The 144,179-nt window shown below is 42.4% G+C and overlaps 5 protein-coding genes and 1 pseudogene across 34 annotated transcripts; 4 read left to right on the forward strand and 2 right to left on the reverse strand.

The window, feature by feature from the left end:
• Window positions 1-9,387: 9,387 nt before the first annotated feature.
• Window positions 9,388-76,469, reverse strand: LOC101002450 (zinc finger protein 177). Of its 30 annotated transcripts, none has more exons than XM_031659968.1 (14): window positions 71,171-71,563; window positions 59,709-59,829; window positions 58,253-58,524; window positions 57,852-57,950; window positions 52,607-52,828; window positions 51,949-52,037; window positions 51,214-51,340; window positions 49,358-49,440; window positions 32,827-32,902; window positions 18,747-18,888; window positions 13,843-13,928; window positions 12,580-12,660; window positions 12,040-12,122; window positions 9,388-11,517 (listed from the first exon to the last, which is right to left on the reverse strand). In XM_031659968.1, the coding sequence occupies exons 5-14, from the start codon at window positions 52,632-52,634 to the stop codon at window positions 10,408-10,410; spliced, it is 1,905 nt and encodes a 634-aa protein (XP_031515828.1). In that variant the 5' UTR covers window positions 52,635-52,828; window positions 57,852-57,950; window positions 58,253-58,524; window positions 59,709-59,829; window positions 71,171-71,563; the 3' UTR covers window positions 9,388-10,407. The 30 variants fall into 30 exon arrangements, 23 of the variants coding, with proteins under 23 accessions (XP_031515828.1, XP_031515826.1, XP_031515831.1 ...); XM_031659966.1 differs by having other exon boundaries at window positions 57,852-57,970; XM_031659971.1 differs by lacking the exons at window positions 57,852-57,950; window positions 71,171-71,563 and adding an exon at window positions 76,071-76,469.
• On the forward strand, window positions 40,899-41,972 carry LOC103879917 (annotated as a pseudogene).
• Window positions 76,470-76,524: 55 nt separating the features above from the next.
• On the forward strand, window positions 76,525-90,756 carry ZNF699 (zinc finger protein 699). Its single transcript, XM_031659964.1, has 6 exons — window positions 76,525-76,688; window positions 80,545-80,597; window positions 83,167-83,293; window positions 86,770-86,880; window positions 87,277-87,460; window positions 87,823-90,756. Exons 2-6 carry the CDS (start codon window positions 80,550-80,552, stop codon window positions 89,279-89,281), a joined length of 1,929 nt encoding a protein of 642 aa, XP_031515824.1. The 5' UTR covers window positions 76,525-76,688; window positions 80,545-80,549; the 3' UTR covers window positions 89,282-90,756.
• Window positions 90,757-102,611: 11,855 nt separating this feature from the next.
• Window positions 102,612-104,234, forward strand: LOC116271601 (olfactory receptor 7D4-like). The gene has a single exon (XM_031659032.1). The coding sequence runs from the start codon at window positions 103,137-103,139 to the stop codon at window positions 104,073-104,075; it is 939 nt and encodes a 312-aa protein (XP_031514892.1). The 5' UTR covers window positions 102,612-103,136; the 3' UTR covers window positions 104,076-104,234.
• Window positions 104,235-114,652: 10,418 nt separating this feature from the next.
• On the reverse strand, window positions 114,653-117,288 carry LOC101005937 (olfactory receptor 7E24). The gene has a single exon (XM_021930643.2). It carries the CDS (start codon window positions 116,231-116,233, stop codon window positions 115,367-115,369), a length of 867 nt encoding a protein of 288 aa, XP_021786335.2. The 5' UTR covers window positions 116,234-117,288; the 3' UTR covers window positions 114,653-115,366.
• A 24,574-nt stretch (window positions 117,289-141,862) lies between these two features.
• On the forward strand, window positions 141,863-143,267 carry LOC101001739 (olfactory receptor 7D4-like). Its single transcript, XM_009193395.3, is given in 2 exon segments — window positions 141,863-142,755; window positions 142,757-143,267. Coding segments are annotated over 2 exon segments (939 nt in total). The 5' UTR covers window positions 141,863-142,179; the 3' UTR covers window positions 143,120-143,267.
• Window positions 143,268-144,179: the final 912 nt, after the last annotated feature.

Genomic DNA, 144,179 nt, shown 5'->3' on the forward strand with positions numbered 1-144,179 from the left:
ACTTCTTCTTTTTCCTGTCTTCATACCTTTTATTTCTTTGTCTTGCCTGATTTAGTTTCTAGCCAGAACTTCCAAATACTATGTTGATTAGAGTGGTGTGAGAGAGGGCATCCCCTGTCTTGTGCCAATTTTCAAAGGAATGATATTGGCTGTGGCTTTTGTCATAAATAGCTCTTATTGTTTTGAGAATGTTCCATCAATACCGAATTTATTGAGAGTTTTTAGCATGAAGGGCTGTTAAATTTTGTCAAAGGCCTTTTCTGCATCTATTGGGATAATCATGTGGTTTTTGTCTTTGGTTCTGTTTATATGCTGGATTACGTTTATTGATTTGCATATGTTGAACCAGCCTTGCATCCCAGGGATGAAGCCCACTTGATCATGGTGGATAAGGTTTTTGATGTGCTGCTGGATTCGGTTTGCCAGTATTTTATTGAGGATTTTTGCATCGATGTTCATCAGGGATATTGGTCTAAAATTCTCATTTTTTGTCATGTCTCTGCCAGGCTTTGGTATCAGGATGATGTTGGCCTCATAAAATGAGTTAGGGAGGATTCCCTCTTTTTCTATTGATTGGAATAGTTTCAGAAGGAATGGTACCAGCTCCTCCTTGTACCTCTGGTAGAATTCAGCTGTGAATCTGTCTGGTCTTGGACTTTTTTTGGTTGGTACGCTATTAATTATTGCCTCAATTTCAGAGCCTGCTATTGGTCTATTCAGGGATTCAGCTTCTTCCTGGTTTAGTCTTAGGAGAGTGTAAGTGTCCAGGAATTTATCCATTTCTTCTAGGTTTTCTAGTTTATTTGCGTAGAGGTGTCTATAGTATTCTCTGATGGTAGTTTGTATTTCTGTGGGGTTGGTGGTGATATTCCCTTTATCGTTTTTTATTGCGTCTATTTGATTCTTCTCTCTTTTCTTCTTTATTAGTCTTGCTAGCAGTCTATCAATTTTGTTGATCTTCTAAAAAACCAGCTCCTGGATTCATTGATTTTTTGGAGGGTTTTTTGTGTCTCTATCTCCTTCAGTTCTGCTCTGATCTTAGTTGTTTCTTGCCTTCTGCTAGCTTTTGAATGTGTTTGTTCTTGCTTCTCTAGTTCTTTTGTGATGTTAGGGTGTCAATTTTAGCTCTTTCCTGTATTTCCTGGATGTGAATGTTGGCCTGCCTTGCTACGTTGGGGAAGTTCTCCTGGATGATATCCTGCAGAGTGTTTTCCAACTTGGTTCCATTTTCCTTGTCACTTTTAGGCACACCAATCAGACGTAGATTTGCTCTTTTCACATAATCCCATATTTCTTGGAGGCTTTGTTCATTTTTTACTCTTTTTTCTCTAAACTTCTCTTCTCACTTCATTTCATTCATTTGATCTTCAATCACTGATACTCTTTTTTCCAGTTGATCGAGTCAGTTACTGAAGCTTGTGTATTTGTCACGTAGTTCTTGTGTCATGGTTTTCATCTCTATCAGTTCGTTTATGGACTTCTCTGCATTGATTATTCTAGTTATCCATTCTTCCATTCTTTTTTCAAGGTTTTTAGTTTCTTTGCGCTGGGTATGTAGTTCCTCCTTTAGCTCTGAGAAGTTTGATCAACTGAAGCCTTCTTCTCTCAACTCATCAAAGCCATTCTCTGTCCAGCTTTTGTTCCGTTGCTGGTGATGAGTTGTGTTCCTTTGGAGGGGGAGATGTGCTCTGATTTTTTGAATTTCCAGCTTTTGTGCACTGCTTTTTCCCCATCTTTGTGGTTTTATCTGCCTTTGGTCTTTGATGATGGTGACGTGCTGATGGGGTTTTGGCGTGGGTGTCCTGTTAGTTTTCCTTCTAACAGTCAGGACCCTCAGCTGCAGGTCTGTTGGAGTTTGCTTGAGGTCCACTCCAGACCCTGTTTGCCTGGGTATCAGCAGCGGAGGCTGCAGAAGATAGAATATTGCTGAACAGCGAGTGGTGCTGTCTGATTCTTGCTCTGGAAGCTTCGTATCGGGGTGTACCCGCCGTGTGAGGTGTCAATCTGCACCTAGTGTGGGATGTCTCCCAGTTAGGCTACTCAGGGGTCAGGGACCCACTTGAGCAGGCAGTCTGTCCGTTCTCAGATCTCATCCTCCTTGCTGGGAGATCCACTGCTCTCTTCAAAGCTGTCAGACAGGGTCATTTACATCTCTAGAGGTTTCTTCTGCTTTTTGTTTAGCTATGCTCTGTCCCCAGAGGTGGAGTCTAGAGAGACAGGCAGGCCTCCTTGAGCTGCAGTGGGCTCCACCCAGTTCGAGCTTCCCAGAGTCTTTACCTACTTAAGCCTCAGCAATGGCGGGTGCCCCTTCCCAAGCCTCCCTGATGCCTTGCAGTTAGATCTCAGAATGCTGTGCTAGCAATGAGGGAGGCTCCGTGGGCATGGGACCCTCCAGGCCAGGTGTGGATATAATCTCTTGGTGTGCCATTTGCTAAGACCCTTGGTAAAGTGCAGGATTAAGGTGGGAGTTACCTGATTTTCCAGATGTTACGTGTTTCCCTTGGCTAGGAAAAGGGATTCCTTTCCCCCTTGCACTTCCCAGGTGAGGCAATGCCTTGCCCTGCTTCAGCTCTCGCTGGTCGGGCTGCACCAGCTGACCAGCACTCCCCAGTGAGATGAACCTGGTACCTCAGTTGAAAATGCAGAAATACACCCGTCTTCTGTGTCGCTCATGCTGGGAGCTGTTCCTATTCGGCCAACTTGCATCAGGACCCTTTTTTTTTTTTTTTTAAACAGATTGATGGTTAACTGTCTGATTGTGGTTTTCTTTGCGTTTATCTCACTTGGGTTTGCTGAGCTTGAATCTGCTGGTTTGATGTTTTTAATCAGTTTTAGAAAACACTCATTGTTTTCCCGTGTCCATAAGTTTGGCACATTTGTTAACCTACCTTGAGTTCACTGATTGCCCTCTTCCCCCACCTTTATTTGCTGTGTTTAGTTTGCTTTTAGGCCCACTTACAGAATTTTTAAAAAAAATTTCAGAGATTGTAATTTTTACCTCTAGATTGTCTGTTTCTACTTTATAGATTCCACTTAGATAATGCAATTCTATGTATTTTCTTTTGTTTGAGAGAGTCTTGCTCTGTCACCCAACCCTGGAGTGCAATGGCACAATCTTGGCTCACTGCAACCTCTGCTTCCCAAGTTCAAGTGATTCTCCTACCTCAGCCTCCCGAGTACCTGGGATTATAAGCATGTACCACCACACCTAGCTGATTTTTCTATTTTTAGTAGAGATGGGGTTTCACCATGTTGTCCAGGCTGGTCTCGAACTCCTCACTTTGTGATCCACCCGCCTTGGCCTCCCAAAGTGCTGGGATTACAGATGTAAGCCTACAATTCTATGTGTTTTCATCCATTCGAATTTTTTAATTTAAACTTTATAAAATTAATCAGGAAAGGAGGGGGATAGATGGAAAACCAAGCTTACAGCACATTCAACATTAATCAAGTTTAATCTCTGACCTCCTTCATAGTTCACTGGTGCCTACTGTCCTAGAATCATGTAGACCCTGTGTATTAGTCTGTTCTCATGTTGCTAAAAAGGACATCCCTGAGACTAGGTAATTTATAAAGGAAGGAGGTTTAATGGACTCACAGACCCTCATGGCTGGGGAGGCCTCACAATCATGGACGAAGAGCAAAGGGATAACTTACATGGTGACAACCAAGAGAGCGTGTGCAGGGGAACCGCCCTTTTATAAAATCATATGTTCTCATGAGACTTATTCATGAGAACAGCGTGGGAAAAACCCACCCCCATGATTCAATTACCTCCCATTGGGTCCTTCCCATGACAGGTGGGATTACAATTCAAGGTGAGATCTGGGTGGGGACACAGAGGCAAACCATATCACCCTGTTACAAGATCATACTTCCCCGTAACTCCTCTATTGATAACTTGACCATTATAAAACATTGTTTTTCCTTTGAGATATTCTTTCACACTTTTTACATGCTGATAAACCTACCATGTCAGCTAGTCTGAAGGACCCCATTGACTCAGCTGGTCTGAGGGGCCCCACAAGCTGACTTACCAAAGAATCCAGTTTCCACATCCTGATGACTTCATCCTGCTTGCTCTGACCATCAACAACCCTAATTCTCCAGTCCTTCACCCTCCCCTGATCCCCTTTAAAACTCCAGCCTGGAACTTCTTGGGGGTATAGATTTGTCTCCTCTTATCTCCTTACTTGGCGCCCTGTGGTAATTAAACTCTCTGTTTAATCCCTGTCTGTGTAATTGGTCTGCTACTACACAGCAGATATACGAACCTGTTGGTTCTGTAACAATTCTAAAGTCCTTGTCTGCTAATTCTAACTTCTCATATCATCTATGGGACTATTTCTGTTGGACCGTTTGCTCTTGATGATTGGTAACATTGTCCTCCTGCTCTGCACATCATGTGATGTTTTAAATTGTATGTGGATATTATGTTTAGAAGAACAACAGAAATCGAAAAATATTTTCACATAGAAGTCACTCCATTTCCTCTGTCAAGCAGTTCAGATGAGAATCTCCTCAACTTTGATCCAATCAGAGGTTGAGATGTGAAAAAAATTAGTTTTGGTTCACTTCTGGTTTCAAACATCTTGAGTAAGATCTTTCCTGTGACTATTTCAGATCACTTCCTCTAGCAGGACTGTGGAATCTAAGCATTGCAAGACAACAGGGATATCCATTTTTTTCCTAGTTAGTGCCCAACACCAGCTGTTGCTATGCACTCAGCAAATCATCATAGGGATATGCAGCACTGGTAAAGACAGTCCGTTTTATGTTATAGTGTCACACTAGCCTTGTGACCATTATAATGCCCCCCTGGTCTCTCCGTATTCCAATAAAGTTCCTCTGCCTGTGGCAGGCCTGGCTCTCCACCAATCTGCTCCTAGACCAGGAAAATGCCTTCAGGGAAGAAACCAGCCACTGATTTCTGCTCTTCTAGGAGGAGCTCATCCTCTGGCATTTAATTCTCTCACTCCTTTTTTTGTCCACAGATTTCCAGGGTCTTTGAAGATGTTAATTCACTATTAATGTGGGTTCCTGTAAATGTCTACAGCCAATCTGGAAGTGGAGCTGTGTAACTTTGGAACTTTTGGAATCTAAATCAGTTTGGGAGAATTCAGTCTTTTCAGAATTTGGCCTATGAATGTCTCAAATTTGTTTAGGTCATTTTAATGTTTTCAGTACTGTCTTCAAAACAATTTGGTAAGTTTTAAATTTATTCTTCCGTATGTTATACTATTGTTGCTCTCATAAATGGTATCACCCTCTAAATTTTTCTATTCCTGAGTATAAGTTGCAAGTTTACCTTTAAGATACTAAACATTTTCATTAATTCTAATAATTTATATATAGATCCTTTGAAAGTTTCCATTAAGGTAATATTATAAATGACAGATTTACTTCTACTTTTCTGGTCCTTAGGTTTTAAAATATCTTTTATTAGCCTGCCTCACTTAAGATTCCAGTAAAATACTAAGTAGTGTTTTTAATAGTGGATACCATTATCTTCCTGATTTTAAACTCATTTTCCACTATTGTTTACTTTTGCATTTTTATATAGTGTTTATATTTTGAAAGATTTTTCTCAGTAATACCTCTTTATAGCTTTTTCTATATTTACTGAGATAATCCTATTTTTTCAATAATATGTTAAATGCTTTGAACACTGCCTCATTCATTTTAGGTGCCTAGTAATTATTAGTATGAGTGAATGATAATAAGCCTACTTTATTTGTTTGTTTTGTTTTTGAGACGGAGTCTGGCTCTGTCACCCAGGCTGGAGTGCAGTGGCCGGATCTCAGCTCACTGCAAGCTCCGCCTCCCGGGTTTACGCCATTCTCCTGCCTCAGCCTCCCGAGTAGCTGGGACTACAGGCGCCCGCCACCTCGCCCGGCTAGTTTTTTGTATTCTTTAGTAGAGACGGGGTTTCACCATGTTAGCCAGGATGGTCTCGATCTCCTGACCTTGTGATCCGCCCGTCTCGGCCTCCCAAAGTGCTGGGATTACAGGCTTGAGCCACCGCGCCCGGCCAATAAGCCTACTTTAAAAGTGAATTGTATTTATTGATTTTTCTAATGTATAACCAACTTTGCATTTCTGGATAAATTTAAATTTGATTTTTTTTTTTTCTTTTTAAATACCCCGTTTCAGCCACGCATGGTGGCTCACACTTTTAATCTCAGCACTTTGGGAGGCTGAGGCGGGCAGATCATGAGGTCAAGAGATCAAGACCATCCTGGCCAACATGGTGAAACCCCATCTCTAACTAGCTGGGTGTGGTGGCGCATGCCTGTAGTCCCAGCTACTTGGAGGCTAAGGCAGGAGAATTACTTGAACCCAGGAGGCGGAGGTTGCAGTGAGCTGAGATCACGCCACTGTACTCTAGCCTGGCAACAGAGCAACACTCCATCTCAAAACAGAAAGTTTCCTTCTATCTTGTAAACTATTTTTGAAAGTTTTCAGGCTTTATTCTGTCCTTGTCTGAGTTTGTTATCCTGCCCTCATATATTGCCAGAATGTGTTGTTTTTCTCTTTTGAAATGGAGTTTCACTCTTGTTGCCCAGGCTGGAGTGCAGTGGCGCAATCTCAGCTCACTACAACCTCCACCTCCCGGGTTCAAGTGATTCTGCTGCCTCAGCCTCCCAAGTAGCTGGGACTAGAGGCATGCGCCACCATCCCCAGCTAATTTTTTATTTTTGGTAAAGACAGGTTTTCTCCATGTTGGTCAGGCTAGTCTCGAACTCCCGACCTCAGGTGATCCATCCACCTCGGCCTCCCAAAGTGCTGGGATTACAGGCGTGAGCCACCATGCCTGGCCCATAATGTGTTGTTTCTCCAAATTCTCAAAGTGTTGTCATATTGCTTCTTTTCTGTAGGGTAGAGACTTCACTAATAGAGTCATCTGCAGATGGGTCGAATGTGTCAATATAGTGCCTCCAGAAACCAAAAAAGCTTACTAAGCATTGTGCTATTTGTTGTTAGTAGCACAAATTGCAGCAATTTTCCTTTCACTTTAGAGGGAATATCTTGGCAAGCTCCAGACAACTAAACCCCGAGAAACTTCAGATGGTTAGCCTGAATGTTTGGGTCTCTTCCCCAGCAAACATCTTACTCACCTATGTCTTATGAAAGAACTCATAAAGGCATCAATAAGAGAGGACAAGTTGTGGGATGTAAAGACGACCATAGCTGGTGGATGCTGCTGTAAGCAACAGTGTAACTGATGTAACGCTGAGAAAAAGTTGCTCCTGGTTGTCCTTACAGTTTGAGAAAATGGCATTTCTAAGTCAGCTCACATTTATATCAAGTAAATTAATGAAAATCATTACGGGAAATCTGTGGATACTAGATAAGAATAATAGGACAATTTGCCAGAAACATAAAATGAGTAAACCTATTTGTACCCAATTGTAATGCCCCCAAGAAATGAGAAACAGATTTTTATTTTTTCCTGACATAGTCTCGCTGTGGCCCAGGCAGAAATGCAGTGGCATGATCTCGACTCACTGCTACCTCTGCCTCCTGGGCTCAGGTGATCCTCTCAACCTCAGCCTGCTGAGTAGCACACTACTATACCTGGCTAATTTGTGTGTGTATTTTTTGTAGAGATGGAGTTTCAACTCATTGGCTGGGCTTGAACTGGTAAGCTCAAGTGATCTGCCTGCCTTGTGCTCCCAAAGTGCTGGGATTCCAGACATGCACCACTGCACTGGCCTAGAAAGATAAATTAAAAAAAAAACAATTTGGCTGGGTGCAGTGGCTCACACTTGTAATACCAGCACTCTGGGAGGCCAAGGCAGGTGATCACTTGAGATCAGGAGTTCAAAACCAACCTGGCCAACATGGTGAAACCTTGCCTCTACTAAAAATACAAAAAGGTAGCCAGGTGTGGTAGCATGTGCCTGTAATCCCAGCTATTTGGGAGGATGAGACACGAGAAATCACTTGAACTCGGAAGGCAGAGGTTGCAGTTAGCTGAGATCACACCACTGTACTCCAGCCTGGGCAACACAGCAAGACTACGTCTCAAAAACAACAAAAAAAATTAGAAAAACCATGGTTATAGTGTGATGTCTTAACATACCGAGAGGTGACAATGTACCAGCAGCCCTCACTCTCAGTGCCTACTTGGCCTCGGCGTCCACTCTGAAAAAATTAGAAGTGCCTACTCGGCCTCGGCGTCCACTCTGGCGGCACTTGAGGAGCCCTTAAGCCCGCCACTGCACTGTGGGAGACCCTCTCTGGGCTGGCTGAGGCCGGAGCCAGCTCCCTCTGCTTGTGGGGAGGTGTGGAGGGAGAGGTGCAGGTGGGAACCAGGGCTGTGCGCAGTACTCATAGGCCAGTGCAAGTTCCCGCAGGCACGGGCTCTGCTGGCCCAGGGCAGTGAGGGGCTTAGCACCGAGGCCAGCAGCTGTGGTGGGTGCACCCAGTCCCCCAGCAGTGCCAGGCCGCTGGGCCTAAGCTGTCTCCCCGTGGGGCAGGGCTCGGGACTTACAGCCCGCCATGCCCCAACCACTCCATGGTGGGCTCCCGTGCAGCCCGAGCCTCCCTGACCAATGCCGACCGCTGCTCCACGGTGCTCGGTCCCATCAACCACCCAGGGGCTGAGGAGTATGGGTGCACGGCGCAGGACTGGCACCTGCCAGCTCCACCTGCAGCCCCAGCATGGGATCCACTAAGTGAAGCCAGCTAGGCTCCTGAGTCTAGTGGGGCCTTGGAGAACTTTTATGTCTAGCTAAAGGATTGTAAATGCACCAATCAACACTGTGTGTCTAGCTCAGGGATTGTAAACATACCAATGAGTACCCTGTCAAAACAGTCCAATCAGCTCTCTGTAAAGTGGACCAATCAGCAGGATGTGGGTGGGGTCAGATAAGGGAATAAAAGCAGGCTGCCTGAGCCAGCCAGCGGCAACCTGCTCAGGTCCCCTTCCACACTGGAAGCTTTGTTCTTACACTCTTTGCAATAAATCTTGCTGCCACTCACTCTTTGGGTCCACGCTGCCTTTATGAGCTGTAACACTCACCTTGAAGGTATGCAGCTTCACTCCTGAAGCCAGTGAGACCAGGAACCCACCAGGAAGAACGAACAACTCCAGACGTGCCACCTTTAAGAGCTGCCACACTCACCGCGAAGGTCTTCAGCTTCACTCCTGAAGCCAGCAAGGCCACGAACCCACCAGAAGGAAGAAACTGCGGACACACCATCTTTAAGAACTGTAACACTCACCATGAGGGTCTGTAGCTTCATTCTTGAAGTCAGTGAGACCAAGAACCCACCAATTCCGGACACAATACCACTCTCGATTATAGAGATCAGAAGACAAAGTTTGTAAATAGATGACTTTTTTTTTTTTTTTTTTTAAAGAGTTGGGGTCTCACACTCTTTTCCAGGCTGGAGTACAATGGTGCAAACATGGTTTATTGCATCCTCAACTTTTGGGCTCAAATGATCTTCCTGCCTCTGGCCTCCAGAATAGCTGAGGCTACAGGTGTGCAGCCGGTACCCAGCTAATTATTCATTTTTTTGGTAGAGATGGGGTCTGTGTTGCCTAGGCTGATTTTAAGCTCCTAGGTTTAAGCGATCCTTCTGCCTTAGAAAACACAGATATAACAGTTGGGACTGAAATCAGCTGAAAGAGGAACTTCCCACAAGAGTGGTTTAAACCACATGGCAGTTAATTTTTCTCTTGTAATATGAAACCCAGAGATAAGCAATACAGGATTAGTGCAACTAGATAATATTGCATCTCTCCTGTTGTTTCATTTAGTATCTTTTCTCTGGCCTCCTCTTGGTGTATATATTTTCTAGGAAATAAGGGATAAGACAGAGGGCAAATAGTTAAGAAAAAAAACGCCAGATGAGATATTCCCATTTCCATGAGCTTCCTCAGAAGCTGTATCCAGTGACTTCTGCCTACTTTGCATGGGCTAGGGATGTGGACACATTTGTAAGGAAAGCTGTAAGGAAAGCTGGGTGAAAACTGTCCACATTGCCAGCTTGAACTAAATAGTAAATTTTATTACTTAAAGAAGGGAGGAATGGATATTGAGACAGCAACTAGTTCTGTCTGCCTCAGTACATCAGTGTCCAGCAATTATGTTCAAATCTATATCACAAAGAATCTACATATTGAAGACCATGTATTCTGTTCACAATGGAATTAAACTGGAAAGATAACTATAAGATCTACATAATATAAGTTGTGAAACATATAAGAATGAAATACTCACTGACAAAAACAATCAGCACTGTAACATTTATAAGGTTTGTCCCAGTGTAACAGCCAGCCAGAGTTGGGCCAGAAGGCTGTTTCCATGTGGCCATAACAGGGCTTCTCTGCAATGTATGTTCTAAAGTGAGAAAGGAGGCATCAGGGGCAACAAACACTTTCCTGTCATCATTTCATTCATGGAGTTCCTGGCCAGTGTGAATTCGCTTGTGCATTATAAGGTTAGTGCTTGTGCTAAAGGCTTTTTCACACTGAATACATTTATAAGGCTTCTCTCCAGTGTGAGTTCTCACGTGTACCCTCAGGCAAGAGGAATTCCTAAAGGCCTTCCCACATTCTTTACACTCATAGGTTTTCTCACCAGTGTGAGTTCTCTTGTGCACAATAAGGTAAGAGCCTGTGCTGAAGGATTTTCCACACTGGTTACACTCATAAGGCTTCTCTCCAGTGTGAGAGCGTGTGTGTTTCTTAAGGGATGACTGATCAATGAAGGCTTTTCCACAGTCACTGCATTCATACGGTTTCTCTCCAGTGTGGGTTCTCACATGTTTCTGAAGGGATGAAGGAACAGTGAAAGCCTTCCCACATTCTTTACAGTCATAGGGTTTCTCTCCAGTGTGAGTTCTTTTGTGCACATTCAGATGAGAGCTCTGGCTAAAAGATTTTCCACAGTGATCACACTCATAAGGCTTCTCTCCAGTATGAGATCTCATGTGTTTCTTAAGAGAAGACTGAAAAATGAAGGCTTTCCCACAGTCACTGCATTCATAGGGCATCTCTCCAGTGTGAGTTCTGACACAGTTCTGAAGGGACAAAGGGTCAGTGAAAGTTTTCTCATGTTCATTGCATTCCAGACCCTCCTCCACACTACCAGTTTTTCTGTGGACACTAAGGGGAGATCTTTTGCCATAGTCACTGCATTCATTGCCTTTCTCTCCAGTAGGTATTTGCTCATGCACTGAGCAGGAAGAGTGTAGGCTGAAGGACATATCACATTGATCATACTCATGACACTTCTCTCCTGTGGGAGTTCTTAAGTGTTTCCCAAGGGATGACTCTTGATTGAAAGCTTTTCCACAATCAGTAAATTCAAGAGTGTTCTCTCCAATGTGAATGCTCACATGACTCCTAAGAGTTGAGGGATGGTTGAAGACTTTGCCATACTCTGTATATTTATAGCATTTCTCTCCCTTGCAATATCTTGTACAAATAAAGAGAGTGTTCTTTCTGAATTTCCCACAATGGTTACACTCCAGGGAGTTCTTACCAGGTTGATTTTCTGCCTATTGAAAAGGGAATAAGTGGTGACTAAAGGCTTTTTCACTTTCACCTTATTCACAGGAATTCTCTTCCATGAGGGTTCTGCCATATATAGGAAGCACATGATCATAACTGACATGTTTACCATTTTCAGTATGTGCACATGACTTTTGCCCTATTAGCTTTTTCGAGTTGAATAAGCCTAGTCCTCTGTCCAAGGCTCTATTCTTTCCCAGCAAAGGGCTTCTTTAATATAGTTTTTCTAATACTGAGTGAAGAATGAATGAATTATGTACTAAATACTTAACACTAAAATCATATTTAAGTAAATGTTTACTTGTGGTTATTCTCTGTGAGCCAGCAAGTGTTAACCTAGGTTTACACATTTCTCCAATTTCATGAAAATGAACTCTCTCCTGAGATAGCTTTCTGGTGAAAGCTTGGTGCCTGAACTCTTCTTACCCCTGCTTTGGGTGCTGATGTTTTAACTCATTGAAATTCCCAGACTTCTACAAAGACCAGGAATAATTCCTAGTAAGTCTTACCATGTTTATGCCATTGGATGTTTTTCCCCCAGGAATGTTCTGCACAGCAATTGCATCTTTTGATTTAAGTCGAGTTTCCCAGTCTGAAATAGCATAGGAAAATTTTTATAATTATTGGGAGAAAAGGTTGGGATGAAAGAAAAAGGAAGCGAGACCCTATAGATTTTGTTTTCTGCAAGTAGAGGAATGTGAGAGAGAAGACACAACCAGTGATTCACCAGTGATAGGAACAAGCAGTAGAAATGGGAGGTATTTTAGTTGGAAAGGATTGTGGAGGTTGGGAAATAAGACAGTATTATCTGGAAAATAGGGAGAACTAAACAAAAGGCATTCATGGAAATGTTACATTTAAGGAGGAGTTAAAACTTTTCTCAGAGACCAAATTAACACATGAATGATTGGACAGATGGTGAAACAGGAAGGAAGCTCATGTAATGGCCTCAGATTTCTTTTCCTGCACTGAGTGACATTCCCAAATGTACCAACCCTCAATGGCCAAGGCCGTACTCTGTTCTGCCCAGGGATCACCTGCACAGTCACCTTGTAGAATTCCTCTTTCATCTGTCTTCAGCTCTTCTTGATCCACCTTGGAGATCAGACTGTGTCTGCAGAGCTGATACCCTGCTCGTGCAGAAAGAGAGGATGTGGGAGAAATGTGTGAGAATTAAATATTCCACAAAACTGACTGCCATACTTTGACTTTAATTAAAGGACTGCTAAAATAGTCAAGTGCAGCTTTAGGAACAGCAAAACAATCAGAGCTGAGTTCTTTCTTTCACAAAGACCAAAAAGCATAGTCCATGCCCTATACGGAAGTGACCCTTGAAACCTATACACAAGATCAGACACAGATCACAAATTACCTAAAGCTATTAGTGATAGAGAAAATGAAATCAGTGCATTTTCATGGGAAGCCACTGGACTGCCCCCTCAAGGGCAGGGACCATTCATTTTGCGGTTAACCACCATATTGCCATTCTTTTCACAGATTCTGGAATACAATATGCGCTTAGGAACTATCTGCTACGTAAACAAATGAAGGAATGAGGCCAGCCTTACCCACTGAGGCCAGGTTCCTAAAGTTCTCCAGCATCACATCTTTGTATAGATTTTTTTGAGCAGGGTCCAGCAATGCCCACTCCTCCTGGGAAAAGTCCACTGCCACTTCCTGGAAGGTCACGGAGTTCTAAAACATCACATACATATTCTGGCTCAGCCGATGACCATTTTTGACAATATACCAGGAGAATGGTGGGTGAGGCTGACAGGACTGGAGAGAAGACCCAGGGCACTGGAAACTCAGACATACATCAGAGGCCTTCTATTAATTTGCCTTAAAGCTGACTTCTCAGAACTCTCTTTAAATCCTACTCCCTGGGCCATTTCATTCAGGGTCATGGTCAAAACAGCTTTTCTAAAATATGGTTGGCTTGATCTTTGCACAGTGAGGCTGTGAGGACTCTCTTGGTCTTATTCAGATCCAGAATAGATAGGGCATACTGTAGGAATGCAAGAAATACTTGAGAAATGATAAACAGTTTTCCTAGTAAAAGTCTTTGTTTACAGCACTCACTCAAGTATGGAATTCATACTCAAAAATATGGAAGAATATCTGGAGAACGTTAACAAATGTGGGAACACAAGCCTTTCCCAGGGATTCCCTCTTCCACATGAAGCAGCCTGGGAACTGCGGAAGATGAAGCCAGCTCAGATTGGGCTGTGAAGCTTCAGGTCAGGGGCAAGAGATGTGTTATTTTCAGGAATGGCAGTGTGCTTTTGGAAATCGAGAAATTTCTTGTGTACCTGTGACCAGGTTGTCAGCCACCCTGCAGCCATTCTTCCTCCTGTAGGTTTCCTTCCTGGCTGGGCAGAGTCCTAAGCAGGCAGAGCTAGAGGAGAAAACAGAAGCCATTAGAGTCTAGGCCTGCTAGATATTCAACACTAGCAGGCTCGGAAGCTTCTTCATACTGAAGAGTATACACACACATAGAGTTTGGTTACAATTTGTCTCCTTATCCAAGAACACAGTATATCCTCAAATTAGAAATATAGTATGCATTTTTCATTTTTTCTTATTGGACTTTTTTCTAGCCTGAACCACTAAAAAGGCTTATGACTGCTAACAGCTCAGGAGGAATGAGCCTCTAAAGTGCAAAACTCTCTCTGAATACCATTTACCTGTGACAGAAACCAGGACTCACTGGGGAAATAGCTGAGTCTGGTATAGAATAAGAAATCTTCAAGATGAGTTTGGAATATCTTATATCGCACCTCACTTTCCTCATTGTTAGAATAGCAGAGACTTCATAGGGTTGGGCTGAGTTAATATCCCTAAATTACTTACAATAATAAGGAGTAACTCCTAAGGACCATAAAGGTGAGCATATTTGCATTTCATAATAAAAGGGTGACATTCCAGAACAACATTTAGTACACTTAGCTGTGTATGTGAAGTCATCAAAACCTGCTGCAAATCTTCCAGGACTCTGTCTTCTTAACTCAGTAGCCTACCTTCAAGGCCCAGTTTGCCTGCCCGATTTTACTCTTTAAACTTTTTTGTTGTAAACGAAGACAAATATGCACCAATCTAGGCCTACATAGGGTTAGGATCATGAATATCACTGTCTTACACCTTCTATCGTGTCCCATTTAAAGTATTCAGGGGCAATAAACATGCATGGAGCTGACATCTATGGTGACAATGCCTTCTGGAATCTCTTCTGAAGCATCTGCTTGAGGTTGTTTTTGAGTTAACTCATCTTTTTTAGTAAGTAGAAGGAATACACTCTAAAATAATATAAATAGTATAAAAATAATATAAACCAGTAATGTGGTCACTTATTACTATTATCCGTTATTATGTACTGTATATAATCTGTACTGTACATAATCATATGTACTATGGTTACATGACTGATAGTGCAGGTTTAAACCACGACATGTGAGTAATGTGCTTTACAATGTTACATTGGCTATGTCACTAGGTGATTGGAATATTTTAAGCACCATTATGAGACCACTGTCACATATGTGGTCCATCGCTGACCAAAATGTCTTTATGCAGTGCATGACTGTACTACCAACCAAGAATGTTTTACCTGCCAAAAATGGCCTTCAGAAATGAAGGGACAAAAACTTCCTTGGACAAACAAAAGATGAGGGGCTTCATGAGTAATGGAGCTGATTTATAGGAAATAGTAAATTCTTCAGCTTAAAAGAAAGGACACTTGGTAACATGAAAACATATAAAATTATAAAACCCACTGGGATAAAGGTAATTATACACTCAATCCAGATTACCCTAATACTGTAACAGTAGTATCTAAATAACTTATAACTCTAGTATAAAAGATTAAAATATTAAAAAGTTATAATTTGTTAATACACAATATAGAAAGATGTAAATTGTGACATCAAAAACATAAAATGTGGGAAATGGAAGTAAGAGTATAAATTGTATGCAATCAAAGCTAAGCTGTTAACAGCTTAAAACAGACTATTGAAACTACAGGATGTTTTAAGCTTCATAGTAGCCACAAAGCAAGAACCTATACTATGGAGAAAAGAGAAAGGAATCAAAGCATATCACTACAGAAAGTCATCAAATCACAAAGGAAGACAGGAAGGGAGGAAGAAAGGAACATAACATCTGTACAACAGCCACAAAAGAATGAATAAAACGGCAACAGTAAGTACTTACTTATCAATAATTACTTTAAATATAAATGTACTCAGGAGGCTGAGGCGGGAGGATCACTTGAGAGCAGGCAGGAGTTTGAGACCAGCCTAGGCAACATAGCAAGACCACATCTCTATAGAAAATAATTTAAAAAAATTATCTGGGTGCAGTGGCATCTGCCTGTAGTTCCAGCTATTTGGTAGGCTAGGGTGGGAGGATTGCTTGAACTTGGGAGTGGTCGGAGTATGATCATGCCACTGCACTCCTCCTGGGTGACAGAAATCCTATCTCCTTAAAGCAAACAAAAAAGTAAATGGATTAAATTCTCTAGTCAAAATATATAGTAGCTGACTGGATTAAAAAAGAAAGACCTAAGGTATATGCTGCCTACAAGAAACTCACTATAGCTTTAAGAATGCATGTATCCTGAAAGTAAAAAGATGGGAAAAGACATTCCACGTAAATGGGAACCAAAGAGAGCAAGGGTGAGTAGGAAAGATCTTATACAGCTTAATGTTACACCTCAAGTTACTAGAAAAAGCAGCAGCTAAGCCCAAAGTCAGCAGAAGGAAACAAGAAGAAACTAAGCCCAAAGCCAGTAGAAGGAAGGAAATTAATAATAAAGATCATAGCAGAAATAAATGAGAAAGAGATAAGACAACAGAAAAGATCGATGAAACTGAAAGTTGGTTGTATGAAAAGATAAACCAACAAAAACCTTTAGCCAGACTACCTAAGATTAAAATAGACAAGACTGAAGTAAAATTAGAAATGAAAGAGAAGGCATTACAACTGGTAACTACAGTGCCAGGCGCGGTGGCTCACGCCTGTAATCCCAGCACTTTGGGAGGCCGAGGCGGGCGGATCACGAGGTCAGGAGATCCAGACCATCCTGGCTAACCCGGTGAAACCCCGTCTCTACTAAAAAATACAAAAAACTAGCCGGGCGAGGTGGCGGGCACCTGTACTCCCAGCTACTCAGGAGGCTGAGGCGGGAGAATGGCGTGAACCCGGGAGGCGGAGCTTGCAGTGAGCTGAGATCTGGCCACTGCACTCCAGGCTGGGCGACAGAGCAAGACTTCTGTCTCAAGAAAAAAAAAAAAAAATCAACTGGTAACTACAGAAATACAAAGGATTGTGAGACTATAATGAAACATTATATGCCAAAAAATTGGATAATCTAGAATAAATGGATAAATTCCTAAAAACACATAACCTGCTAAGACTGAATCATAAATAGAAAACCTGACAAGATCAATAAGAGTACAGAGATTAAATCAGTGAGGAAAAATCTTCCATCAGAGAAAAGCCCAGGACTTGGTGGCTTCACTGTTGAATTCTACCAAACATTTAAAGAATAATCCTTCTCAAACTTTTCCAAAAAAATGGAAGAAGAGCCCAACCAAGCTCTTCATTAAACTCATTTTATGAGGTCAGCATTACACTGATACCAAAGCCAGAAAAAAACACTGTCTAACAGCAAAAAACTACAAGCCAATATCCCTACTGAAAATAGATGCAAAACTCCTCAATAAAATACTAGCAAACCATATTCAACAGTACATTAAAAGGATCATACACCATGATCAAGTGGGATTTATCCCAGAAATACAAGGATAGTTCAAGATACGCAAAATCAATGTGATACGCCATACTAACAGAATGAAGGATAAAAACTATATGATCATTAGAATAGATGCAGAAAAAGCACTTGGTAAAACTCAGCATTCTTCTGTGATAAAAACCCTCAACAAATTAGTTATAGAAGGAATGCACTTCAATACCAGTAAAGGCCATAGGTGACAAAGCCACAGCTTACAGTCAATTATAAAAAATTGGAGGCTTTTCCTCTAAGATTGGGAACAAGATGCCCATCCTCGCCACTTCCAGTCAACATACGACTGGAAGTTCTAGGCAGAACAATTATGCAAGAAAACAAAAGGCATCTACATTGGAAAAGAAGTAAAATTATCTGTTTGTAGATGACATGATAGTTTGATGTAGTTTCAGTTCATTATTTTTGCCTTTCTTGCCTGTCCTTTCGGTGTCAACTCCTTTAAAAAAACCAGTCAAGACCAGCCTGACCAACATGGTGAAACCCCGCCTCTACTAAAATGCAAAAATTAGCCAGGTGTGGTGGCGGGTGCCTGTAATCCCAGCTACTCGGGAGGGTGAGGCAGGAGAATCACTTGAACCTTGAACCTGGGAGACAGAGCGAGACTCTCTCAAAAAAAAAAAAAAAAACTGAATTATGAAAGGAAGCAAGGGAGAAAACGGATGTAGTAAGAATGGCAAAATGGTGACAATCATGGAAGCTGGGTGGTAGGTACATAGTAGCTTCATCATAGCACTCTATTCCTGGGTATGACTGAAAATCCACGGTGAAAAGTTTTTTAAAAAGAAAGTAAAATTTCCATATGAAAACATGAAGCAAGGAACTGTACCTGTCAGGCATAATAGAAAGAAAATCTCTCTTGAGGATTTGTATATACAAGTGCTCTCTTTTAGGTTTCAGTCCAAATTCATTTGTGTAGTTCAAACAACCTCAAGAGAATAATTTCACTTTAAGAGGGTCCTAAGTGGCATTGTCCCCAAGCAACTAGTGCAAGCAAATGGACCTATCTCTGGAAAATCAACTTTAAGTCAGGTCTTGAGAAAAAAATCTTATATGCAAAGTTCTAAGTAAACTGAGGCAGGCACAGTTTAAGAAACAAACACAAATACGCAATGTACCATGTGTAAGACACAACTAAAACACAGCTATCAGGTGGAAAAGCCTAACACTTCAGATATTATCCTTTTAGACATACTTTAAAAAATATAAAAGCTTAAAGAAATTAACAAAAATTTGGATGTGGAATAAGATACTATAAAATGGTTAATTAGTTTAAAAAGCAATTTTTAGAAATGAAAAATAAACCCACTGAAATGAGAAATTCAATGCCAGTATTAACTACTAGATTAGAATTTTGATAGCACTATTAGATGAAAACCTAGCAATTTTCTTGAAGTAGTGAAACACACTAACCTTTGGGTACTGGAAGTATTATAAGCCCCAAGCTGAATACATAAAAAGAAATCCACATCTAATTTCATTATAGATTTTTCTTCCTTGGTATTTGATTTTTTTCCATAATTTCCAAAGCAGCCAGGGGAAAAACACACGTCACCTATAAAAGGAAAAACAGACTGATAGTTGATGTCTCAACAGCAACAATGGACATCAGAAGAAAGCAGGACTATGTCTTCAGTGTGCTGAGAAAAAAATGACTTATCAACCTAGAATGCTAGACAGTTAAACTATCTAGCTGCTCTTTATAGGAAATACAAAGATAACCAGTTTAAGCAATGAAAACAAACCAGTCAGCCAAATCCAAATATTATGTGGGACATTTTAAGAACAAATAACTTTATTTTTTCAATAATTATCAGTGGATTAAAAAAATGAAAAGGGAGGAGGAAGAGAACAGACACAACAGAAACTTAAGGGGTATAAAATAAAAAAAATGGAGACCCTGTTAAGCTTCTCATTTGAACAAACCAAACGTAAAAAGATATTTTGTAGCCAATCAGGGAACATCAGACTTTGTTAGTTGGGATAATGGAGTAGTGGTGATGAACCAAGTAGAGATGCACAGTTAGTAATTTACTGAAGAAATGACAGGATGTCTGGAATTTGCTTTAAAAACAAATCTGGGGGAAAAAAACAGCATTATCCAATACTATTTATTTGCAGTAACTGCTAATACAGCAACCACTAATCATGTATGGACAGCTACTGAACACTTGAAATGAGGTTAGTGTTAAACTTTAAGCATTTAAACTTCAATAGCCACACGAGGCTAGTGGCTACTGTATTGGACAGCTAAGGGCTAGATGATGCAAGATGAGCAAAATATTGGTAACTGTCAAAGCTGGGTGTTAAGGACGTGAGAATTCATTATACAGTCAGCCCGCTACACGACCACAGATCAAAAATATGTGGAAAAAAGATGAATGCTTGTGTCTGTACCAAACATGCAGACTTTCCCCCTTGCTATTATTCCTTAAACAACACAGCATAACTATTTATGGTCCAGCACAGTGGCTCACACCAGTAATCCCAGCACTTTGGGAAGCTGAGGCAGGAGGATGCCTTGAAGTCAGGAGTTCAAGACTAGCCTGGGCAATAAAGCAGAACCCTGTCTCTACAAAATATATATATTTATATATATATATATTTTTTTCTTAAAGTTATCCAGGTGTGGTGGTGCATGCCTGTGGTCCCAGCCACTTGGGAGGCTAAGGTGGGAGGATTACCTGAGTCCAGGAGTTTCATGCTGCAGTGAGCTATGATCACAACACTGCACTCCAGCCTGAGCAACAGAATGAGACTCCATCTCTTAAAAAAAACCAAAAGACCAACCAACCACTTACATAACACTTATTGTACTAGGTACTATAAGTAATCTGGGGATGACTTAAAGTAAATGGGAGGGAAAACATAGCATTTATGGGAGGATGTGTATAGGTTATATGCAAATAAAATGCGATTTTATATAAGGAATTTGTGACTGTGGAGTTTGGAAGCCCTGTGGGGGTCCAGGAACCAGTCCCCCATGGATACGAGAGACACCTGTACTATTCTACTTCTGTGGAGAATTAAAAATTTTCATGATTAAAAGCTTAAAAAATATACAAGGAGAGTTATATAAAGGCATTTTAAAATAAAGACTTGAGACAACGTACCCATCAAAAAAGACCATCACAGAAGTAAATTAAAAGTACTTCAGGAGATAGGAATTGGAAGACCCAAAATGTTAAGTAGAATGAACACAGGTAAAATGGATAAAATTAAGGAAACCTTTATTATATAAAATGATAATAATATCCAATTTGTGAGATGGAAAAATAAGCTCAATCCTAATACTAAATAATACATAAATTGGGAAGGAGGCTGTATGTTCCTTGTATTCTTCCACTGGGGACTCACAATATTGATTAGCTTTAGACTGTAAGTATGCATGATAAAATAGGGTAAAAATTCAAAGGATGGACATAGTGAGTTTAACTCACAGTCTAGAAGAGAAAATGGAATTAGGTTTTAAAAAAAAAAAAAACCCTCAATTCCAAAGGTAAGAAAAATAAGGGAAATGAAACAAAAAAATAGGTCAAATGAAAAGCACAATGTAGTAAGATGGTAGAAAATGTCTGACTTTATCAGTAAGTGTACAAATGGGCTAAATTCTGCAGTTTAAAAAGACTGTCCTGGTAGATTAAGATAAACTCCAGCTCTATGTTATTTCATTAGATGCACTAAAACCCACAACACCACATAAAAACTGAGTCTCGCTGAGGTGGAGTGGATCACATGAAGTCAGGAGTTTGAGACCAGCCTGACCAACATGGAGAAATCCCGTCACTGCCAAAAAAAAAAAAAATACAAAATTTGCCAGGCTTGGTGGTGTATGCCTGTAATACCAGCTACTCGGGAGGCTGAGGCAGGAGAATCACTTGAACCCGGGAGGTGGAGGTTGCGGGAGCTGAGATTGCACCACTGCACTCCAGCCTGGGCAACAAGAGCGAAACTCCATCTCAAAAAAGAAAAAAACAAAACAAAACAAAACAAAACTGAGTCTCAAAAATAAGAAAGATATATCAGGTGAATATTAACCAAAATAAAGTTTGCTAAATTAATTTTATACATTTTAAGATAGCACTATTAGAGGTAATGATATGAGGATGTAAAGTACCAATTAGGAAGATATAAAATTCTAGTCTCATAAAACTCATAAAGCAGAAGCTAGTACAATTAAAGAAGAAATAACACAAATCATCAACACTTTAAGACTTTCAAACACTGCTTAGCGATAGATCATATGAAAAAAGGATATGAAGATTTGAACAATACAGTAAGTATGTTTAATCTAGCACACTGAGGGATACGACTGAATGTATTGAGTATACCAGACATTCTTTTGAAGCGCAAATGAAGTGTTTATAAAAACTGACCATACTGTATGGTAAATATACTGTAAAGCTTGTCTTCAACCTTTCAAAATTTGGTATATAAAACATCAAGTGCCCCTTAAATATATACACCTACTATGTGCCCACAAAAATTTTTTTTTTTTTTTTTTGAGACGGAGTCTCGCTCTGCCGCCCAGGCTGGAGTGCAGTGGCCGGATCTCAGCTCACTGCAAGCTCCGCCTCCCGGGTTCACGCCATTCTCCTGCCTCAGCCTCCCAAGTAGCTGGGACTACAGGCGTCCGCCACCTCGCCCGGCTATTTTTTTGTATTTTTTAGTAGAGACGGGGTTTCACCGTGTTAGCCAGGATGGTCTCGATCTCCTGACCTCGTGATCCGCCCGTCTCGGCCTCCCAAAGTGCTGGGATTACAGGCTTGAGCCACCGCGCCCGGCCTATGCCCACAAAAATTAAAAATTAAAAAAATTAGAAAAAGATTTGGTATACAGACACGTTCTCTGACATGTCTTAATTACAATGTAATTAAGTTGTAAGTTAATTACAAGAGATTACGTTGCACTATATGAAATGGCTGTTTTGGTAGTTTAAAACTGTGGTTGAATGTTAGTGGTTTCATATTTTTCAGGCAAATAGAAAAAAGTAACACATTTGGAATTAAGAACACATCACACTTCCAAAGAACTTATGGTTTTATAAAAGAATTGAATTAGAAAATACATAATACTATGGTTATTGATTAGTTCTAAGTACCACAACTTGTAGAATGTACCTAAACTGGTCCATAGGAAAAAAATAAGCTTTACATGTTTATATTAGAAAAGAAGTGAAGTTAAAAATTAACTTAAGTGGTTGGAGCAGGAATAGCAAAAAATACTATGATGAACTAGAAAACAACAGTATCACTCAGGCGACAAACTGGTTCTTTGAAAGCTACTAGGAAAAAAATCAGGCAAAACTCTTCAAAGAAAAAGAGAGAAAAACACAACTATAGATGTTGCAGAGATTAAACAAGACATGAATAACCTTAATCAAATTCAAAACTTTCAGGAAATAAATTGATTCCTACAGAAATATAACTTACCAAAACTGACTATGTAGAAATTACAATAAAAAGAACTAGCTGGTGATGGTTGAGTAACACTGTGAATGCAATTAATGCCACTAACTTGTACATTTAAAAATGATTAAAATGCCAAATTTGGCTTTAGATATTTTACCACAATTTAAAAAACGTAAAAGAAAGAAGATTCTAGACTGATGCTGTCAGCAAGGCGCTAGGTCTTCCCAGCTTAACTCACTGCCCAGACATTCTTCTTTTAAAATAGAAAACAAAACTGGATTATTTAGGTATTCACCAAAAAACACCATGCTCAAAGGCTTTATCAGTCAGTTATGCCACTCAAAGAAGAAAGAATTCTAGGCCGGGCGCGGTGGCTCAAGCCTGTAATCCCAGCACTTTGGGAGGCCGAGGCGGGCGGATCACGAGGTCAGGAGATCGAGACCATCCTGGCTAACACAGTGAAACCCCGTCTCTACTAAAAATACAAAAAATTAGCCGGGCGTGGTGGCGGCGCCTGTAGTCCCAGCTACTCGGGAGGCTGAGGCAGGAGAATGGCGTAAACCCGGGAGGTGGAGCTTGCAGTGAGCCGAGATCGCGCCACTGCACTCCAGCCTGGGCGACAGAGTGAGACTCCGCCTCAAAAAAAAAAAAAAAAAAGAAAGAATTCTAGTCTGGATGAAAATCTTCCAGAGATTAGGCATATTTATGAGACTCTGGTTACTTAAACTACACTTCAATGTAATTCGTCACTAACGTTTGCATTATGTTAGGTATAGATAACTTATCCACTCTATAGGCGAGAGTTGGGTATTTGGAAGGTTTAATATAGCCTTTATGCAAACCCCAGAACTCTGTATGGTTCAAAATGTCATGTTTGCATTTGATTATTCTATTAACAGCAGTTTACAATATTACAAGGGGAAAAAATGGTCACTTTTAAACTAATTTCACAAAACAGTTTAACTTATCAAAGGGATTACAGTGATTAACAGTATAAAAGGAAGAATGTTCTCGGAGATTGGCATACTGATATCAAACATGACAAGGCCACTTTAAGTAAACAAAATCATAGGCAAATTTCAACATAGATTCAGATATTCTAAGGAAAATAAGTCCAAATAAAAAATGTCAATAAATAGGAAAGATAGTACAACAGAATTAAGTTAGGTTTACCAGAGGAATACAAGAGATGCTTACTATTAGAAAATCAATCAATATAATTTGCTTCATTAATAGAGCAAAAGAAAACCAGGATGATCAACTCAAAGTGATAAAAACCAGTATCACATAATGATTTCAAAAATAAATGTTTTCAGCCTGAAAACTTTCAGGCTGAATTTAATTCAGCCAGCTTCTTTATTTATTTATTTTTGAGACGGAGTCTTGATCTGTTTCCCAGGCTGGAGTTCAGTGGCATGATCTCTGCTCACTGCAACCTCTGCCTCCCGGATTCAGGCGATTCTCCTGCCTCAGCCTCCCAAGTAGCTGGGACTACAGATGCGTGCCAGCATGCCTGGCTACATTTTTGTATTTCTAGTAGAGACGGAGTTTCACCGTGTTAGCCAGGATGGTCTCAGTCTCCTGACCTCATGATCCGCCCGCCTCGGCCTCCGGAAGTGCTGGGATTACAGGCGTGAGCCACTACACCCAGCCTCAGCTGAATTTTTAAAACACAATTCAAAGATGGGCAAAATGATCTGAATGAACATTTTTCTAAAGATAAAAAGGTCAACTGCACATGAAAAGATGCTAAACATCATTAGTCACCAGGGACATGCAAATCAAAACCACATTAAGATACCACTTCACACACTAAGGTGAGTGTAATTAAAAAGACAAGTGTTGAGGATGTGGAGAAATTCTTGTTTTTTGTGGAGGCGAGTGAAGTGGTGCTGCCACATTGGAAAACAGCCTGGCATTTCACCAGAAGATTAAACATAAAAGTTCGTCTCATGAACAAGCCATTCCACTCCTAGGTATATACCCAAAAGAAATATTCACAGCAGCAGTATTCATAATAGCCAAAAAGGAGAAACAACCCAAATGTCTATCAATTGATGAATGGATAAATGAAAATGCGGTGTATCCATACAATGGACTACCATTTGACAACAGAAAGGAATGAAGGCCAGGCATGGTGGTTCATGCCTGTAATCCTCAGCACTAAGGGAGGCTGTGGTGGGTGGACCACATGAACCCAGGAGTTCAGACCAGCCTGGTAACACAGTAAGACTCAATCTCTACCAAAAATTTAAAAAATTAGCTGGGCTTGGTGGCCCACACATGTGGTCCTACCTACTCAGGAGGCTGAGGTGGGAGGCCAAACTAGGAAGGTCGAAGGCACCACTGCACTCCAGCCTGGGTGACAGAGCAAGATCTCCTCTCATTAAAAAAAAAAAAAGGAATGAGGCTGGGCACGGGGGCTCACACCTGTAGTCTCAGCACTTTGGGAGGCCAAGATGGGCAGATCACGAGGTCAGGAAATCAAGACCACCCTGGCCAACATGGTGAAACTGCGTCTCTACTAAGAATACAAAAATTAGCCGGGCATGGCGGAGCACGCCTGTAATTCCAGCTACTTGGGAGGCTGAGGCAGGAGAATCGCTTGAACCCGGGAGGCAGAGGTTGCAGTGAGCTGAGATCGCGCCACTGCACTCCAGCTTGGCGACAGGGCTAGACTCCGTTTAAAAAAAAAAAAAAAAAAAGGAATGAAGCAGTGATACATGCTACAAAATAACCTTGAATTCATTACGCTAACTCAAAGCAGCTAGTCGCAAAGGACTACATAGTTCATGATTTCCATTTCATGATTCCATTTATATGAAATGTCTAGAATAGGCAGATCCACAGAAACACAGTCTCTTAGTGGTTACCAGTGAAATGGAGTGGAATGGGGGAATAACTGCTGATGAGTATGGGGTTCTCTTTGGGGCAATGAAAATGTTCTAGAGTTAGATTGTAGTCATGGTTGTACAACTCTTAATATACTAAAAACCACTGATTTATACACTTTAAATGAGATGAAATATATGATCTTATGTCAATAAAGCTGTTACAGAAGGGAATGTCCTTAATCTATCAAAAACATATAGCAAACATATAAGTAGTGACAAGCTGAAAGCTTTCGTTCTGACACCTGGAAGGCAGCAAGGATTGCTCCTTCTAATGTTTCGGACGTCTTAGGCAGGGCAGTAAATTTGCGGGGCAGGAGTGGGGTCATAATAGGATTATAAAGGGAGAATAAACTTCTTACTCATAAACAATATGTCAATATGTAAACATCCGAAACAAACTACAGGTAAACTGAAAACTAAGGTCTCCTGCTTGCTGTATACAAAACATACACCCTGAGGGCTCAAAAAAGCACAAGTCCCATAGACGGGCATCTGGTCATACCTAGGAATTACACATTCATTTATCCTTTGACCCAACAACTTGACTTCCAAAAACAAACTTTGAAGACCTAAGTCCACAAATACGAATAAACACGCACAAGCCCACTCAGATGGAACAACTCAAATGCCCATCAAGCACTAGGGTGCATCCACATAACAGAGGAGAAAAAAAGGAACGATCTCCGCAAATTGATAATGCACATCCCAAGATATGCCTTCTAATAGCCGAAAGTGAGGCACACGAGGGCATTTTCTTGAGAAAAAGAGTCTCATACTGGGGAAGACGTTTAAAGAGGACGGTACAGAAAGTGGAGAAGAGGCCCAGCCAACGCGCTCTGACCACATGAACCCACTCGCCGCCTCCCAGGGACCAACTTCCGGAATGGCCGCCCCAAGCCCAGCGGTGCTGGAAGGAGCCGCAAGCGGGGGCTCCGGGAAGAAACACGGCGATAGCCGGAGGCTTGGGCGGGAAGCAGCAGGCAAAGTCTGGAGCAGCCGGGGCTGCGCAGGGCGCCCTTGACCCCTTCCCTCCCCACTCCGCCGGCCTGACTAGCGGGGCGCACCTGGGCCTGGCCCGCTAGAACAAACGATACGAACACCTTTCTCAGCTGCAGGCGGCAGCGCTGGGAGACGGCGAGGCGATGAATGCGCACTTCCGCTTCCGGCCAGCGGCTGTGAGGGGCGGGCTCCCCAGCTAGCGCATTTGGCGGATTCGCCCTGAGGACTTGGGAATGGGGAGTGGCAGACGCGCCTGCTCCCTTAGGGCGAAGGCTGTGACTCTCTTCATTGCATTACAGAAAATAAGAGGCACAAGCCAAGTAACTTGCTTGGGTCTCAAAGTTAAGTAAAAGGGTCCGCAGGAACTAGAATCCCTACGGTCTTCCCAAGGGAAAAAGCAAATGTCCCCAGAGGAAAATGGGACTCTGCAGCCACAGGAGGAAAAGGGGTCCAATTGCCCCCTTCCCTCTTCCTGACCAAAGGAAGACCCCCGAGGTCAGGGATATTTTGGTCTGGACTCCAGTTTAAACAATTAAGTCCAGGTATTTAAAAAAACTGAGGGTCTCTGTCAGCACTTAAAATTATCCGCCAACAAAGGAGATCCTGTTAGGACCAACAGGGTTTGATTCACATTTGCAAGATTGGAACCTTAGAATTAAAACTGAAAATCTCAGTCTGGTGGTAGAAAAAAAGATGGATTTTAAATGACTTTGGAGTTATTACTGTATTCAGACATCCCAAATCCAGGCTTTTAAAAAAATCTCAATAGCCTTTGTCCCTTTTCCAGACACTCCCATGAATAAAACTCCTACCTAGACAGAAGGATTTAAGAATGTTTAAGAGAATCATTATTTTTAAAATTATTATTTTTTTGAGACTGAGCTTTGCTCGTCATCCAGGCTGGAGTGCAGTGGCGCCCTCTGGGCTCACTGCAACCTCCGCCTCCCAGGTTCAAGCAGTTCTGCCTCAGCCTTCCAAGTAGCTGGGATTACAGATGCCCGCCACCACGCCCAGCTAGTCAATTTTTGTATTTTTAGTAGAGACGGGGTTTCACCATGACCAGGCCAGGCTGGTCTTGAACTCCTGACCTCAAGCGATCCACCCGTCTCGGCCTCCCAAAGTGCTGGAATTAGGGGCATGAGTGCCCGGCCAGAGATTCATTGTTAATGTTATTCACTAGAGCCACTCAGAACTAAGAATCCTGGCTAAAGGAAATCTCAATCCCTCCTGGCAGTTTGTGCCTCTCACATAGACCAGCTCCATAAAATAACTGCCTATAAACAGAAAATCCTTAAAGCACTAGGGATTAATTACTAACATTAGATTTAGGCATTAGGGCTATTGTGTTTAAAACAAAAATTTCAATCTACATCCAAAAAAGGAAAGATTTTAAGAAGTTAGGTTCTTTTCTTTACCACATTATTAGAGCCTAAAAAGGAACTACTAGGTGAAGTGTGAGGATATTTACACATGTTCATTGACCAAGGACTCTCGACTTTGTTCTGGGGACAAAGTGTGATGGTCTGAGGCAGAAGTAAAATGTCCATTAGCCCTCCTGAGCTCCATGGCAAACACACAGCCTCTGTTAATGCCGGTCTTGGCCTCCATCTGTATTCATGCAAGAGGTAGAACCTCTTTTTAAAAAAAAATTTTTTTTTTTTTTTGAAACAGAGTCTCGCTCTGCCGCCCAGGCTGGAGGTGCAGTGCCTTGGCACACTGCAAGCTCCACCTCCCGGGTTCACGCCATTCTCCTGCCTCAGCCTCCCGAGTAGCTGGGACTAGAGGCGCCTGCCACCATGCACAGCTAATTTTTTGTGTTTTTTTTTTTTAGTAGAGACAGGGTTTCACCTTGTTAGCCAGGATGGTTTCGATCTCCTGACCTCGTGATCTGCCCGCCTCGGCCTCCCTAAGTGCTGGGATTACAGGTGTGAGCCACTGTGCCTGGCCTCTTTTTTTTTTCTAGAGAAAATGCCAAGGCTGCATGCATGCAGATGCAAGAGCAGACTGCTTGTTCACTGGAATACAGCTACCTCACTGATTACACCGATTCCATTTTTAAATTATTATTTTTTTCTGGAGAGGGAGGGTGGATAGAGAAGAAGTTCCAGGGAGTCAAAGGCCCAGAAACTCAGTGGAATGTCTCTTCTCACCACAATCTGTTCTGCTCCCTGCTGCTGACAATTTCCACTGAGCCCTTCAAGGGTCTCCCACACACAGGACAAGGGCTGCTGCTCCTACCTCCTCTCCCATGGACGCAAACATTGGTGGGAGCAATCCTTTTATTGTTATGGCAAAGAGAAGCCCTGAGGGTACCCACATGGATGCCTTCAAGGTGACAGGCAGAGCCTGAGGCTCTGAAAAAGGTTGGCCTAAAACTACTGCACTAGATGTGCACTTCCTGCTTAGACGAATCTCATTTGAGAATTAATGATATAGCCTTTGCCTGCCGCGGGGCCCTGTTCTGACTGCAGTCAGGTTTGGGGTAGGCAGTGTAGAAACCCCCATTTTCACAGGCATCTGTAAAAATCATGTTAGGGATTTATTTATACTAAGCCACAGTAGGTTCATGCAAATCTAAAAACACTTTATGACATGTTTGTCTAAAATCCTTGATCTCTTAAAGCAATTAAAAAAAAAAAAAAAAAAAAGCACGCCCCAAATTGAAAACAGGCTTTCCAATTTCAATGGGTAGTATTTCTTCCGTATGAAAAGTTTACATTTGTGAGTCCTGTATTATTATTGGCCAGATTTTCAGAATTATTTTATTTTATTTTATTTATTTTTATTTTTTGAGACGGAGTCTGGCTCTGCCACCCAGGCTGAAGTGCAGTGGCCGGATCTCAGCTCACTGAAAGCTCCGCCTCCCGGGTTTACGCCGTTCTCCTGCCTCAGCCTCCCGAGTAGCTGGGACTACAGGCGCCCGCCACGTCGCCGGCTTGTTTTTAGTAGAGACGGGGTTTCACCGTGTTAGCCAGGATGGTCTCGATCTCCTGACCTCGTGATCCACCTGTCTCCGCCTCCCAAAGTGCTGGGATTACAGGCTTGAGCCACCGTGCCCGGCCTTTCAGAATTATTTTAAAAGACTACTTTAGGATTTTCATTAAAAGAAAATAAAGGATACTGTCACCATTTATATATCAAAAACTGGCAAAATTGTGCCACCTCTGGATCCAGAGCAGAGACATATTTGAAAACAAATTCCCAATGAAACCAAACCTGGGGGTTTTCAGGGCTCAAATTCAAAACCTATAGCCTTGTTAAATGCTCATATATACTTTTTTTTTTTTCCCCTGAGATGGAGTCACCCTCTGTTGCCCAGGCTGGAGTGCAATGACATGATCTCGGCTCACTGCAACCTCCGCCTCCTGGGTTCAAGCTGTTCTCATGTCTTAGCCTCCCCAGTAGCTGGGATTACAGGCGCCTGCCACTATGCCTGGCTACTTTTTGTATTTTTAGTAGAGACGGGGTTTTGCCATGTTGGTTAGGTTGGCTTCGAACTCCTGACCTCAGGTGATCCCCCCGCCTTGGCCTCCCAAAGTGTTGGGATTAAAGGTGTGAGCCACTGTGACCCGGCCTCACATATACTTTCAACTTTTCATTCCTTTGTCAACTGCAAGAATCGTAGTGTTTGACAAGTTGGGTGTTTCTTGTCAAATACTACAATTCTTGCAGTTGACAAAGGAATGAAAGTTTTTTTTTTTTCAGTAGCTTGGCAAAACAATCCTCTTATTTCTGATGACAGCAATACTCTCACTTCCTTCTAATTCCTGAAAATCAGCAAATAACATACTTTCATTTTATTGCGCTTTGCAGATAATGTGTGGGGTTTTATTTTTATTACAAATTGAAGGTTTGTGGCAATCCTCCACTGATGAAGTCTACTAGCACCATTTTTCCAATAACACATACTCATTTTGTTTCTCTGTCAGCATTTTGAAGCAAAGTATTTTACAATTCAGGTGCATCCTTTGTTTTTTAGACATAATGCTACTGCACACTTACTAAACCTTTTTTTTTTTTTTAAAGATGGAATCTTGCTCTGTTGCCTAGGCTGGAGTGCACTGGCATAATCTTGACTCACTGCAGTCTCCACCTCCTGGGTTCAAGTGATTCTCCTGCCTCAGCCTCCCGAGTAGCTGGGATTGTAGGTGTGCTCCACCACACCTGGCTAATTTTTGTATTTTTAGTAAAGATGGGGTTTCACCATGTTGGAGAGGCTGGTCTTGAACTCCTGGCCTCAGGTGATCCACCACCCGCCTCAGCCTGCTAAAGTGCTGGGATTATAGGCATGAACCACCACGCTCAGCACTTTTTTTTTTTCTTTTTTTTGAGACAGGGTATTGCTCTGTCACCCAGACTGGAATGCAGTGGCACAATCATAGCTTACTGTAGCCTTGAACTCCTGGACTCAAGCAATCCACCTGCCTCAGCCTCCTGAGTAGCTAGAACTACAGCTACTCCACCACACCTGACTGATTAAAAAAAATCTTTTTTGTAGAGATGGGGTCTCGCTATGTTTGCCCAGGCTGGTCTCAAATTCCTATACTCGAGTGATTCTCCTACCTCAACTTCTCAAAGCACTGGGATTACAGGTGAGAGCCACCTCATCCAGCCAACGTAACTTTTATATGAACTAGGAAACCAAAAAATTTGTATGACTCGCTTTACTATGATGGTCTGTGGAAGCAAACCCACAAATCTCCAAGGTAGGACTGTATATAACAGTGAAAACCTGAAATTAAATAAACTGTATTGTCTACAGGTGCCAAAACAAAGGCAAAAAATAAGCAGCCCTTACTTATATTTTACCTTGAGTGTGGTTCTGAATTTGAAGAATGGTTACTCAGAGGCAAAGTGATTGGGGAAAAAAAGATCAGTCTAACTCTTGATATTATTTCACCTAGACTTAATAGGTCTCCAGGGTCAGCAATAAGGGAGATTTTGGGTTCATCACAGGATCTCTAAAGTAAGTGGCTTAATGACAATATTGTGAGTTTTATTACTATCATGCTTATACTCTGAAATACTTCATTCTAACAGGACATGACATACATATCCAATTGGACAGATGCAGCTTGCTGAGTAACTTCCAAAACAAGAGAGAGGAAAGAAATAGGAGAGTAAAAAAAAAAATTTGGGCATGGTGATTTGTGCCTGTAGTCCCAGCTCCTGGGAGACTGACGTGGGAGGATCACTTGAACCCAGGATGTGGAGGCTGCAGTAAGCTATGATCATACTACTGCACTCCAGCCTGGGTGACAGAGCAAGACCCTGTATCAAAGAAAAAAAAAAAGGTATTTTGAACTGTGAGTTCTCTGCCCAGAGGCACACAATAATTCTAAATATCGGGCCAACAATATAGAACCCAGAAGAATGCGGCCGGGCGCGGTGGCTCAAGCCTGTAATCCCAGCACTTTGGGAGGCCGAGACGGGTGGATCACGAGGTCAGGAGATCGAGACCATCCTGGCGAACACGGTGAAACCCCGTCTCTACTATAAAATACAAAAAACTAGCCGGGCGTGGTGGTGGGTGCCTGTAGTCCCAGCTACTTGGGAGGCTGAGGCAGGAGAATGGCGTGAACCCGGGAGGCGGAGCTTGCAGTGAGCTGAGATCCGGCCATTGCACTCCAGCCTGGGCGGCAGAGCGAGACTCCCTCAAAAAAAAAAAATAAAAAAAAAAAAAAAAAGAACCCAGAAGAATGCAAATTGGCTGCTGTTAATTTTGGGTGAGGCCAGAAAGTCTGGAATCAGTAACTAGGGTTCCCCTGTTAACTCTAAAGACTGGACAGACTCAAGTGAAACAAGGTACTGGAATCCATCAGAGATGGTGGTGGGTATTTCATCGTACACAGATCACTTAAGACAGTAACAATGGTGATCCCTCAAGGAGTTGTAATGAAGTGAGTCGAACCACAGGCATTTTATGGCATCCATTAAGGGCAAAACAACTGTGAGGTCATCAGACCTTGTGACAGTTACGACTATTAAAGTTTCCACTGGCATTTAGCAACAAAATCATTTGCCTTATTTATGATGTCATTTAACAAACGGAGAATGAGATTCAGGAAAGGCTAAGGGAAGGGCCCCAGACACACAGCTCAACAGTAACAGCTGCAAGGCCCACATTCCAGCAGCTGGGCTCCAGAGTCTAAGCCCTCAACACCTAGGCTCTATGTAAGCAAACAGTACCTCTACAGGCTTTGCAACTCTGAAGCTGTTGGGACCCTGGAATCTTCCCAGTCAGCCGTCTAGTCCACTGAAGAAACTAATAATTGAAAAAAAGAAGAAAAAAGGGTATGAGTTTGGTTCTGATTATTGTTGTAGTACAAAAAAAACCACCTCAAGCTTAGTGATACAGAATAGCGGTTCTCAGGGTTGGTAAACTGCTGAGGGACCCAAAACACTTTCAGGGGGTCTGTGAGATTAAAACTACTGTTATAATAGCACAAATACATTCTTGACCTCTTCACCATATCCACATTTATACTGATGACACAATGTAACAGTGGACAAAAGTGCTAGTGCCTCAGCAGAAATTAAGGCAGTGGGCTGGGTGCCATGGCTCATGCCTGTAATCCCAGCACTTTGGAAGGCCAAGGTGGGTGGATTACCTGAGGTAAGGAGTTACAGACCAGCCGGGTCAACATGGCGAAACCCCGTCTCTACTAAAAATACAAAATTATCCGGGCGTTGTGGAGTGCGCCTGTAATCTCAGCTACTTGGGAGGCTAAGGCAGAAGAATCGCTTAAACCCGGGAGGCGGAGGTTGCAGTGAGCCGAGATTGTGCCATTGCACTCCAGCCTGTGGCTAAAAAGAGCAAAATTCTGTCTCAAAAAAAAAAAAAAAAAAAAAAAAAAAAAAAGGCAGTGGCACTGAACTGCACGGTCACTGAATGCCTCACTGTCCCACACTTGGGATAAATAAAAATGTCCTTGAGGGAACAGAAAAAGTTAGAAAGCTTAGATCTGTCACCTTGGAAGTGTCTCAACACATGTAAACTTTTCTGATAGGATCAATGGTCATGTTCATGAAGGTTTATTTTAGACACTGTACTATAAAATAGGTCAACATTTGGAAGATCTGGGTAATGAAGTAAATGACTATTTCCTTTCATTTTAGAAATGAGGGTCTCACTATGTTGTCCAGGCTGCTTTCAAACTCTTGAGTTCAAGTGATTCTCCCACTTTGGCCTCCCGAAGTGCTGAGATTACAGGCATAAGCCACTGTGCTGGCCCTATTTTCTAAGTCATGTAGTAAGGTATGAAATCATGCATTAATAAAGTAGCCAAAGGGCAAGATATAGGCTGGGCATGGCTCATGCTCAAAATCCCAGCACTTTGGAGCTGCGGGCAACTGACTGAGGTCAGGAGTTCGAGAGCAGCCTGGCCAACATGGTGAAACCCTGTCTCTACTAAAAATACAAAAATTTGCCAGGCATGGTAGTGGGTGCCTGTAATCCCAGCTACCTGGAAGGCTGAGGCTGGAGAATCGCTTGAACCCAGGAGGCGGAGGTTGCAGTGAGTGGAGATTGCACCATTGCACCTCAGCCTGCGCAGCAAGAGCAAAACTCCATCTAAAAAAAAAAAAAAAAAAAAAAAAAAAAAAAAGAAAAAAAAAAGAAAAGAAAGAAAAAAATAGTGCAAGACAAACAAACGGATTTTAATGTAACAGAAAAGAAACAATTCCTTGACAGGATTTCATATTCCATATTGCAACTAATCCTTCACAAACTACCATTTCTTGAGCTTTGGTGTAATATCAAAGAAAACTCAAAATTACCTGAAAATGCTTCTCTCTTTTCCAACTATATATCTCAGCAAAGCCAAATTTTCTATATATACTTTAATCAAAGCAACTAATGGCAAAAAATGTAGAAACAGGTATGAAATTCAGCTGTCATCTATTAAGCTCTTAAGACATTAAAGAGATTTGCAAAAGCATGCAATATGCCACTCTTTCCACATTATTTTGTTGCTACTGTGGAAAAGTTATTTTTAAAAAGCATGTTATGTATATTACTAAAATATTTTTAAAATTTGCAATTCTTTTTTTTTTTTTTGCGATGGAGTCCTACTCTGTCACCCAGGCTGGAGGCTGGAGCACAGTGGCATGATCGCAGCTCACTTCAACCTCTCCCCCCGGGTTCAACTGATTCTCTTGCCTCAGACTCCCGAGTAGCTGGGATTACAGGCACACACCACCATGCCAGCTAGATTTTTTGTGTTTTTAGTAGAGATGGAGTTTTGCCATGTTGGCCAGGCTGGTCTCGAACTCCTGACTTCAGCTGAGCTGCTGGCCTCAGCCTCCCAAAGTGCTGGGATTACAGGCAAAAGCCACCATGCCCGGCCTTAATTTCTAAAATATTAAATATTCACAGATAGAATGCCCATTGGCAAAAGATTTTTGGGGTGCTCAATTTTCGGAGTATAAGAGTTTCAAGATAAAAAGTTGAGAACTGCTGGTACAGAACCATTACCACTCTATTATGTTAACAGATTATGGGGCAGGAATTTGGACAGGATACAGTAGGAATGAATGGCTTGTCTCTGCCTCACAACGTCCAGGGCCTCAGCTGGGAAGTCTGACACAGCTGATGCTGAATCCAAAGGCTGGGGGCTGGAATCACCTTGATTCTATCATCACTCTTGTATCTGATGTTTTCCTTGAAATGGCTAAAAGACAGATAGCAGCTGGTGGCTGTTGATGGCAGCCATCTACATGTAACGCCTCCCTGTTACAGCATAGCTGCTAGTTCCCAAGAGGAAGCACTAAGAGGGCAAGCATCTCAAGAGGGAATGTTCCAGGATAACCACGAGGGAACCGCATGGCCCTTTGTGGCCTCGCTGTGGAAATCTCATGGAATCATTTATGTTGTACTCCTTTGGGAAATGCAGTCAAAGGTCAGTGCAGATACAAGGGGGAGGTAAAACTATCAAAGAATTTTAGGGCCATGTTTTAAAACCATCGGAGTCTGTACGTGGCTACAAATTATTAATATTTATACTTCCCACATACAAGAAACACTTACCTTCCTAAGGCCACACCAAAGTCTCACGCCCGTAGTAGCAGACTCTGGTTTTATGTCCAGGATCTGGTCAACTAAATAAGGTGCAATCCAGAAAAGAGGGCCAAGAGCAGTGGCTCACGTCTATAACCCCAGCACTCTGGGAGGCTGAGGTGGGAGGATCCCTTGACTCCAAGAGTTCAAGACCAGCCTGGGCAACATAGAGAGACCCCGTCTCTACAAAAAATACAAAAATTAGGCGTGGTGGCATATGCCTCTGGTCCTAGCTACTCAAGAGGCTGAGGCAGGAGGATCACCTGGGCCCAGGAGGTCAAGGCTGCAGTGAGCTATGATTGTGCCACTGCACTCCAACCTTGGTAAGAACAGCAAAATAAGACTCCCCTCTACTCCCCACAAACACATGCTGGGTGTGGTGGCATGTGCCTGTAGTCTCAGCTACTCAGGAGGCTGAGGCAGGAGGATCACTTGAGCCCAGGAATTCAAGGCTGCAGTGAGCTATGATTGCATCACTGAACTTCAGCCTGGGTGACAGAATGGGACCCCGTCTCAAAAATTTTTTTGAAAAGTGGCTGGGTACAGTGGCTCATCCCTGTAATCCCAGCACTTTGGGAGGCCAAGGCAGGAGGACAGCTTGAGCCCAGGAGTTTGAGACCAGCCTGGGCAAAATGGTAAAACCCTGTCTCCACCAAAAACAAACAAATAAATAGCTGGGCATGGTGGCATGTGCCTATAGTCCTGCTACTCAGAAGACTGCGGTAGAGGATCGCTTGGGCCTGGGAGGCAGAGACTGCAGTGAACCAAGATCATTGTGCCACTGCACTCTAGCCTGGGTGACACAGTGAGACTCTGTCTCAAAAAATAAATAAAAATAAAAATTTAAAAATAACAATAAAAACAAATAAAAATCGTAAAAGAGTCCTTGGGTTTGGTTTCTTGAATATACTCCTGCTCCTCTAGATTTGAACATTTATAAGCTAAAGAGACGTTATCTGTTCCCCACACAACCAATACAGAGTTTGGGACAGGAATGGGATAGTTTAAAATAGACATTCCCATTAAAAAGGCCTGGGTGGGAAGAAATGGGATTCCACAGCAGCCCCTGACCCACAGCAATTCTTAAATTCAGGCAGAAACGTGTTATCTGTTTCTTATGCACCAGTGCAACTCCACAGGAGTGATTCTTCTGAAGTTCTGTACTCTCAATCATACTTGCTTTCCCATAAAAAGTAAGCATTTTCAACTGAGTAGTTTCACAGGCCTATTTCATCTGTTTTCTAACTGCAGTTTGGGGGTTCGAAGGTCTCTTTTCATTTTGTACTACTTCTTTCCATTTTATTTGGACAAAGTTGGCCTTGCTTTTGCCAGTGCAATAAAAACCCTTTTCCCATTTATCTCCATTAATTTTACTGGGTTTGTGTCATTAGAAAAAAGCCATGGCTTAAATATATTAGGCCCTTCTCTATCTTGGACCCCTGTCTGTGAGACTGCAGGGGAACAATGCCGAGAAGGGATGCTGAGATGCTCTTTTGGTTAATGGAGAGGCGCCTTATTTAAACTTCTACATATTATATCTACTCATAAGACACTATCAAACACCAAACTAAAGGTCTCTGAGATCTTAAGAAATGGTTCTATGATAAAAGGTCTTCATAATAAAATCTCTCAGTGAACTACTATAGTCCCAGCTACTTGGGAGGCTGAGGTGGGAAGATCACTTGACCCCAAAGTTAGAAGCTGTAGTGAGTTATGATTGCATCACTGGACTCACGCCTGGGCAACAGAGTGAGACCCTGTTTCAAAAAAAAAAAAAAAAGAAAAAAAATTAAAATCCATAAATGCTAAAAAAAAATAATAATAAAATAAAATCTCTCAGTGAACAAGCAGTGGAAGGGAACGTCGTCAACCTAATAAAGCTGTCTTCAAAGGAATCCACAGCTAACATCATACTTAATGGTAGAAGACTGAACACTTTCTACCTAAGGTTGGGAATAAGACAAGGATGTGTGTTCTTACCACTCTCACTCAACACTACTGGAGGCCCTAGCCAGTACATTAAGAAAACATAAAGAAATAAAAGGCACAGATATCAGAAAGCAAAACTGCCTTAATACAGAGGACAGATTTGTTTATGTAGGATATTCCAAAAAGTTACAGGAATAGATAACTATACAAAGTTTGCAGGATTCAAGGTCAAATATAAATTATACACAATTGTAAATAATTTTATACACTAGCACTGAAAAATTGAAAATTTAAAACTAGTATTTATAATAGCATCAATAAAATGGTGCAATACAGAAAATTACAGAACACTGTTGAGAGAAATAAGACCTAAATTAATGGGGAGATTGTCTTAGTCCGTTTGGGATGCTGAACAAAATACCATAGACTAGATGGCTTATAAACAACAGAAATGTATTGCTCACAGTTCTAGAGAATGGGAAGTCCAAGACTGAGGTGTTGGCAATTTGGTGTCTGATGAGGTCCCACTTCTTGGTTTACAGATGGTGACTTCTTGCTGTGTCCTCACAAGGCAGAAGAGATAAGCAAGCTCTCTGGAATATCTTTTATAAAGGCACCAATCTAATTCATTAGTGCTCTGCCCTCGTGAGCCTAATCGTCTCCCAAAGGCCTGACCTGCCAGTATCATTGGACTGGGGATTAGGATTTCAACATAAAAATTTTGGCGGTATGCAAACATTCAGATCATGGCAGAGATATTGTGTCTATGGTTCAGAACAGCCAATATTAGTAAGATGCCAATTCTCTAATTCATCTTTAGATTAAACTGAATCTCAGTTTAAAAAAAAAAAAATCTCAGCAGGCTTTTTATGGAAACCAGTAAGTTTACTCTAAAATTTATGTGAAAAGGCCAGGTGCAGTGGCTCACGCCTGTAATCCCAGCACTTTGGGAGGTCAAGGTGGGCGGATCATGAGGTCAGGAGATCGACACCATCCTGGCTAACATGGTGAAACCCCATCTCCACTAAAAACACACACACACACACACAATTAGCCAAGCGTAGTGGCACGCGCCTGTAGTCCCACCTACTCAGGAGGCTGAGCTTGCAGTAAGCTGAGATTGCGCCATTGCACTCCAGCCTGGGAGACAGAGCGAGACAGTCTCAAAAAAAAAAAGAAAAAAGAAACTTATGTGAAAAAACAAAGAACATGAACCATCCCAAATGATTCTGAAAATTAAGGTCAGTGATGGAACTCTCACACCACTTGCTTTCAAGATTTACTAGCAAGCTACCATCATCAAAAAAGTGTAGTATTAGCAGGCCAGATGTGGTGGCTCATGCCTGTAATCCCAGCACTTGGGGAGGCTGAGGTGGGTGGATCACTTGAGGCCAAGAGTTTGAAACCAATCTGACCAACATGGTGAAACCCTGTCTCTGCTACAAACACAAAACTTAGCCAGGTGTGGTGGTGCGCGCCTATAGTCTCAGCTACTTGGGAGGTTCAGGCACGATAGTCCTAGCTACTCGGGAGGCTGAGGCACAAGAATTGCTTGAACCTGGGAGGTGGAAGCTGCAGTGAGGTGAGATGGTACCACTGCACTCCAGTCTGGGTGACAGAGTGTGACTCTGTCTCAAAAAAAAAAAAAGTGTAGTATTAGCAAAAGGACAGACATAGATTAGTTGAACTGAATAGATCCCAGAAATAGATTTAAACATATGTGGTCAATTTGATTTTCAAAAAAGGTACAAATAATCCAATAGACAAAAGACTGTTTTCAACCAATTGTCCTGGGGGAAAAAAAAAAAAAATTCACATCCCTTCTACCCCTTCCAAAAGAAACCGTGACCCATGCATTGCAAAAAGGATCATAGAAGGGCTCATGCTTCCCAATTTCAAAAATTACTCTAAAGCTATAGTAATCAGGGCAGTGTGGTTACAAACAGGTTAGACATGTACAATGGAGGTGAACTGAGAGTCTAGAAATAAATCTTAAATGCTGGGCACAGTGGCTCACATCTGTAATCCCAACACTTTGGGAGGTCGAAGCCGGAGGATTGCTTGAGCCCAGGAGTTCAAGACCAGTCTGGGCAACAAGATGAAACCCTGTCTCTACAAGAAATACAAAAATTAGCCAGGCGTGATGGTGTGCACCTGTAGTCCCAGCTACTTGGGAAGCTCAAGGGGGAGGATCACTTGAGCCTGGGAGGTCAAGGCTGCAGTAAGCCCAGATCACACCACTGCACTCCAGCCTGGGTAACAGAGCAGGACCCAGTCTCAAAATAAATAAATAAATAAGCCTTTACATTTACGGTCAACTGACTTTTGACAAGAGTGCCAAGACAATTCAATGGGAGAAACAGTCTTTTCAACAAATATGCTAGGGTAACTGGGTGTTACATGTCAAACAATGAAGCTGGATACACTGTTCACAGCATGCATAAATATTAGTTCAAAATGGATCACAGAACTAACAGTAAGAGCTGCAACTATAAAAATCCTAGAAGAAAATATAAAAGACTTCATGACCTTGAGTTGGCAATGGTTTCTTAGATTTGAGACCAAAAGCATAAGAAAAAAATAAATTTAAAACTTTTACACTCAAAAGGATGCCATCAAGAAAGTGAAAGGACAACACAAAGAATTAAAGAAAATACCTGTAAACCATTTATTTGATACGGTATTTGTAGCTAGAATTTATAGAGCTCTTGAAACTCAATAATAAAAATAACTCAATTTAAAAATGGCAAAGGATCTAAACAGACATTCTCCCAAAGAAGACAGACATATAGTCAAAAATTGATGAAAAGATGATCAACATCTTTAGTTGTCAGGTGAGCTAAGCCCAGAGAAAAAAATAATAATAAAAATCTTTAGCCACCAGGGAAATAAAAATAAAAAACAATGAACACTATTTCCCACCTAATAGGTGTTATCAAAAAAAAGATAATAAAAAAGATAGTTACTAAATGGTAAAAGATTCAATGATTTACTCCCAAGACCAGAAACAAGACCTTAAGACTGGTCTCTCAACTTCTATTTAACAATACACTCCAGGTTCTAGTTAATGCAATAAGGAAAATACAAAATGCATACAGATTGGAAAGCAAGAAGTAAAAAATTTTATGTGCAGACAACAGAATTGTCCTACTAGAAAATCTGACAGAATCAACTAAAAAGCTGCCAGAGGCTGGGTGCTGTGGCTCATGTCTATAATCCCACCACTTTGGGAGGCCGAGATGGGTGGATCGCTTGAGCCCAGGAGTTCTAGACCAGCCTGGGCAACATGGCGAAAGCCCGACTCTACTAAAAATACAAAAAAATTTAGCTTGGCGTGGTGGGGCACGCGTGTAGTCCCAGTTACTCTAGAGGCTGAGGCACAAGAATTGCTTGACCCCCAGAGGCAGAGGTTGCAGTGAGCCAAGATCATGCCACTGCACTCTAGCCTGAGATACAGAGCGAAACTCGTCTCGAAGCAACAACAAAAAAAAGCCCATGCGCGCTCCTCAAGTCTGCAGGCAGCAGGTGTGGGCGAACACTTGGCGCCTGGTGGAGACAAAAGCAGACGGGATTATCAACAGCGCAGCCGGGGTACTGGAGGTGGTCTGGGGTGAGGTGCTCCGGGTCTGAAGGACTCTAGCCAAATGGTGCTGGTGGCCCCTGAGCTGAGTGAGGCTGAGGCTTGGTGGCTGTGCTCGGAGTAAGGCAAAAGAAAATGAAAGAAGTAGATAATCTTGAAAGTATAAAAGACTGGGTTTATGAAACAGGACCTGACAATCAACCTCTTGGTGATAATCAATAAACAAATTGTGAATAGTTTGTTGATAGCCTTTTTCAGGAAGCTCAGAAGGTTGGTTCCAAATGCTTGTCTCCCACTTAACAGAAGAAACAGGTAGATGTAAACATAAAATTACAGAAAAATGGATTCGCTGTCAATGATTTCGGAAGTTATTCAAATGGTGCAAGTCAGCAGTTTTTGAACTCCATCAAAAAGGGGAAATTACCTTCAGAATCACAGGGAATTTTTGATAAAGAAGAGGTGGGTGTTAACGTTGAAGACAAGAAAAATGAAATATGTATGTCTACAAAGCCTGTCTTCCAGCCCTTTTCAGGACAGAGTCACCGATTAGGAAGGGTAAGCCATATCAAAGACTTCACTGAAAAATACCGAGGATCTCAAAAGAAGTCCTCCCTTTTCCCTGGCAACAACTCTTCCTGTCCTCAGGTTGTTAGACGAAACAATCACACTGGAGGAAGCAGATTTACAGAATTTGGAGTCATTCAGAGACTCCAAAAAACTGCTGCACCTTTTCGAGAACTTTCAGAGCACCAATTTTTGATAGACTAAGTGGAAAATTTGCAGAAATGATGGTTGTAAGCAGACATGCAAACCAAACTGGGGACTGGACTGGAGAAGTCAGATTCACTGGACTTTCGGTTCGGGTACCATTGAACTCTCTCCTGATGAGATGTTTAGATAAGTGCAAGTTAGAAAAGTAGCATATGCCCCGTCTCTACTAAAAAATACAAAAAAAAAAAAAACTAGCCGGGCGAGGTGGCAGGTGCCTGTACTCCCAGCTACATGGGAGGCTGAGGCAGGAGAATGGTGTAAACCCGGGAGGCGGAGCTTGCAGTGAGCCGAGATCCGGCCACTGCACTCCAGCCTGGGCGACAGAGCGAGACTCCGACTCAAAAAAAAAAAAAAAAAAAAAAGTAGCATATGACTGGAAACTATATTCTGTGCACTTTTTCCAAAAGGCTACTCAGAAAAATACACTTATTTCAAATACTAATTATCAAGATATATTAAATAGCTGTATTATTTAGAATCTTAATATGGTATAAATTGGCAAATATGTTCACAATATTATTCAAACATCATTCCCAAACAGGGATTTATTTAAATGTTAGCTGTCTCAGAGTTATTAAATGGTTAATACATTGAAAAATTATACATGGCAGGTTTAAAAGCATCGATGTAATTATTTTACAATTTAGATGCAAAGTTGGAGAGCCGTTTTTACCACAGCTATGCCTAAACCTCAAAGTGTCCTTGGTTATCACTCCATAATGGCAACGTATGTATATTTGAATATTAATTTGGCAGCCAGGTGTGATGGCTCATGCCTGTAATCCCAGCACGTTGGGAGGCTGAGGTGGGTGGATCACCTGAGGTCAGGAATTCAAGACCAGCCTGGCCAACATGGTGAAACCCCGTCTCTGCTAAAAATACAAAAATTAGCTGGGCGTGGAGGCGGGTGCCTGTAATCCCAGCTACTCAGAAGGCTGAGGCAGGAGAATCACTTGAACCCGGGAGGTGGAAGTTGCAGTGAGCCAAGATTGCACCACTGCACTCCGGCCTGGGCAACACAGCAAGAAGACTCCATCTCAAGAAAACAAACAAAAGGCCGGGCGCGGTGGCTCAAGCCTGTAATCCCAGCACTTTGGGAGGCCGAGACAGGCGGATCACGAGGTCAGGAGATCGAGACCACCCTGGCTAACACGGTGAAACCCCGTCTCTACTAAAGATTACAAAAAACTAGCCGGGTGAGGTGGCGGGTGCCTGTAGTCCCAGCTACTCGGGAGGCTGAGGCAGGAGAATGGCGTGAACCCGGGAGGCGGAGCTTGCAGTGAGCCGAGATCTGGCCACTGCACTCCAGCCTGGGTGACAGAGCAAGACTCCGTCTCAAAAAAAAAAGAAAACAAACAAAAAACAAATATGAATCTGGCAACGATATCAAAGATCTATTTTCATTTAAGAATAAAATTGTGGCCAGGTGCAGTGGCTCACGCCTGTAATCCCAACACTTTGGGAGACCAAGATGGGAAGATCTCTTGAGGTCAGGAGTTCAAGACTGGTCAACATAGCAAGACCCCCCATCTCTATTTTTTTTAATTTAAAAAAATAAAAAAAGAATAAAATTATGTAGGTTAGTATAATATAAAAAATATTCCAGAACAGGTTTAACAAGGTTGCAGCATACGAGATGAATATATGTACAAAAACTGTATTCCAGGTAGTAGTGAACTAGCAGAGAAATTGAAATCTTTAAAATACCATCGGCAATAGTGTCAGAGAAAAAATGCCCAGGAAGACCCGAACACCAAAAAACACAAACATTGCTGAGAAAAAAATTGTAAATCCTAAATAAGTGGAGAGATATATTATGTTCATGGGTTGAAATGCTCAATATTGTGAAGACATCAATTAATCTACAGATTCAACACAATGATAATCAAAATCTTAGTGAGTTACTTTGGGGGTGTGGGGTGGTGGTGGTAGAAATTGACAACCTGATTCTAAATTTTATATGGAAATACAGAAGTCCTAGAAAGGAAGTAAGTCAACAAAGTACAGCCACATCAAGACCGAATGTGGCTCACTGCCTGTAACTGTACAGGTTGAATGGAATGTGAGAACTATTTTTATATTTAAAAGGTCTGTAACAGAAAAAAGAACATGCAACAGAAACTATATACAGCATGTAAAGCTTAAAATCTCTACAATCTGGTCTTTTACAAAAAACTTTGCCAACCTCTGACCTAAAATAGGACAACTCTGAAAAAGAAAAAGCTGGAGGACTAACTCTATCGGACTGCAAAAGTTATCAACTTGTTAAGAGTGGGTAGTCTTGGAATAAAAGATAAGTAGCTCTATGGAACAGAACAGTTGAGAGGCAGACATATGTATCAAGACAACTGATTTTCAAGAAAGAAGCAAAGGCAATTAAGTGAAGAAAGGATAGTCCTTTCAACAAATGATGCTGGAACAATGAGATACAAAGAAAAAAAAAAAAACCTACAACTTTGATCCAATCTTTGTGCCATGTAAAGATTTTAACTCAAAATGCATCATGTACTGGTACTACAAGTACAACATATATTAAATATATTGTAATACACATACTCCTCAACTTACGACAGGGCTATGTCCTGATAAACCCATTTTAAGTTGAAACTATCGTAAGTTAACAATTTGTAACCTCATTGTAAATTGAGAAATATATTGAATGCACAATGTGTTTCCACCATTGTAAATTAAAAACAATACTAAGTCAAACTCTTATAAATTGGAAACTGTATTTATGTTACCTGTTAAAATGAAATGTTTTATTATATAAACATACATTAAATGTAAAGTATTAATATATCAAATAACCTAATAGGTTTAATATTAAATAATTACAAATTTTAAACTCCCAAAATTCAATAAAAATTGCAAAACCATATGATCGTGCCACTACACTTCAGCCTGGGTGACAGAGCAAAACCCTGTCTCTATTTAAAAAAAAAAAAAAAAAAAAAATTCAAAGCCAATATAAACAGGCAAAAGATTTGAACAGACTTCCCCAAAGGCTTCAAGAGGGCCAGTAAGCATGTGAAACCATGTAAAACATCATTAGTCACTGGGGAAATACAAATTAAAACCATGATACTACTGCACACCTATTAAAACGGTCAAAATAAAAGACTGACCATACCAATGACTGGCAAGGATGCAGAGGAATCGCAGCTCTTATATACTGCTCATGGAAATGTCAAATAGCACAACCACTTGAGAAAGGTTTAGCAGTCTCTTAAAAAATTAAACGTACACTAACATATGATCTGATCATTCCACTCTTAATTATTTAAAGAAATAGAAGCATATGTTAAAAGAATAATCTGCATATGGGTGTTCAAGGCAGTTTTAATTGAAATAGCCAAAAGGTAGAAATAACACATGGATAAACAGCTTGTGGCATGCCTTACAATGGAATACTATTCAGCAGTGAAATGGACTCTACAACATAAATGGATCTAGAAATTATCCTGAAAGATGCCAGACTATATGATTCCATTTATATGAAAACTGTACATAATATAAAGTCATCTAAGAGAAAGCAAATCAGTGGATCAGGAGAATGACAGACAGGGAAGGGTGAGGAGAAAAAATTATAAAAGGGCATGAGGAAACCATCTGGTCTGATAGGTATGCTCATTATCTTGGTGTGTATGTACACATACGTGTATGTGTCCAAACTTAAAGTGTATGCTAAAAACATGTGCAGTTTATTACATGGCAATTATACCTCAATAAACGTATTGAAAGAACCTGCCTCAATAATTCAAACCAAAGACTCTTGGCAACAGTGAAAAAAGATCATTAAATGTACACTTCACCAAAGACTCATAAGCCTATGAAAGCTCTGTTCAACATCATTAGTCTTTAAAGACACACAGAAAGGCAAACTTAAATACTTTATTTGGTTTTCTTTGCTGGCGCCAATTTTCTTTTCTTTTTTTTTAGACACGGTCTCATCGTGTAGACCAGGCTAGGGTGTAGTGGCACAATCTGGGCTCACTGCAACTTCTGCCTCCCTGACCAGGCTCAACCAATCCTCTCCTCCCAGACTCCTAAATAGCTGGGACTACAGGTACAAACCACTACACCCAGTTAATCTTATTTATTCTTTGTCAAGATGAGGTTTCACTATATTGCCCAGGCTGGTCCTGAACTCCTGGGCTCAAGTGATCCTTCTGCCTTGGCCTCCCAAATTGCTGGAATTAAGGTGTGAGCCACCATGCCTGGCCAGGACCAATTTTCTCGTATGCAGTAAGTAAAAACTTATACCCCCTAAATGTTCCTCAATTCCTTATTCTTATAACTAAGTTTTTCATTAAAAAACCCTTTGAGGATACTTTAATTGTTTTTTCCTTTCTTTTTTTGAGACAGAGTCTCACCACATCGCCCAGGCTGGAGTGCAGTGGCGTGATCTCAGCTCACCGCAACTTCTGCCTCCCAGGTTCAAGCAATTCTCCTGCCTCAACCTCTCGAGTAGGTGGGATTACAGGCACGTACCACCATGCCTGTCTAATTTTTGTATTTTTAGTAGAGATGGGGATTCACCATCTTGGCCAGGCTGGTCTCAAACTCCTGACCTCAAATGATCCACTCGCTTTGGCCTTTCAAAATGCTGGGATTTTAGGCATGAGCCACTGTGCCCAGCCTAAAATTGTTTTAAAGACTAGTGAAGTGTAGTACTGACAAATGGAAGAAAGAGTGGAACTCCTAAACAATTAAAAGTTCCATCTGTAACCGTGAACAACCGAGATAACTCAGGATCTTCAGACTAGCTAGATATTTTTATTAATAATATATACCTCTTTAAAACATGTATATTTACCAAAAGCATTCTGATATGGTATTCCTCTAGTATGACTTTTTGCATCTAAATTAATACAGCTTTTTTGACCTTCCATACAGTTTAGTTCCTCTTCAGTGTGGATGTTTCCTAATGACCAAGTTCAAGGGCTTTCCAACATCTCTTTCATTCATGGGACTTCCCAATGTGTGATCTGACATGTTCCCAAAGTGGAAGCTAAAAACAAAGAAGAATCTCCACACATCTTACATTCAAGATTTTTCACACTTGTGAGATCACAGTTGAGTATTAAGGTATAAGGCAGAGCAAAAGGTTTCAACACATTCCTTACATCCAGAGGATGTGCATTTATATCCAGTGTGCTCACAAGCTCAATAAGGCCTGAGGAAAATAATGAAAGCTTTTCCACCTTCCTCACATTCACAGCATTTCTCTCCAGCATGAGTTCAAACAGACTCAGTAAGATGTAAGCATCGACTGATGGTTTTCTACATTCAGTTTGTTTCCTAGGATGCAGAGACACATGAATAAGTACGGCCTATGGAAGGAGCCAAGACTTTCCCACATTCCTTACATTCATATGTCTTCTCTTCTATTGGAATTGTTGAGATCTGAGACACCAAGGAAGGCTTCCCACATTCCTTATGACTGTGTACATTGCCACTATGAGTACATGTTCAGTAAGTGTGAGGAAGTAGTGGCTTTACCACATTCTTTCCAAATATCAGCCCCAATTCACACACATTCAGTAAGGCATGAGGAATTACTAAAGGTCTGCCCACATTCCTTATATGGTTTCTTCACACTGTGACTTCTTAGATGTCGAATGAGATACGTGGACCGAGTAAAGGCTTTCCCACATTCCTGACATTCAAAGGGCCGTTCGCCAGTGTGAGTTCTCATGTGTACTGTAAGGCCTGATGAGATAGCGAAGGCTCGCCCACACTTTTGACATTTATATGGCTTCTCCCCTGTGTGTGTTCTTTTATGTTGACTAAGGTGCGAGGAGTATCTAAAGGCTTTCCCACATTCCTCACATTCAAAAGGCCTTTCCGCACTGTGACTTCTTAAATGTCGAATAAGAAATGAGGATCGAATAAAGGCTTTCCCACAATGTTGACAGTTATAGGGTTTTACACCAGGATGAGTCTGCATGTGACTTTTAAAGCAAGAGGAATTAATAAAGGCTTTTCCACATTCCTTACATTGATAAGGCTTCTCACCAGTGTGAGTTCTCATATGTACAGTAAGATGTGAAGAGTTAGCGAAAGCTTTCCCACATTCCTTACATTCATAAGGCTTTTCTCCAGTGTGAGTTCGCCTGTGTTTTATAAGACCTGAAGAATCAGTGAAGGCCTTCCCACATTTGTTGCACTCATATGGTTTTTCTCCAGTGTGAACCCTTATGTGAATGTTGAGTTTTGAGAAACAAGTAAACTCTTTGCCACATTCATTACAAACATAGTGTTTCCCTCTAGTTCTAAGTCTCATATGTTTAGCAAGTTCTGGGGAATAAGCAAAGGCTTTGCCAAATTTCTTATGTTCTATAGGTAACACTCTACTATGAGTTCTTAAATGTTGAGTAAGATATGAAGACTGAGTGAAGGCTTTCCCACATGCTTTACATTCATAGAATTTTTCTCCATCTTGAGTTTGCATGTGTACAAAAAGGCCTGTAGAATCAGAAAAGGTTTTGACATACTCCTCATGAGTATATGGTCTCTCTCCACCATAAATTCTTACACATTCTCTGAGGTGTGAGGAGGAAGGTAAGCCTTTTTCACAGTCACTGCATTTGTACGGTTTCTCTTGAGTGTGAGTTTTCTTGCAAACAAGATGTAGATGTTGGCTGAAGGCTGTTTCACATTGATTACAGTTAGGAAGTTCCTCTCCAATATCAGTTTTCTTGTGTAAAGTAGAGGGTTTTGTGAAGGCTTTTTCACACTGATTACGCTCACAGGTTTTCTTTCTAAAGTAGGTTCTCCTGTGAGTCTTAAGGCATGAGTGTTCACACAAGGCTTTTTCACATTGGTTAAAGTCAAACAGTTCCTCTCCAAAATGGTTTCTCTCCTGTTGGTGAAAATTAATGATGATTCATACAAGTTTTCCAAATCTATTTCATTCAGATTCTCCCTTTTACTCTGAATTCTGTTATGCATGGAAAATAAGTTAGTATAATTGAAATTGTTTGTTCCTGCCATTTTCATTGCAATGCATGGTTCAGATCTGAGTGCTTTCAAGTGAAACAAAGTGACTGCAAGAAGTTCTGTTATATTCTTTTCTTTCACAGGGCTTCTAAATAGAGCTTAGCTGATAGTGGCCCAAGAGTGATTTATTTATCAAAAACATCTGAGATACCTATATGGGAATGTTTAGTTGAAGGAAATATGTAAGCAAATATATTATGAGGGATGTTAAGAGTGTTTGTCAAACTCATGATCCACAGTGTCTCCAAGAGACAGATTATTTTTGGGTGAAAAACACTAGTCTCAAATGTCTCAAGGTTACTGTGCGGCTTTTCCATTTTACGGAATTTCCAATCTTCCTCTAACGTGGAAGGCAATAAATTATACCTTCTGAATCTTACCATTTCCACCACACTGGATGTTTCCCCCTGCAAACAATTCTGCTGAGGTGCTGACCATTTGGTATTAATATGACTCTCCCAATCTGAAATAAGATGAAAAAGAAAATTTTAAGTTCTTAGAGAAATAATGATTTTAAAAAGGGTATTAAAAATGCACTTTAAAAAGTGCATTTAGTATTAAAAAAATACTAGCGTGTATTGTAGTTTCAAACACTGGCTTGAAATACAGTTTTTTTTTTTCTTTTTTTTTAAAGAAAGGGAAACAGAAATTGAGAAACTTGGATGTAATAAGAGTCTAGCAACAGTAAGGTAGTGAGGTCAAGCTGGTAGGTGATTCACTAAGAAATGGTTCTCTAGGCTGGGCGTGGTGGCTCACGCCTATAATCCCAGCACTTTGGGAGGCCAAGAAAGGCGGATCACGAGGTCAGGAGATTGAGACCATCCTGGCCAACATGGTGAAACCACGTCTCTACTAAAATACAAAAAAAAAAAAAAAAAAATTAGCCAGGCAAGGTGGCACGCACCTGTAGTCCCAGCTACTCAGGAGGCTGAGGCAGGGGAATCGCTTGAACCTCGGAGGCAGAGGTTGCAGTGAACTGACAGAGTGAGACTCTGTCTCTAAAAAACAACAACAAAAAGAAATAGTTCTCTAAACATTGAGACTTTATAGTGAACAAAAAAGAGGTACAGCCAGGGAAACAAAGTTGAAAGGAAATGGATACACAGCTAAATGCAAATCATAAATTTAAAGAAGAAATGAGACACATCTTAATGTCAGGGCCAAAGAAAGTTTCCAAGACGGATGGAAAGTGAAAGAGAAAGAGAAGTTAAGGTACCCAAGGAACCACAGAAACCAATTGGCCTTGATATTCTCCTCAAAAAAGTACACTTTCAAAACCTTCCTACTTAACATTTATAAACAGACTGCACCTCTGATCAGGGCTGTTTCTCACAAATAATCACATCTGTCTTTTCTCTCATCTTGGAGAATTTTCTGCACTGTCTTTAACTCTTCTTGTTTCACCTGAAAAGTCAAACCATGTCTGCATAGCTAGTACCCTGCTCTCGGAGAAAGATGAATGATGGTAGAATGTGCAAGGGATGGCCGGGCGCAGTGGCTCAGGCCTGTAATCCCAGCACTTTGGAAGGCCGAGGCGGGCGGATCATGAGGTCAGGAGATCAAGACCATCCTGGGTAACACGGTGAAACCCCGTCTCTACTAAAAATACCAAAAAAACCCACAAAAAAATTAGCTGAGAGTGGTGGTGGGCGCCTGTAGTCCCAGCTATTCCGGAGGCAGGAGAATGGTGTGAACCCGGGAGGCGGAGCTTGCGGTGAGCTGAGATGCCACTGCACTCCAGCCTGGGCGACAGAGCGAGACTCTGTCTCAAAAAAAAAAAAAAAAAAAAAAGAAAAGAAAGAATGTGCAAGGGATAACAAATGCTTCCATGAATTAAGGGCTAAGATTTTGCTGTTTGGACATTCTGAACCCTCTCAGGTATAACTTAAACAGCACAATGTTCATGACAAAAACTTTCAAGTGAACCTAAACTGCAAATACTCTTTTCTCATTCACTGTGCACCAAAAGGACTAGCAATTCTTCCCATGCAACCCAGGCTCAAGCTCGTATACATATTCAAGAAGCTCTAAGTCTTTTATCCATGGAGAAAACAAAGCCAGAACAATGAATAGATGTTCAATTTCATCAGAAAAATCACTAGGCAGTAAGGTCTATGAGATGGAAACAATGTTTTACCAATGCAGCCCATTAACAAGCAGAGAGCCTAGAATATAGTTACTTAAGACATATTTGTTCCAGAAAAAAACTAAATGAAAAGAATGGTACCAGCCTTACCTACTGCAACTAGATTCTTGTAGTTCTCCAGCATCACATCTCTGTATAAGTTTCTCTGAGTTTGATCCAGCAAAGTCCACTCCTCCTGGGTGAAGTCCACAGCCACATCCTCAAAGGTCACTGAGTCCTAAACCATCACACACATGCTGGCATCAAGCAAGTACCTGCTCCACTATGTTGACTGGACAATGAGGGACCTTGTCTTGGCATGCCTTGATAAGACTCTTTGGTCCCTATCACTTGACGGTCCTCACTTTCTTCTCCTCTGTCTGTACATATTCACTTGTGATCTCATCTAGTCACATGGCTTGAAGAGCACCTCTTTCACCTAACTGAATATATCTCAGCACAACTAGATTGTGACTTCTTATCGTTTGCTATCGACAGGTTTTAGTACAATCCTGAGTACATTACAGACACTCAAATAAATGCTCTAGTGACAGCACAAATTCTGAGAAGCACAAGTGCATTCTCTCCCTATCACAGCAAAATGAAAGCATATAATCAGCATGGATGAGAGTCAGACTGAATTAGTAAACACTGGGATAGTAGGATCATTTCCCTGTGAAATCTGTTAACCACGTGAGAGGCCTGTGGTCCGAAGAAGTTTGATGAGAGGTGTGGTCCCTAAGCAGACCCTCTTTGCTTGTAGGAGCTCTGTTCCACTAGGAGAAAACACATCTACATGGTAATAAGCAGCATATGCTTCTACAGAAAAAGCAATTTCCTACTTACCTGAGAGTAACTTGTCAACCACCCAGCCACCATCCTTTCCTCTTCAAATTTTGCCTCATGAAGACAGAAGACGTCTTGAGAAAGATGATCTTGAGAAGAAGAAATAAAACTTGAGAATCCAGGCTGCTGATAGCTTCCATACTCACAAGCCAAGAAGCCACCTCATACTAATACTAAGCGGACACACATACATTATTACAATAAAATGCCTGAGCAGCGTGACTCACCTGAAGCCAGAAAATATGCTTCAGGCTTTGATGACCAGGAGAGAAAGTTTAACAATTCCATTTTATAAGGAATAAAAAGTCTGGAGAAGTTAACATTTTCCTTCTTATTTGCCAAAAATGAAACTCATCATGTGATTAAGCTGAACCTCTTCCACAAAAGCCTGCATGCTTACCCCTCCTCCCCAAACCCCAGGATTTAAACCACAGAATATTCATATCTACTTTAGCACCTTCTAGATATCTGAAAAGCCTGTGTACTTACCCCTCCTTCCCAAATCCCAGGATTTAGACCACAGAATATTCATATCTACTTTAGCCCCTTCTAGATATCTCAAAAGCAGGGCCACTTAGACCCTAAACCCTAATCACAAGACAAGCTGTTCACAGCCTGGTTAAAGCAGGGTCTCGAAGGACCATTAACATGGACTTACCACAAAGGGAAAGATCAATGGCCAGCATCCTGTGAGTCTAACAGTGAAATGTACCTGAATATCTTGTTCCCAAAGTCTCTTCGAGACATTGTCTGAACTTATGGGTAGGTCAATCTCAATTCCTCTTGATTAAGTAGTAATGGGAGTCTTGTCTCATACCGTCCATCTTTAAGCAACAGGCATTACTCATCTGTCATCAAGCGCCATTCATTAGCCATCTCTCTGCAGAAGATGAAGTTGTTCATGTGAATGCCACTACAGTATTATGCCACGTGGACATAAATAATAACAAATGCCATTTACCTGGTACCCATGTGCCAGAAACAGTAGTAGGATAAGTTCATGTAATTATCAAAGCAGTTTTTGTTACTATCGTATTAGCTGAGGAAACCTAATAAGCTCAGACACTAATTGACCCAACATCACCAATCAGGAAGTGTGAGCCAGGATAAGAATGCAGGTTACACTGACTAACAAACTTAAACTCCTGAGGTTCTTCTTATTCTCCAACGTGACCACGAGATCGTCATGAAATGATGTGCGGAAAGGTTAACTCAACAGGCCTGGGATGCCCAAACCCTGCACTCTCCTGAGAAAGATCTGTCTTCAGGACTGACACTTGGCTCAGTTTGTGAGAGATGACCTGTTAGCCTGTGGAATATCTTGCCTGATAAGCGTATATTTTTGTATGGTTGAGCTACTGAGCCAAACTATATTAGCGTGATCAGATTGTGTATGCTAACCATATGATTTATGCTGAAGGCTTGTTTTTGTATGCCTGAGGCTTCTGGCAATAACGCAGGAGTTTGAACTGTTGACGGGCTGGGCATAAGTGTATGAAGTAAGTCATTCAGGTGCTGTATGCCTACGGGACTAAGCCTTGGTAAAAATCCTGGACACCAAAGCTCAGGTGAGCTTCTCTAGTCAGCAACTTAAGCACTGTCCATGTGACTACACGGGAGAGAAGACTGGTTTTTTCCAGACTTCATTCCATTCATCTTTTCCCTTTGCAGATTCTAATCTGTACCCTTTTATTGTAATAAACCGTAACTGTAGGTTTAATAGCTTCTGAGTCCTGTGAGTACTTCTATCACTGAACATGAGGGTGGTGGTCTTGAGGACTCCCAACACAAACGGTTTATTGAATTTAGACATCTTTAGCTCCTCCAGCTGGCAAAGTCATGTAGGCCAGGTGGCTTCCCTTCAAGTCCTTATCTCTGGCTTATGCTTTCATTCACTCTGCAAATATTTATGAAGGACCTTATCTTCGTGAGGTAATATACTAGACACTTAGGATAGTCAACTATACAAAAAATGTCCTAGACCTTAGGTATCTCACATTCTAAAGTGCTAAGCAGATAATAAACACATAAACAAGTTTTTTTGTTTTTTTTTGAGATGGAGTTTCGCTCTTGTTGCCCAGGCTGGAGTTCAGTGGGGCAATCTTAGCTCACTGCAACCTCCGCCCTGCCAGGTTCAAGCAATTCTCCTGCCTCAGCCTCCCGAGCAGCTGGGATTAAAGGCATGTGCCACCACGCCCAGCTAATTTTCTATTTTTAGTAGAGACAGGGTTTCCCCATGTTAGTCAGGCTGGTCTCGAACTCCTGACCTCAGGTGATCCGCCCGCCTTGGCCTCCCAAAGTGCTCGGATTATAAGCGTGAGCCACCGTGCCCAGCCATAAATATGTATTATGTCAATTGGTGACAAGTGCTATGGAAAAAAGTAGACGAATGGATAAGTAATATCATCCTCCACCTCTCCTACCACACACACATATAAATGTGTATTTACAGACTCAGAACTGGTTCTGGGCAAGAAAATAGAAGAAAATAACCATAAGACACTTGAAAACTGACATCTGGCTTGCCTAAAAAAGTGACACTCAACTTTTTATCCAAAGCAATAGAGTAATACTAATGGTTCACAAAAGAAACTCAGAATACTGCTAAGGCTAATGCCTAGCTGTAGCCAATTAAGTAATTTCTTTACTTTGCTTCCATATTCAGTCTATAAAACCCAGTTGGGCATGGGCATGCTGCTACAGCAGAGCCTCTGAACCTCTTCTGGTTTTGAGTGCTGCCTGATTCACAAATCCTTTAATGCTTAACTATTACATTTATCTAAAGTTTTTCTTTTAATATTCATAGGTCCTAGCAGAGGGTAGAAAATGTATGGGGTGTGGCTCATGCCTGTAATCCCAGCACTCTGGGAGGCCAAAGCAGGCAGATCACTTGAGCTCACAAGTTTGAGACCAGCCTGGGCAACACGGTAAAACCCCGTCTCTACAAAAAACACAAAAATTAGCCAGGTGTGGTGGTGCATGTCTGTAGTACCAGCTACTTGGGAGGTGGGAAGGTGGCTTGAGCCTGGGATGCAAAGGTTGCAGTGAGCCGAGATCATGCCACTGCACACCAGTCTGGGCGATAGAGCCAGACCTTGTCTCAACAAAGAAGAAGAAAAAGAAAAAAGAAAATGTATGGGGTGGATGAAATGCTGAATCACACATTATGCAAAAGTTTGTCTATTTTATACTTTTCTGGGGGTATGGGAGAGATGGAGCTTCACTCTGTCCCCAAGGCTGGAGTGTAATAGTAGGATCAAGCTCACAGCAGCCTTGAACTCCTGGGCTCAAGCAATCTTCCTGCCTCAGCTTTCTGAGTAGCTAGGACTTCAGGCACAAGCCCCCACTACACCTGGCCAATTAAAAAAAATTTTTTTGGTAGAGAGTGGTGGTAGGGTTGGAATGGAGAAGAGGGTTCCTCACAATGTTGGGAAGACTGATCTTGAACTCCTGGGCTCAAGCGATCCTCCCGCCTTTGACCTCCCAACGTGCTGGATTACAGGTGCTAGCCACATGACCAACCAATTTTTTGTTTGTTTGTTTTTGAGACAGAGTCATGTTCTGTCGCCCAGGTTGGAGCGCAGTGGTGCCACCTCGGCTCACTGCAAGCTCTGCCTCCCGGGTTCACACCATTTTCCTGCCTCAGCCTCCTGAGTAGCTGGAACTACAGGCGCCCGCCACCACACCTGGCTAACTTGTTTTGTATTTTTAGTAGAGATGGGGTTTCACTGTGTTAGCCAGGATGGTCTCAATCTCCTGACCTCGTGATCCACCTGCCTTGGCCTCCCAAAGTGCTGGGATTACAGGCGTGAGCCACCACGACTGGCCACGACCAGCCAATTTTATACTTCTAAAAAACCTATCACTTGAGTTTACTGATCAGTTTTACTTTTTTTCGCATTAAATGTTGCTTTTAGCGTTATGATGTTTTCTTTATATTCATTTTGCTAATCTCTTTCAAACACTTGGAAATGACGTGAATTTTTTAAACACTTAATTGAAATATATATTCACAAAAGTGTAGAATTACAAAGATATAATGCATCATTAATTTCTTTTTTTTTTTTTTTTTTTGAGACGGAGTCTGGCTCTGTCACCCAGGATGGAGTGCAGTGACCGGATCTCAGCTCACTGCAAGCTCCGCCTCCCGGGTTTACGCCATTCTCCTGCCTCAGCCTCCCGTGTAGCGGGGACTACAGGCGCCGCCACCTCACCCGGCTAGTTTTTTGTATTCTTTAGTAGAGACGGTGTTTCACCATGTTAGCCAGGATGGCCTCGATCTTCTGACCTCGTGATCTGCCCGTCTCAGCCTCCCAAAGTGCTGGGATTACAGGCTTGAGCCACCGCGCCCGGCCTGCATCATTAATTTCTACACCTTGATGCACATGACACATCTAAATCATTGCCCCTCTTCTCAAATGGTAGCACTATTCTCACTTCTAACAGTATAGATTAATTTTGTCTGTTTTTAAACTTTATAATGAAATCATTTATTTGTTTATGTCTAGCTTTTTTGATTCAACATTATGTTTATGAGAGTCATCCATACTGTTGCACATAGCTGTAGTTCTTTTCCTTTTACCTAAAAGCACTCCATAAAACAAGTTGAGTATCTCTAATCTGAAAATCTGAAATCCAAAATGCTCCAAAAAAACCTTTTTGAGCATAGACATGACACTCAAAGGAAATGCTCACTGGAACATTTTACATTTCTGAAGTATAATGCAAATATTGCAAAATCTGAAGAAATCTGAAATCCAAATCACTTCTGAAATCCAAATCACTTCTGGTCCCAAATATTTCTGATACTTAACCATTATAGCTTGGTTTATTCATGTATTCTTATAGACAGACATTAGAGCTATTTAATTCTGAGCTACTTCAAATGATGATGTTATATGGTTGTATTTAAGGGTATATCCCTAAGTTCAAATTTGGAATGCAATGCCAAATTGTTTTTCAAAACATATTTCTACTTTACACACTAAAAGTATATGCAAACTCTAGTTTCTTTAAATTCTCTTCAACATTTGGTATTGTAACTCTTTTTGGATTTAGCCATTCTGATGCATGTGTAGTAGTAGATTTAATTTCCATTTGCCTGATAATTAATGAGGATAAAAACTTCAATTTTTCATGTTTATTATCCATAGCACAGTCAGTTTTGTGAAGAGCCTGCTCAAGCCTCTTTACTGATTTTTCTATTGGATTGTTTGAATTTTTGGAATTAATGTGTAAGAGAGTTCTTAATATATTTTGGATATAAGCCTTTTTTTGGTCAGTTACCTAAATAGGAATTATCTCCTCTTATTCTCAGGCTTGTTTTTGGGTTGGGGTAAGGGACAGGGCCCTGTTCTGTTGCCCAGACTGAAGTGCAGTAGCACAATCTTGGCTCACTGCAGCCCTGACCTGCAGGACTCAAGCAATCCTGCCTCAGCCTCCCAAGTAGCTAGGACAAGCAGCAGGTGCCACCATGTCCAGCGAATTCTTTAGTTTTCTGCAGAGATGGGGTCTTGCTATCTTGCTCACGTTGGACACAAGTGATTCTCCTGCCTTGGCCTCCCCAACAGCTGGGATTACATGTGTGAGCCACTATGCCTAGCTTCCTTTGGAATTATTTTTAACTTCATTAAAAAAAAAAAAAAACTAGGGAATTTGGCAGCATATAGTTAAATTATATACGCATTTACCCTTTGACTTAGAAATCCCATTTCTAAAAATCCTCCTGGATGTATAACTCTACAAATATCTATTTTTAAAATTTTCTGGCTGGGCATGGTGGCTCATCCTAGCACTCCGGGATGCTGAGGAAGGTCGATCGCTTGAGCCCAGCCTAGGCAACACATGGTGAAATCCTGTCTCTACAAAAAATACAAATATTTGCCAGGTGTGGTAGCACTCACCTATAGTCCAAGCTACTCAGGGGACTGAGGTGGGAGGAAGACCTGAGCCTCAGGAGGTCAACGCTGCAGTGAACCGTGATCTTGCCACTGTACTCCTGCCTGGGCAACAGAGACCTCGTCTCAAAAACACAACAAAACAAAAACCAAAATAAATGTTCTCATACATTCATATTAGAATGTAAAACTTCCAAGGGTTGATCCTTCTCTCTTAAAACGCAAGCCACATAGCTATAAAATCATACCTTTTAAAAATACATCAGAGAGCCAAGAATGCAGATACACCTAAATAATAAGCTTTGCTAAGAAAGAATATACTCATGATTTTTCTCAATCTTGAATGAGTGCTGAGAGAAGGAATCTGCCACACACAAAGGTATAAAGAAATCATCATTAAATCTTACCAAAATTTGACAGCAGAGTGTGGCTGCTAGACCACATTAGAATTCTGAGACATCTCAGTTACAGAAATCACAGTGATGAATCCATCCACAGACTCTCACAAGTCTTCACCTAATACCAGACCATAGTATATTAAAGGCTGGGATAAGGCAGGATCACTGAGGTGCATGTAGCCTCCCTGATGACCAAGGCAGCCATCCCCAAAGGCAAGTGGCAGGGCAAAGGGGTGAAGGTAAATCCATTTAAGGCACTCTGGGTCCTCAGCTATCACAGGCTGGTTGGAGAGCAGAGTTAATACAAACCCTTAATAAAATTTTAGCAAAATGAATACAGTGATATATATATATATATATACACACATACATATGTATACCTCTATATATGAAGAGATAATACATCAAGTTAGAACATATCCCAGAAATGTGAGATATTCAAATGTAAATCAATTTAATGCAACATATTGGCAGGCCAGAAAATTAGATGATCTCATGAGATGCAGAAAAGGTATCTGACAAAATTCATTAACCATGATTGTTTTTAATGAAGTTCAATAAGGCCAAGAAAAATTTTCAGCCTAATAAAGGGCATCTACAAAAACGCCAAAGCTAACATTACACTTTAAGGTGACAAAAATGGTTGCTTTTAACTGTATTACAAATGAATAACAAAACCATATTGAAAGATAAAAATAATTCATCTATGTGAATTTGGAAAACAGTATTTTGAACATATAATCTAAGCCTAAATATAAAAGAATCACACAAAAACAACTCAGTTGGCCGGGCGCGGTGGCTCAAGCCTGTAATCCCAGCACTTTGGGAGGCCGAGACGGGCGGATCACGAGGTCAGGAGATCGAGACCATCCTATAGCTAACCACAGTGGAAACCCGTCTCTACTAAAAATAAAAAAGCCTTGCTTGAGAGTGAGGTGGCGAGCTTATGAAGTCCCAGCCTGGGAGGCTAGAGGCAGGAGGCCTTTGAAGCAGGGCTGGGCTGCCGCAGTGAGCTGAGATCAAGCCACTGCACTCCCAGCCAGGCTGCCACAGAGCAAAGACTCCCGTCTCAAAAAACAAAACAACTCCAGTTAATAAATCCCTATTTCCTGAGGGGTCACAGGTAGCAATTCCAGGCTGCTATTGTATTTTAAGATTCAATAAGTAATATATCACAGAGAATGTCAGTAAAATGGCAGAGTAGGAAGCCCTACCTCTCTGTTTACTCATGGAAACATGTAACAACAATACTGGAACCAAAATACCTTGAAGATAAATCCATAATCAAACTAATAATTGCAAGCAACCCCAGAGGAGCACAAACTGAGAGCAGCTGCATTTATATGGGTAAGAACAATTTTCAACTTATCCTCATCAGCCCTTCCCCCAAACCAGCTCAGCTCAGTTGCCCTGACTGATTATTTCTTCATGGGAAGAAGTGAGACTGGCTACTTGACCTCCTGACCTCTCAGAGAGTTTTCCAAGGAGCTAGTAGCCATCTTGTCTCATACTGAGGTGCTGATCATCTGAGAAAGCAATGAGGCAGACATCCTCTTACATCTGCTCTGTATGACTGAGACGCTTTTCTGTGGAGAGAGAGAGAGAAGAGAAGATGTACTTGTCACCAACCTTATGGTACACTCCTGTAGGGGTCAGTCCTGATCTTGTCTCATATGGAGCACAGCTAATGGATGAAGGTCTTTCCCAGTCAAGACTAACTCATAAAGACTGAGAGAAATACCTACTACTTCAATTCATAGACAGCAAAGGAAACCTACAAATAGCATGAAGAATCAAGAAGAAACCATGACACAAAGGAAGAAAACAAATATTCAGTAGCCAACCCAAAAGAAATGGAGACCTGTGAATCACCTGAGAAGGAAGTCATAATAATCATCTTACAGATCAGTGAGTTAAATTACAGCAGAGATACATAACTATATGAGATCAGTAAAATAATAGATGAATGAAGTGAGAAATTCAACCCAGAGATTGAAATGATAAAGAACAAAAGAGAAATACTGGAGCTGAAGAGTACAATAACTGAACTGAAATATTAACTAGAGGGGTCCAAGAGCAGACATCATCAAGCAGAAGAATCAACAAAATAAAAAGTAGATTATAGTCAGAGGAACAAAAAGAAAAAACAATGAAAAAGAGTGAAGAAAGCCTAAAGAACCTGTGGAACCCTGCCAAGTGAATATAAGCATTAAAGAAGTTACAGAGGGAGCAGAGACAGAAACGAGTAGAAAGCCTATTTAAAGAATAGCTATAAATCTTCCAAATCTGGGGAGACAGAGGCACCCATATTCATGAATCCCAAAGCCCCCAAAAAGGTTCAACTGAAAGAGACCTAAACTGAGAGACATTACAGTCAACTTGTCAAAAGTCAAAGACAAAGAGAATTTTGAAAGTAGCAAGAGAAAAATGACTCACTACATACAAAGGAATCTCCATAATATTACCCATTGATTTCTCAGCAGAAATCTTGCAAACCAGGGGACAATAAAATGGTATATTCAAAAAGTCATCAGTCGCAAAGACTGCAAGAGAAGACAGGAATAAAAGAACTACAAAACAGCCAGAAAACAATGAACTAAATGGTAGTAACAAGTCATCGTCTATCAACAATTACTTTAAATGGATTAAATTCCCCAATGAAAAGACACAGAATGGCAGAATATGGTTAAAACAAACAGGTGGGGCGTGGCAGCTCATGCCTATAATCCCAGCACTTTGGGAAGCCGAGGCGGGCAGATGATGAGGTCAGGAGTTCGAGACCAGCCTGGCCAATATGGTGAAACCCTGTTTCTACTAAAACATAAAAATTAGCCAGGAATGGTGGCACACACCTGCAGTCCCAGCTACTCAGGAGGCTGAGGCAGAAGAATTGCTTGAACCCAGGACGCGGAGGATGCAGTAGGCTGAGATTACGCCACTGCACTCCAGCCTCGGCGACAGAGCAAGACTCTGTCTCAAAACAAACTAAACAAGATCCAACTATCTCCTGGCTACAAGATATTCATTTTAATTTTAATGGGCACAGACTAAATGTCAAGGGTTAGAAAAAGATATTCCATGCAAATGATAACCAAAGGACAGCAGGAGCCCCTATTCTTACATCACACAAAATAGACTTTAAGACAAAAACTGTCACAAGAGACAAAGGTCCTTATATAATAATAAAGGGACCGATTTATCAAAAGGATATAAAAGTTTTAATTATATATACACCAATATATTTAGGGAGCTCATAATACATAAAGCAAATATTAACGGATCTGAAAGAAGAAAAAGCGGCCGGGCGCGGTGGCTCAAGCCTATAATCCCAGCACTTTGGGAGGCCGAGATGGGCGGATCACGAGGTCAGGAGATCGAGACCATCCTGGCTAACACGGTGAAACCCCGTCTCTACTAAGAAATACAAAAAATAGCCGGGCGAGGTGGCGGGCGCTTGTAGTCCCAGCTACTCGGGAGGCTAAGGCCGGAGAATGGCGTGAACCCGGGAGGCGGAGCTTGCAGTGAGCTGAGATCCGGCCACTGCACTCCAGCCTGGGCTACAGAGCGAGACTCCGTAAAAAAAAAAAAAAAAAAAAAAGAAGAAGAAAAAGCAATATGATAATAGTAGTAGACTTCAATACTCCACTTTCGACAATGACTAGATCATCCAGACAAAATATTAGTAAGAAAATAGTGATCTTGAAAAACAATATAGATGAAATGGATGTAGAAACAGAACATTTCATCCAACAGCAGTACAAAATACATTCTTCTCCAGCACACAGGAGAATATTATCCTGGAATATTCTCCAGGATGATAAAATGTTGGGCGACAAAGCAAGTTAACAAATTTAATAAGACTGAAATCATAAAAACCATCTTTTCTGAAAATAATGGTATGAAGCCAGAAATCAGTAACAGGCTAAAAACTGGAAAATTCAGAAATAGGTGGAAATTAACCAATATACTCTTGAACAACCAAGGGTCAAGGAAAACACTAAAACAGAAAACTAATAATTATCTTGAGACAAACAAAAATAGAAACTTGACATACCAAAACTTACGGGATGCAGTTAAAAGAAGTTCTAAGACAAACCTTTATAGCAATACATACTCATGTTAGAAAAAAAAAAGGTATCAAATAAACAACCTAATTTATGCCTCAAGGAATTAGAAAAAGAACTAAGCCCAAAGTTAGAAGGAAGGAAATAATAGAGATTAGAGCAAAAATAAATCAATGAAATAGATACTAGAAACAAAAGATCAACAAAACTGAGAGCTCGTTTTTTTTTTAAAACAAATTAAATAAATGGAGAAATCTTTACCTATAGTAATTAAGAAAAAGAGAAGGAAAACTCAAATAAGATTATAATCTTAAAGAAAGGGACATTAAAATGGATGCCTCGGAAAAACAGAGAACCAGAAGAGACTACCATGAACACTTATATGCCAATGAATTGGATAACCTAGAAGAAACAGACAAATTCCTAGAAACATACCATCTATCAAGACTGAATCATGAGGAAATAAAAAACCTGGACAACCAAAAACAAGTAAGGAAATTAAATCAGTAAACAACCACCCTGCATGAACAGGACCAAATGGCTTTACTGGTGAATTCTACCAAATATTTAAAGAATTAATGGGCCGAGCGTGGTGGCTCACGCCTGTAATTCCAGCACTTCGGAAAGCTGAGGCAGGTGGATCACTTAAGGTCAGGGGTTAGAGACCAGCCTGGTCAACGTGGTGAAACCCCATCTCTACCAAAAATACAAAAATTAGCCGGGTGGGGTGGCGGGGGGGGGGGGGGGGGCGACTGTAATCCCAGCTACTCAGGAGGCTGAGGCAGGAGAATCACTTGAACTCAGGAGGCAGAGGTTGCAGTGAGGCGAGATCATGCCACTGCACTCCAGCCCAGGCGACAAGAGCAAAACTGTCTCAAAAGAAAGAAAGAAGAATGAATGCCAATACTCCTTAAATTCTTCCAAAACGCTGAGGAAGGAAGACTTGCAGACTCATTTTATAAGGCCACCAATACCCTGATACCAAAGCCAGACAGGAAGCCTTCAAGAAAACTATAGGCCAATATCCTTGTGGAATATAGATGCAAAAATCCTCAACAAGGCCAGGTGCAATGGATCATGCCTGTAATCCCAGCATTTTGGGAGGCTGAGGTGGGAGGATTGTTTGAGCCCAGGAGTTTGAGACCAGCATGAGGAATATAGTGATACCCCATTTCTACAAAAAGCCGGGTGTGGTGGCACACGCCTGTGGTCCCAGCTACTTGGGAGGCTGAGGTAGGAGGATTGCTTGACCCCAGGAGGACAAGGCTGCAGTGAACCATGATTGTGCCCCTGCATTCCAGCTTGGGAGACAGAGTTAGGCCCAGTCTCAAAAACAAAACAAACACACAAAAAATCTCAACAAAATAGAAGCAAACTGAATTCAACCACATGTTAACATCATGTAGGGTTTATTCCTGGGGTTCAAGGATGGTTCAAAATAATACAAATTAAGCAATGTGATACACCACATTAACGGAATGTAGGACAAAGTTCTTATAATCACCTCAATAAACGCAGACAAAGCCTTGACAAAATAAAACATCTTTTCATGATAAAGACCTTCAACAGGCCAGACACAGTGGTTCATGCCTGTAAACCTAGCACTTAGGGAGGCCAAGGCGGGTAGATCATTTGAGATCAGGAGTTTGAGACCAGTCTGGCCAATATGGTGAAACCCCGTCTTTACTAAAAATACAAAAAATAGCTGGCCATGGTGGTGTGCATCTGTAATCCCAGCTACTTGGAGGCTGAGGCACAAGAATTATGTGAACCTGGGAGGTGGGGCTGTGGTGAGCAGAGATCATGCTACTGTACACCAGCCCAGGAGACAGAGCAAGACTCCTGTTTCAAAAAAAAAAAAAAAACTCTCAAATTTGTGTACAGAAGAAATGTACCTCAACATAATAAAGGCCATATGACAAGCCCACAGCTAACATCATATTCAACAGTAGGAAGCTAAAACCTTTCCTTTAAGAGCAGGAACAAGACAAGGGTGCCCAATCTAACTACTTATGTTCAACCCAGTACCAGAAAACCTGGACAGAGCAATTAAGCAAAACAGAGAGAGAAATAAAAGGCATCCAAATTAGAAGGGAAGAAGTAAAATAAACTGTTTGCAGATGACATGATCTTATATACAGAAAACCCAAAAACTCCACCAAAAACTGTTAGAACAAGTAAACAAATTTACTTTTTGTTGCAGGATACAAAATCAACATACAGGCTAGGCGTGATGGCTCATGCCTGTAATCCCAGCACTTTGGGAGGCCAAGGCAGGAGGAACACCAGGTCAGGAGTGCGAGACCATCTTGGCCAACATGGTGAAACTCCATCTCTACTAAAAATACAAAAATTAGCTGGGCACGGTGGCATGTGCCTGTAATCCCAGCTACTCGGGAGGCTGAGGCAGGAGAGTCACTTGAACCCAGGAGGTGGAGGTTGCGGTGAGCCGAGATTGCACCACTGCACTCCAGCCTGGCCACAGAGCAAGGCTCCATCTCAAAAAAAACCATACAAAAATCAGTTGTGTTTCTATACATAAACTATCCAAAAAAGAAAGAAAGAAAAGAATTCCTCTGGCCGGGCACGGTGGCTCAAGCCTGTAATCCCAGCACTTTGGGAGGCCGAGGTGGGTGGATCACGAGGTCAGGAGATCGAGACCATCCTGGCTAACATGGCGAAACCCCGTCTCTACTAAAAAAAAAAAAAACTAGCCGGGCGTGGTGGCGGGCGCCTGTAGTTCCAGCTACTCGGAGGCTGAGGCAGGAGAATGGCGTGAACCCGGGAGGCGGGGCTTGCAGTGAGCGGAGATCGCGCCACTGCACCCCAGCCTGGGCAACACAGCAAGACTCCGTCTCAAAAAAAAAAAGAAAAGAATTCCATTAAAAAACCATTAAAAATATTTAGGAATAAATTTACCTAAGGAGGTAAAAGATCTGAAAACTATAAACACTGATGAAAGAAACTGAAAAAGATACAGATAAACAAAAAGATAGCCAGTGTTCATGTATAGGAAGAATATTAAAATGTGCACAGCACCCAAAGTGATCAACAGATTCCATGCAATTCCTATCAATATTCCAATGACATATTCTTCAGAAACAGAATAAAAGCTGAGCTTTGGATATGATACCATGGTTTTTTTGGTAAATTTTTTTTTATTGTGGTAAAATACAGCATCTTAACCATTTTCAAGTGTATAGTTCAGTAGCATTAAGTACATATGTTTGTACAATCAGCGCCACCATCAACCTCCAGAGCCCTTTTCATCTCGCAAAACTGAAACCCCAATACCTATTAAATACGTCATGGCTTTAGGAATATATACAAATACATATAGACAGATATAAATGTTTTGGTGTGTGTAGAGACACACACATTTCCCAGATGCATCCAGAAGAAAAAAGCACACCTAATGCCCAGATCTTGGTTTATGAATTTCATTCTCCAATAAAAGGAACCAGAGTTCCCCAGAGATCAATTCCAGGTCTGGGGCAAGGAAAATACAAGATGAGCCTGAACACTGCCAGAAGGTAAATAAATTCTCCAAAAAGGATGGGAACATGTCAAAAAAAAAATGCAGAAATCAACTTAAGGGAGTTCCCAATAACCAAATCTGGGACATTCTGAGCAAGAAAATAAAAAACAGTGGTAACAGCCACTGGCCTATACTGATGTGAAGTAATTTAATAAAGGGAGGAGAAAGAAAAGTTGTTTTTTGCAGAATTCCAATAAATACAGAAGATATGACTGGAACAGAAATTCACGATTTGGAAAAATGGCACAATAGTAAGTATTACAGATAATAATTATCGATGGATACTAAAATTAGTGGGCATATAGTAAGATGAAAACAGAATCCTTGCCTAGTCTTGAAGTATCTCCCTATTAGAAACTTTTTAATCACAGAGTAAGATATTAACTTTACAGTGGGGAAAAAGTGGAAGAAAACACATTAAATGTGAAAAACAAAGACTCTCAAACTAAATACAAAAATCAATCATATTGTATATAAATATAAAAAAATTTAAAAATATGACTCCATATACGCTCAAGGCCATTCCATTTATGAAAGAGGAATAATAACTATGATGTTTAAAAAGCTGTGTTGGGTAAGCACAGGAATAAAAAAAGAAAGTTTAAAACTTAAAACCCCAAACCCAAAAAACAAAAAAAAACAGCTGTACAATTACCACAAAAGGAACAAGGCAGTTTTAATGACTTTTTTCTTTGAGTTACTGTTGCATTTTTACGCACTGTGAAACTTTGTTCTCTAAAATCAGTTATTAGAAATTTGCTGTTTGAAACTATCAGTAAGAAATATCAGAAAGACTGAAATATCCCACTTTCACCTGAAGGGTTTATGTAATTTTTTGATACCAAGAAGTAACAATTTACAACCCAGGTGCTGAGTTTCAAATAAAAGATTTCTGACACAACATTCCACATCTACTCAAATTTACTGTTTCCAAGGAAATGTGACCCTGGGTTGTTTGCATCCAGATACCATACTGACCCGTTTTATACAGCCCTACTTTGCGCTCAGACTATCAAATGCTTCTGCATTTAGGCCGGGCGCGGTGGCTCACGCCTGTAATCCCAGCACTTTGGGAGGCCGAGGCAGGTGGATCACCTGATGTTAGGAGTTGAGACCAGCCTGGCTAACTTGGTGAAAGCTCATCTCTACTAAAATACAAAAATTAGCCAGGCGTGGTGGCGGGCGCCTGTAATCCCAGCTACTCAGGAGGCTGAAGCAGGAGAATCGCTTGAACCCAGGAGGTGGAAGTTGCAGTGAGCCAAGACTGCGCCACCACACTCCAGTCTGGACAACAGGAGCAAAAGCTCCGTCTCAAAAAAAAAAAAAAAAAAAAGGTTAATTCAAAAAGCAAATCTTAAAGTGTAAAGAGAAACAAGCCTTAACAGTATGTCAAATTGATAACCACACAGAGAAAAAACTGAGTTCAAGCAAATATTTGAGCACAGAACTCTGAACTTTATATCCTTAGTAAGGACAAAAAGAAATACAAAGAAACTCAATACTAAATAAAGTAACAGTTGGTAGTAATATTAGTCATCTGGTAATGTTGCTAAAACAAATAATGTATGAGTGTCAGTAGGAGTCAAGGTCTTTATTATAAGAAATAACAGATACAAACATAAGGAAAAACATCCTCATAACAGTAAGTCTGTAATGGGAATATGAGTATAAATGTACGACCTAAGAAAACACATATTCTAGATGTCCACCATAAGGCCTAGACACAACTATACCTCAGAAGCAGAGGGCCTATCACACAGACCTTAGTGTCTAAAAGGAACATGACTTTTTAGAGCAATCTTTGATTCCAGGTCTGTAAGAGGAAAATACAAAGTGAACTGGGATCCAATATTGCACTCAGTAGAGCTGTGTCACAAGACACAGAGTTAAATTTAAAAGATTACCATTGGTCAAACTCAGGACAGTTTGAGCATCAATACAAATGACAGGAATTGATTATAATACAGAGAATGAAAAAAAAAAAACTAGAATAAGTTGTGACATTCCAAAAAAAGAAAAAAGTACAGAGGGCAGTGAAAGTGGTGAAAGAAAGCTTCTCTTCACCTAAGACTGTCAGCTAAAGAATGGAGGAAGAATGACAGAACTCAGAAAAAAAATTGTAACCTCTCAATGTAACAACAGGTTCAGAAGATAAACAAGTGATGTCAAAACTACTGGGTGAGGCCAGGCGCGGTAGCTCACGCCTGTAATCTCAGCACTTTGGGAGGCCAAGGCGGGAGGATTACCTGAGGTCAAGAGTTCCAGACCAGCCTGGCCAATATGGTGAAACCCCATCTCTACTAAAATTACAAAAATTAGCCGGGTGTGGTGACGTACTTCTGTAATCCCAGCTACTCGGAAGGCTGAGACAGGAGAATCACTTGAACCACGGAGGCAAAGGTCGCAGTGAGCCGAGATCATGCCACTGTACTCCAGCCTGGGCAGCAGAGCAAGACTCCGTCAAAAAAAAAAACAACCAAAAAAACAAAAAACAACAACAAAACAAAAATAAACAAACAAAAGCACTGGGTGAAAGGCTGTTGGGGAACAGATTATTCCCCTGTGGCCAAAGTCTCACTTATAGATTACTATAAGAAAAACGTGACTATACAAAGATGAGTACCTTGACCAAATGCTTAGCATCACTAACAAACTTGTATTATGTGACTACTGATAGGATATAATATGAAGCCATGTACATTGCCTAGAAAATGGAAGCCTTGGATCTGGCCAGTCTAACTCAATAGCCACTAGCCCCATGTGGCTAGTGCAACTGAGGAAATGAATTCTTAAATTTATTTACTTTTAATTCAACTTTAAAAATAAAATTGTTACTGGAAAACTTTTAAGTATGTTTGGAACAACCTGGGTTTGTTAATCTACTTTTTCAACAGTAAATTTTATAAACTCTAAATACAGATCAAGAATTTCCAATGAAAATTAGCTGTAAGTGTAAAATACGTGCTGGATTCCAAAGACTTAGTACAAAAGAAGTGTGAAATGTCTCAGTTTTATATTGACTACATTAGTCATTAATTTCATTAACTTATATTGATAATTGGATATGCTTCATTTTTAGTATTTTAAAGATGATTTCACACATACATTTAATATTTTCTAATTTGGCTACTAAAATTTTTAAAAATTACATCTGTGCCTTACATTATATTTGTGTTAGACAGTACCGCTCTAACCCCAACATCCACTTTACAGGAAATACAGGACATAGGTAAATCAAGTAAAATCACAGGAAAACCTCATTGCATGAGAACGTCAGCATTTTACAATATAATCCTCCAGAAATCTTCAAAGATCAAAATGTTATTTTTAAAATTTCAGGTGAATGGTGGGGCACGGTGTTTTACGCAGTACTTTGGGAGGCTGAGGCCAGCAGATCACGAGGTCAGGCGTTCGAGACCACCCTGGCCAACATAGTGAAATCCCGTCTCTACTAAAAACAATTAGTTGGGCGCGGTGGCACACGCCTGTAATCTCAGCTACTTGGGAGGCTGAGGCAGGAGTTGCAGTGAGCTGAGATCACACCACTGCACTCCAGCCTGGGACAGATGGAGACTTCGTCTCAAAAAAAAAAAAAAAAAAAAAATCAGGTGAATATTCTAGTCAAAAACAGATTTAACAGATCTAAAAACATGCAAACAACCTGGCAACGATAATGGTGACTTTTGGACAGCTGGGGAAATGTGATTTGATTTGGGGGTGAGGATGGACAATGTAGTCTTATTTTAAGCTTGTCTTCACTTTTAGGAGGTATATAAGAGATACATGCTTAAGATTAAAGGGGAAAGTTCATTCACATCCAATTTAAATGGCTCATCATAAAGTATATACAGAAAAAAATGAAACAAATCTTAACAACTAGTGAATGTAGGTTAAGGGTTAAAGACATTTGAGTTTTATTTTATTTATTTATTTATTTATTTTGAGACGGAGTCTCGCACTGTCGCCCGGGCTGGAGTGCAATGGCGCAATCTCGGCTCACTGCAACCACTGCCTCCCTGGTTCAAGCGATTCTCGTACCTCAGGCCCCTGAGTAGCTGGGATTACAGGCGCCCACACCTGGCTAATTTTTTGTACTTTGAATAGAGACGGGGTTTCATGTTGGTCAGGCTGGTCTTGAACTCCTGACCTCGTGATCTGCCAGACTCAGCCTCCCAACGTGCTGGGATTCGCCCGGCCTAAAGACATTTGTTTTACTTGAGCTACAGATTTTCTCTAGATCGGTATTTGTTTTGTTTTGTTTTGTTTTTTTTGGAGACAGGGTCTCACCCTGTCGCCCAAGTTGGAGTGCAGTGACACAATCACAGCTCACAGCACCCTCGACCTCCCAGGCTCAAGTGATCCTCCCACCTCAGCCTCCAAAGTAGGTGTGACCACAGACACACACCACCATGCCCAGCTAATTTTTTTAATTTTTAGTAGAGACAGGGGTTTGCCCTATTTTTTCTAGGTTAGCATCAAATTCCTGGGCTCAAGTGATCCTTCAGCCTCAGCCTCCCAAAACGCTGGGATTACAGGTGTGAGCCACCTGGCCCCGCCCTTGATAAGACTTATAAATGAATAGCTGGGAGAAAACCCACCTGCCGAAAGTTATCTCCGCATTCATTATCAATTCAATCACTCGTGCTAGTGAATCAGCCCGCATCATGTTCCTAGGGACGCCCTCCTGTTTTGAGGCTCTGGGGGAATCTACAGGGCGCTAGGGCGAGATCGAGGTGATAGTCTGGAACCACAGTTGAGCAGTCCTGCGTTTTTCCTGGATGGTAAATTGCACATTTATGTGCATTCATCTACCCACTCATACATTCGATGGTATCAGATCCAAGTGCTCCTGAACAACCTGAAAAGGTTTCTTTCCACCTCGATACAACTTAAAACTTCAAGACCCGACACCTACAGCCAGAACAAGTGCATGAAGTGCTCACCGGACACGACAGAATTGCCAGGCTGGTGAGGCCAGGAGGACGCAAAGCGAAAGTCACCGTGAACAGGAAGGCACAGATGCTCTTCCTTCTGGAGAAAAGGCACAACGCTGGATGTGGAGGCTTTTTTTCCCCCCTACTATTAGATTTGGGGCGGGGGGGAGCTCTCCCTATGTTGCCCTGCCTGGTCTTGAACTAGCCTCAAGTAAACCTCCTACCTCAGCCTCCCAAAGCGCTGGGATGACAGGCGTAAGCCGCCGCGCCCGGCCCTATGAGGCTTCTGCAGATGGGAACAAGGCGAATGAAAACGCCGTGCGCCCCCCCAACCCCCGCCTCCTCCAGGGCGGAGGCCCCAATGCAGCCGCCTCGACCCCTGAGGACCGACCTGACTGTGGTTTTCAGAGGAGGGGCCGCGACTTGGGAGCGCCCATAGGACGCTCGAACTGCCCGACTGTGCACGGGAGAGGCTCCATTTCACTGGGCATCTCCCCTTTCGACCCACCTACTCCCGCGTGGCCGCACCGGGACAAGACCAGAAGCCGCCGAGAAACCAAGACTTACACGCCCGAGTGAGCGCACGGTTAAGATGGCGGCCGTTATGTGCATGCGCACACGCAGACAGGCTGCGCACGCGCAGAGGCTAGGACCACGTGGGGGCGGGGCCTCGGGTTCCCTGCCCACAAGCGGCTGCGGCTTTTTCCAACCCAGAGCAGAGAGGAAATGCTGTTTAACTCCCGGAAGAGGGCAAGTGTCACCGGTAGAGGGTCTTGACTGCAAGCTGTCCAGGTTATTGGCGTTTTGAACAAAGAATTAGACAAAACGCCCAGCAAAGCAAAGAAAGAACGAAGCAACAAAAGTACAAAAGCAGGGATTTGTTGAAAACGAAAGCATACTCCACGGTGTGGGAACTGGCCAAGCAGCAGCTCAAGGGCCCTGATGGTGCAGAATCTTCATGAGTCCAAATACCTCTTAGAAGTTTACCATTGGCCACTTCATGCTCATCTCCTGTAAATGAAGTTTGCCCGCAGTCTGATTGGTTGCAGAAAGCAGCCAACCAGAGGCTGAAGTGAAGTTACAAAGGTCACACTCCTGTGCAAACATCTGATTGGTTGCAAAAAGCGACCAATCAAAGGCTAGGGTGAAGTTACAAAGTTACACTTCTCTGCAAACGAAGACTCATCCGGCCATCAGTCTGATTTGTTTCAGACCGCCAATTTCCTATCTGCCAGCGGAAAAGGTCAAAGGGAGTAGTCTCTGGTCCTTTTGTTACTTAGGCGAGGAAAATTAGGGTTTTCCTTTCAATTTAGTTCTAGGACGTCGGCATGAAACAGCCTTAGGTTCCCTGCCTCCAGACACTATTCTGCCCCGCAAGGACTTGATTTTTGGTCATTTCACACCCAGAGACTGGAAGCTCCTATTACTTGGAATTGGTTCAAAAATTAGCACATAGAGTCTGGGCCTGATAGCTTACACCAGTGATACCAGCACATTAGGAGGCTGAGGCAGGCAGATCACTTGAGCTCAGGAGTTCGAGATCATCCTGGGCAACATGGCAAAACCCTATCCCTATAAAAAAGCCAAAAAAAAAAAAAAACCACAAAAATTAGCACGTAGATAAGAGCATAGATAAGATTCATGCGGACTTCCTAAAAGACAAAACACCAAGATCTGGGGTCGGGGAATCTAAGGCCAATTCGCAATAATTTCCTAAAATTAAAGAAAAAACACCTGGGGCTGGGGGCAGGGAACCTAAGTCCAATTAACACGAACTCTCTGGAGCTAAACCAAAAGGAAAAACCCCATCTTCCCACGATCAAAGGCTACTCTCTCTACTGTAAAAAGTAAGGTAGAGGTTCTCTTTAAAGACTTTGTCCTGCCCATCTAATTAGGAATAAATAGTAACTTCTCTTAGAAGCAAAATTTACTGAAAGACCTGTGCTAACATTCTTAAATATCTGCTAGCCGTAATAAAGAAATCAATGTACTTTATGTTCTTAGCTCCCACAATTTAGCCTAAATATTTGCCCTGGCATGCTTATACTGGTCCAAGCAAGCATTAAGTCATAGCCTGTTCCTCTTCCTTATCTGAAGGTGTTTTTACCTTTCTCAACATTCCACAAGTTACTTCCTCCTTCCTTTGTTCTCCTCTGCCTTTGCCCCTTTTAAAAAGTCCTAAGTTGCTAGCCAATCAGGACAAACACAGAATGTGAGGTCCTGTTCCAGCCAACGGAAACTGGACACAGCAGTAGGATGGACGTGTCAGGTTATAAATGACCCTGTCTCCTTTGTTCAGTGTACTCTCGTGGCAAAACTGCTGGCAAGTGTACCCTTTCTGCAGAAAGTAAAAAAATGGCCTTGCTGAAGTAATTAAATTATGTTCAAGTGCTATTTATTTACGGCACCAGGGAACAAGCATTTCTAACACTACGATCCTCCTCCTTCCACCACGTCTCACATGGAAAGGGGAAGTGCCTTGGAGTGGCCGTGGGCCAAGCAGGGCCTACCCCCTTCATCTGTGTGGGGCACCAATCTGCTCCAGCCTCTGGCTGTCTGCAGGCCAATTCATCTCAGCCTTTATTTAGCCAGGGGCCAAATCCTCCATCCAGATAAGGGATAGCCAGCAGGGACCTCAAAAGGAGTACTTAAACCCCAAAAAACTTTGTGAAAGGGACTTTGAGCCACTTGCTTAGGCCCACTCTCACCCTGTGGAGTGCTTTCTTGCTACAGTAAACGCCTACTTTTGCCTGGGTGCGGTGGCTCACACCTGTAATCCCAGCACTTTGGGAAGCTGAGGTGGGCAGATCACTTGAGGTCAGGAGTTCAAGACCAGCCTGGCTAACATGGTGAAACTTGTCTCCACTAAAAATACAAAAATTAGCTGGGTGTGGTGGTAGGTGCCTGTAGTCCCAGCTACTTGGGAGGCTGAGGCTGGAGAATCGCTTGAACCCGGGAGGCAGAGGTTGCAGTGAGCGGAGATCATGCCGTTGCACTCCAGGCTGGGTGACAGTGAGACTCCGTCTCAAAGAGGAAAAAAAAAAAAAAGAGTTAAAATGGTGTCGTTTATGTTATATATATTTTGCCACCAAAAAAATCATCATGTACGAATGTATATAGCAGTTTTATTCACAAAAAGTGAAAACAATCCAAATGTCCTACAACTGGTAGTAAATGTAAGCCATGGAATACTATGCAGCAACAGAAAAGAACAAACAATAGACATTCTTAACTGTGAGTCAAGAATATGACATGACTAATCTGAAATGCATTGTGCTCTGTGAAAAGCAGAATGCTACATACTGCGTAAGACATTTTTGGAAAAATAAACTGTAAGAAATATTGCAGGAATTCATGATGAGGGAAAAGTTTGACTAAAAAGAGGCAGCACTACAGAGTTTTTTAGAGGAATGAAAATAACTGTTTACTTTCATCATGGTAGTGGTTACGTGATGTTAACAACACTGCTATGGGCCGGGCACGGTGGTTCACACCTGTAATTCCAGCATTTTGGGAGGCCAAGGCGAGTGGATCACCTGAGGTCGGGAGTTTGAGACCAGCCTGGCCAACATGGAGAAACTCCGTCTCTACTAAAAATATAAAATTAGCCTGGCGTCATGGCGCATGCCTGTAATCCCAGCTACTCGGGAGGCTGAGGCAGGAGGATCGTCTGAACCCAGAAGGCGAAGGTTGCAGTGAGTTGAGATCGCGCCACTGCACTCCAGCCTGGGCAACAGAGAGAGACTCTGTCTCAAAAAAAATAAATAAGGCCGGGCGCAGTGGCTCAAGCCTGTAATCCCAGCACTTTGGGAGGCCGAGACGGGCGGATCACGAGGTCAGGAGATCCAGACCATCCTGGCTAACAGGGTGAAACCCCGTCTCTACTAAAAAATACAAAAAACTAGCCGGGCGAGGTGGCAGGCGCCTGTAGTCCCAGCTACTCGGGAGGCTGAGGCAGGAGAATGGCATAAACCCGGGAGGCGGAGCTTGCAGTGAGCTGAGATCCAGCCACTGCACTCCAGCCTGGGCGACAGAGCGAGACTCTGTCTCAAAAAGTAAAATAAAATAAAATAAATAAATAAATAAATAAAAAATAGCTGGGTGGGGTGGTATGCGTCTATAGTCCCAGCTGCTTGGGAGGCTGAGATGGGACAATCACTTGAGCTGGGGAAGTCAAGGCTGCAATGAGCCATAGTCGTGCCACTGCACTCCAGACTGGGCGATAGATTGAGACATTGCCTCACAAAAAGAAAAAGAAATGAGTTATGCATATTAAAACAATGAAAATAAGCATAGAAAATATTTATATTTGATGTTCCAAATAATAAACTGACAGCTATCAGAATTCAGCAAGTTTCCAGGTAAAAGGTTGTATTTAAATAGTTATCAATGACTTCCCTCTATAGGAGAAGTTATCAACACAACAATGAAAGGGAAAACTGAAAGGCCCAAAAGGACTGAATGAATGGAAAGGACAGTCTGTGTCATATTAGAGTTGCAAATTAATGTGTCCTGTGTACAGGGCTGTAGCAACGTGGAGGATAGGTATAAACCCAATTGATGAGCATCCTGTATCCGTGGTGGCTGAGGACCTGAATGGGAAGCCCTAGCCTTAGCCCCATCCCTAGGCCTAGTCACTTAAGCCCCGCCCCGCCCCTAGCCCTCGTCTCCACCCACTAGGAATTTCAACCAAGGCCCCCTCCCAATCTGGTTCCACCCTTAGCCCCGCCCCTTGGCGTATTTTAAAAGCCACGCCCCTATGTCCGGTCTAGCCCCAGCTCCGCCCGTCAGGCCGAGTCATCCAAGTCCAGTCCAGGGTTCTATTTCTTCTCTGTTTACTCCCAATCATGAAGAAACTAGGATTTCTCATCCACTTGCGGCTGGAACCAGCCTTCGCGCTCCTTCGCACCCTGCTCCTCCCCGCTCCACCCCCTTCACCTCAAGTCCCGCCTCCCGGGCCCCGCCCCATACACCGTTTGCAACGCCGAAAGAGGAAGCCTAAGTGCGCTTCTGCGCATGCGCGAGTCGGCAGCCATGTCACCCTGCCACTCCGCCAGCGTCTGAAGAACATTTTTGCCTCCGTCGGCTTCCTGTCTTGCCCTGCCCCGCCCCGCCTGCACCGGGTCTGGTTCGCGGGAGACTGAGGGCTCGGCTTGAAGATCGGCGGTCTAAGGGCTGCCTCCCCGTCACTCCCTGCCCGGACCCCGCGCCCCGGGCCTCCCGCCGCTGCGGCGCCTCCTCGGAGAGCCCGGGTCAGCTGCCCCTGCGGCCGCGGCTGGTCCCAAACTCACTGAATCGGGAACTCTGGTCTGGGTCCAGAAATCGGAGTGATTCTGATGCAGGCGAGAGTTGGAGAACGAATGTCGTAGTTCATCAGCCTCCGAAAGCATCCTTTGCTCTCTTTCCAGAAACGAAGAGCATCTCTGCCATTCGGGTCTCAAGGACAAGCGCCTCAGCCTCGTTCTCTGTGAGCTGATCTGTGGATCGCGGCGAGTCGGGTGAGCACGGGGTGATATTTGCCTCGGCTCGGTCCCCTCCTGTGCCCTCTTTATGCATGAGATAGTGTCTGTGCCAGGCGCGGTGGTTCACGGCTGTAATCCCAGCCCTTTGGGCGGCCCAGGCGGGCGGATCGCTTGAGCCCAGGAGTTTGAGGCCAACCTGGGCAACATAGCAAGATCCCGTTTCTACAAAAAAAACCAACCAACCAACCAACAAAAAAACAGTAAAATAAAAGGAGCGCTCCTGTGTTCCCAGCCACTCGGGAGGCAGAGGTCGCAGTGAGCTGAGATCGCATCACTGCACTCCAGCATGGGCAACAGAGCGAGACCCTGTCTCAAAAGAAAAGATAGTATTTGGTCTCTGGATTTTATACTCTGCCTGTGGACATCAGTTTGATACATTATATTCAGGTAAAAGTGAACTGATGCTTTATGTCATTAATGATGCATTTGAATCATTTATTTATAGATTGGTTACATTTCACACAGAAAATTTGGTCATCTGTCAGTTTCAATCTTTTCCCTTTTTATTCCTTGCAGTTTCCATTTCTTTTCATTTCTTTACTGCACTTGCCAGGACCTCCAGTACAGTGTCCGACAGAATTAGCATATAATTTACATCCTTGTCTTGTTTCTGATTCCAGAAGGAATTATTCTCTCATTTCACCATTAAATAGGATGTTTGCTGTAGGTGTTTGCAGTTTTTTTTTTTTTTTTTTCCTTTCTTTATTCCTATTTCTTTTTAGAAAATAGGAGTCTCGCCGTGTTGCCTGGGCAGGTCTTGAACTCATGGGCTCTCTGCCTCCCAAAGTGCTGAAATTACAGGCATGAGCCACTGCACCCGGCCTGACCATGTTTTAAACCGCTGATATTTTTTTCTTTGATTAGTGGTTGTAATCAGGTTTTAGATCATTGCTGGAAAGTTGTACTACTTGCTAGAAATGTATTGATTTCCTGTGCATCTTCATATTTATTCCTTAAATTTTTTCTATATTCTCCTTATGATAGCTGTAATTATGATTCATTCTTGTTCATAATTTTTGTTGTTGTTCTTTAAGCCCTGTTGCTCTTAAAATTGCTGAGTTTGTTGCTGGCTATGGTGGTGCACATCTGTAGTCCCAGCTGGTGGGAGGCTAAGGCAGGTGGATCGCCAGAGCCTAGGAAATAAGATCAACCTGGGAACTTAAAAGAGAGTCTGTCTTAAACAATAAATTAAATAAAAAAAATTTTTTTTAAAAGCTGAATTTGTCAGTTTCATTCGTTTTTCTTTTTGCAACGGATGCTTTTTTTTTAGCTTTTCTGATTCTGTTTACTAGGTTTTAAAAAATATTATTTTCTATTTTCTTTCTAAACTTTTATGCTAGTCTTTATTCAACCTCATATATCAATAGTCTAGCCTATTAATATCATTTTTTTTTTTTTTGAGACAGAGTCTCGCTCCGTCCCCCGGGCTGGAGTGCGGTGGCGTGATCTTGGCTCACTACAACCTCGGCCTCCTGGGTTCAAACAATTCTCTGCCTCAGCCTCCCAAGTAGTGGGGATTACAGGCACCTGCCACCATGCCCGGCTAATTTTTTTGTATTTTTAGTAGAGATGGGTTTCACCATCTTGGCCAGGCTGGTCTTGAACTCCTGACCTTGTGATCCACCTGCCTTGGCCTCCCAAAGTGCTGGGGTTACAGGCATGAGCCACTGTGCCTGGTCAATACTGATTTTTTTTCCTCTGGGAGCTGATAATGCTTATAAATATATAGTAGACATACTAAACCCTCTGAAATTCCAGCATTATCTGAAACAGTTATTTTAATTTTCTGCTTCTACCCTGCCACATTACCTGTCCTGACTTGCTGAAGATAAATATGTTGTGTCTCCTTATCCCTATAATGTGCTACATTTTTTTATATAGCATGTATCTTTACCTGATGTATTTTGTTTACTTAGAGTCTTACTCCAAAATATTATAACATTCATTTACTTCAGGATTTTTCTTTTTCTTTTTTTTTTTTTTTTTTCCTATGCCTTATTCCTGGTGACTTCATGTAGTAGGGTTAGTAGGGTCAGGATAAATGTTACCTAAATAAATATGAAATGAAGGAGGTAAGGGCTATAAGGGAAGCGTCGTTGCCCAAAACATAGGCCTTAGGAGAAGGAGCTCAAAGATAGCATATTTGATTATTTATTTATTTATTTATTTTGAGACAGAGTCTGTCTCTGTCACCCAGGCTGGAGTGTAGTGGTGTGATCTTGGCTCACTGCAACCTCCGCCTCCTGAGTTCACACAATTCTCCTGCCTCAGCCTCCCGAGTAGCTGGGACTACAGCTGTGTACCACCATGCTCGGCTAATTTTTGTAGTTTTAGTAGAGATGGAGTTTTGCCATTTTGGCCAGGCTGGTCTCGAACTCCTGACCTCATGTGATCCCCCCACTTTTGCCTTCCAAAGTGCTGGGATTACAAGCAAGAGCTACCACACCCAGCATATTTCATTAGAATGCTTCATTTGTCCACTCTCCGTGGTGCCCAATAGAGTTCTAGGCTAAATCCTGGTAAAACTAGGGAATAAGGGGCTTAATAACAATTAAAATTTAAGGTATGTGTTCAGAAATGTACTCACGGGGTGTTTGGGTTTTGAAGACAAATAGGCCTGCATTCATACCCTGCCTCAGCAGCTGTCTAATGGGTTAATATTGAACATGTGGTTAATTGAGTCTTTCTAAGATAATTCTAAACTGGTTATAATAATATTTGAATTGCAGAGCTTCTGTGAGAAATAGTCTAAAATGTGGCCATTTCTTTGCAAAGTCATTCTCACATCAGGGTTGCCCGGCTGGCATATATTGTTACTAATACAGTGAAGAATGTTACAGTTTTTTTATTGGCTTTTAAAAATGCTACTTGTTCCATTGCAGTGGAGGTAACTGTTAATATTTCCTTGTTTGAAATTTGTGAAACAGCCCTGCAGATACCACATCAGGTCTGACACAGGTTAAGTATTTTTGTGTTTGTTTTTTTGAGATGGAGTCTCCCCCTGTCACCCAGGCTGGAGTGCAGTGGCGTGATCTCAGCTGGCTGCAACCTCCGCCTTCCGGGTTCAAGCGATTCTCCTGCCTCAGCCTCCTGAGTAGCTGAGATTACAGTCGCGCGTCACCATGCCCGGTTAATTTTTGAATTTTTAGTAAATACATGTTGGTCAGGCTGGTCCTGAACTCCTGACCTTGTGATCCACCCACCTCGGCCTCCCAAAGTGCTGGGATCACAGGCATGAGCCACTGCGCTTGGCCAAGTAGTCTTACTCTGCTACTCCTGTACTGTGCAGGCAAATTTAGCATGTTTGTCACAACATAGCGGCCTTCTCTACCTCCTGCATATGGAATTCAATAGGCTGATGCTCGGGCAGGCGCGGTGGCTCACGCCTGTGATCCCAACACTTTGGGAGGCCGAGGCGGGCGGATCATGAGGTCAGGAGATGGAGACCATCCTGGCTAACACGGTGAAACCCCGTCTCTACTAAAAACACGCAAAAAAATAGCCGGGCATAGTGGCGGGCGCCTGTAGTCCCAGCTACTCGGGAGGCCGAGGCAGGAGAATGACGTGAACCTGGGAGGCGGAGTTTGCAGTGAGCTGTGAGCCGTGATCGTACCACTGCACTCCAGCCTGGGTGAAAGAGGGAGACTCTGTCTCAAAAAAAAAAAAAAAAAAAAAAAAAAAAGCTGACGCTCTTTCTCAGATTTTGGGGACCCTGCAGCTCATGGGGCAGGGGTAGTGGTCTAGGGCTGAGCAGCAAAGCCTGTTAGCCCGCCAAGTGGTGCAGAAGTAAGAAATATTGGGAGTGGAACTCCCAGAAGCCTGGCGTATAAATCAGTGCTTTCTTGAATTTGAGACAGGGAGTGTTTATTCTTGTTGTGGAAGATACTCCTGGATACATTTTATACTTTTTGTTATCATGGGCAAATATACAACCAGACTTTTCTAGTCTTCAGTTAACTTACAAAATAGCACTCTTAACCTCTTCTTTATGATCAGCAAGAACCAGAGCACTGTTTTCTATCTCTAGGGGGACGTGAGGTTGTTCTACTTTCCCACAAGAGCAGCGTATATTTGCGTGTGTGTGTGTGTGTGTGTGTCTGTGTGTGTGTTGAGGGGAGTTGTTACTTATAATTGATGGGCTGCAACATCTAGGTTCATGAGTGTGGGAATTTTGGGGAAGTCTGGCTTCTCATGTTATCTTCTTTACTTTTAACTTCTCAATATCCTGCTTTTCTTCATGAAGGGGACATGGAGGAAGAAAGAACAACTGTTGAATTACAGAAAAATAGCATACAGGTAAGTAAAAGGTAATAATTGTCCAAAAGAATATTTCCATTGCACCAGGTCTCCCTCAGTGTTTTAGAGCACAAGTCAGCGTTCTGTTTCTATATTGGATCACATAGTATTTTAGGCACTGAAGGCCATAGTGTTTCTTTTTTTTTTCCACACAGAGTCTCGCTCTGTCGCCAGGCTGGAGTGCAGTGGCACCATCTCGGCTCACTGTAGCCTCCAACTCCCTGGTTCAACCAATTATCCTGCCTCAGCCTCCCAAGTAGCTGGGACTACAGCCATGTGCCACCACTCCTGGCTAACTTTGTATTTTTAGTAGAGATGGGGTTTCACCATGTTGGCCAGGATGGTCCTGACCTTGTGATCTGCCTGGCTCAGCCTCCCAAAGTGTTGGGATTACAGGCGTGAGCCGCTGTGTCTGACTGGCCATAGTGTTTCTATTGCAGTTCAGCTTTACCATTTTAGTGCAAAAGCAGCCATAGACAGTAAACACACGTTTTATTGTGTTCCAATAAAACTTTATTTATGCATTGAAATGGCAGCTTGGATATAGTCCATGTGCCATAGTTTGTTGACTACTGGCCTAGAATACAAGGAAGTATGACCAGCTGTGGGCCTCACTTCAAAGTTGTGCTTGTGCAGGCTCCTGGGCCTCTCAGGTTTGTGAGAGGGGGAAAAAATGAAAAGCTTCTATTCTCTCAGTGTATTTTTATTCATTAAAAACCCATCTAGATTTGACCCTGTGTTTAATGTTGTAGTGATTGCTATGGTGGGAACGAAGTAACAGGTGAAGTTATTTCTGTAGTAAGGAATTGATGATGTCAATGTGGAAACTATTTCATTTCCAGAGCATTTCTCTCATTTCTTCAATATGCTCTGGACTTTTCTAGGCCATCGTAAGACTGGCATTGGTCACCATCTATGATGTTGTGAAATACATATTTGGGGCTGGGCACGGTGGCTCACACCTGTAATCTCAGCACTTTGGGAGGCTGAGGTGGGTGGATTGCCTGAGGTCAGGAGTTTGAGACCAGTTTGGCCAACATGGTGAAACCTTGTCTCTACTGAAAATACCAAAAAAAAAAAAAAAAAAAAAAATAGCTGGGCATGGTGGCATGTGCCTGTAATCCCAGCTACTTGGGAGGCTGAGGCAGGGGAATTGCTTGAACCAGGGAGGTGGAGGTTGCAATAAGCTGAGATGGTGCCACTGCACTCCAGCCTGGGCGACAGAGCAAGACTCCGTCTCAAAAAGAAAAGAAAACAATTTGGTTTTCATCCTGTTTCCTAGCACAGAGTTCCTAAAAACCCTTGTAATCTCTGGAGCAATAAGAGGGTCTTTTGTGTGCTCATGAGATGGTTGGGGTCTGGAAGCCCCTAGAGAGCCTCAGAATGGGGGCTGGTTCAGAAAGACGCAGGCAAGATCAGAGGATTGGGACTTAAGTCAGCCATGCCTATGATGGAGCCTCCTTAAAAACCCAAAGGACTGGCTTGAGGAGCTCGTGGATAGCTGGATGTGTGGTGGTTCCTGGAGGGTGGCATGCCAGGAGAGGGCATGGAATCTCTGCGCCACTTCCCACCATACCTTGGCCTGTCCATCTTTTCATCTGGCTGTTTTATCTGTGTACTTTGTAATGTCCTTGGTGATAAACCAATAAACATGTTTCCCTGAGTTCTGTGAGTTGTTCCAGCATATTAATCAAACTCAAGGAGAGGGCAGTAGGAGCCCTGATTTTAGCCAGTCAGAAGTAAAATTGACAGCCTTTTAACTTGGGATTGGCATCTGAAGTGGGAGGCAGTTTAGTGGGACCTCGTGTGGAATCTCCAACCTGTGGAATCTCCAGGTAGATAGTATCAGAAGCAAATGGTAGGATACCCAGCTGGTGTCCACTGGGGAATTGCTTGGTGTGTGTGGAAAATGTCCCCCACACATCTGGTGTCAGAAGTGTGCTGTACAGTATTGAGTGACTATGTAAAAGGGTGGGAAAAACACTTTCTTTTTTCCTAGCTCATTGGCATCAAATTGTGGGGAGATAAATTTAGTGGGGTTTTTTTGTTTTTGTTTTGGTTTTGGTTTTTGTCCAGGCTAGAGTGCAGTGGCATGGTCATGCTCATTGCAGCCTCAACCTCGCGGCTCAAGCAATCCTCCCACCCACCTCAGCCTCCGGAGTAGATGCCACCATAGGCACACGCCACCACGCCCAGCTGTTTTTTAAAAAAAATTTTGGTAGAGACTGATTCTCACCATGTTCTGTTGCCTAGGCTGGTCTTGAACTCCTGGGCTCACGTAGTCCTTCTGCTTTGGCCCCCCAAAGTGCTGGGATTATAGGCTTCACCCGATTTGCCTGGCAATTTAGTATTTTAGAAGTGTTAAATCTACAAGCCAGGATTTGATCAGTGATGAATTATGTATAGATCGAAAGAGAGATTTGTTGACTGAGTCCTAGAGTAGATGCTGGGATCTTCTGAACTTCCTATGAAATGACTCTCATTTCCTCGATGTTGTCAGCCTCATCTGTCCTCTTGTACACACTGGAGGAATTGTACCTTTCTGAATAGAATTTGTGGTATGTTTTAGGACTCAGTAGTCTTTGAGGATGTGGCTGTGGACTTTACCCAGGAAGAATGGGCTTTGCTGGATCTTGCTCAGAGGAACCTCTACAGAGAGGTGATGCTGGAAAACTTCCAGAACCTGGCCTCACTAGGTAAGAATGGCAAGATTCTTTCATACAGTTGTTTAGAAAGTTATTTTATCTCACTAAATTGACTTTATTCTAGAATTTGGGCTGAGGAATGGGAAGACATTGATAAATAAGACAGATATGGTCACTGACCCCAAGGAACTTACAGTCTAGTGGCTTACCTATGAAAATAAACACCTGGGCCGGGCGCGGTGGCTCACGCCTGTAATCCCAGCACTTTGGGAGGTCGAGGTGGGCAGATCACCTGAGGTCGGGAGTTCGAGACCAGCCTGAGCAACATGGAGAAACCCCATCTCTACTAAGAATACAAAATTAGCCAGGCGTGGTGGCACATGCCTGTAATCCCAGCTACTTGAGAGGCTGAGGCAGGAAAATCGCTTGAACCCAGGAGGCGGAGGTTGTGGTGAGCCAAGATCATACCATTGCACTTCAGCCTGGGCAACAAGAGTGAAACTCCATCTCAAAAAAAAAAAAAAGAAAGAAAGAAAATAAACATCTATATATTGAACTGATGCTTTTTTTTTGTGGTTGAAAGCCTTGAGGTTTATTAAGTATCGAAAGTGTGGATATAAACCTCAGCAATCACTATAGGACACAGGGAGGAGGTTTGCAGTTTGGACATTTTGAGGATTTTACTGCTATCTATGTCCTTTACCCAAAGACTACCAGAACACACCTATAGTTAAACAAGTTGGGTTTATTTTGCAGTGCAGCAAGCAAGAATACATGTCTCTTGCATGTCCTAGTAACAGGAGGTTAGAAAAGACCTATTATAGGATTTGTGCTTCAGTTGAGTGATTTGGGGGTGGGTCTAGGGAAGCAGGCTGTATTAGTTTCCTAGACCTTCTGTAACAGGGTATCACACACTGGTGGCTAAAAACAATGGAAATTTGTTCCTTCACAGCATTTCCGGAGGCTGGGTTTCTGAAATCAAGGGATCAGCAGGGCCATGTTCTCTCTGAAGGCTCTGGGGGAAAGATTCCCTTTCTCTTCCTGTCTTCTGGTGATTGCTGGCAATCATTGGCATTCTGTGACTTATAGATGCATCATTCCATTCTCTGCCTTCATCTTCTTCCCTAAGTTTAAGGAAGAGACTTAGATTTCTAAGTCTGATGAAGCTACATTGACACATCATCATTGCCCAGAGTCCATCATTTACATTAGGGTTCACCCTTGGTATTGTACATTCTGTGGGTTTGGAAGAATATATAATGACATGTATCCACCATTATAATATCATACAAAATAGTTTCACTGCTGTAAAAATCCTCTGTGCTCTAATCCCTCCTTCCCTCCCTCTTAAATCTTGGCAACCACTGATCTTACTGTCTCCATAATGTTGTTGCCTTTTGCAAAATGTCATAGAGTTGGAATCATGCAGTATGGAGCCTTTTCAGATTGACTTCTTTCACTTAGCAATATACATTTAAGATTCCTCCATGTCTTTTCATGGCTTGAGAGCTCATTGCTTTGTACTGCTAATACTCTATTGTCTGGATGTACCACCGTTTATCCATTGACCTACTGAAGGACTTCTTGGTTGCTTACACGTTTTGGTAGTTATAAATAAAGCTACTGTGAACATTGGTGTGCAGGTTTTTATGTGGACATAAGTTTTCAACTCCTTTGGGTAAAAGGAGTGCAATTCAGTTGCTGGATTTTATGGTAAGAGGATGTTTAATTTTATAAGAAACTGCCAAACTGTCTTCCAAAGTGGCTCTACCATCTTGCATTCCAACCGGCAATGAATGAGAGTTCCTGTTGCTCCTCATCCTCACCAGCATTTGTTGAATGTTCAGGATTTTGGCCATTCTAATAGGTGTGTAGTGGTGCCTTGTTTTAATTTGCATTTCCCTGATGACTTATGATGTTGATCATCTTTTCATATGCTTATTTGCCATCTGTATATGTTCTTTGGTGAGGTGTCTGTAAAGGTCTTTGGCTTTTTTTTTTTTTTTTAAATGTTGAGTTTTAAGAGTTCTCTGAATATATGTATTTTTTTCTGCATGAAATCGGATACTGTCTTCATATATTTTTGATAACAGTTCCTTCTCAGATATGTTTTTTGCAAATATTTTCTCCCAGGCTGTGGCTTATCTTTCCGTTCTCTTGACATTGTCTTTCGGAGGGCAGAAATTTTTAATGTTCATGAAGTTCAGTTATTGATTCTTTGTTTTATGGATCATGCTTTAGCATTATATCTAAAATATCATTGCCAGGGTGTGGTGGCACACACTGGTAGTTCCAGTTACTTGGGAGGTGGAGGCTGGAGGCTCACTTGAGTCCAGGAGTTTGAGGCTGCAGTGAGCTTTGATCACACCACTACTATAGCCTGGGTGATAAAGTGAGACCCTGTCTCTTAAAAAAAATTAAAAATGTCATTGCCAAACAGAAAGTCATCTAGATTTTTCTCCTGTTATCTTCTAGGAGTTTTCTAGCTTTGCATTTTACAGTGAGGTCTGTGACCCATTTAGAGTTAACTTTTGTGAAGGATCTAAGGCCCGTGTCTAGATTTATTTTTTTGCTTGGGGATGTCCAGTTGTTCCAGTACTATCTTTTCTCCATTGTATTGCCTTTGCTATTTTGTCAAGGTAAGCTGACTGTATCGGCGTGGCTCTGTTTCTGAATCCACTGTGCTTTTCCATTGATCAATTTGAACATAAATTTTGGGGGGACGTTGTTCAGCCTAGTGACACAGGGCAGTCATTTTAGATTGGTTGCTGACAGAAAGTGAATAGTATTGCTGGTTGCTGACAGTATTATTCAGTAATACTCCATTATTGAGTATGTTGTGGGTGGCATAAAGTCTTTAGCCAAAATTTTGAGGTAACCTTGTTTTGTTTCATTTTATCATGATTTCAGAGTAACTTTATCCAAGATTAGTATTTTGTGAGATTATTTATATTTAATAGGAGAACAAAATGTCCCAGCTGTGACTGTCTGACCAGCTTGGAATGATACTGAGGTTTAGGTGTGAACATTAGATCAGTTCTATATGTCAGAGGCTGCTTCCTCCTGCCACCTCTCCTTTTTTTTTTTTTTTTTTTTTTTGAGATGGAGTCTCGCTCTGTCGCCCGGGCTAGAGTACAGTGGCACAATCTCGGCTCACTGCAACCTCCGCCTTCCAGGTTCAAGCAGTTCTCCTGCCTCAGATTCCTGAGTAGCTTGGATTATAGGCGTGCTCCACCACACCCTGCTAATTTTGTATTTTTAGTAGAGATGGGGTTTCACCATGTTGGTCAGGCTGGTCTTGAACCCCTGGCCTTGTGATCCACCTGCCTCGGCCTCGCAAAGTGCTGGGATTACAGGCATGAGCCACTGCGCCTGGCCTGTCACCTCTCCTTTAAAAAAAAAAAATTGACATTGTGTTGCAGTTAAACTCACAGAATATCAGAAGACTAAAGTTTTGTTTCTGTCTCATGGAAATGTTTGTGATTCTTCATTATTTTCCCTTGTGATATGCCTTTCTGCTTGTGCAGGGTATCTGCTACACACACCCCATCTGATCTGCCAGTGGGAACAAGAGGAGGACCTGCAGACAGTGAAGAGAGAACTTATCCAGGTCATCTTTATGGGAGAGCACCAGGAAGGCAAGAATCTTTAGGAGAAACTGCTTTGGTTGGGGAAAAAATGTCAACTTAAAATCAAAAACAAAAACAAACTTTGTTTTATATGAGGAAGCTCATCGTCCACAGATATCTCAGATGACTATTTTGACTTTTTATCAGTCCTGTCACATTTTCCTTGTTCTTGGCAAAGACCTTCCACGTTTCCTCTTTGTAAGGTAGCATTTGGTCATGTGCATTCTATCCAATTTCTGTTTTGTTCTCCTAATACTAGCTTAGTTATGTTAGTTTCAATCTTCGTAGAATTATTTCTTAATTGCTTACCATTTTGACCCTTGCGCCTATTAATGCCAAAGTCCTGAAAAAGCCACTCTGCAAAAAGTCCTTTGCTCACAGAAGCTTTCACTTTTTCTGTTTCAGGTTTTGAGACTCAACTTAAAACTAATGAATCAGTTGCTCCACAAGATATTTGTGGAGAAAAAATATCCAATGAACAAAAAATAGTAAGATTCAAAAGGAATGATTCCTGGTTCTCCAGTTTACATGAAAACCAGGAGTCCTGTGGTATTGATGATCAGAACAAAAGCCATGAGAGACATTTGAGGTGAGTGCCATTCGTGAGAAAGAGAAAGTGTCTCAGGAGAGAATCTCAAAGTCATGAAATTTAAGAAGTATGTATATATTAACAAGCCTAGGTCAAAGATTGTGGTTTGAGAAAGAATTTTCATGAATTAATTTTTTTCCACAAATGAGACAGAGATTTTGAATGTTTGACACATACTTCAGTTGTAAACAGTTATCAGAAAAATCCCAGGAGTCAATAACTGGGTGGGTGACGGTATTGGCTATGGTAGAACTCTCTGTGAGAACTTTCAGCTTATAACTTGACAGAAGGGCAGAAAACATACACATTCACTGAAATTGGTAGACATTTCTTACTAATAATGTGTCTTTTATTTTTAAAAGAAATCATATGGTAGAGAATATCTATGAATGTTGTGAAGAAAATCAAGATGGACAGACTTTCAGCCAAGTTCCAAATCTTGATTCACTCAAGAGAAACACTGAAGTAAAATCCTATGAATGCCATGAGTGTGGAAAGGCCTTCGTGGATCATTCATCCCTTAAGAATCACATCAAGTCTCATACTGGAAGCAAACCCTATCAGTGCAAGGAATGTGGGAAGGCCTTCCATTTTCTTGCTTGTTTCAAGAAGCATATGAAAACCCCCACTGAGGAGAAGCCCTACGAATGTAAGGAATGTACCAAGGCCTTCAGTTGTTCCTCATTCTTTAGGGCACATATGAAGATTCACGTCGGAAAGACAAACTATGAATGTAAGGAATGTGGGAAAGCTTTTAGTTGTTCCTCATCGCTCACAGAACACAAAAGAATTCATAGTGGAGATAAGCCTTATGAATGTAGGGAATGTGGGAAGGCCTTCAGTTGTTCCTCCTCACTCTCCAAACACAAAAGAATTCACAGTGGAGATAAGCCATATGAATGTAAAGAATGTGGGAAGGCCTTTAGCTCTTCCTCTCACCTTATAATACATATAAGAATTCACACTGGAGAGAAGCCTTATGAATGTAAAGAGTGTGGGAAGGCCTTCAGCGAGTCCTCAAAACTCACTGTACATGTGAGGACACATACTGGAGAGAAACCCTACAAATGTAAGGAATGTGGGAAAGCCTACAATTGCCCCTCCTCCTTAAGTATCCATATAAGAAAACACACTGGAGAAAAACCCTATGAATGTCTGGAATGTGGAAAGGCCTTCTACCTCCCCACTTCCCTTAATACACATGTGAAAAATCAAAGTCGAGAGAAACCCTATGAATGTAAGGAATGTGGGAAGGCCTTTAGTTGTCCCTCGTCCTTTAGAGCACATGTGAGAGACCACACTGGAAAGATACAGTATGAATGTAAGGAGTGTGGGAAGACCTTTAGTCGTTCCTCGTCCCTCACCGAACACCTAAGAACTCACAGTGGAGAGAAGCCGTATGAATGTAAGGAATGTGGGAAAGCCTTTATTAGTTCCTCCCACCTTACAGTACATATCAGAACTCACACTGGAGAGAAACCCTATGAATGTAAGAAATGTGGGAAAGCCTTTATTTATCCCTCAGCCCTTAGGATCCACATGAGAACGCACACTGGGGAAAAACCCTATGAATGTAAGGAATGCGGGAAAGCATTTCGTCATTCTTCATACCTTACTGTACATGCAAGAATGCACACTGGAGAGAAACCCTTTGAATGTCTGGAATGTGGAAAGGCCTTCAGTTGTCCCTCATCCTTTCGAAGGCATGTGAGAAGCCACACTGGAGAGAAGCCCTATGAATGTAAAGAATGTGGGAAAGCCTTTGTTTGTCCTGCCTACTTTCGAAGACATGTGAAAACTCACACTAGAGAAAACATATAAATGTAAGGAATATGGGAATGTCTGCAAAGCTTCAGATCCTAGGCAACTTGTGAGATCTCATACTGTGGAGACACCATATGAATGTAAGAAAGTAGGAAATTGTTGCTCATCGTTTTGAAGATTTGAGGACACTTCAGAGAAACCCTGTGTATGTAAATCATGTACTGAAAACTTTATGAACATTGCTTATTATGTATAAGAAAATTCATACTAGAAATGAAGATCAGTGCCTCATCCTTAAAGTAGACTGCTAGCTCTTTGATTACCAGTGTTTTCTGATAGGAACATTTAAGGTGATAAATTTACCTTTTCAGCTCCAGCCACATACCTTTTAGTATGAAGTGCTTTAATTTTGGTTCTGATGTAAATATGATTTCCATGACAAAATCTTTTGGATCCATGGAGGATGTGAAAAAATTTTTCTGTATAGGCAGGAGTGGTCTTTTTTTAAAAAGTGGTTTCTAATTTATGTTCATCATTCTTTAAATGGGTAGTCACTATAATATTGACACTTTGGTTTTTGTTGATGCTTTGTTTTTAGTCTACATGGTGGATAGTAGAACTTGCCCACTCAATATTTTTCTTCCTATTCTTTTTCCTAAGAGAGACGTTAGAGTTTCTGAGATGATCAGTTTTTACTGTTTAAAGCTTTTATTGTCTAGTGAGTAATTTCAGCAGAAATTAATTTAATATACTATTTTTATATTTTATTCTTTGTCCTTGCTCATGGCTGGGAATTGGATTCAGTGTTTTGAGTGTAAAAATTGTATTACATTAACTACATTTCCCAAAATCACTGTTTTCTCCAGTTCTAGGTTAGACTTGTCTAATATAAGAGTTTGATGAGATTTGGAAGGCATAAGGGAAGAAAAAGCCATTATGCTATGTTTAGTGGGGCCATCAGACAGGGAGACAGATGTATAAAGGCCTGGTGACCTCTAGTTTTCAGCTCATTTTTTGGATTGTTGGACTCATTGATCAATATTTGCTCAAAACTGAATGTTATAGCCGGGCATGATGGTGCATGCCTGTGGTCACAGCTACTCAGGAGGCTGAGGCAGGAGGATCACTTGAGCCCAGGAGTTTGAGGCTGCAGTTAACTATGATCATGCCACTGCACTCTAACTTGAGTGACAGAGTGAGACCCTTTCTCAAAAACAAAACAAAACAAAAAACCAAACATTAAATGCTTGCTTGACTTCAGTGTCCTCCAAGGCAGCACCTCTACAGCTATCACCATATACAACTTCTTGGATTTTCTGGCAAGCTCTGGCATTGCCATTTTGCTTGTGTTGCAGTCTGTCTTACACAGTCCAGTCGCATCATGTCACGCTATTCATGGGGAAAGATAGTTTTGCAAGTCTCAAAAGCAAGAGCTGGCCGGGCGTGGTAGCTCACGCCTGTAATCCCAACACTTAGGGAGGCCAAGGCGGGCGGATCACGAGGTCAGGAGATCGAGATCATCCTGACTAACACAGTGAAACCCCATCTCTACTAAAAATACAAAAAATTAGCTGGGCGTGGTGACGGGCGCCTGTAGTCCCAGTTACTCGGGAAGCTGAGGCAGGAGAGTGGCGTGAACCCAGGAGGCAGAGCTTGCAGTGAGCCGAGATCACGCCACTGCACTCCAGCCTGGGCAACAGAGCAAGACTATGTCTCAAAAAAAAAAAAGAAAAAAAAGCAAGAGCTGTGGAGAGTGAGGGAAGTTACCCTTGGTAATTGAGGTAAGCATCCACAGGGTGTCACCCTGTTTAAATGGAGGAAGATTTATACTTCAAACCTTTAAACAGGAAAGATTTTACTGCTTTTTTTTGTTTTTTTTTAATGTAAGAAGATGAATTGTTTCAGGTACCTTTAGCTACAGTATTATATTGTCCCTTTAAAAGTATAACTCTACTACTATGATATTTTCCCTCCTATTTTCCCTTTAAAAGTGTAACTCTACTATTTCCCCTTAATCACTTTTTATTTTGTTACACATACTCTAACATGCATGAAGTATGCCAATCTTCAATGTACAGCTTAATGAAATTTCATGTATGTATATGTCCTGGTAAACAGAGAACATTTCCAAGACTTTAGGAAGTTCCTTCATCCTTTTTCTCAGTGATTAATTACTCCACAAGGCAACCACAATTTTGACTCTTACTATAATTGACTTGGTGTGCTTGTTCTTGATTTTCATCTAAATGTGAAAATACAGTATGTACAGTTATGTGTTTTGGCTTCTTTTGCTCAACATAACGTGTAGTTTGACTTTTAATTGTTCTTTTGATAGAGGTATGGGCGTATTTATCTTGGTAAGTGCTATATGCGCAGGAATGAATTTTCTGAATCATAGGGTAGACTTTAAGTTTAGTTTTGGTAGGTATTCCAGTTTCCAAAAAATATTGATTCCACCAATAATCCCCCAAACAATGCATGAAAGTTCTAGTTGTTTCACACACTTGTCCAGCACTTTCTGATTGTAGTCATCCAGCAGAGAGTATGCATTTACCTGATGTGTTATGAATTTGAGTACTTTTCGACGTGCTTGTTGGCTATTCGGATTTTTTTTTTTTTTGGTGAGGGCACCTGTTGAAACATTTCACCCATTTATGGTGTCTTTTCTTTTTTTTCTCTTTTTTTTTTTTTTTTTTTTTTGGGTTGGATTTTTCCCCCTGGGTGGAGTGCAGTGGCATGATCTTGCTCACTGCAATCTCTGCTTCCTGAGTTCAAGTGATTCTCCTGTCTCAGCCTCCCGAGTACCTGGGATTACAGGCATGTGCCACCACACCTGGCTAAGTTTTGTATTTTTTTTAGTAGAGACAGGGTTTCACCATGTTGGCCAGGTTGGTCTTGGACTCCTGACCTCAGGTGATCCGCCCACCTCAGCCTCCCAAAGTGCTAGGATTATAGGCGTGAGCCACCACACCCAGATTTATGGTTCCTTTTTTTTAAAAAAAGTGAAGGGTTTCCTTCTGGTTACTTGTCCTTTATTGTATGTATATATATCTATGTCTAGGTACACATGCATAGATATGTATAAACTATGTATCATATATTACATATATACATAAAATATGTATATTACATATACATACATTACAGATAACATTTCCCAATCTCTGTCTTGTCTTTTTATTCTTTAAAGGGAATTTGTTGGTTTAAATAATTTATTACTAAAAAGTCCTGGGGTATAATGAGCTTCAGGGATGGCTAAATTCAGGGGCTAAAAAAATGTTATATAGTTGAATTCTGTCTCCCTGTCTTGGCTGTGCATCCTCCTGCATTAGCATTTCTTCCAAGCAGGTTGTCTCTTCATAGCAGGCCCCAGAAACTCTGGCTACTTTCTTCCCAGCTTAAAGTCTCAGGGAAAAAAAGAGTGATTGCCTTTTTGAAGAGTTCCAATATGATGATCAGAATTGAATCTAGTTGGCTCTGACTGGCTCACTTGCCCGTGTACTCTAGTCTGGCCTGGGGAATGTAATACTCTCACTTGTTTAGGGTTCCTGCCCGTGCTTATCCAGAAACTGGGTTAGAGTCTGCACTGACTAAATCATAGGGTCCTAGCAATTTGGGGGCATATGCAGAGGGGAGGAGGCAGGAGTGGGCAGGTAGGATCTGAAAGCAGTGGTAATACTGTTAGCTGTTATGCTGGTCTTAACAGCAAGTAGGAACTGTGACGTCTGGGAAATCAGCCAGGGTTAGGTAGTTCCTAAAGAGCATTTTAGAAAGATCAGGTATCATCTGTTAACATGTGTTTAGATTGCTAAAGATTGCTGCTCAGCCGGGCACAGTGGCTGACTCCTATAATCCCAGCACTTTGGGAGGCCGAGGCGGGCGGATCACCTGAGGTCGGGAGTTTGAGACCAGCCTAGCCAACATGGTGAAACCCTGTCTCTACAAGAAACATTAGCCAGGTGTGGTGGCCTGTGCCTGTAATCTCAGCTACTCAGGAGGCTGGGACAGGAGAATCACTTGAACCCGGGAGGTGGAGGTTGCAGGTAGCCAAGATTGTGCCCATGCACTCCAGCCTGGGCAACAGAGTGAGACTCCGTGTCAAAAAAAAAAAAAAAAAAAAAGATTGCTGCTTAATCTTTAATGAACATAAAGATCAACTTGAGATCTGACACCTGTTTAAGAATTATTTGCCTGGACCAAGATAATGAATCTCTTCTCCTATGTTTCCTTCTAGATTCTTTATTGTTTTTTAATGTAGGTCTCTGATCTACTTTGAATAATTTTTTGTAGCGCGTGAGGTGGGATCAAGGTGTGTTTATATAGATTTATCAAAGAGATCATGGTTTCGTCTCTGCTTAGGCGATCTCTGCCCCTTGGTTCATTTGTCTTTTCTTGCATCAGTAGCGTACGATCTTAATTTATGTTGCTTTGTAGTATTTTTGGAAATCTGGTAGTGAAAGCCTTCCAACTTTTTTATTCTTTAAGATTGTCTTGCCTTCTCTGTTCCCCATGTTTTCCAAATTAATTTTGGAATCTCAGGATTAATTTTCACAAATGAATTTTTGGTACTATGCCTGTAATTGCATTGATTTTGTAAAATAACCTAAGGATAATTGACATCTTTACAATATCGAGTTTTCCAATTGATGAGTATGGTATAATTTTCCATTTACCTAGGTTGTCTTTAACTTTTCTCAAGAGTGTTTTATAGTTTTAATTGTAGAAATCTTGATTTGTTTAATTTATTTCTAGGTTTATTTTGCTTTGTATTTTTTTTATTTGTTTTTCAGTGCTTTTGGCTAGTACATAGAATTGCAATATCTTTTTGTATATTGACTTTATAGCTGGTGACATTTATAAATTCAATTATTTATTCCAATACTTTGTGGATTATTTTGGATTTTCTATATATATAATCCTGTGAATACCAATAAAAGAAAGTCTTACCTAATTTCTAAACTTGATTTTTTGCTAATTTTTCTTGCCTTATTTCTTTAGAGTAACGAATAGAAATGATGAAAATGAGTATCTTTGCCTTGTTTCTGAACTTAGGGAAATGTGTTTAATATTTCACCATTAAGTATGACACTACCTAGGAGTTTTTTAATAAATAACCTTTATCAAATTAAGGGAATTCTGTTTTGTTCTTGGATCGTCAAGATTGTTTTATAAAAATCATGAATGGACATTAGATTTTATCTAGTGCCTTCTCTGCATGTATCAGGGTCTTTTAAGAAATCCTTGTCAATCCTGAGAGGTCTGGAAAAGAAATTCTTAAATCTGTTAATAAGGTGAATTCCTTGATTTTCATATGGTAAAACAACAGCTATTACTGGAATAAACCACACTTGGATATGGTTTATTAGCCTTTTCATTTTTGCTAGATTCAATGTTACTTTAAAAAAAGTATTTCTGTGTCTATGTTAATGAGAAGGTTGTCCTGTGATTTCTTTTATCATAATATACTTGTCTGTTTTGTATCAGGTTTATATTGTCTTATTAAAGTTGAAAACTATTCTGAAAGGCTGTATAAAATCACAGCTCACTGCAGCCTCGACCTCCTGGGCTCAAATGACCCTCTTACCTCAGCCTTCTGAACAGCTAGCTGTACCTACAGGCATGCGCCACCATACCCAGCTTTTTTTTTTTTTTTTTTTTTTTTTTTTGTATTTTTTGTAGAGACAGGGCTTCGCCATGTTGCCCAGGCTAGTCTTAAGCTGCTAGGCTCAAGTGATCTGCCCACCTTGGCCTCTCAAAATACTAGGTTTACAGATATAAGCCACCATGCCTGGCTGTGACCTTTCTTTCAATAGGTCTTTTTTCTCTTCTTTTTTTTGGAGACGGAATCTTGCTGCTCTGTCGCCCAGGCTGGAGTGCAGTGGCGCGATCTCAGCTCACTGCAAGCTCCACCTCCCAGGTTCATGTCATTCTCCTGCCTCAGCTTCTCAAGTAGCTGGGACTACAGGCACCTGCCACCACGCCTGGCTAATTTTTTTTTGTATTTTTAGCAGAGACAGGGTTTCACCTTGTTAGCCAGGATGGTCTCGATCTCCTGACCTCGTGATCTGCCCACCTCGGCCTCCCTAAGTGCTGGGATTACAGGCGTGAGCCACCGCGCCTGGCCGGTCCTTTTTTCTTTCTCCTTCAGAAGGTGGTTTCATCCCATGGTCCAAGTACCTTGACTTTCACTAGCACATTCTAGAAAATTAATGCCCTCATTTCCTCACTCCTTGTATATTCATGCCCTTTGCTATGTGACTTGTTTTGGGCAATGGGACGTTAACCAGTAAAATATGACCAGAGGCTTTAAACATGCTTGTGTAGTTGGGTTTGCTAACTTTAGCACTTGTGGCACTACTACAGATGCAAGAGTAGCTCAGTGGCTCAGTGGAACCCAATGCAGATCAACTCCCAGATTTGTGAGCTAAATACATACATGATGTTTTGCCTCTGGGATTTTTGTGATCATTTGTTAGGCAGCACATTGGAGCAATAGCTAACTGATACACACATAGGCTAACAACTCCCAACTTCAAATCATGGCTCAGACTCCTCCTCTTAGCTCCAGACATGTATTTGCATGGCTAATGATCATCTTAAAAATAACATGCCCCAAATAGAACTTTTCTTTAGCAAGCCACCCTTATCATACCTGTTCCACCCTTATAAATGACACCATACTCCCAACTCAAATTTATGACTAGTTCTGGATTGCTTCCTTTCCTTTATGGTGACTGACACTTCATAATGACTCAAACATTTGTGAAATGAATGAGTACAGTTATCTAAGTGTTCTGCTACTAGAATATATAGGACACAGTATTCTGGTCAGACCTGTCTTCAAATTCACTATCTACACTAAGTCTTGTGAAATACGATAAGACTTCTAAACCCAACACCACACTCTGTAAGAGGCCCAAAGTACCCAGAGAAGCTTCTCAATTAGTTGTGTTTCTGTTATTCCTCAATTATAAAATTATTGGCTAATATGTTAAAATATGAAAGGTGTTAAAAAATAAGGAATAAGAACCCGTCTATGTTTAGTCTTGGGCAGATAGATTATCAACATTGGCTGGAAATGAAAGCCACTCAATATCACCAGAAATGCATATAGGAAGTGATACTAGCATGGCTGGGGTGGAAGCAGGGACTAAATCCTTTCAGTGGCATCAGAAACACTTCTTCCATTATCCTAAGTTCTTATTTTATTTTTATTTTATTAATTTATTTTTTTTGAGATGGAGTCTCACTCTGTCTCCAGGCTGGAGTGCAGTGGCACGAGCTCGGCTCACTGCAACCTCCACCTCCCAGGTTCAAGGGATTCTCCTGTCTCAGCCTCCTGAGTAGCTGGGATTACAGGTGCCCACCACCACACCCAGCTAATTTTTGTATTTTTAGTAGAGACGGGGTTTCACCATGTTGGCCAGGATGGTCTCAATCTCCTGACCTTGTGATCCACCTGTCTTGGCCTCCCAAAGAGTTATTATTATTACTATTATTATTATTATTATTATTATCATCATTGAGACGGAGTCTTGCTCTGTCCCCCAGGCTAGAGTGCAATGGCGTGATCTCAGCTCACTGCAACCTCTGCCTCCCGGGTTCAAGCAATTCTCCTGCTTCAGCCTCCTGAGTAGCTGGGATTACAGGTGCACACCAGCACGCCTGGCTAATTTTTGTATACTTTTTTTAGTAGAAACGTGGCTGGTAACACAAGGCCATATTCACATAAGTGTGTAAAATGGTCAGGAGGTAGAGAAAAGACATTTCTGGGACTCCTTGACATGGGGGCCTCATGTACTCTGGTTCCAAGACCTGGTAATGGAGTCCTAACAGGGACTATAGTTAGATTGCGAGGATATGGAAATACAATTGTTGATGGGATTATGGTGAATATTTGAAAATCAGTGTTTATTATTATTTTGAGACAGGGTCTCTGTCGCCCAGGCTAGAATGCAGTGGTGTGATCATAGCTCACTGCAGCCTGGAACTTCTGGGCTTAAGTGATCCTCCCAGGTGACTAGGACTACAGGCACACACCAGCATAACTGACTAATTTTTTACCCTTTTTTTTTTTTTTTGTAGAGATGGGGTCTTGCTATGTTGTCCAGGCTAGAAGACCTGGACTCAAGTGATCCTTCCACCTCAGCCTCCCAAAGTGCTGGGATCATAGGCATGATGTGAGCCACCATGGCTAAGGAATTTTCAAGTGTACAATACATTATTATTAACTAAGTCACCATAGAGTACAATGTCCAGAAATTTTCTTCCTGGAGTTTGAGACCAACCTGGGCAAAATAGTAAGACTCACATTACTATTAAAAGTAAATCAATCAATCAATCAATCAATAAAAGCAACATGGTTGAACCTTGAAAACATTATGCTAAGTGAGATAAACAAGATGCAAAATGACAAATATTGTGTGATTCCACTTACATGAGGAAACATGAACAGGGAATTCAGAAACACAGAAGGAGCAATGGAGGTTGCCAGGGCCTGGAAGCAGAGGAGAATGGGAGGTATTATTTCATGTGTATAGGGCTTCCATTCAGAAATGATGAAAAAGAATGCAAGATGGATAGTAGTAATAGTGCACACCATTGTGAATGTACATAGTGCCACTGAGTCTCCTTTTTTTTTTTTTTTTGGAGATGGAGTCTCACTCTGTTGCCCAGGCCGGATTGCAGTGGTGTGATCTCAGTTCACTGCAACCTCCGCTTCCTGGGTTCAAGCGATTCTCCTGCCTCAGCCTCCCTAGTAGCTGGGATTACAGGTGCACGCCACCACACCTGGCTAACTTTTGTATACTTTTTGTAGTAGAAACGTGGTTTCACCATGTTGGCTAGGCTGGTCTTGAGCTCCCAACCTCAGATGATCTGCTGACCTCAGCCTTCCAACATGCTGGAATTACAGGCATGAGCCACCATGCCTGGCAATGTGCTGCTAAGTCTTACACTTAAAATGGTCAATTTTGTTATACATATTTTACCACAATAAAAATATTAATAAAGGCCAGGTGTGCTGGCTCATGCCTGTAATTCCAGCACTTTGTGGGGCTGAGATGGAAGAATTCTGTGAGGCCACAAACTCTAGACCAGTCTGGGCAACATAGCGATGCCCTGTCTCTACAAAAAAATGTAAAAAATCAGCAGGGTGTGGGGGTGCAGCCTGTACTCCCAGCTACTTGGAAGGCTGAGGTGAGAGGATAACTTAAACTGGTGAATTTGAGGCTGCAGTGAGCTGAGATCGCGCCACTGCACTCTAGCCTGGACAAGAGTGAGACCTTGTCTCAAAAGGAAAAAAAAAATAATAAAAACTTTATTATTTATTTTAAATTAATAAAAAGTTTCATAAATAAAACTGTTGCATTTTTTTTCTGAGACAGAGTCTCACTCTGTCCCCCAGGCGGAGAGCAGTGATGCGATCTCAGCTCATTGCAGCCTCCACCTCCAGGTTCAAGCAATTCTCTTGCCTCAACTTCCTGAGTAGCTAGGAATACAGGCATGCGCTACCACACCTGGCTAATTTTTGTATTTTCAGTAGAGATGGGGTTTCACCATGTTGGCCAGGCTGGTCTCAAACTCCTGACCTCGTGATTTGCCCGCCTTGGCCTCCCAAAGTGCTGGGATTACAGGCATGAGCCACCATGCCTGGCCAACTGTTATAATTTTTTTAAAAAGTATATTCTTAGGTCGTCCCTTGGAGATATTGATGAGGTAAGTCTGGGATAGAGTGGGAAGCTATATATTAACAAGATCACCTAGGGTAGCATGGTGAAACCCTGTCTCTAAAAAAAAAAAAAAAAGTAAAAATTAGCTGGGCATGTTAGTGCACTCCTGTAGTCTCAGCTACTCAGGAGGCTGTTGCGGAAGGATTGCTTGACCCCAGGAAGTTGAAGCTGCAGTGAGCTGTGATCACGCCACTGCACTCCAGCATGGGTGACAGAGCAAGACCCTGTCTCAAAAACAAAAACAAAAAACTGTAGTATTTTTTTTAAAGTAGATTCTTAGGTCTTCCTTTGGAGATCTTGGTAAGGTAAGTCTGGGATAGGGTGGGAAGCTATCTGTTCACAAGATCCCCTCTTTATAATATTTTGATACATCTAAATTTGTGAAACACTGTCCCAGGATACTGGTTCCCAAAAAGATTGTCCTGGGGACCATCACATCTAGAATGTGTCCAAAATGCAAATTATGACTCAAGCTGAGACCTACTGAGACAGAAACTTGAAAGTGGGTTCTATCAATCTTGTGTTTAAACAAGTCCTTGAGGTCATTCTGGTGCAGTCTCCCTTTTGAGAACCACTACCTTTTTGTGAATCGTGGGACCCTTTGCTACCCAACTATCTGCCTGATTAGGAAACCTCAAGTCAGAAAATGCTGGCCAGGTGTGGTGGCCCACAACTATAATTGAGCATTTTGGGAGGCTGAGGTAGGCAGATCACTTGAGGGCAGGAGTTCAAGACCAGACGTCCAGCATGGTGAAACCCCATCTCTACTAAAAATACAAAAATTAGCCAGGCGTGGTGGCAGGCGCCTGTAATCCTAGCCACTTGGGAGGCTGAGGCAGGAGAATCGCTTGAACCCGGGAGGTAGACATTGCAATGAGCCGAGATTTCGCCACTGCACTTCAGGCTGGGAGACAGAGCGAGGTTCTCTCTCCAAAAAAAAAAAAAAAAAAAAAAAATTGCTGACAGTTGTCACCAAAGGTGATTCAAAGTAGACTAGAGTAATTCTTCCCAAAGGAGAGGGTACAGGAGACGGGAATCACAGCTGGCCCCATTGATAGTCTCCCAGGGATAAGGAATTGGCAGTTCAGAAACCTCTTGTGTAGTCCCTGCCCTTGAGGAACCAAACTGATCAGGGAATGAATAAGCCATTGACCAATTTGTCTAACAAGCTTCAGAAGGGCCCAACATTCAACTCATTTACTTACAGTCACCCAGGCCTCCAGGCGCAAGGTCCAAGACACTCATGTGTTCTCCAGGAGAAATCATCCAGGCCCCATACCACCTGCTGGGCTCTCTCTCCCTGCTCTTTTGGAGGGTAGAGCTTCTGTCTTCATCACCTACTTCCACGAGACAACAAGATTCAGGGGAGGTGGCTCCTGTGGTGGGTCCACATTGCCAAGCCAGCATAGCCCAGTAAGTGTTGAGGGAAACAGGGAAAAGAGATGATTGAGGGGAAAGGCATTGACTTGTAATCACAGGGCAGGAGAAACACTGTGATGTCCATGAAGAAGCTGCTCTTGAGGCTGATTTCTTAGAAGGGAGAATGGCTAGACTATTTGCTTAAGTTGCCATTACATAATGAGCTTTAACTTTGCCTGTATATTACTTGGGTGGATGACTGATGGAGATTATAGGAAGGGCTACTGTTTGTTGGCCTGGGGCACTCTTTGATATCATAGTGCTGCCCTGGATCACTCTGTGTGGTCTTACAGTGAGCAATCTGCATTGTACAAATGGATGCCCCAAGGTATTGCTAGAGCTGTAGGTGCCTTGCAGTGAAGTCCTGGTCACTTCTAGTTCTTTTCACTTAGTACTTGACCCAAGAACTTCAGAGGCCCTCTGCCTAGATCAAGCCTCTCTGAATTGTTCTCTGTGACCCTCACTTGCTTGGAAACATCTCCTGCTTCTCCAGAAAGACTTATCCTTCCCCATCTTTCTTTACCCTTATCCATGGTTCTAAGTAGACAAGCGTCTGTGTTCCCTGGAATCAAAGGCCATAGTGTATAACAAGTAGGGTAGGGTGGGTGAGTGAGGGAAAGCGAAGGGCTCAGGCAAGCCCAACATCCAGTCTCCTCTTGACATCATATCCTCTGGAGAACGCAAGGGAAGCATTGAAACCCGCAGGATTCTTTTCCATAATTCCCTCCATTTCACTTGAGTGTCAAGTCTTGTCCTTAAGCTGAGATCGTTAGCTCGACCTCATTCCTTTACCTCTCCTGGCCTTTGTTTTCCTTCTGTGAAAATATTCCTGAGTTGTCCCCCTCAACTCTAATGATATGAGGAATCCCCAACCCCCTGTTCCCTTGTCCTTAGTTTTGCCTGCCCTAAATCCATCTTTCCCTCCAAGCCCCAGGGAGAATTGCAATTCCTATTACATTACTCCTTTGATTGCAGTTCCTTCACAGCCCCATCCTTTATGGATTATACTTTGCAAAGTTCTTAGACATGTCATCCCTGCCCACCTCTCCAACATCATCCTCATCATTCTTATCTAACACCGCGCTTAAGCAGCAGCAAAGGGCTAAGAGAACTCTGTCCCGTGCTGCTTCTTGCTTCTAGGCTTATTCCCTTGCTTATATCTCTGCCAGAAGTGCCCCTGTGCAACCCTTCACCTGGGTAACTCCTTGCCCGGGTATTCCTTCCTCCAGGAGTCCTTCCGTGACTGCATTACTCCAGGCTGGGTTGAGGAATCCTCTCTGTACTCCACTCTGCACATCGTTTTATTTTAGCACTTAATTCACTGCGTTACAATGATCTGTTTCTGAATCCATCTTCTGGAAGGTGGAACCATAAGAAAAAAAAAAAAAAGACCACATCATTAATCTTTGATCCCCAACAGCTAACACTTAGCCTCGCCCAAAGAAGACCCTCTTGCGGAATGACTTTTAGCACTTTTTCAGTGACTGACAACCCAGTTGTCAACCTAGTTCAATTATTCTATACTCCCCAGCATGGCTCAACACAAATTGTACACCAGGCCAGGCGCCATGGCTCACGCCTGTAATCCCAGCACTTTGGGAGGCCGAGGTGGGCAGATCACCTGAGGTTGGGAGTTCAAGACCAGCCTGGCCAACATGGTGAAACTAGCTAGTTTTTTACAAAACTAGCTGGGCGTGGTGGTACGCACCTGTAATCCCAGCTACTCAGGAGGCTGAGGCAAGAGAACCGCTTGAACCAGGGAGGCAGAGGTTACAGTGAGCCGAGATTGCACCACTGCACACCAGCCTGGGTGACAGGGTGAGACTCTGTCTCAAAAAAAAAAAAAAAAAAACCACAACAACAAAAGCAGAAAACCAACAACAACAACAAAAAAACCGTGCACCAACACTAGACAACAGAAACAGATTAGGCCATATTTATTATGCGGATGGAAAAAGAGAATTGTATAAGTGTCAAATGACTGTATCTTTCTGGTCTCTAATTTTGAAACCCTGGTTCTAAGGTAGAAGGTTTTTAATGTGTGGCCAGCTTCTTAAGATGAATGTTGTTAGTGGTAATCTCATGACCTATTTGAATCAGAATTTGGCTGCCACCATAACTCCAAGTGGGACTTGAGGCAAAAAGTAATTCCTTCCTCCCTCCCTCCCTCCCTTCCTTCCTTCCCTCCTTCCTCCCTCCCTCCCTCCCTTTCTCTTTCCTTCCTTGAAAAACCTAAATCCACTCATCTTGCAATATTTTGCCTAGCTATTATCTCTGCTTTCATATTTTCTCACTTCTCATAGTTGCAATATTCTGCCTATCTATTATCGCTGCTTTCACATTTTCTCACTGCTCAGATATAGTTGTCTGACCTTCTTCAGTCTTAGTTGTGTCTTAGACGAGGAAGATGACCCTGACCTTTTCTTAGGTTCACTGGACCTTATGTGTGTTAGAGCAGGTACAGACCGTTTTATCTCTAAGGTCTAAAGTTGCTCTTATCTTGGTAGATTTGATGATGCTAAAGCAGAGAAAAAGGGAATGGGTGAGTCTCCGAGAGGCCAATGAACAGGTGTTAGTCAACATCATGAAATGTTGCCTATAACAAATGACAGAATGTAGGATTCCTAAGTTTTGCAATTTTAAAGCTTTTGTACCCAATTATTCTCCTCAAGAAATAAGGCATCAGAGAGATTTTGGAGCCTGTTCAGCAACTATTTCATGTTTCCTCCCTTCCTTAACTGTCTAGCTGATGTGTCGGCAACATGGACTTGGGAAATCAAACAAGGGTTTCAGAATTTTTACTCCTGGGATTTTCCCAGGACCTAGAGGATCAACAGACGCTCTTCGCACTGTTTCTGTCCATGTACCTGGTCACGGTGCTAGGGAACCTGCTCATCATCTTGGCCGTCAGCTCTGACTCCCACCTCCACACCCCCATGTACTTCTTCCTCTCCAACCTGTCCTTGGCTGACATCGGTTTCACCTCCACCACAGTCCCTAAGATGCTGGTGAACATCCAGGCGCAGAGCAATGCCATCAGCTATGCAGGCTGCATCTCTCAGATGTATTTTTTCATGGTTTTTGGAGGCATAGACACATTTCTCCTCACCGTGATGGCCTATGACCGGTATGTGGCCATCTGTCACCCCCTGTACTACCCTGTCATTATGAACCCCCGCCTCTGTGGCCTGCTGGTTCTTGTGTTCTGGTTCCTCAGCTTGTCATACTCCCTGATCCAGAGTCTATTGATGCTGCGGGTGTCCTTCTGCACCACTTGGGTCATTCGGCACTTTTACTGCGAGCTTGCTCAGGCCCTCACGCTTGCCTGCTCAGACACACACATCAATTACATCCTGCTCTACGTGGTGACCGGCCTTCTGGGTTTTGTGCCCTTCTCAGGAATCCTTTTCTCCTACACCCAAATTGTCTCCTCCATCCTGAGAATCTCATCCACAGATGGGAAACACAAAGCCTTTTCTACCTGCGGATCTCATCTGTCTGTGGTTTCTTTATTCTATGGGACAGGCCTTGGTGTGTATCTTAGTTCCAATGCATCGTCCTCTTCCTGGCGGGGCATGGTGGCCTCGGTCATGTACACTGTGGTCACCCCCATGCTGAACCCCTTCATCTATTGCTTGCGAAACAGGGACATCAAGAGGGCCCTAGAGAGACTGCTTGGGAGAAGGCTCTATGCTCGATGACGGGAACATTGGTCCTGGGTTTCTGAGTTGGCAGAGGTAGCAGCAGTGAGCTAAAGAAATTCTGGACAAGCCTGGGCTACACAGCAAGACCCTGTCTCTACAAAAAATATATAATAATTAGCCAGGCATGGTGGTGTGCACCTGTGGTCCCAGCTACTCAGGAGGCTGAGGTGGGAGGACCCTTTGAGCCCAGGAGGCTGAGGCTGCAGTGAGCAGAGATTGTGCTACTGCACTCCAGCCTGGGCAATAGAGCCAGACCCTGTCTCAAAAACAACAGCAACTAAAGAAATTCTGCCTACAGGCCAGGCGCAGTGTCTCACACCTGTAATCCCAGTGCTTTGGGAGGCTGAGGCAGGAAGATCACTTGAGACCAGAAGTTCAAGTCCAGCCTGGGCAACAAAGATAGTAAAATGTCTCAAAAAGAAAAAAATTCTGCCTCTTAATCTCATGGAATTTGTTTCTCTGTCTTTAGTCAACATACCTTGTGAGTACTGTGAGTACTTTGTATGAGTCTTATACAAAGAGACTTCTCTGTTATCCTTCAGTTCTACCCTTTCATCTCCTCCTTTTATATTTTCCATGACTACACCTCAGCTTGGTGTTTGTAGATTTGTATTGATTCCTGAGGGTTAATACAGCAAGTTCAAGTAATCAACTCAGACATTGTTGGATAAAAGTTATGAAATAGTTCATTTTACCATTAACCATTGCTAGCTCTTATCAAATTCATTCATTTGACAATCTTTTTTTAAACCTTTCTCAGTGATCCTTTGACAGTATTTATTGGACCTTATAGTGTGCCAGGCTGTTCTAGGTGCCTGGGATACAGAAGTGAAAATAAATTCTTGCCCCATAGTTAAATCAGCAATCTTAGAATGTTATCAGATCATGTTATATGTCCAAACTTAAAATAGACTGATGGATAAATAATTTATTTCCTTATTAGTGAGATTGAACATTTCTCCATACGTTTGTTTAGTGCATTTCTAAAATAAGTTTGATAGCCTCTAAAATAAATAGGGAGACCTTTTCTTTACAAAAAAAAAAAAAAGCTGGGCACGGTGGCGCACCCCTGTAATCCCAGCACTTTGGGAGGCCGAGGCGGGCAGATCACGAGGTCAGGAGATCGAGACCATCCTGGCAAACACAGTGAAACCCCATCTCTACTAAAAATACAAAAAATTAGCCGGGTGTGGTGGCGGGCGCTTATAGTCCCAGCTACTTGGGAGGCTGAGGCAGGAGAGTGGTGTGAACTTGGGAGTTGGAGCTTGCCGTGAGCCAAGATTGTGCCACTGCACTCCAGCCTGGGTGACAGAGTGAGATGCTGTCTCAAAAAAAAAAATAAAAAAGCCAACTATTGTAGTGTTCACCTGTAGTCCCAGCCACTTGTGAGGCTGAGGCAGGAGGATCACTTGAGCCCAAGAGTTTGACCCTGTAGTGAGCTGTGATCACACCACTGCACTCTAGCCTTGGAGACAGAAAGAGACCCTGTTTCAACAACAACAACAAAAAAAGGCCAGGTGCAGTGGCTCACACCTGTAATCCCAGCAATTTGGGAGGCCAAGGCAGTGACTCACCTGAGGTCAAGAGTTCGAGACCAGCCTGACCAATATGGTGAAACCCCATCTCTACTAAAAATACAAAATTAGCTGGGTGTGGTGGCGCACGCCTGTAATCCTAGCTACTCGGGAGGCTGAGGCAGGAGAATCGCTTGAACCCTGGAGGCAGAGGTTGTGGTGAGCCGAGATGGTGCCATTGCACGACAGCCTGGGCAACAAGAACGAAACTCCGTCTCAAAAAAAAAAAAAAAAAAAAAGAAAAGAAAATGTATCACCAGAAACAGACAAACCATCTGCCCAGAACTTTAGGTCTGATCGTGCTGTATTTTGTCTCTTTGCCTAATTTTGCGGGTGAATTCACAGAGGCCCAAAACAGGAGTTTAGACAGTAACAGCACTTGGCTGAATGAAGACACATCTTCAAATGTGGTGCCGGGAACGAGCACTGGTTTATGATTCAGGAGAGTGAGAGCTGAATCACAGAGTTGCCAGAATCTAGGTATGTAGTCCTGAGCAGCTTCAGATACTGCAACATCCATTAGGACTACTGGCTCTCTTCCTAAATGTTCATTTTAATATCTCCTCCACCATGAAAAAAGTATCTTGGTGTAAGGTGAGATTGTGGAGGGATATCCCAACAAGAAATCAGATAATACGTCTTTGGATGATGCTGTTTGCCAAGGCACTGTGGGCAGGGAAGGTAAACATAAGTACATAAATAAATATTCATCTCAGTAAAGATGAATTGCTGCCTACCCTGGGGTGGAAGGTGTCTGATGTAATCAACTTGCCACCATGTGGTCCTCGAGGAATATTGACTATTTAGAGGCCATACTTTGACATCTAAAGATGAGCCCAGCACCTCTTCAATTTCTATGCTCTAAATCTGAAAAGAGGTTTGAGTGTGAAAACTGGTAGAAGATAAGTTCAATTTGCTATTACATCATATGGTCCTTAAGAAAATCATGTCATTTGGCTGGGTGCGGCGGCTCACACCTGTAATCCCAGCACTTTGGGAGGCCGAGGTGGGCGGATCACGAGGTCAGGAGATCGCGACCATCCTGGCTAACATGGTGAAACCCCGTCTCTACTTAAAAAAAGAGAAAAAATTAGCCGGGCTTGGTGGCGGGCGCCTGCAGTCCCAGCTACTCAGGAGGCTGAGGCAGGAGAATGGCGTGAACCCGGGAGGCGGAGCTTGCAGTGAACCGAGATCGTGCCATTGCACTCCAGCCTGGGCGACAGAGCGAGACTCTGTCTCAAAAAAAAAAAAAAAAGATAAGACGCAAGGCACAAAAATGAAGTTTTTAAATAAAGCCCAAATGTGATGTTTAATGTACGTGTTTTTTGCTTGTTTTTGAGATGGAGTCTTACTCTGTCGCCTGGCTGGAGTGCAGTGGCGTGATCTTGGCTCATTGCAATTTCTGCCTCCTGGGTTCAAGCTATTCCCCTGCCTCAGCTTCCTGAGTAACTGGGACTGCAGGCACCCACCACCACTCCCAGCTAATTTTTATATTTTTAGTAGAGACGGGGTTTCACCATGTCGGCCAGGATGGTCTCGATCTTTTGACGTCATGATCCGCCTGCCTCAGCCTCCCAAAGTGCTGGGATTACAGGCATAAGCCACGGCACCTGGCCTAATGTACATATTTAAAGATTAAATGTGCAGTGGTCATTAAAAAAACAAGAAAACTAGCAGAAGAATCTGATTTTCAATGGTGGCAGCTGACATCTGACTTCTGCTGACTTGATCATGGTGTTTTTGCATATGTAGGTCAAACAATACACTTGGTGTCTGCTCACCTACAATCTGTTGCCATCACCACAAATCCCTGTGGGTCATGGACCCTGTTTACCATTTTAGACTTGCTGCCTGATAGCCTACCTTGCCTCTCACTTTTAATGTTGCCATTTCAGCTTGGAACTCAAGATACTAGTAAAAAGCAATGTAAAGCCTCTGTTTTAGGCTAGGCGTGGTGGCTCAAGCCTATAATCCCAGCACTTTGGGAGGCTGAGGCAGGCAGATCACTTGAAGTCAGGAGTTCAAGACTAGCCTGGTCAGTATGGTGAAACCCCATCTCTACTAAAAATACAAAAGTCAGCTGGGTGTGGTGGCATGCACCTGTAGTTCCAGCTACGCGGGAGGCTGAGGCAGGAGAATCGCCGGAACCTGGGAGGCGGGGGTTGCAGTGAGTACCTTGGTGTAAGGCGAGATTATACAGGGATGTCCCAACAAGAAATCGGATAATATGTGTCTTTGGATGATGCTGCAAATCATCATCCAATGCAGTGAGATTGCGCCACTGCACCCCAGCCTGGATGACAGAGAGACACTTCGTCTCAAAACAACAACAACAGCGATGACAATGACAACACCACCTCTGTTTTACTATGAGAGTTAACGGTGCTATGTTTAAATATCCAAGAGTTGGAACAACAGTTTTGAACATTCTGATTTTCTTTTTTTTTTTTTTTTTTTTTTGAGACAGAGTCTCGCTCTGCTGCCCAGGCTGGAGTGCAGTGGCGTGATCTTGGCTCACTGCAAGCTCCGGGCCCCGGGTTCATGCCATTCTCTGCCTCAGCCTCCCGAGTAGCCACCACAGGCCCCACCTCTTCTGGCTAGTTTTTGTATTTTTAGTGTAGGACGTTTCACTGTCAGCTAGGATGGTCTCCATCTCCTGACCCTGATCCACCCGCTCCCGGCCTCCCAAAGTGTTGGGATTACAGGCTTGAGCCTGGTCACAGCCCGGCCACATTCTGGATTTCAATGGACTAAGATGGTTTACTGTTTTCCTCTAGCTTTACAAAACAAGCTAGCTTCTTCCCTGACTACAGAGCCCTGACCTTTTTTTTAAAGAGCATTTACTTTAGAAAAATCCCAGGATTACAAATTATTTATCTGCTCCCCTTGGAAAGGGAGAGGAGATAAATCATTTTTAATGCCTCATAGCTTTTTTTTTTAATGGATTGTCTCTCACCTGTCACCTAGACTGGAGTACAGTGGCGTGATCATAGTTCATTGCAGCCTCAACTCCTGGGCTCAAGTGATCCTCTGTGTCAGACCCTGGCTGGGATACAGGCATATAGGCCAACACACCTGGCTTTTTTTTTTTTTTTCTGTCAGACGTGGGATCTCAAGCATGTTGCCCAGGCTGGTCGTAATTCCTTGGCTCAAATGATCATCCCACTTTGGCCTCCCAAAGTGCTGGGATTACAGGTGTGAGCCATCACGCCCCTGCCACATCCCACTTTTTATAACCCAGGAATGTTCAAGAACCTGGGTGCCATCCCTTTGAAATGTGAATTATTAATAAAAACAACATCCCTATCTTTCAGCTTTGGGAGGAGCCTTCTGTAAGTGACAATTAGTGAACACAGATGGCCAAATCACACTGGACAACCTCCTCCCTAACGGGTCCTGGACTTTTCCATTAGCTCACTCCAGCATTTGAAAACCCTCTCATTTTTGTTTCCCAGTGGGAGTTGAGTTCCACCCTTTCCCCACGCCGAGCTGGAGTGTACTACACTGCTCACACTGCAACATCTGCTTCCCCAGGTTCGAGTGATTCTCCTGCCTCAGCCTTCCTGAGTAGCTGGGACTACAGGCATCTGCCACCACCAGCTAATTTTTGTATTTTTAGTAAAGATAGCCTCACCATGTTGGCTGTGAATGGTCTCGGGATCTCTTGATCTCATGATCCACCTGTCTCCGGCCTCCCAAAGTGCTGGGATTACACGTGAGCCACTGCTTCAGCCCAAGTTATCTATGTTCTCTTTGTTCCCTGTGCATTTTGTGTGTTATACAAATAATGCCTTATCTACAGTGCATCCCTACCATTTTCTAATTTTTATTATTTTATTGTTAAGTTTAGGTCTTTCATCCAGTTTGTGTTAATTTTGCAAATGTTGTAAGGTAAAGATCCACCACCACTCATCTGCATGTGGAAATCCTGTTTTATAACACGCATGTGTTAAAAAGGTTGTCTTTCCTTAAACTTATAAGACCTAAAACCATAAAAATCCTAGAAGAAAACCTAGGTAATACCATTCAGGACACAGACATGGCAAAGACTTCATGACTAAAACACCAAAAGCAATGGCAACAAAAGCCAAAATTGACAAATGGGATTTTACAATGAAAGAGTTTCTGCACAGCAAAAAACTATCAGAGGAACAGGCAACCTACACAGAATGGGAGAAATTTTTGCAATCTGGTCCATCTGACAAAGGCCTAATATCCAGAATTTACAAGGAACTTAAACTTACAAGAGAAAAAAACAAACAACTTCATCAAAAAAGTAGGTGAAGAATATGAGATACTCAAAGAAGACATTTATGCAGCCAACAAACATAAGGAAAAAACCTTGTCATCACTGGGCCAGGAGAAATGCAAATCAAAACCACAATGAGATACCATCTCATGCCAGTTAGAATGATGATCATTATAAAGTCAGGGAAAACAACAGATGCTGCAAAGGGCGTGGAGAAAAAGGAACGCTTTACACTGTTGGTGGAGGGTAAATTAGTTCAACCATTGCGGAAGACAGTGCAGTGATTCCTCACGGATCTGTAAACCAGAAAATGCCATCTGACCCAGCCATCCCATTACTGGGTATATACCCAACGGATTATAAATCATTCCACTTATAAAGACACATGCACAAATTTTGTTTATTGCGCAGTATTCACAATAGCAAAGACTTGAACCAACCCAAATGCCCATCAATGATAGACTGATTAAAGAAACTGTAAGCACATATACACCATGGAACAATTTCATGCGCAAGCTTCGAAAAGGATGAGTTCATATCCTTTGCAGGGATATGGATGAAGCTGGAAACCATCATTGTCAGCAAACTACCACAGGAACAGAAAACCAAACACCGAGATGTTCCCTCACCATAAGTGTCGAACAATAAGAACACATGGACACGCCGAGGGGAATACACACTGGGGCCTGCTAGTGTAAGTGCCGCGATATATGTACAGGAAACACCCAATGTAGATGATGGGCTAAGGCAGCAAACTGACGACAACTGAACTGAGAGACGGTCTCAAAATAAACTGGATATAGTGGCATGTGCCTGCAGTAATTAGCTACTAAAGAGGCTGAGGTGGGAGGATTGCTGGAGCCCAGGAATTCTGGCTGCAGGAGCTACGATGGTGCCCCAATTCAATCTGAGCGCAGAGTGAGACCTTGTCTCTAACATTAAGCATATTATATATAATATCGAGAAGTGTAAGGTATTTCACTGCCTTGGACACATTAAACAAGAGAGATTATATAATTATTTCACAAACGTGATCCATTTCTGACATCCAAAAGTAAAATTCAAAATCTTGGAGCCCATAGATTGGAAGTAAAATGCCTTTAAACCTGATAAAGGAGATGCACAAAAACCTCTGTAACACCGCTGAATAGAAGAATATGAGAAGCCTTTACTTTTTTTTTTTTTTTTTTTGAGACAAAGTCTCAATTTGTCGCCCAGGGTGGAATGTAGTGGCATGATCTCGCTCACTGCAACCTCCGCCTCCCAGGTGGTCCAAGTGATTCTCCTGCCTCAGCCCTCCTGAGTAGCTGGGATTACAGACGCCCACCACCACACTGGGCAAAATTTGTGTTTTTTTGAGACGGAGTCTCATGGTGTCGCCCAGGCTGGAGTGCAGTGGCCGGATCTCTGGCTCACTGCCCTCCTGGTTTTACCCATTCTGCCTCACAGCTCCCGAGTAGCTGGGACTACAGGCTTCGCCACCTCGCCCGCTAGTTTTTCAGATTTTTAGTAGAGACGGGTTTCACCGTGGTTAGCCAGGATGGTCTCGAACTCCTGACCTTGTGATCCGCCCGTCTCGGCCTCCCAAAGTGCTGGGATTACAGGCTTGAGCCACCGCGCCCGGCCAATTTGTGTGTTTTTAATAGAGACAAGGTTTCACCATGTTGGCCAGGCTGGTCTCGAACTCCTGACCTCAAGTGATCCACCTACCTCAGCCTTCCAAAATGCTGGGATTACAGGCCTGGGCCACTGCGCCTGGCCTGAAACCTTTACTTTAGATTCAACAGTAACAAACAAGGATCCTCACCAACCTTGCCTCTCAGTATGGTGCTGGAGTCTGAGATAGGTTGGCAGGAGATGACCAAATAAAGTACAAGGGCCGGAAAAGATGAAATTGTCACTATTCAGACGATATGCTTGACAACATAGGAAACATGAAATAAATCATAGATAAATCACCAGGTTCAATAATAGAGCACACGAGGGTGCTTGCATGAGTTATTTTATTTTGTTATTATTATTGTTTTTTTGAGAGGAAGTCTCACTCTTGTCCCCCAGGCTGGAGTGCAATGGTGCAATTCTGGTTCACTGCAACCTCCACCTCTGGGTTCAAGCAATTCTCCTGCCTCAGCCTCCCGAGTAGCTGGGATTACAGGCGCCTGCCACCACACCCGGCTAATTTTAAAAATATTTTTAGTAGAGACAGGGTTTCACCATGTTGACCAGGCTGGTCTCAAACTCCTGATCTCAAGTGATCTGCCTGCCTAAGCCTTCCAAAGTACTGGGAATACAGGTGTGAGCCGCTGTGCCAGGCCATTTTATTTTAGATTCAGAAAGTACACGTGCAGTTTTGTTGTGTTGTAACACAACAAAAGAAAAGCCTTAGACAAATTAAATTTAATCGAAGTTTTTTGTTTTGTTTTGTTTTTATTCTTTTTTTGAGACAGTCTCGTTTTGTCACCCAGGCTGGAGTGCAGTGGTGTCATCTCGTCTCTGTGCAAACTCCACCTCCTGAGTTCAAGCGATTCTCCTGCCTCAGCCTCCTGAGTAGCTGGGATTACAGGCGCCCACTACCACATCTGGTTAATTTTTTTTTGTATTTTTAGTAGAGACGGGGTTTCACCGTGTTCGCCAGACTGGTCTCAAACTCCTGACCTCAAGTGATCCACCTGCCTTGGCCTCCCAAAGTGCTGGGATTACTGGCGTGAGCCTCCACGCCCAGGCATGAAGTTCTTTATGCCAAAAAAAAAACCCTCTATTTTTATACACTAAAACAGTTATAATTTAATTTTCAAAAGTTCCATTTAAAATAGCCATCAATTTTTTTATTCAAATGTAATAATTACATATAAAAATACCACAAAGTACATACGGTATTTTGATATAAGCATGCAATGTGTAATTATGGATATTTAGAATATCCATCACTCCAAACATTTATCATTTCTTTTTCTTGGAAACATTTCAAATATCTTCTGGCTATTTTGAAATATACAATAAATGGGCCAGGTGGCTCACACTTGTAATCCCAGCACTTTGGGAGGATGAGGCGGGTGGTCACTTGAGGTCAGGAGTCTGAGACCAGGCTGGCCAACAGGGTGAAATGTGTCATCTCTACTAAAAATACAAAAATTAGCTGGGCACGGAGGCTGGCGCCTGTAATCCCAGCTATTCAGGAGGCTGAGGCAGGAGAATCGGTTGAACTTGGGAGGTGGAGGTTGCAGTGAGCTGAGATCGTGCCCCTGCTCTCCAGCCTGGGTGACTAAGCGAAAAAAAAAAAAAAAAAAAAAAAAAAAAAAAAACTATATATACATATATACATATATAAAATAAATTATTTTTAACTATACTTACCCTACTGTGCTACCAAATATTAGAACTTATTCCTTCTATCTCACTGTATGTTGGTGTCCATTAACCAAACGTTCTTCATCCCCCACACCTACTCACACCGCCTTCTCAGCCTCTGGTAACCACCACTCTTCTCTCTAATGCCACGAGACTCACATGCTAGCTCTTACACACGAGTGAGAATATGCAATATTTATCTTCCTGTGCCTGGCTTATTTCAGTTTCCATGCATGTTGCTGCAAATGACAGGATGTGATGCATTTTATGGTTGAATTATATTCCATTGTGTATATATATATCACATTTTCTTTTTCTTTTCTTTTTTTTTTTTTTTTTTGAGACTGAGTCTCTCTCTTTCCCCCAGGCTGGAGTGCAGTGGCCGGATCTCAGCTCACTGCAAGCTCCGCCTCCCGGGTTTACGCCATTCTCCTGCCTCAGCCTCCCGAGTAGCTGGGACTACAGGCGCTCGCCACGTCGCCCGGCTAGTTTTTTGTATTTCTTAGTAGAGACGGGGTTTCACCGCATTAGCCAGGATGGTCTCCATCTCCTGACCTCGTGATCCACCCGTCTCGGCCTCCCAAAGTGCTGGGATTACAGGCTTGAGCCACCGTGCCCGGCCCACATTTTCTTTATAAAAACGGAAAATATAGCAAATTAAAAAAAAAAAAAATTAGTCTCTGAATGTGAAGTTCCAGGGATACTCTTACCATATTATTCTTTTCTATTTCCCTTTTAACGTATGCACAAGAGTGAAAGAGGAGAAAATATATGAAAAGAGAAGAAAAAAGAGGAGAAAGTATAAATCTATGCTGAATAAATGTACAATAAAAATTATAGTGGTGAAAAAAAACAGCATAATGTTAATTTCTTTCTCTTTTGTTTTTTTTTTCTTGTTTTTTGTTTTTTGAGATGGAGTGTCCCTCTGTAGCCCAGGCTAGGGTACAATGGCACCATCTCAGCCCACTGCAACCTCTGCCTCCCAGATTCAACTGATTCTCCTGCCTCAGTCTCCCGAGGAGCTGGGATTACAGGCATGCACCACCACGCCTGGCTAATTTTTGTATTTTTAGTAAAGATGGGGTTTTACCATGTTGTCTAGGCTGGTCTCCAACTCCTGACCTCAGGCGATTTGCCCACCTCAGCCTCCCGAAGTACTGGGGTTACAGGTGTGAGCCACCGCGCCCGGCCACAATGTAAATTTCTACAGTGCTGAACAACAATGCATTTTAAGATATTCGAATGAATCACGTCGCCTGGTGCTACGTTAAACTCTTTTGTAACTTACCCATTGTAGCGCCATCCCTTTAGAAACGTCATCACCTGAACTATTCCTGGTGCTTTAAAAAAAAAAAAAAAAAAAAAAAAAATTCTCAACCCACACAGGTTCAAATACATTTTGGTAATGACACCCAGGCCTCAGTATTTGTGAGGTCCCCAGGTGATTTCAATAAAACCAATGTGAAGCCCATTGATAGACATCATCACACATGAGCTGCCTAAAGTGATTTTCCTAGATGTGATTTGGACAGAAATTACACGAGAACTGTAAAAAGGGAGGTAAATACAAAGTACGGTAAGTCCTCACTTAACATCCTCCACAGAAAATTAGAAACCACAATTCAAGCAAAACGATGAACCATGAAACCAATTTATTCATTTCTCATCAAAATTAAAACTAAACAACATTAAACAGAATGACCTTATTTCAGGACCTGCTGCATTTTGTTTTTTTAAAGTTGAAGTTTCCCAAAACCTCTTGACAATGTTAAGTGAGGATTTCAAGTCTATAATAAAAGATTTGTGATTGCACCTGGATAGTTAAGTGAGGATTTCAAGTCTATAAGAAAAGATTTGTGATTGCACCTGGATATCAAGATCATTGCACAGATACAAAAGGAGGCTGTCTAGGTATATTGGCATCATTCATGATGTATATGATGAACAAAGGATACCAGAATACTCACCCATTGCAACTAAAGACAAAACAAAGCAAGCAATACAAATTTGTATTCACATACAAAACCCAGAGAGGAATGAAAGCCGTCAAGCAACAAAAATAATGTGACCAAGGGGGCAGGATTTGCAGACCTAGGTATTAAATTTTGCTGCCATTTCTAGCCCATATAACAAAAAGGATGGAGAAGATGAGATTTGACTATTCTGCCATGCAGCCTGCACAGAGCACTTTGAATGTCCCTGTTCCTCAGGCTGTAGATGAAGGGGTTCAGCATGGGGGTGACCACCGTGTACATCACTGAAGCCACCATACTCTTCCTGGGGGATGGTGACACAACTGAACTGAGGTACCCTACAAGGCCTGTTCCATAAAATAAGCAAACAACTGCCAGGTGAGAGCCACAGGTGGAGAAGGCTTTACACTTCCCTCCCGATGATGGCACTCTCAGAATGGAGAAAACAATTTTATAGTAAGAGAAAAGGATCCCTGAGATAGGGAGACAGCCAAATATAGCACCCATGAAATATATGACCATTTCATTGATGAAGGTGTCAGAACAGCTAAGGTGGAGGAGTTGAGAAGGGTCACAGAAGAAATTAGAAATGGCCACATCCCTGAAGCAGGTGAGCTGTAATACAATCAAACTGTGCAGCTGGGAGTCCAAAAGACTAATAAAAAAAGACAACAAGACTAAGAAGCCACAGAGGCGTGGGTGCATGATGACTCGGTATTGCAGGGGGTGACAGATGGCCACAAACCGGTCATAGGCCATCACACTCAGGAGCATGTCATCCACACAGGCAAAAAGGACAAAAAAAGACATCTGAGTCAGGCAGCCCGCATAGGCGATGACTCTGCTGTGAGTTTGCATGTCTACAATCATCTTGGGGATGGTGGTGGAGGTGAAACCGATGTCAGCCAAGGACAGGTTGGAGAGGAAGAAGTACATGGGGGTGTGGAGGTGGGAGTCAGAGCTGACGGCCAGGATGATGAGCAGGTTCCCCAGCACCGTGACCAGGTACATGGACAGGAACAGCCCAGCGAGGACGGGCTGCAGTTCAGGATCATCTGAGAGTTCCAGGAGGAGGAATTCTGAGACACCTGTGAGATTCTGTGGGTCTGTGTAGCTTGGACACCTTTTGAGGAAAGAAAAAAAGAGAATTGGAAAATAGGACGTAAGTAAACCAGCATCTAGCACCGTGTCTATATTTTGGATACAAGCAATTCAGAAATTAAGTTTTCACATAGGATAATACACCCTCGGTAATAGTTCTCAGCTGTGACAAACCCAATTTCCTTAGTAATCAATTTACTTCATAATTGATTTTGTGTTATTCACCTCTTTCTGTATACACCTACCTTAGAGACAATCTATTGAAGAATGTTAGGAGAGCAAAAACATTAGGGATTTTAGAAATCCATAATCACAGTGAAATATAGCCTAATTTACCAGGAAAAAATATACAAGAAAAATATTCTTGTCCCTTTAAGAAAAAGATTAAATCCATTGAAAAGATACTAAGGAGTCAGCTACGCTTTGTTTTATTCTAATATAATTCTACAATATTCCACTGATTGAGGATATTTATCACACTCAATAAGATCCAGGACTGTAAGGTCCAGCCCCACAGGGTCGGTGGGTTTTTCTCCCCGTGTGCGAAGAAGAGAGATTGTAGAAATAAAGACACAAGACAAAGAGATAAAAGAAAAGACGGCTAGACCGGTAGTGGCCCTGAATGCCTGGCTGCGCTGATATTTACTGGATACAAGGCAAAAGGGGCAGGGCAAGGAGTGTGAGTCATCTCCAATGACAGACAAGGTCACGAGTCACATGTCCACTGGACAGGGGGCCCTTCCCTGTTTGGCAGCCTAGGCAGAGAGACAGAGAGAGAAAGAGGACACAGCCTATGCCATTATTTCTTCATATCAGAGGTTTTTAGTACTTTCACTAATTTGCTACTGTTAGCTAGAAGGCAGAGCCAGGTGTAACAGGATGGAACATGAAAGCGGGCCAGGAGCCTGACCACTGAAGCACAGCATCACAGGGAGACGGTTAGGCCTCGCGATAGCTGCGGGTGGGCCTGACTGATGTTAGGCCCTCCACAAGAGGTGGAGGAGTAGGGTCTTCTCTAAACTCCCCCGGAAAGGGGAGACTCCCTTTCCTGGTCTGCTAAGCAGCCGGTGTTTTTCCTTGACACTGATGCTACCGCTAGACCACCCTCCGCTCCTCTTCCCAGACGCTGGTGTTACCGCTAGACCAAGGAGCCCCCTGGTGGCCCTGCCCGGGCATAACAGAAGGCTCACACTTACCTTCTGGTCACTTCTCACTATGTCCCCTCAGCTCCTATCTCTGTATGGCTTGGTTTCTCCTAGGTTATGATTATAGAGCGAGGATTATTGTAATATTGGAATAATGAGTAATTGCTACAAACTAATGATTAACGATATTCATATATAATCATATCTATGATCTATATCTAGTATAACCATTCTTTAGATATTTTATTATACTGGAACAGCTCGTGCCCTCCCTCCCTCTCTTGCCTCTGGGTGGCTTGCCGCCCACATAGGACCATGTTATCTCAAAACTAAATGCAAGTTCATAGTTCATAATCAGAAAACATCCTTACATGCCAGTTACATTCTATGGTTTCCATCATTCCTACGTTTTCTGACTTTCATTCTTCATGGAAGTAAGTGCTCACTCAAATATGTGGGCTTTCTTTTAAAATTCACTTAATTACAACTCCTGTCCTTGCCTTAGGTGGACTTGTTTTTTTTTTTTTTGAAACGGAGTCTGGCTGTGTCTCCCAGACTGGAGTGCAGTGGCGCTATCTCGGCTCACTGCAAGCTCCGCCTCCCGGGTTCATGCCATTCTCCTGCCTCAGCCTCCCGAGTAGCTGGGACTACAGGCACCTGCCATCATGCCTGGCTAATTTTTTGTATTTTTAGTAGAGACAGGGGTTCACCATGTTAGCCAGGATGGTCTCGATCTCCTGACCTCGTGATCCACCCGCCTCGACCTCCCAAAGTGCTGGGATTACAGGCATGAGCCACCATGCCCAGCCGGATTTGGAGTTTTGATAAGAAAGGTAACCCAGCGTGGTGGCTCACACCTGGAATCCTAGCACTTTGGGAGGCCAAGGCAGGAGGATTGCTCAAGGATAGGAACTTGAGACCAGCCTGGGAAACACAGCAAAACCCCATCTCTACAAAAAATTTAAAAATTAGACAGGCATGGTGGTGCCTGCCTGCAGTCCCAGCTACTCAGGAGACTGAGTCAGGAGAATCGCTTGAGCCCAGGAGTTTGAGGCTGCATTGAACCATGATCATACCACTGCACTCTAGGCAGAGTGGCAGAGTGAGACTCTGACTATTAAATACATGAAAGGAAGGTTTAGTTAAATGCACATAATTACTGGACATCATTGATGGCAAAGATGCTGATAGTGTGGAATATCCCTGTGGATGATAGAACATTAATATAATGTTAAAATGCTTTTAATTTTTTTTGAGACCTGAGCCTCACTCTGTTACCCAGGCTGGAACGCAGTGGCGTGATCTCAGCTCACTGCAGCCCCCACCTCCCGGGTTCAAGAGATTCTCTTGCCTCAGCTTCCCGAGTAGCTGGGACTACAGGCACATGTCCCACCATGCCCAGTTAATTTTGGTATTTTTAGTAGAGATGGGGTTTTATCATGTTGGCCAGGCTGACCTCAAACTTCTGACCTCAAGTAATCTGCCCACCTCTGCCTTTCAAAGTGCTAGGATTACAGGTGTGAGCCACCGTGCCTGGCCAAGGTGATGTTAAAATACTTTGGCATTACTTTCGTTGTGGCTGGAATCATGTGAAACTCTAAAATGTATCTCGATCCAAACAATAAGGTTTACCTGCCCCCACTTCTTTCTGCATCCTTTTCTCTTTTTTTATGACTGTAAAAATCTCTGCCATGGTCTTTAAGTAATTGAATGTTGTAGATGCTATTAAGCGCAACTACAGGACGCAAGAGTCCATAATATAGACATAAAAAAAGTGCTATTTTACTTTCTGCCTAGTTTGTGACACATTCCTGGAAGGAATGAAAGTACAGATAGGAAAACAGTGTGTTGAAGTCACACTGATCACAGCCAATTTTGTGAACTAAGGAAGGGTCTATTCAATATGCAACAGAGATCCTAATTTTTGATGTCTCCTCTGTACCAAGCAAGATACAGGCTCTGGGAAACTGCTGAAAGAAGCTCAAATATTCCTCTCACAATCCTCAGTACTTACTTATATAAGGGCAAAAATTAAATGTCCTGTCAGAGACGTTGGGAACCGCAGCTAGGTTCCTGGATATTTTAGTTCAATGGTATGGAGATGAACCTCGAAATATTAATTAAAAAAACATGTAGAATACACTTCACTTTATGCCTCTATCACACAGGGATCACACAGGAGCACCCGCCATCTGTTTAATCATTGCTCGCTGCAGTGGGATCTGCCCCGGAAATCAACTCAGATGACAGTGCTGAGCCTCAGAGACACGGACATCTCCCCCCTTGCCACACAGATCAGGGGCATGGGCAGGATTTGGAATTAAATGGTTGGTCTTTGAGTCTCTGGCACTAAACTTCTTGTTTTCCAGCTCTCAGAGAGTTTTAAGCAGCGGCCAGAGGTCTTAAGCACAGGTGCATCTGAGGCACATTTTGAAACTATTTCCAGTTTCCTGAATAGAAATGGATCCCAAGACCCTGATTTTATTTCTCCTTGAGGAAGTAGAGAGCTGCAAGGAAGCCAGAAACAGGCGCAAGGGAGAGATGCGCCCTGAGTGATCCTGTGCCAGTTCTTTCTGGGATCTTTGATGTGATCTCAGCTGTCCTTTCTATACTTGACACAGTGAACGTGGCACCCACTGGTCTAGCTGTGGTCTACCAGCAACCCCCAAAGGGAAGGACACAGTTAGCAGGGGTACCTGCCGGGTGTGACAGGGATTTGAGGGGGTAGGTTGGATGCAGAGAGAGGCCTGGCCGAATGCCATGTGTCTGGACTTAGACTGCCTGGTGCAAATGTGACTTCACCTCTTTCTACCTCATGATCTGGTATAAGCTATATAAAAATGCATTGCTCCTTTCCTCCTCTGTACAATAATAATAATGTGTGCAGCTATAACTCAGGAAAAACTGTGAAGATGAAATGAAACAAGCTATACAAAACACAGAGCTGAGATCCATGCATTTAGGGAGCCCTCAGTAAGAATTCATGATGTCATGGTGACTGTCATCTTCCTTCTCATCCTCATCATCACCTTTGTAAACTTTTTGTTGTGCTTAGGGCACAGTTTAGAGGGACCCAATTTTTGCTACCCTGGGTGAGATGTCCATGGGAAGTTCCATCAGCATGGGATGAAGGTAAAATTTCATCAGAGTGGAAAGTTAACCCAGGGAATAGGAAAATATATTTGCAAATCATGTATATGCTAAGAGGCTAACCACCAAACTACACCAAGAACTCCGACAACTCAACAACAAAACAAATACCCCACTGAAAGTGGGCAGAGGACTTGAATAGACATTTCTCTAAGGAACATATACAAAGAGCCAATGAGCATACAAAATGATATTCAGCATCACTCATCGGCAGGGACGTGCAAATAAAAAACACAATGAGATACCACCCAATAGGATGGCTATTAAGCGCAAATGAACAAAACAGCCTGTCAGGTTTCGGTGAAACCACAGAGAAGTAGGAATTCTTATACAGGGCTATGGAAATGTGAAATAGTGCAGCAATATGAAATAAAGGACCACACACACAACCCCGAACATAAACTCCACAGTCGTCTGAGCTGACATCTTGCACATTGGTGTCCTCCCATCTGCCACCCCACTGTCCTGTTTGTGCTGAGGATGAGTAAACAAGGCTCCCGACCATCCCTCAGCACTCACTGAGCTGTGCTTCCCCTCTGCTGGGCCATGACCACAGAGAGCAGGTCCGCTGTCCTCCCTGCGTGCTGCACGATGGAGGCTCAGGCTCCGTCCTCAGGACTGGCAGGAAGACAGGGTCAGACATGAGCCTCCTGATGCAGATGACAGGTGTGGAGCCCACTGGACTGGAAGCTCACACTGCAGGGCTGGAGGCACAGGCTGAGTATTTACTATGCTATGGCCTTGGGGGCTCAAGGCACAGAGCTCCTCATTAGCCAAATTGGTTGATGTTCCCCAGTCTCTAAGGACTGCGTCTTATTCATGGAGGAAGAAGAAGAAATGAACGTCCACAGAAGCTTTTGGGGTCTTCCTCCACTCAGGAGGAATGCTGTGTACTATCCACTTCTCTCATTTCTTTTTTTATTAAAATTCATCTACTTTTTATTTTCCTTTTTATTATATAAAAGATATTGCATATAAATGTTAAAATTATATAAATGGTTTTATATAAAATGGTAAATACAACATTTTATCATCATTTTGAAGTATACAGCTCAGTGGCATGAAGTGGATTCACAATGTTGTGCAACCATCCTCACCATCCATCTCCAGAACTTTTTTATCCTACAGAACAAAAACTCAGCAACCATTAAACAAAATCCCTTCTTTCAACTCACTAACCGCTAGCTGATTACTATCTCTACAAATTTAACTGCACAAAATACTTGACATAAAATCAGTCTGTATTTGCCCTTTTGTGATTGGTTTCTTTCACTGAGCATAATGTTGTCAAGATTCATCCCTGTTGTATCATGTGTCACAAGTGTCTTCCTGTTTAAAGCCGAATAATATTCCATTGTCTGGATGGATCTCATTGTGTTTCTCCAGTCATCTGCTGGTGGACACTTGTGTTGCTTCCATATATTTAGATATTGTGAATAACGCTGCCATAAACATGGTGTTCTGTGCGGGAAATGCACAAGGGGAGAAGAAAACACACACACACACACACACACATACAATAATACCTTTATAAATGCTTACTCCACATAAATGGCACTGTAGATAAAATAAGCAAATGATAAAGTAGACTACTATAATAAGCAAATTGAGGCTGGGTGCCGTGGCTCACGCCTGTAATCCCAGAACTTCGGGAGGCCAAGGCAGGCGGATCACGAGGTCAGGAGATTGAGACCATCCTGGTTCACACGGTGAAACCCTCTCTACTAAAAAATACAAAAATTAGATGGGTGTGGTGACGGGTGCCTGTAATCCCAGCTACTTGGGAGATTGAGGCGGGAGAATCGCTTGAACCCAGGAGGCGGAGGTTGCAGTGAGCTGAGATCATGCCACTGCACTCCAGCCTGGGTGACAGAGGGAAACTCTGTCAAAAAAAAAAAAAAAAAAGCAAATTGATACAATAAGTAAATTGCAATGGGAAGGGGAGATGGGAAAAGACATATATATACACACACACACACCAGACTATGGAGGATTCACCACCAGACCAGGAAGCAAGAGCCTGCTCCAGAGTCAGACACTACACTCACCGGACTATGGAGGATTCACCACCAGACTGGGAAGCAACAACCTGAGCTCCCGAGTCGGCCACCCGTCCGTGCACAGACGATGTCCCCATGAAGCTGGGCTAGAAGTCTGGGACCCTAGCTCTTTTTGTAACAAGATGTTTGGCATAAGGCCCACTCACGAAGGCCCTTCATGACTGGGCCCAAGGAACACGAAAAGGTCGTGTTTTTGTGATTGTCTATTGTTTTTCAATAACTACTGTATAGGAACAGATTGAAATAGAGATTTCACCGAAACAGCGCTGGATGAACGCCTCAAGGGGCTCACACAACCTGTTCCAGGACTTGACCATTGTTGGTGTTTATGTTCAATTGAGTTCAAATTTAGTATTTAACTTTTCCTCCACACATGGGCAAATATCTGTTCAAATCCCTGTTTTCGATTATTTTAAGTATACACCCAGAAGTGAACTTGCAGGATCGTATGGTAGTTCTGTTTCTCATTTTATGAGGAACCATCGTACAGATTTTCAGGCTGCTGCACCATTTTACATTTCCATAGCCCCATATAAGCATTCCTTGTTCCCTACAGTTTCATCAAAACTCAACAGGCTTTTTCGCTCATTTATTCTTAATAGCCATCCTATTGGGTGGTATCTCATTGTGTTTTTTATTTGCAAGCCCCTGTTGATGAGTGATGCTGGATATCATTTTGTATGCTCATTGGCCATTTGCATATGTTCTTTTTTTTTTTTTTTTTTGAGACGGAGTCTCAGTCTGTCGCCCAGGCTGGAGTGCAGTGGCGCAATCTCGGCTCACTGCAAGCTCCGCCTCCCGGGTTCACGCCATTCTCCTGCCTCAGCCTCCCGAGTAGCTGGGACTACAGGCGCCTGCCACCGCGCCCGGCTAATTTTTTCTATTTTTTAGTAGAGACGGGGTTTCACCATGGTCTCGATCTCCTGACCTTGTGATCCACCCGCCTCGGCCTCCCAAAGTGCTGGGATTACAGGCGTGAGCCACCGCGCCCGGTCGCATATGTTCTTTAGAGAAATGTCTATTCAAGTCCTCTGCCCATTTTTTTTCTTTATTGAGATGGGAGTCTTGCTCTGTCACCCAGGCTGGAGTGCAATGGCATGATCTTGGCTGTCTGCAACCTCCGCCACCTGGGTTCAAGTGATTCTCGTGACTCAGCCTCCTGGGTAGCTGGGACTACAGGTGCAGGCCACCCGCCCAGCTAATTTTTTATATTTTTTGTATTTTTAGTAGAGACAGGGTTTCACTATGTTGGCCAGGCTGATCTCAAACTCCTGACCTCAGGTGATCTGCCTGCCACAGCCTCCCAGAGTGCTGGTATTTCAGGCGTGAGCCACCATGCCTGGCCTTCTGCCCATTTTTAATGGGGCATTTATTTGGTTGAGTTGTAGGAGTTCTTGATATCATTTGGCTGTTACCCTCTAAGCATATATATGATTTACAGGTATATTTTCCTATTTCCTGGGTTAACTTTTCACTCTGATGATAGTGTCCTTTGAGTCACAAAGGTTTAATTTTGATATAATCCAAGTTATCTATATGTTGTCTGTGCTTTTGGTGACATATTCAAGAAATCACTAAAGAAACCCAGTATCATGAAGGTATTGATCAAATCATTACCAAATCCATTGTCAAGAAAGTATTGATCAATGTTTTCTTCTAAGAATTTTATAGTGTTAGAACTGAGGTTTACACCTTTGATCCATTTTATGTTAACTTTTGTGTATAGTGTTAGGTAAGAACCCACCTTCATTCTTCTGCATGTTGAAATCAAGTTTTTCCTACACTGTTTGTTGAAAAGGCTGTCTTTTTCCCAATGAATGTTCTTGGCACTCATGTGGAAAATCATGTGACCATATACACGAGAGTTTCTTTCTGGGCTCTCTTTACTCTTCCATTTTTCTGTATGTGTGTCTTTATGTATTGTAGTACCACACTGTTTTAATTCCTGGATCTTTGTAATTTATTTGGAAACCAAGAAATGTGAGACCTTCAACTTTTCTTAATGGATTTCTACATTTTTTCAATTTATCTTACAATTGTACATTGAGTTGGATAGTAGTAACAAACCCTGCTAGGCTTTGGAGAGTGGATTCCCAAGGTTTTTCAAATACACTGTCTCATTGGAACCTTAGTACTCGTGATCAAATAAAGACAGATAGATTTTTGGTTTTGCCAGTGAGAATCACAGTCTGGAGAGGTTGTTGAATCCTGACACAGTGGTCACTGGTGGGTCTGATACTGGAATTGGGTCTGTGGCCACCAGGCTGTGAGGCCTTTTTCCAGAAAGCAGGCTCCCGCCCAGGGACTGGGGCTGAGGGAGGGACTCTCCTGGGAGGAGGCAGCCTGGTGGGAAGGCTGCCAGCAGAAGTTTCAAGTCTCTAAAGCCTCCCCCTCCTTCCCTGGTCTCTGCAGCTGAAGTTGCATCAGGAAGCTGTATCTTCTAACTGCTTGAGGCAGCTTCTCAGATGAACCCTCTGAGGAGAATCCGTAAACTTTTACAACTTACACTTTCAAAGGATGATGCAAGGAGCAACAATTCCACCAGCTTGAACCATTTGAGGGTGGTGTGGAATTGGAAACTGTGTCAAACGCAATGGAACCCTGCCTCTAGCATGAGAAAACTAAGCCTGTATTCAAAATGATGCCTGCCAGGCGCAGTGGTTCACACCTATAATCCCAGGAATGATGCCAGCCAGGCGCAGTGGTTCACACCTATAATCCCAGGAATGATGCCAGCCAGGCGCAGTGGTTCACACCTATAATCCCAGGAATGATGCCAGCCAGGCGCAGTGGTTCACACCTATAATCCCAGGAATGATGCCTGCCAGGCGCAGTACTTCACACCTATAATCCCAGTGCTTCAGGAAGCCAAGGTGGCCAATCCTGGTTTGAGGCCAGGATTTTAAGACAAGCCTTAGTCACACAGAGAGACCCTCTGAGTGATGATGATGCACGCCTCTGGTCCCAGCTATTTGGGAAGGTGAGGAGGATCGCCTAAGCCAAGGAGTTCAAGGTTACAGTAAGCCACCGTACTCCAGCCTGCACAATACAGTGAGACACTGTCTCAAAAAAAAAAAAAAAAAAGAAAAAAAAAATGCCAGAGCAACATAAAATTGTAAGCATTCATTACCTTTCTGCCACCATGCATTGGGAAAAGTGGATCCCCCAGCTGACACTGACCATTGGCAGACAGGATGGTGTGTGTGGAGATGACGGGAGGGTCTCAGGGATGTGGGATGAACCTTGACACCATCTACTACCCCATCCTTCACTGCAGACCCAATTCTACCAATTCTCGTCAAAAGAGTGAACCGCATCCCAAACACAATCCATATTCTGTGGCTTCCATTCCTGAATATATCTCCAGAAAGTCTCAGAAGAAAAATTATATGAGAGAACAGATCTTTTTTATCGTATAATTATTACGCGTTGTACAATCTGGGGTTAGATCATAAAACTGCAATTATGGGAAATAAAGGTCAAATGAAGGAAAGAAAGACAAGGAAGGAAGGAAGGAGGGAATGAGGGAAGAAAGAGGAAAGGAAGAAAGTAAAAAAGGAAGGAGGGAGGGAAGAAAGGAATAATCACAAAGAAGGAAGCAACATCTCAGTTATTCTAGGCAGTTTATTACTATGAATCATCAGAACAAACAAGCTTACAAATCTATATTCCTAATTTGATGTAAAAAATCACATCACTGTTCTTATGAAATAAAAGATAGTAAAATTAGGTGTGTGGTATCTATGTCAAGTTGCCAGGTTATAGTTCACCTCTGTCTACTTCTTCCTTTGTGGAACAGGGTGAATGAGAAAAGATGTGTCAAAGAAATGTTTTCAGGGCCAAGTGTGGTGGCTCACGCCTATAATCCCAGCACTTTGGGTGGCCAAGGTGGGCAGGTCACTTGAAGTCAGGAGTTTGAGATGAGCCTGGCCAACATGGCAAAATCCCATCTCTACTAAAAATACCCAAAAATAGCGAGGTGTGGTGGCACACACCTGTAATTCCAGCTACTTGGGAGGCTAAGACACAAGAATTGCTTGAACCCCGAAGGTGGAGGTTGCAGTGAGCTAATACAGCGCCACGGCACTCTATCCTGGGTAACACACACAGTGAAACTGTGTCTCAAAACAAAACAAAAACAAAAAGAAAGAAATGTTTTCAGGATTAAATAAAGTCATACATGTAAAGCAACAAGCACAATCCTAAAAGGGTAAACACTGTATGATTTTCATCCAACTTCTTCCAGAGGAAACAAGAACACAACCAAGTTTAGGTGAAGGCTGCTAACACGCAAATGGGTAATTTTTGAGGAAAGTGTGTCATCATGTCAGCATTCGATATGGTGTTTCAAACAACACGTGAGAACTCTCAAGAGTGGCTCTAAGAACATGGACCAAAGATGGAACTTTAAAGACTGTATAGAAAAAGGAAAAGTTAGAAAGAAAATACCAAGGGAGTTATTGAAGAGAACCTAAAGTAAAAACATGTACCAAACGCCAAATCACAAGTGCTTTGGGAAGAGTAAAAATGAAGCATGTCATTTACAGGACAAAAAGAGCCAGGATATTTACTTCTTTTCTTTTAGTTTTGTAGTTGTTGTTTTTGAGACAACGTCTCACTCTGTCGCCCAGGCTGGAATGCAATGGCGCAATCTCAGCTCACTGCAACCTCCACCTCCCAGGTTCAAGCAATTCTCCTGCCTCAGCCTCCCAAGTCGCTGAGACCACAGGCACCCACCACCACGCTCAGCTAATTTTGTATTTTTAGTAGAGACGTGGTTTCACCACATTGGCCAGGCTGGTCTTGAACTCGGGACCTCAAGTGATTCACTCACCTCAGCCTCCCAAAGCGCTGGGATTACAGGCATGAGCCACTGCGCCTGGTCGAGCCGGGATATTTAAATTCACATTTGCGTAATGGACCTACAACATCCACTTAGTTCTGAGACTTTGATCGGTCATGGAGAAGAGGCTGGCCTGAGGAGGAACTGAACGTTCATGAGCAGGGCTCAGTCAAACATAATCTTGCCTTTGTGACACTTGGATAAACCCAATGCTCTCTGACAACCACCACTTAGACAGATCGAACCCTAGGCTAACACATTCTGCTGCCACATGGATGTTATTAATAGGGTGTTTCACAGCACATCAAACTAAACCCTTCCCAGAACAAACTCGATGCAAAGGGAAGTAGATTGAACCCTACTTTCTGCCATGTACAAAAATCAAATCAAATCAAAAACAGATCAACAGGCCTGGCGCAGTGGCTCACGCCTGTAATCCCAGCACTTTGGGAGACCGAGACGGGTGGATCATGAGGTCAGGAGATGAAGATCATCTTGGCTAATACAGTGAAACCCTGTCTCTACTAAAAAATACAAAAAAAAAAAAAAAATTGCCGGGTGTGGTGGCAGGCGCCTGTAGTCCCAGCTACTCGGGAGGCTGAGGCAGGAGAATGGCATGAACCCGGGAGGCGGAGCTTGCAGTGAGCCGAGATTGTGCCACTGCACTCCAACCTGAGGGGCAGAGCCAGACTCCCTCTAAAAAAAAAAAACAACAAAAAACAAATAAAACCACCTACAGGAACAAGGAAAGGAAGAAGAGAGTCAGAGAAAGAAGGGACAAAGGAGGAAGGATAGAAGGGAAGAGAGAAGGAAAGAAGGACAAAAGCAAGAATCACAAGGAATGAAGCAACAGCTCAGGGTACTCCGAAGCACTAATCTCTGTGAATTTTATGAATGAACCAGCTTGTGAATCTAATCTCTATGAATTTTATGAACGAACCAGCTTGTGAATCCAGATCCCAGCTTTCAACTTGAAAAGCTCGTATTTTTACAAAATTCAGGTCAGCAAAGTTAGTAGTGAGGCTGCACTGTCACACTGCCTGATATAGCCGACCTCAACTCAATCTCTTCCTCTGAGAAATAGAGTGAATGAGAGAAAATAAGTCAAAGGAAGGTTTTTAGGATGAAATAGCTTATAGATATAAACTAGTAAGCAGAGTTTTGATATGGTAAGTACTTCACTTCGAATATTTTGTGAATTTCATTCTATTTCTTCCAGGGATAAACAAGAGCAAAATCAAATTAAGATGAAGAACAGTAACGTTCAAATGGATCATTTCCGAGGACCCGTGTCAGCATTTGACATGAAAAGTTTTATAATGTCAAGTTAGAAATCTCAGCAATCACTAAGAAAATGGATCAAAGATGGAACTGTAAGGACTACGGGCAGAGAAGAAAACGTTAAAAAGAATTACTGAGGGAGCAATTTAGCAGAAATATATTAGGTGGGTGCAAAAGTCATGGCAGTTTTGGCCATCGTTGGCCATTGGTTGTATTTTACCAACCCAATACAAAAACTGTTTAAAAAATTTTTTTAAGACAGACTCTCGAGCTGTCGCCCAGACTGGAGTGCAGTGGCGCCATCTTGGCTCACTGCAACCTCTGCCTCCTGGGTTCAAGCGATTCTCCTGCCTCAGCCTCCCACGTAGCTGGGACTACAGGCGCACACCACCGTACCCAGCTAATTTTTGTATTTTTAGTACAGATGGGGTTTCACCATGTTGGCCAGGATGGTCTCTATCTCCTGACCTCGTGATCCACCCACCTCGGTCTCCCAAACTGCTGGGATTACAGACATGAGCCACCGCACCCAGCCATATTGCCTGCTTTTTAATGCGCACATGATTGACAAAGAAAAGGAAGATGGAGCCTCCGTGTTGAACACTCCTGGCCCCCAGGTAGCCTTTTCCCATCGGCACAGCATTCACCCGTGCAAGCTTGCAGCTTGCTTTTCTATGTCTGCAGCTTGATTTTTCAGGCTGTTCTTTGTTAGAAAAGAAATGATTCTGGGGGATGCTTTTTGTTAAAAGGGAAACTCTTACCAAGGACTCTCTTACCCTCACTAGCTGCCTAAATAATTTCTTTTTAGCTCCTGTATCATTAGTAGGTGTTCAAGAAACACAACTTTGGCAGTGATCTTGGCTCACTGTAACCTCCACCTCCCGGGTTCAAGTGGTTCTCCTGCAGCAGCCTCCCAAGTGGCTGGGACTACAGGCGCACACCACCGTGCCCAGCTAATTTTTGTATTTTTAGTACAGATGGGGTTTCACCATGTTGGCCAGGATGGTCTCTATCTCCTGACCTCGTGATCCACCCACCTTGGCCTCCCAAAGTGCTGGGATTACAGCCTTGAGCCACCGCGCCAGGCCACCAAGGACAATTTAACCCAGTAAAGGAAACCACAGCCAACAGCATAGTCTATATTAAAACACTACAGCATTATCTCAGGCTATGTGTGGTGGCTGACACCTGTAATCCCAGCACTTTGGGAGGCCGAGGTGGGCGGATCACTTGAGGTCAGGAGTTTGAGACCAGCCTGGCCAAAATAGGGTGAAACCCCATCCCTACTAAAAATACAAAAATTAGCTGGTTGTGGTGGTGCAAGCCTGTAATCCCAGCTACCTGGGCGGCTGAGACAAGAGAATCACTTGAAGGCGGAGGCAGAGGTTGCAGTGAACCGAGATCATGTCATTGCCCTCCAGCCTGGGCCACAGAGCAAGACTCCATCTCAATCAATCAATCAATCAGTCAATCAATCAACAAACACTACAGCACTCCTCTTAAATTCATGAATAGGCCAAGGCAGTCTACTCAGCATCAATCGTTTGAGATTCTCCTGAACATTTAAAGACATTGGTAAAATGAAATAAAGGAAATTGGCCTGAGTTTCAAATGTCAAAAATAATATTATTTTTTACATGGTACTGTGGACACTGAAGTAAAAAAATAATAATGACAACAATGGTATAGAATTCTTTAGTAATATTTGAAGTCAGATCTGCCAACAGCATAGTAAAATTATACAAGAAAATCCAATCACATTAGAAACAAAATAGACAATACCTCGGGCAGGACAGGTCTTCAGTGAGTCTCATGAACTGGTGATTGGATTCAGGAAACTTACCAGGAACCTACAGTTTATGGCAGAGAGTGGAGAGGATTTGGAGACCATCAGAAAATCAAGGCGTGGGCATTCCTAACTGTTCCCAGAAAGAGGCTTCAGCTTCCAGAAGGAAAGAAAAGGAACAGAACAAGGGCTGCAAAAGACTGGTCTTGGTAAAAACTAAAGTACCTTTAAAATACAGGAACTTCAAGTCCGGGCGCAATGGCTCACACCTGTAATCCCAGCACTTTGGGAGGCTGAGGCCGGGGGCGGTGGGGGGATCACCTGAGGTCGGGAGTTCCAGACTAGCCTGACTAATACGGAGAAACTCCATCTCTACTAAAAATAGAAAATTAGCCAGGCGTGGTGGCACATGCCTGTAATCCCAGCTACTCAGGAGGTTGAGGCAGGAGGATCACTTGAACCCGAGAGGCAGAGGTTGCAGCAAGCTGAGATCACGCCATTGCACTCCAGCTTGGGCAACAAGAGCGAAACTCTGTCTCAAAAACAAAACAAAACAAAACTAAACAAAAAACAGGAACTTCATAGACTAAATGAATATGGGACTTTCCAGGCTCATTACTCTAAAGGTACAGCCCAGTACCCACTCTCTCGCCTCTTACCCTTCTTACCCCAGCAGCCCTTGTTGGGTCACACTGACTCTGATGATTGTCACTGATGCTTTCTCTTCTCCATGGTGTGTCCCTGTTAAACCCAACTGAGTTTTTCCCAAGGCTGGGATCAGAGAATTACACCTGAGGGGTGGCAGGGGCTGGTTTCCATTGCCTCAAGGGTGGAATTCTCAGAGAGCCTCATTAAATACATTGTTCTATTGTTTTTCCACCCTCCAAATAATTCAGCTCCCTTAGCGTACAAAGAAGATAGCAGAATGGAATTCAGGCAATTTTTTCAGTGGTAGTGGTTGATGAATTTATTTTCTCCAAGGAGAAACTCTTCTTTCTTTAGTTGGATTCAAAAGTCACAAGGTATTCCCTAAGGAAAGTTTAATTTCTTTTTTCTTTTCTTTTCATTTATGTATTTATTTATTGAGACAGAATCTTGCTCTGTCGCCCAGGCTGGAATGCAGTGGTATGATCTCAGCTCACTGCAAACTGTGCCTCCCAGGTTCAAGAGATTCTCCTGCCTCAGTCTCCTGAGTAGCTGGAATTACAGGCACTCACCACCATGCCCAGCTAATTTTTGTATTTTTTTTTAGTAGAGATAGGGTTTCACCATATTGGCCAGGCTGGTCTCGAACTCCTGACCTCCGGTGATCCACCTGCCTCGGCCTCCCAAAGTGCTGGGATTACAGGCACGAGCCACTGTTCCTGGCAGGAAAGTTTAATTTCTATAAGGAACCAAAACTCAGCAATCTTCTCTCTGGGATGTATCTCCCTTGAAGAAACCTTGGAGATTTTATGGATCCCTTGGTGTCCACAAGGTTATAGAGGCAAAGGGATCTTTTTGTAAAATTTACTTTTCTTTTGTTTTAATCACTTTATTGAAGTATGATTGAAACGTAAAAGCTGTAGACATTTAATGTAGACAACATGATGAGTTTGGAAACACACATACATCCTTGAAACCATCACCACCATTACGGCTAGGGACATATCCATCACCTCTTAAAGTTTCAACTGCCTTTAATATTTTAATATGTGATAACCAAACATAAGATCTGTCTTTAAGCATATTTTTCTATACAATACATTAGTGCTATCTACAAGCCCTGTTTTGTATAGGAGATCTCCACAACTTATTAATCTTGCATCACTAGATGCACTTGCATCACTTTGTGTTTTAACCAACATCTCCTCATTTCCTCCCCTTTTCAGTCCCTGGGATTCACCATCTACTCCAAAGGGGTCCTTCCTGAAGGAAAGCAAATTGGTGAGTAGGTTTTGTCCTGGTGAAAGCACCAACAAAATGAGGAGCGAACAATAGTTTTTGACATTTTCTGGTGACATGAAAGCCTTTGTTGATTTTAGGAAGGGCTTCATTTATTACCCTAAATAGAAAAGTAGGGCAGTAACAGTCCATATGGAGTAGGTGAAGAGTGTGTGTAAATATAGGTGGCAAATGTACACCAACTATGAAGTTTTTTAGGGAAGGAGAGAGAAGAGAGAAAGCATAGCCTAAAGGGGGCATGGAGTATGGGAGAGTATTTTGAAAAATGTTTTTAATTGGACAATAGGGGAATGTGTTTAATGTCAGAGAGAATAAAAATAATTAATGCAGGTATCTGAATACACAGACACTGACTACAAAATTGGCAGGATGTAATATACACCATAAGACAAAGAGAAATCATAGTGTGCTACATCCCCAATATATAAAATCCATGGGTCCAAAAATCAAGGGTGGACAGTCAGAATGGCTATTTCTATTTTTTTTTTTTCAGGTGGAGTCTCACTCTGTCGCCCAGGCTGGAGTGCAGTGGCGCGATCTTGGCTCACTGCAAGCTCCGCCTCCTGGGTTCACGCCATTCTCCTGCCTCAGTCTCGGAATAGTTAGGACTACAGGTGCCTGCCACCACGCTCGGCTAATTTTTTGTATTTTTAGTAGAGACGGGGTTTCACCGTGTTAGCCAGGATGGTCTCGATCTCCTGACCTCGTGATCTGCCTGCCTTGGCCCCCCAAAGTGCTGGGATTACAGGCGTGAGCCACCGCAACCAGTAAGAATGGCTATTATTAAAAAGTCATAAAATAACAGATGCTGGTGAGGTTGTAGAGAAAAAGGAATGCATATACACCGTCAGTGGAGGTATAAATTAGTTCAGCCATTGTGGAAGACAGTGTGGCGATTCCTCAAAGACCTAAAGACAGAAATACCATTTCACCCAGCAATCCCATTACTGGGTATATACTCAGAGGAATATGTATCATTAGTCTATAAAGACACATGCATGCATATGTTCACTACAGCACTATTCACAATAGCAAAGGTATGGAACCAACCTAAATGTCCATAGACATTTAGATAGACTGGGTAAAGAAAATATGGTACATATATACCATGGAATACTATGCGGCCATAAAAAAGAATGATATCAGGCTGGGCGTGGTGGCTCAATTCTGTAATCCCAGCACTTTGGGAGGCCAAGGCGAGTGGATCACGAGGTCAAGAGATCGAGACCATCCTGACCAACATGGTGAAACCCTGTCTCTACTAAAAATACAAAAATTAGCTGGGCTTGGTGGTGCACACTTGTAGTCCCAGTTTCTCAGGAGGCTGAGGCAGGAGAACAGTTTGAATCTGGAAAGCAGAGGTTGCAGTGAGCCGAGATAGTGCCACTGCACTCCAGCCTGGTGACAGAGCAGGACTCTGGGGAAAAAAAAAAAAAAAAAAAAGAATGAGATCAATGTCCTTTGTAGGGACATGGATGGAGCTGGAGGCCATTATCCTTAGTGAAGTAATGCTGAAACAGAAAAGCAAATACCGCATGTTCTCACTTATAGGTGAAAGCTAAATGATGGGAACACATGGACACAGAGGTGGGAACTACACACACTGGGGCCTTTCAGAGGATGGAGGGTGGGAGGAGGAAGAGGATCAGGAAAAATAACTAATGGGTACTAGGCTTAATAGCTGGGTGATGAAATAATAGCTGGGTACAACAAACCCCCATGACACAAGTTTACCTGCACAAGTAACAAACCTGCACTTGTACCCCTGAACTTGAGATAAAAGTTAAAAAAAAAAGTCACGGGTAGAAGGTAGAAGGGTCCCTGCCTGACGTTCCAGGGAGCCACTTGGGGACTTTGTGCTTCTGTTCTCAAGTCTGACTTCCGTAGATTTAGGTCTTGGCTCCTAAAGGCTGTAAAAAGTAAAGTAGAGGCTCCTCTTCAAAGACTTTCCTCCCCGTCTAATTAGGAATAAATAGTAACTTCTCTTAGAAGCAAAATTTATTCAAAGACCCGTGCAAACATTCTTAATTATCTGCTAGCTGTAATAAAGAAATCAGTGTACTTTGTGTTCTTCGCTCCCACAATTTAGCCTAAATATTTGCCCTGGCATGCTTATACTGGTCCAAGCAAGCATTGGTCATAGCCTGTTCTTCTTATTTGAAGGTGTTTTTACTTTTCTCAGCATTCCACAAGTTATTTCCTCCTTCCTTTGTTGTCCTCTGCCTTTACCTCTTTTTAAAAAGTTCTAAGTTGCTAGCCAATCGGGACAAATACAGAATGTGAGGTCTGGAGGCATCATACTACCTGATTTAAAACTATTTGACAAAGCTATAATATCCAAAACAGTATGGTGCTGGTATAAAAATAGATACATAGACCAATTGAACAAAATATGAACCCCAGAAATAAATCCATGTATTTATAGCCAACTGATTTTCAACAAAGGTGCCAAGGACTCACAAGGGGGAAAGGGCAGTCTCTTCAATAAATGGTGTTGGGAAAACTGGATATCCACACAGGGAAGAATGAAATTAGATACTTATTTCACACTACATACAAAAATCCATTCAAAATGGATTAAAGTTTTAAATGTAAGACCTAAAATAGAAAAACTAGAAAATAACATAGGAGGAAAACCTCATGACCTTGGTCTGGGCAGTGGTTTTTTTGGATATGACCTCTGAAGCACAGGCAACAAAAGCAATAGACAAATGGAATTACATTAAACTATAGCAAAGGAAACAATAGAGTGAAGAGACAACCTACAGAATGAAGGAAAATATTTGCAAACTGTACACCTGATATGGGGTTAATATCCAAAATACATAAGAAACTCAAACAACTCAATAGGAAGAAAACAAATAACCCAATTTTAAAATGGGCAAAAGATCTGAAAGACATTTGTCGAAAGAAGACACACAGATGGACAACATATATTTTTAAATGGCTTAACATCACTAATCATCAGGGAAATGCAAATCAAAACCACAATGAGATATCGCCTCACTTCATCTAGAATGGCTATTATATTAAAAAGACAAAAGATAGTAAGCGCTGGCGAGGATATGAAGAAAAGGAAACCCTTCTCCACTGTTGGTGCGAATGCAAATTAGTGAAGCCATTATGGAAAACAGTATGGAGGTTCCTCAAAAACTTAAAAATAGAACTACCATATGATCCAACCATCCTACTACTGGGTATGTATCGAGAAGAAACAAAGTCAGTGTGTGGAAGGGATATCTGCACTCCCATGTTTATTGGAGCATTATTCACAGTAGCCAAGACACAGAATCAACCTAGTTGTCTGCAAATAAATGAATGGATAAAGAAAATGTGGTATATATACACAATGGAATATGATTCATCCCTAAAACAGAAGGAAATCCTGTCATTTGCAACATGGATGAACCCAGAGAACATTGTGTTAAGTGAAATAAGCGAGCCACAGAAAGACAAATGTCACATGATCTCACTCATATGTAGCATCTAACCAAGGTGATCTCAAAGAAATAGAATATAGATTTCAAAGAAGCAGAATATTGGTTACCAGACCCAGAGTGGTTTGGGAATGAGGAGCAGTGTTGGTGTAGTGGAGATGTTAGTAAAACAATACAAAATTACACTTATGTAAGAGAAGTAAGTTCAAGAGATCTATTGTACAGCAGGATGACTTTAGTTATGATGATATATGGTATTATTTGAAAGGCTATATCCACTCTCTTAGTGGATATTAAATATTCTCACTAGGAAAACAACTATGTGAGATGATGTATATATTAATTAGATACATTGAATGTCCACAGTGTATACATATTTCCAAATATCAAGTTGTACATGATACATAATTCTATAATTTAAAAAATATATAAAAATTAATTTGAGAAAAAATATTTAAAAAGAAACGATATCTTTGTTTCCATAATCTTTTTTTTTTTTTGAGATGGAGTTTCATTCTTGTCACCCAGGCTGGAGTGCAATGGTGCTATCTCAGCTCACTGCTACCTCTGCCTCCCAGGTTCAAGTGATTCTCCTTCTTCAGCCTCCCTAGTAGCTGGGACAACAGGCATGCGCTACCTCACCCAGTTAATTTTTGTATTTTTAGTAGAGACGAGGTTTCACCATGTTGGCCAAGATGGTCTCAATGTCTTGACCTCACGATCTGCCTGCCTCGGCCTCCCAAAGTGCTGGGATTACAGGCATGAGCCACCGCGCCTGGCCCGTTTCCACAAATTTTCAATACCAACGGATCCATAAAATCTCCAAAGACTCTTCAAGGGAGGCACATCGCATGGAGATGATTCCTGAGTTTCGTTCCTTGCAGAAATTAACCTTTCCTTAGGGGAAAACTTGTGACTTCTAAATTAAACCAGTGAAAAGAATTTCTTCTTGGGGGAAATAAATCCATCATGCCCTACCACTGCCTATTTTAACACAACATTAACCGAAAATTTTCCATTCTAGCATATTCTTACTACTCAAAGGGAGCTGTACTGTTTGGAGAGTGGAAAGTAAACAGAACAATTTATTTAATTAGGTGCTCTGAGAATTTAGCCCTCGAGACAGTGGAAACTTTAAACATGCCCATTTAAACATGCTCACCTGTAATTCTCTGCTCCCAGCCTTTGGAAAAACCCAGTATGGCTTCCCAGGAACAGATAGTGGAGAAAACTTCAGTGATAACCGTCAGAGTTAGTGTGACCCAGTGAGGGCTGGTGGGGTAAGAAGGAAAAAAGGAGAGAGAATGAGTACTAGGCTTTACCTCCACAGTAATGAGACTGGAAAGTCCCATACTTATTGAGTCTATGAAGGTGAAGTCCCTGTGCTTCGATAGTACTTTAGTTTTCCCAGAAACCAGTGTTTCCCACCTTCTGTTCTGCTCCCTTCTCGCATCGGTTGGAATCCAGGGCCCGTCTTTAATAAGGTAGCTTCTGAACAGCCTCTAACTCTCCTGCACTCTTTCCTATAAACTTCAGTCTCCTGTTGAATTTCGTGCACCCAGTTACTTATTCATTTAGTACTCACTGAAGATCTACTATGCTCAAGGTATTGTCTCTGTTCCTAACATGATTGGATTTTTCTATTATATTCTATATTTTTCCTGGCAGATTATTGGTTACCAGACCCAGAATGGTTTGGGGATTTGGGGGTAGGGTTGATGTGGTGGAGATGGTGACTTACTTATAGCACGTACTAGTTGTTATGTTGTTGCTATTTCAGCTTAGTATCCACGATATCATATACAAATAATACAATTATTTCTGATATTCAACATGCAGTCCAATTTTTCTCATATTAAAAATCCCTTGGCTGAACATAGTGGCTCACGTCTGTAATTCCATTACTTTGGGAGGCCAAAGCGGGCGGATCACTTGAGGCCAGGACTTCGAGATTAGCCTGGCTAACATGGCGAAACCCCATCTCTACTAAACAGCAACAACAAAATGCCTGACACGTTGGCTTGTGCCTGTAATCCCAGCTACTCGGGAGGCTGAGATGGGAGAATGGCTTGAACCCAGGAGGCAGAGGTTGCAGTGAGCTGAGGTTGCACCCCACACTCCAGCCTGGGTGACAAAGTAAGACAATGTCTCAAAAAAAAAAAAAATCCCTTTACATGTTCAAACAAATGTCAAAAGATTGAAATTGTAGTAGACTGCCTTGGTGTATCCAGGAATTTAAACAGTTCACTGTTTTAACATAGCATATCTTGTTGCCTGTGGTATTAAAACCACCATTGTTTATTGGGTTAAGCAACTGTCCTTGGTTTCTTCCTTTATTGAGAGGATCTGCCCTGATTGAAAACCACAGAAAAAGTGATAACCTTTTTCAAATGCACTTTTTCTATTGTGACTATGCTTATGATTTCTCTTTACTGACCTGTTTTTGTGATGCATTATGCAGACGTTCTTACATTAAACTTGCTTCCATTGCTAGAGCTGGTATTACTACTTCATGAATCATTCTTTTAAAAGATATATGAATGTATGTTATTTACTGTACTATTAAATTTATGTCTATATTCAAACATGTCTTAAACTTGAAGATTTCTATTTTGTGTTATAGTTGATGCTTTGGTCTCAGTCTTTATAGAACATTTCAATTTGTACTTGCTCAGAATCAGTAATGTGTTCGGCACCATGTAAATCCTTGTTAAACAAATGATGAGACAAAACGCCACCATCTAAAACTAAATATAAGTTGACTAGTGTGAGAGGGACAAGGAGGAAGAATATAGGATGTTCTATTTCTAATCGTCAAATACGTATCCCACTTTCATTCTCTTCTCCATCTCACTGGCCTCTCAAATCCCCTTTTACAAGCTCAATAACCCATGGGACAATCTTGAATTCTCTTCTGTCAGCCTAGAAGATTTACTCTGTCATTTCCTTACTCTCCCTAATTAACAATGATTCGGCCAGATGTAATAGCTCACGTCTGTAACCCCAGCATTTTGGGAGCCCGAGGTGGAAAGATCACTTGGGTCAGGAGTTCGAGACCAGCATGGCCAACAAGGTAAAACCCCGTCTCTATTAAAAATACAAAAATTAACTGAGCATGGTGGCACACGCCTATGATCCCAGCTACTCAGGAGGCTGAGGCAGGAGAATCGCTTGAACCTGGGAGGCAGAGGTTGTAGTGAGCAGAGATAGCGCCACTATACTCCAGCCTGGGCAACAGATGAAGACTCAGTTTCAAAACAGACAGACAAATAAACAAACAAACCAATGATCCACTCTTCCTCGCTCAGTCCAAATTTTCCTATCTCAGAGAAGCCTCTTCTATCCACTTTCCAGGACTACAGTTGGTCCTCAGTGATTATTTTTCCATCTTTAATTAACATTCTCTAGGCATAAATAGTAACAACCTTTTTTCCATCATGAAAAATGCAAACTTGTTTTCAAACTTCAAAGTTGCCCCTTAGTTTTTTAGGATGATTTGATTTATAGAAATTTTATAATTTTTATATCAAATTTATCCATCACATTCTTGGCAATTCACTGCCCTGATATTAATCCAGCGTTCCCACTCGACTGCATGTGCACACAAGCACACATTCTCGCAGGCCTTGTCTTTGATTCTAACGGCTGTGTGCCTTTCTTTTCTCCTCTTGTGTATTTAGTCCACAGGCTTTTCTTCTTCTTGGAGGAATTCACTGGGCAGACATTCTTTGAAGCAGGGAAGCATAGGGATCTTCCTGTGTGGTGGTCACAAGAGGTAACAGACCTGTTTTATTTATAATGATCAGATTTCCATCCTTGATGGCTGCCCCATGTAAGGGGGATATTGATAAATGATAGCCATGAAAGACAGATTGTGATGTTAAAAACAAAAGTTCAGGCCGGGCACAGTGGCTCACACCTGTAATTTCAGCACTTTGGGAGGCCAAGGTGGGTGGATCACTTGAGACCGGGAGTGCGAAACCAACCTGACCAACATGGTGAAACACCATCTCTACTAAAAATACAAAAATTAGCTGGGTATAGTGGTGCATGCCTGTGGTCCCAGCTACTTGGGAGGCTGAGGCACGAGAATCACTTGAACCTAGGAGGCAGAGGTTGTAGTGAGCCAACATTGCACCACTGCACTCCAGCCTGGGCGACAGAGTGAGACTCTGTCTCAAAAAAAAAAAAAAAAAAAAAAACTTCAAATGTATGAAATATCCATAGTATGACACACAAATCATAGTAGAAAAATGACATGCATCATCTTAATTTTCACTCTTCAATCCTCCCACATAGGGAATATTTACTACTCCTACTATGGAGGTGAGGTAGCTGCAACTAAGAGAGTTCAAATAACTTTCTCGGTGTTACACAATAGTAAGTTGGTGGATTGATATGGTTTGACTGTGTCCCTATACAGTGAACCAGAGGCAGGTTACAGAAGAAATGTAGAATTTCAGTGCCTATAGAGGTAGTCAACCTCTTCATCAGAAGAATGTGAATCAGGGAGACTAAGAAAATGATAAACCAAGATGCCAGAACCCGGAGGCCACAGAGGCAGGAGTTCATGATGACTGTGGGGTGCAGGGGGTGGTAGATCTCATTTTGAATTCCCATGTGTAATGGGAGGGACCCAGTGGGAGGTAATTGAATCATGGGGGTGGGTCTTTCCCATGCTGTTCTCGTGATAGTAAGTCTCATGAGATCTGATGGTCCTATAAGGGGGAGTTTCCCCGCACAAGGTCTCTCTCTTTGCCTGCCACCATCCATGTAAGATGTGACTTGCTCCTCCTTGCCTTCCACCATGATTATGAGGCTTCCCCAGCCAGGTGGAACTGTAAGTCCATTAAACATCTTTCTGTTGTAAACTGCCCAGTCTCAGGTACGTCTTTATCAGCAGAGTGAAAATGGACTAATGCATAGATCAAAATTTTATTCTAAAAAGTCCAATTTCAGAAAATATTTTCCAAATCACAACTCTATACTGTACCTTGAAAGTTATGTATCTAAAGTAATTATCATAAAAGGAAAAGATTAATAAGATTAATAACAGTAGCAGTAATGACAGCTATCATTTGTTAATTTTTTGAGACGGAGTCTTGCTCTGTCCCCCTGGCTGGAGTGCAGTGACACTATCTCGGCTCGCTGCAAGCTCCGCCTCCCGGGATCATGCCATTCTCCTGCCTCAGCCTCCTGAGTAGCTGGGACTACAGGCGCCCGCCACCGCGCCCGGCTAATTTTTTTGTATTTTTAGTAGAGACGGGGTTTCACTGTGTTAGCCAGGATGGTCTCGATCTCCTGACCTTGTGATCCGCCCGCCTCGGCCTCCCAAAGTGCTGGGATTACAAGCGTGAGCCACCGCGCCCGGCCCATTTGTTGATATTCTTACTGCGCATATGGCATTTTTAAACCTCAATAAGTTATATCAATAATTTAAAGGAAGGAAGAAAGCACTGAGAGTTAACTGTAACATCACTTCCAAGCACTGGGTCACAGAATACTGTTTGGGTTGAAAATCCACATCTTAATAACTATTGTACATCTATTAGAATGAAGGAAGCATGGGGATTATCAAGGAAAAGACATGACATACCTTTAGTTATTCTGGAAGATTCACACCAAAGAAGAAATTGATTTAAGTTCATAGATACAAATGGGGGAATTAAAATTGGTGAATAAATGAAAAAAAGAATTTTTTTTTTTTTTTTTAGATGGAGTCTCACTCTGTCACCAGGCTGGAGTGCAGTGCCATGAACTTGGCTCACTGCAACCTCCGCCTCCTGGGTTCAAGTGATTCTCCTGCTTCAGCCTCCTGAGTAGCTGAGACTACAGACGTACGCCACCACACCCAGCTAATTTTTGTATTTTTAGTAGAGACAGCGATTCACCATACTGGCCAGGATGGTCTCCATCTCTTGACCTCGTGGTCTGCCCACCTTGTCCTCCCAAAGTGCTGGGGTTACAGGCGTGAGCCACTGCACCCGGCCAGAGAGATTGATTTCTAAAAATTAGAGAACAGCTGGATAACTCTTTACAAATAAAAATAGATACCACTTCCTGAGAGATTCACTGTCTTTGGAAGGACTCCAGGAAGGGTGACAAATGTCCATCAGAAGGTGATATTGTAAAGTGATAACAAGCTGAGCTGCCACTTGCTGTTCATTAAATGTTGCTTTTTCCTCCTTCCCCAACAGATACACCAGCTACATGGAAGCAGAAAACCTTACAGAATTATCAGAATTTCTCCTCCTGGAACTCTCAGGTGCTCCTGAACTGCAGCCCGTCCTCTTTGGGCTGTTCCTGTCCATGTACCTGGTCACGGTGCTGGGGAACCTGCTCATCATCCTGGCCGTGAGCTCTGACTCCCACCTCCACACCCCCATGTACTTCTTCCTCTCCAACCTGTCCTTTGTCAACATCTGTTTCATCTCCACCACAGTCCCCAAGATGCTGGTGAATATCCAGGCACAGAGCAAACACATCTCCTACGTGAGGTGCCTCACTCAGGTGTATTTTTTAATGATGTTTGCTGGAATGGATAATTTCCTACTGGTCGTGATGGCCTATGACCGGTTTGTGGCCATCTGCCACCCCCTGCACTACACGGTCATCATGAACCCCTGCCTCTGTGGCCTCCTGGTTCTGGCATCTTGGTTCATCATTTTCTGGGTCTCCCTGGTTCATCTTCTGCTGATGAAGAGGTTGGCCTTCTCCACAGCCACCGAGATTCCGCATTTCTTCTGTGAACTGGCTCAGGTCCTCAAGGTGGCCCGCTCTAACACCCCTCCTCAATAACATTGTCTTGTATGTGGCCACGGCACTGCTGGGTGTCTTTCCTGTAGCTGGGATCCTCATCTCCTACTTTCAGATAGTCTCCTCCTTAATGAGGATGTCCTCCACCGAGGGCAAGTACAAAGCCTTTTCCACCTGTGGGTCTCACCTCTGTGTGGTCTCCTTGTTCTATGGAACAGGACTTGGGGTCTATCTCAGTTCTGCTGTGACCCATTCTTCCCAGAGCAGCTCCATGGCCTCAGTGATGTATACCATGGTCACCCCCATGCTGAACCCCTTCATCTATAGCCTGAGGAACAAGGATGTGAAGGGGGCCCTGGGGAGACTCCTCAGCAGGGCAGCCTCTTGTCCATGACAAATGAGGGCCTCAGAACTAAGAGGACACTGCATACCCATAAGGCAAATGTTGTGGGTTTAAATATCCGGCTCTTTTTTTCTTTTAAAAGATGTGCTTGATGTGGTTTTTGTTGTTGTTGTTGTTGGTTTTTTTTGTTGTTTTTGAGACAGAGTCTCGCTTTGTCGCCCAGGCTAGAGTGCAGTGGCGCAATCTCGGCTCACTGCAACCTCCACCTCCTAGGTTGAAGCAATTCTCCTTCCTCAGCCTCTTGAGTATCCAAGATTACAGGCGTGTGCCACCATACCCAACTGATTTTTGTATTTTTAGTTGAGACAGTGTTTCACCATATTGTTCAGGCTGGTCTTGAACTCCTGACCTCGTGATCTGCCCGTCTCAGCCTCCCAAAGTGCTAGGATTACAGGTGTGAGCTGCTGTGCCTTGCCGATGTGTTTTTTTTTCAAATCAAAAACAGCTGTGACTTTGCTTTTGTTTTTGTGTTAGTTTCTCCTAAAAACTCCCTCTGTAAGCCCTTTTTGACTTTTCTTTCCTCGATGCTTCCCATAAAGTTTCATCTTTGATCAATTTTCTTACCACCCTGTCTGAGACTTCTAATTTGGTGTGTATAGCACTTCCAGTATCAAGTGCCTACCTGGTTTCCTCAAAGTATAGTTTTTTTCTTGTCCTCTGGATAGGAAATAAAATGAAAATCATAGTCATATAAAAAAATGTTTACAATACCGGGACAGTGCTTATTGCTTTACATGTGTAATGGTATTCAATCCTGAAAATATTTCATGAGAAATTTTGTCTCATTCACTGTATTTCTCAGAGGAGGAGACTGAGATGGAGGTAGAATATATCCTAACAATCTGATACTTTGCCCACACTTCTAACTTTGCCATCCTACTTTCCATAAAAACAGTGATATAAAATTATTGGGGCACAGTGGCTCACACCTATCTTCCCAGCTACTTGGAGGGCTGAGGCAACAGAATCACTTGAGCCTACGAGTTTGAGGTTGTAGTGAGCTATGATCGTGGCACTGCAACCCAGCCTGGGACCCAGCCTAGGTGACAGA

The sequence above is a fragment of the Papio anubis genome, chromosome 20 (genome assembly GCF_008728515.1).
Source record: "Papio anubis isolate 15944 chromosome 20, Panubis1.0, whole genome shotgun sequence".
Lineage (NCBI taxonomy): Eukaryota > Metazoa > Chordata > Mammalia > Primates > Cercopithecidae > Papio > Papio anubis.

Bases quoted from the DNA above. Each gene is read 5' to 3' on its own strand.
- LOC101002450 (XM_031659971.1), bottom strand. From the start codon at position 52,634: ATGCTGGCCATTGATCTTTCCCTTTGTG. The intron at 51,341-51,948 runs GTAAGTAGGAAA...GTGATGGTTTAG, and splicing joins GGTTGACAAGTTACTCTCAG to GACTCAGTGACCTTTGAGGA. The intron at 11,518-12,039 runs GTAAGACTTACT...CCTTTTCAATAG, and splicing joins CATCCAATGGCATAAACATG to GCAGAAAATCAACCTGGTAA.
- LOC101005937 (XM_021930643.2), bottom strand. From the start codon at position 116,233: ATGTACCTGGTCACGGTGCTGGGGAACCTGCTCATCATCCTGGCCGTC.
- LOC116271601 (XM_031659032.1), top strand. From the start codon at position 103,137: ATGGACTTGGGAAATCAAACAAGGGTTTCAGAATTTTTACTCCTGGGA.
- ZNF699 (XM_031659964.1), top strand. From the start codon at position 80,550: ATGGAGGAAGAAAGAACAACTGTTGAATTACAGAAAAATAGCATACAG. The intron at 83,294-86,769 runs GTAAGAATGGCA...CTGCTTGTGCAG, and splicing joins CCAGAACCTGGCCTCACTAG to GGTATCTGCTACACACACCC. The intron at 87,461-87,822 runs GTGAGTGCCATT...TATTTTTAAAAG, and splicing joins AGCCATGAGAGACATTTGAG to AAATCATATGGTAGAGAATA.